Raw genomic sequence first — 107,195 nt, 5'->3', positions numbered from 1 at the left:
ATTGAACGGAGCATTGACAATTTTATTTTTCATCTTTGAACTCGTCTTAATTTTAACTATACTTTTCAGAAAGCCTTCCTTGTCAATGCCAAACGGATCGCTCCCATTTTCTGTCTTGAATCACAGCACTTTGTGATCAAATGTGTCTCGTCACATTTCCTTCCTAAAAGCATTTCAAGTCTAAAAAGTGTTCATTTAATGAATTGGAGTTAATTTATACGTATTATTTCACAGTTTCCGTCAGTTGTGTCCCAATACAGCAAATGCTGTACACCCTGCATTATTGTGCCTTATTTGAAACATGAAACAAGGAGACGCTGACCACCCTGTCCCTAAATTCTTTTTTTTTTTTTTTTTTTTACCTCCAATGATTAAATCTTTAAAGGTATACTATGCAGGATTTTCCTTAAAACAATGTACAGACGAATACAGAGATAATCCCTCTCAGTCATCACGAATGATCCACTAGAAGAGTGTGGTGGTGTATTTTTCTGTGCCTGTATTTTCTTCTTATTTTTTGCATTTGGGGCATAAGGACATGTACCCCCACAGCTCCCAGGTGAGGTTGGGGCTTTGTAAAAAAAGTAGCGACCAGGTTCCAAAGCGTAGACAGCAGGCATCCAAGAGACACAGCACCGAAAAAATCGCAAATGTGGCAAGAGGCAACGCCAAATTAGAATGAATCAAAGGTTGGCTTTTACTTTAACTTCTACGTTTACAACTAGTAACTGACTTTAATCCTGCAGAGTATACCATTAATCGTATTTAATAGTTGGTGTTTTGTTGTAAGAACAACTTTAACGTTTCAAATAATTTACCTAACTCTCAGGTAAAGATTTGGCAGTAGCAGAATACTGATGTCTCGGTTCATTTTTGAAGGATAACAGTAAAAAAGTGACACAATTGACATCGCCAACAATAAAAAACAAAGCCAGCTGTTAAACTAATCTGATCCAAACTCCACTGAAGAATTTCCTTTCACATGTTACATTAAATATCCTTTTTTATTTTTCTGAATCGTGATGCAAAGCCAGCCATGTCCAAAGTAACTTTGTACATAATGGGCATGTGAGAAAAAGATTTCTACAAATGTTTTATATAGTTTCCTTTTTTTTTGACTTGGTACCCTAAAAATACCGCAACATAATAAACTATGCATGCATTTTTATATTTCAATGTATATATTCTCAAATAAGTATAAGCTTTATGCTCTCTTGACATTTAAGTGTTTTGTTGCACTTTTGTTCTCTTCGTGACAGTATTTTCTCACACGGCATTCCACTGTTTGTTTATATTTAATTTTTCCCCTGAATTGTTTTTCTTTTTGGCAAAACTCCCAAATACTTTTCAAAGTATGTGTACATATGTTTTGTATATGCGTTTTCAGTGCATCAAGTCTTTTTGTTTTTCTCTCCCCAGACATGTATGAAGCTGTCGTACTTGCTTATTATGCAATAAAGCCTTATTTTCTTTAAGACTGTGGCCACAGATTCATTTATCATTTCCGTCAGCTGGTAATAATGTGCGTGTGTCGGAGAGGGTTTCTTCTGCAGTTCTGGAAACATTAATTAGCGTAGGGCACTCACACAAGGTGCTAATGCAAACACAGCGCTCTGTACCGGCCCTCTGTCGTGACTTGGGCACACGTTGCAGCTTTAATAGGCCCCTTGTGGTGAGGCAGCTGTCCTGATGGGCTGATGGGGATTTTGTTGCATTGTCGCCCCGACTCTCATGTGTAAACAACTCGGCTGTGATGGATGGCAGGGTCCAGCTGATGCGTCAGTCACAAGCCAAAACACACACGAAAGCGTTAACAATTTGGAAAACAATTCTTAAAACACATGAGTAAAAAGCAGTGTTCACATTGTAGGATTTTATAACTAAACATTAAAAGCATGCTTGGTACAAAATCATCCTGCACTAAACAAACTACAAGGTTCTTCCATACATAACACTAACATGTAAAGTTCATTTTCCAAAACTCACAATTATTCTGACTGCATATAACTTTGCAAAAAAACATGAGTGCTCTCTATGTTTGCTTCACTAACAAAATCACTGGAAAGTGCATTTTTCCCATCCTCTTCATTTTTGTGCCATCTCTTTGCGCAGTTCTGTCAAGTAGAAATGATCCTTCCCATGAGCCACCTCCATTATGGCCAGTGCCTGTGGACACAAACAAATATCACTGGTAAATGTTGTAATATGTACATGATTTCTAGTCCTGGGTGTGTCAACTTCACTACCTTTTAGAACCAACTTCACCGTGTTTGAAGCAGAATATTGAAACTGTCAAATACTGAAAGCTGACATCCACAAATTCTGATCGTTACCTATTCCTTGATTAGAATTTAAATTTCTTACAGAAGTTCTTCGAGCCGCTGCTTATGTTTAGACAACATTTAAAGGGACAGTGCAATTTTTTTTCTCTTAACTGTAGTGCTATTTATCAGTCTAGATTGTTTTGGTGTGAGTTGCCGAGTGTTGGAGATACGGCTGTAAAGATGTCTGCCTTCTCTTGAATATAATGGAACTAGATGGCAAAGTGTGCCTCTACTGCTAGCTCACTTAGCACCGCTAAGCCAAGGAGGAGGACATTAATGTTAACATCTCGCGTTGTCACAAGCACAGGAGCTAGCCTCTCATCTGTGAGTAGATGCACGCCTCCTTTTGCGCGGTGATGTGATTGACGGGTGTAGTTCGGTAGAAAGAAAATAGTTCCTACATGAATCTGCTCACAACAAGGCCTGTGGATTATCTTGAGTAACTGGGTCATGATTTCAGGAAAGAGACACTGCTGTCAAGTTCCATTATATTTAAGAGAAGGCAGACATCTCTATGGCCGATATCTCCCACACTCGGCGACTCACACCACTCACAATCACACGTGAACATTTCTAATCAACACAGTACACTGCTCACCGAAACACTGTTGTTATTCCTTGCGTACATGCTGCTAACTTGCTTTAAGTCCTTGCCCGTTGTCAGGCAGCCAACTTTACATGGGTATGTATGAAATGTCTGTTTTTATTAATATCATAACTTTCTGTCGCATGGCTTGTGTGTTGCATACATGCATATGACCATACACATGACTATTGTGTTTTATCTATGTAGCTGAATGTAATGCTAATCTGTGTGTTGGTGCTTCGTGTTGCTTGCATGTCTGTTTGTTGTTGTTGTTGTTGTTATTGTATTGTACTGATGCTCTGCTGTTGCTTTGCAAAGCTTCTGTTCAATCCTGTCTAATTGCTGTAGTTAATGTTATCTTTATGTCTTTATGCTGTCTTCGTCCTGTGAAGTTTATCCTTGTATTGGTTTCAAAACACCTTGCCAAGGTGACTGCAGTTGAAAATTAGCCAGCTGGCTAACACTGGCACATTTACAGAAATGTTGATTAATGTGCATCGTCCTTATAAATAACATAAAAACTATTGAAATAAGATTGATAAATAGCACTACAGGTAAGCGAAAAAAAAAATGTTTTGGGGGTGAACTGTCCCTTTAACACCTGAAAAGATGGCTGCTTTTGCTAAATTAAAACAAGGGATTTGTTCATATTTCTCTCAGTAAGGTGTTGGAAAATGTGTTGGTATCAGTACTAAAACTAATATCATAATAAAATTTGAAATGATACCCAGGCCTAATGATTTTTCCTCCATAAAACAGTATTTACTATTGTTTACTTGGATAGAAGTGCTCTGTAGCTGCTGTATTTAAGTATAGAAGTCAGATGTAAGAGTTCAGTTACCTTCTTCAGAGCGCTGATGCCCTCGGAGTGCCTGTCTAAGCCCATGTACAGCCTGCCCAGCTTCAGGTACATGGAGGACACATTCAGAGAGTAGGGTGGATACAGCTTGCTGCATTGGACAGAGAGCATACATTAATCAGGTAATTATACAAGGTAATGTATTTTATTGATATCTTTATCTATATTTTCAGAGTTCACAGTTTGTCATCACCTGTAATGTTTGAGGATCTTCTCGCCGTATCTGATAGCTCTGTCTGGATCCTCCATGTAAAGACAGACCCCCATGGCCTGGTACATCATGTGGAGCATGTAGACGTTGGCGTCATCAAAGACGGCTCCCATCTCCTCCAGGCTCTGTTCACACATCTCCAGCAACTCACTAGGGGGTGCCACTGAGTCAAGGTATGCATCACCACAAGCTGACACTTCAAAGAGCCTCTGATCATATAAACAGATGTTCTAGAGTCTGGAAAGCTACTTTGCTGAACATCTACATGAGAAAGCTTAATAAGCATTGAACGTACCTGCAGGTGTTCTTAAATTAAATTGTGCAGATGAATTGTGCAGCACAACAGACAGTGTTATTCAGTGACATTAAAGGATATTCTTCATGTGTTTAAGGGCCCGGAACTCTCTCATGGTTTTCCTGGCATAGCGCACCATGTTGCTGATGACGTCTGGCTCGATGGGATCGATCCGCTTACGTACTTTCAACTTTGCCTTGTCCTAGGGGTGAAGACAGGACACAGAACATGACAGTCAACCAAACTATGAAGTTTTGTTTCTAAATTTTTAGCAATTGTATGATTCAGTCTTTTTTCCACTCAGTACTTGTTGCAGTGACTCACCTTGGACCTGGTTTTACACTCCTGGCACTCACAGATGAAGTAATAGGACTCTCTCAGCATGTTGTTGCGCTCGTCTGTTGGATAGAGGAGGTCTATGTAGCTGATGAGCACCTAGAGGGGAATAGCACACAGCACATGAGAATCTTAAATAATGCACACTTTCCTTCCTTAACATTTTTTTTTCTCTCTTAACTGAACATCTTAATTCCCTGCCAGATAGGTCCCTAATCTGCAGGTCTCAGTCTGAAAATAAGCCCACTGGCCTCTTTATTCAGCTGCTGCATCCAGTTGTGTAGTCTAGTTCAGTGGTTCCCAGCTGGTGGGTCGCAATTGAATAGACCACAAGTGACTCGGTACAGTGAATTTCCAGCACAGAGCTTTTACTTTGAAGTGCCGTTTCCCCGCTGTAGAGTGAGTGACTAACGGACAGCTACTTGACAGAGACAACAAAGTAGCTTGATGACATGTCCAAACTCAGGTATGAAGGTGAATATATCAAACTGTGTGGACCTCGAACTAATGAGTAAGGAAAAATCTGGATCCCAATTGGGGACCACTGATCTAGTTTATTGTAGTGAGTATACTGCGATTGCCAAGGGATCACGGAGCCACGGCCAACCTGACACACCTCCCCTCCTTCACACTAATTCAAAATTATTGGAGGCTTCTGTGCGGTGTTTTTAAACTTGAGAAGGCTTGTTCCCAGTGAATATTTTTTTCCTTACAATCACTGTACTCCTTCAAATTAAAGCTGTTTATTTGTCCTCTGTAAAGAAAAAGACAACCAGCCTATTTGAAGAACAACGAATGATCTAACATGTATAGATACATATTGTTTGATTGATTGTGGTGAAAATTAAAATGTTATCTGTACCGGTATTACTCTATGCACATCCAATAATTAGTAATATTAACTGTAAGAAAGAAAACTTTATTTTCATTTGCAGTATTATATTTGGCGGTATGGCTCTGTCCTGGGGCCATTCTACCTTTCCTTGGGCCTACACCGAAAGCTTCATCCATGCGCCTGCGTGGAAAGCCTAAGTTGGCGAGAGCACACCTCTCTGCCCTTCCACTCGCCTGCGTGAAAACACTTAAGGCAGAGAGCAAACCTCCTCCTTCAAACCACACACACTGTTCTTTTCCAGTGTTGTCTTGACACACTGACAAGTGAACTGTCAATGACCTGGTACTCTACACCGACAGCAATAATATCACAGCCTCTGTAATGCCAAAGCCTTTCAGTCTCGCAATATCAAGTCTCCTTTTCCATTTTTAAGCTACTATCTCATTCATATTACATTTAGTCTAACAGCACCTGTGTTGAGACAGAGACCAGAACCACAACCTATCAAGTTTGTCTCAAGATTTAGAGGGAGCATTTGACAAACTGGGCAATATGGCTATTTTTTTCATGTCCAGGGTTATATGAGAAGATTTATACCTTTCTCATGTCTGTATGATGCATACAAGGCCAACTACAGCAGCCTTTTAGCTTAGTTTAGCACAAAGACTGGAAACAGGGAAACAGCTAACCTGGCTCTGTCCATATGTAACAACCTGATTCCAATTGCCCAGCCAAGAACCAGTTTGGTAAATAACCCCCTGTAAAACCTCAACATGTTTTTACACGGATTAAAACAAGCAACGTATAATGCGTCAATTATTGTGATATAGAGATGATGCAGGCAGATTTTCCCATCTCTACTTTCTATGATAAGTAGGGGATAAAGCCAAATAATGGCTGTGGCCATCAAAAACTGATAATGGACACCTCATCGGGCATTATCCCTTACTTATACCATGGTCTGGATGAATACTCGATTCTAACTGGCTGCAGGGTGTCCGTTAAAAACTTATAATGGACACCTTCTAAGTAGTTCTGGTGAAACTGTCTGTTCGCCTTTCTAAATCAAAGCTACGTAACAGTATCAGCCTGTCTCTAATCTGAGTAAGGGACATAGTCAAAGTCTCCGTTTACAGTTTATTTACGACAGAGTGTGTTCCTTCGGTGTTTCAACCTCTGAACACAACAGGTTGGAGACTGTAACATACGCTGTAGGTACTTCACCACCCCTCTGAACTTAAGCAATCATTTCACATCCCATTCACTATTCAACCTGCTACTTTAGACTGCAGCCAACATTAACACATTGCGTATTGTTTATTCATGAAAATCTTGATATTGATTTGCGGACAATGGCTGGATAGCTAGCTAGTCTTGTTGTTAAACATACTGTCAAAATCTATTTAATAATTGTCAACCGTATGCAGCGTAACTGACTTTGAGTCTTGCTAGCCTAACGTTAGCTTTCTGGCTAATAGTTGGGCCAAAAAGTTCTATGAGCTGAGCAGACTAGAAATATCTCCTGTTGCTAAGTCGTATCTAAGGTTCCTCCTATTTACTGGAGCAGTGGATAACATTTCCATTGCATAAAACCTTATCGGGCGGTAATTTCCAGCTCCTGGCAACAAAGCAAATAAGCGTATTGCCAAAATGTTGACCTATTCCTTTGAACTCCATGTGCCACAAAACACAGTCACAATCTAATGTGTGGTTTATATGTCATTCAAAGTTGATGAATTCCTATATTACTGGAGGATGAAAAGGAGATATTGTGTGATTTAAACATACAATATTTACTACTAGTTTAAAAGTAATTTAGTAAAACTTCTTCGTTGGACTTGGCGCAGGCTGATGTAACAAACCAACTGTCATACGCACACACATGGGAAAAAACCCCAGACTGAACTCAACCCCCCCAACAGCAGCTGTCCCATTTCCTCACTTCATCTCCAGGCTTCATGTCCTGCACCGCCCGAACCTCAGCCGATGTCCCTTTATATGTGACTATGACACTGGGTTGACAGCTGTGGTTTATTAGTGCAATGCTGTGGAGAGACAGACACAAAAGAGAGAAGAGAGAAATCGATAAAAGTAAAAACCCAGTTCTCTTTCTTTCTCTCTTCTTAAGTCTTGAGTTTCCCTGAAATACGTTAGCTGCTTTGCAGTTTTCTGGGTAGCAGGCTGGAAATAGTTTAGAAAGGAGCCAACAGGGCATATTCACCTTCACACAGCCAGTTTTAAAACTTTACAGCCTCACCAACAGCAGGGAGCCAATTTTACTACCAAATGACCGACTGGAGAAGAAAGTTAGGAATTGTAATGCAGGCCTCTTTGGATATCTGTTACATGGTGCTCTCAGCGCTGACCTTTACAGCAAGAACAAACACAGCTAACTGTTGCATCCAGCTTCCATGGCTGTCCTTCTCTAGTCTGTTTATTTCAAGAACAACAACTGGGCTCCAAATCAAATGACTAATGTCCCAAAATAAAACGAAGGAGCTAGCACATGTCCAAACAAGCCAAACTAGAGAAAAACAGTAACATTGAGAAACCCAAAAGAAGCTGTAAAGGAGAGGGGGAGAATGGACAGTGTACAGCGTACCTTTACATGTGGTGCTGAAACACTGCAGATAATGAAAATGTGCTTGAATGTATGCATGTGAGTTTTCCTTCTTACTCTGGGTAGACTGCAGTACCCATGTGAGACAGTTCATCATCTTCTATAGTGAAACCATTACAGGCAACCTGTTGAATAAATGACACAGGAAGAGAATTCAAATACATATATTCAAGCTTTTGCCTGTTTTACATCAAATTATATAGAATCTGCTGTGATTTCTTTCTTCTTAAAGCTTTGGTAGGCAGAAATGGCAAAGAAAAAAAAGTCAGAATTTGAAAATTCACCCTCCTCCTGTAACTCTAACCTATCTGTTCTAGGCCCCTCCCACCAGATGAGAACGGCAGCTGTAGCAGCTCGAATTCAGCCAGCACAAACCCCCCAGCACCGTTTGCACCGGGTCTAAAGCAGGACTTACACTTGTGCATAAGCTCTATGCAGAGCCTATGCTGTAGCCTACTCACTTGGCCTCTGCCATTGTAAGCGTTTATATTTGTGCGGTGGAGTGTCTGTGTCACTCTGCAGTTACACCTCCAAAACACTAGCTGGCGGTGAGGTTTCTGTGAAGTGCTGGAAAGTTTAGTTGATTCAAAACACACATTAAACACACATTAAACATGGCTCAATGGCAACAATTGCAAACACAAGTACACAAATCAGCTTCACTATAACTCGCAGCATTCACAGACAAACACTTGTCTTGATCTGGACACATTTTTCCCACAAATACAACATGCTAATGTTTTTAGCACAAGCCTATGGCATTTTCAATTATATAAATTAGCCTAGTGGCTTGTGGACTTTTCCTATTCTCATATGAAGCCAGGGACAACAGTAACATTTAACAAAGGTAACATTACAAAATTTAGCTCCATTACAACTCACAACATTCACTGACAAAACAACTGTCTTATACTAAACACATCTCGCAAACAAATGTAACATGCAAACGTTATTAGCACAAGCCTATGGCATTTTACATTGTATAAATTAGCCTAGCAATGAGCGGAGATTTCCTCTACTCACATGAAGCCAGGATAAATTACACACAAGACTTAAAATGCTATTTTGCGGAGGCTTTATTATCTTCAAAATTTATTGTTTCTTATCCATGAAATTTAAGTAATTAAAAGCCGAAACCAAGAGGGAAATGGTTTCAGCTTACAAAAATAGACAGGAGGTCTGTGTCACCATGACATGTAGTTACATTTCTGGGAGGTGCACGTCAGGCTACGGCGCAGGGAACGGTGAAGGCTCTACATCGACGCAGAGCCTACGAAATAGGTAGAGCGTCAATTCAACGCAGCAGTATAAATCCTGCTTGACTGGTGTAACAGCAGCAACAGAAAGTTTGCTGATCTGGAGTGGAGTTGGAGCTGTCCGGTTCCTCAGAGATGGGGTTTGAGCTGACTGAATTTAAGGTGGCTGCAGCCGCTGACTGGGGGTCTTTCTAGGGAACCACTGCCCACTCTCCTCTTTGTGAGATGGTGTGTAGCGGCAGGGATTGAGGCATAGGACGTACTGTGGTTGGAGGCTCTAGCTAATGTTAGTTTCATAAATGTGAACTTGAAGCTGCAGCTGTGAGCCTTTAGCTCCAGTTAGCAAAAGGCTAGATAATTGGCAACGTTTTCTCTCCATCTCTGAAATGCTGCGCCGATACTGACACGTGTTTTATTTTGTTTATCGTCAGACTCTTAGACTCTCATTTTGATACATCTGTCTTCCTTGTTTGGGCTGCTTTGCAGTGTAGGCAGTTGTTGCCGATGCTGGAATAGCACATTTCTCTGCAGGATTCTTTGCCACTGAATCAGGCGTTCACTGCACATTTGTAGAACAGCCAATAGAAGTGCCTTCTCTCTGAAGTGACCTGTGATTGGCAAAAGTCTCCTGGCATGAGCTAGATTTTCTAAAGCCTGAAAACAGAGCCAAGAGGAGGAGCAGAAGTCTATATCTTTTTCAGATCAGCTGAAATACAATATGTTCAAAGTTTATTATGGAATTTTTGCCATAATCAAACTGCCTACCACAGCTTTAAACGCAAGTGGTAAAAGGGGAAATCATGAACAAGCAACTTGTTAATACCACAATATAAGGACAGAAAAGAAGAAGTATTATTATCACCAGTAATTTCGATTATGTGACTGTAGTACCTGGGAGTAGAGCGTGAGAAGGTCTTTGTGGTCGGGCAACTCCAAATTTTTGGAGAAAAAACGATGCAGTCCGGCAACTTCTGCCTCATTCATTTCCCTTTTGTCATTATCAATGTCCTCTATGTCTATTGGGGGAAGAGAGGACAGAATAAGCATTTATACTCATCAAATGTGTATTTGATTAACCCAGGGTAGGAAGCCCTATTTGCGAGGTCTTGCCGCTATAGGTAAATCATGTCAAATTTCTTTAATGTTCTTGTTTGGATAAGTTTTCATCAGGGACAGTATGATAATCTCTGCCTGTAAACAGACAAGGATGGAGAGCTCTCTTTCCTTCGTCATGCTCACTATGCCAGAGCAGGGATGCACTGTCACCACATCGTACATAAACTACAAACCGCCAGAGTGTGTGTGTGTGTGTGTGTGTGTGTGTGTGTGTGTGTGTGTCTTGCTCTTGATATGTAACACTAGACTTAAATTATTTTATACATCAGACACTAACACTGACATTGCGTTTTATAGGAGAGCTGAACTTTTCCCCCCCGACACAGACATGCAGACACCTAAGATCAAAATAACAAACATTGGCAAACTGAGGAAACTGTTTTTAACAGCTTACATAACCAGGCTCTTCTTCCCAGTGTTAGTTACAGGAGTCATAGTGCAGTAAAGGGGCAGTTCACCCCCAAATCAAAAGTCATATTTGCCCTCTTAACTGTAAGAGGGCAAGTATGACTATGCTATTCATAGGTCTAGATCGTTTTGGTGTGAGTTGCCAAGTGTTTGAGATATTGGCCGTAGAGATGTCTGCCATATTCACCATATTCACTCTTTTCTTTAACGTCAGGAAATATTATTTAATATAGTTTTTTATGGTTTTGAACTGTACCTCAAAGCAATGACAACTCAATCCAACAACATTTACCCATGCAGTCAGCACTGTGTGCTCCTGCTCCTGTACACTTATGGCCATTCGACCCACATCTATAGGATATATATAGATGTGGCCCTGGGTGTTTATCTCAGCCTTATCTGAATGGGTTGTGCTTTTTTTAAGAGGGATATCTAGGGGGCACTTAAGACTGAAGTACAAACTCAGAGTCTCCGAACACTTTGTACTGAATCCAATACTTTCCAAATCACGCGTGTGTGTTAAAGGAGCAGTTACTCACGTGATTGGATCTCGTCTATGAGCAAGATCCTCTCAGACACACATCTTTCTTTCTGTGTTTTCTGTGGAAAACAGCCATGATTAACAGAAATGACCTTATTGAACCACAAATACGTTGCCAGAAAACCCTCCAAGAGGACAGGGTGTCTTTTTTTAACTTCTTGCCAACCTTCTTGGCGAGAATCCGAGCCACCAGGCGAGACATCTCTGACGGGCACCAGTTCTTTCCGAATGCAGTCATGGCAGAGCACTCCAGCTTGTGCATGGCCCAGTCCCCTTTCTACACACAAACACACATTAATGTCATAACAGCACACGAAAAAAAGCAACCCTGGAGTTTAAAGCAGATTCAGATGTGAATCTACAGCAGAGCCAAATATTTACAGTTTCAGTCCCACCACATCAAGAAGCTTAATAGTCAGCTATATTACCAGCTGAGGCATTAAGCGGCATGATGAGATGTGACTCCACACTGTGTTAATCTAATGTTTCCCTTACTCCTCCACGTGCAAACTGACCCATTCATTGACTGCTCAGCACCCTCGCTGATTTCAGTTCATTGCATATGGCAGCGTAATGCTCTCTAACCACTCAGTGATGCCCCCAGAAATTTTTCACTGGGGTGGCCAGTAGAATATAGGCTAGTTGAACACTATGTCAATATGAGAGTCAAGGAATCACATACTGTCGTACTTTGGTTTCTCCTTTTTTTACAGTTAATATTACTGGTTATCTGATCTGTGTAGACTAGGGGTTAGCAATCTTTTCTAGGGTAACTCAATTAGCCTATCAACATTATTAATAGGTCTAAAGTGGGCTATTTATGATTATTTGGTACTTCTACTTTGCAGCATTGGTAGGCAAAGCAAACAAATCTATCCACAAACTTTTTCTTTTTTGGATTTGGAATCCTTCGCTAGCCTAGACAAGGAGACTCAAAACTAGCTGCCACTGTTTAGGTTCGGCAAAATTTTGATGAAAAAGCGCCAGGTCCAAGAGGTATGGCGCACACTTAAGTTCATGAAATGAACTTAAGTTCAAGTGAATGAAATTGTTGTTGTCGTATTGGCTCTTTGACACTTTTGAAATTAAAGAATGTAAGAATCACTTTAGGCTTACAACAATGATTAATAAAAATTAAAATGTTAATAATTTTCATATACTGGTAATTTTTTTTGTCAAAGCCACTGGGAGCCACTGGAGATGGGCTAAAGAGCTGCATGTGGCTCCAGAGCTGCAGGTTGACTGGTATAGACTAATATGGTTACAGTTAACATTTTGAGTTCCACAACAATACTGGTATTGCATTATGTATTTACATGTTAGACGATTCATTTCACTTCAATAGGCTGGTTGTCCTTTCCTTAAATACAGCTTTAGTTTGAAGGAGTACGTAGATTGTAAAGCACAAAACATTCACTGGGAACAAGCCTTCTTAAGTTTAGGTAAGACTTGTGGGTAACCATAGAGCCCATTTTCATCCTGATATCTTGAGTTGAGAGTTCAATGGACCCCTTTGAAAAGAGCCATGCCACAGTTGTTCCTCTCATCAAAATTTTAACTAACTTTAGAACATTAATAAGCCCCCTTCTTGACAAACTATGCCAACATGGTTGGTGCTAACTGATGCCTTAGCTCAGTTGTTCCCAACTGGTGGGTTGTGCTCCAAAAGTGGGTCACCGGTCCACTCTGAATGGACAGCAAATGACTCGCAAAGGTGTCAAGTTTGTCAAAGACACCTTTTTTTTTTTTTTTTTTTTTTTTTTTTTAAATATAGTGAATTTCCGTCAGTTAAGACGTGGCTTGTTTCGAGAAGGTTATGTAACCACTGTTCCTACTGTATTAAGTTTACATCCAGAGCTAGCCCAAGGTAGGTGTGGGCCTGGTTTTATCACTGTTTAACTAACAATACATTATCGTAAACTTTAACCTTTTCAGCTGTTTTCCTACCTGGCATTTCACGTTGCAGTAGAAGGCATTCTTGCATTTCCCACATCTTGCCAAACCCTGTTTCCTGTGATTGACGAAACAAGGTTTATTAGCTTATGGAAAGCAAAGAGCATATGATTAAAAAGTTGTTGAAATATCCTCACACATCTTTAAATAATTTACTTCTCTAGACACACAAACAACAGTCAACCATCATTAGAGCTCAGTGGATTCAAACCTGCATACAAAACATCTGACTGCAGATATCACACTTCAGTGTTGTGAATGAATCTGTATGTGAGTATCTAGCTGCTTGTGTGCCTCAGTGTGTGTATGGCCATTTAAACATCCTGCTGCATTACTCTGAGACAAGGAGCAGCAGTTGCTGTTGGCCCGTCGTAACTGATAGCAATGAAGAGCTTTAAACCGTTCTGTGGTATTAATAGAGCTGACCTTATAACTGACCAGCTGTCTCTCTACCACATTGAAAAGTTAAGCGGTCCAAAAGTCCTCTCATTTAATTTTGAGACACCTACTGTTGTCGGGCCAAGTCCAACAAGCAGCTTAGTGTTGGGTAAACATAACCAGGAACATACTGCATGATGTAAAGTGTAGCTGCAACTTTCACGCTGACGATCGGCTCAGCCATGCAGAGTCTCCGCTCTACATGCTGAGCTGTATCAAACATCACTGATCTTCTATGATGAAACAATGCATAACTGTATCTGCAAAAGTCCTCTAGACATCTCTCTGACATTAACAAGGTCTATTTATGCAAGACTGATGTCATATTTATGTTCGGTTATGCTGAATGGCTTTCGGAAGTCACAGCTAGGTCACAGAGCTTGAATTGGGTAACCGTAGGAATAAGGTTAGGGGCAGAGTTACAGTAGTTTGCCATTGAGAAAAAAAGCAGGTGATGCTTTTCAAATGTGTAATTTCTGTCACCTGATAGTTGAATCCAATCCAGAATCCAAACTGTCCACTTAATAACCAACTTTTCGGTTTAAAGGAAGAACATTAAAGCAAGAACATGTCACTGAAGGATTTAAAGAGGAAACATCATAGTAGCTAGTAGGGCTGCCTCCTGGTCATCAACCAAATGGTAGTCAACCAGAAAGGTCATTATTCGGCAAGATTTCATTGGTTGCTTAGTTGCAGAAAAAACAAGCAAACATGAAACTCGCTCAGTAGTCAGACAGGAGTCAGGTTAATTTCCAGGGCTGGTACCTGCGGTCCACAGGCTAGTTAATAACATGTCGGGCAGGAAATCCAAAGTGTGGGATCATTTTGAGAAGGTGAAGGACGAACCCAAGGTGATATGTAAACTCATCTTCATTGATCAACTGCAAACATGACGTATCATCTGAAACATGTAAGTAGCTACATGCCCATTAGCCACTTAGCACAATCATTACTGCTTTGCCCACAGCGTCATTAACAGGCGGCTCGCTCAGTGTGTGACGTGCACTTGTAGATAAAATATAGGCCTATATTAATGAAGGTTCATTAGTACGGTTTTGTATTTCTCTGTAATGTAGCACAGTGTTAACAATGTTACTAATACTGTTCTTTCACACACCTTCAACTCAAACCATTGTGTTGCCCTGCCCAAAATGTAACTTCCTGAGACCCGAGCTTTTGTTTGGTTCATATTTTTAATTTCTCCTAGCTATTTGGGACTAGTAGGATCTGATAAGTATAAAAAAACTACACATTATCGACTATAATAAAGTCCCTATATCCTCAAACAAGACAATAATAATAACCCAATATCCTTCAACGAGCTGATGATAAATTCCTTGTCTTCAAACGAGTACTTTCTAATAAACAGCGTCTTACCTTGTTACCGTTGTAAAATTGATAAAATTTGTCAGGCATATCAAACTACAAACGTCATTCGTCCTAAATAAACAAGTGTCAGCCATTAAATTTGATCAGGTTTTGTACCTTGTCCATATTTGTGTCAGGGTCAGCTGCAGACTGACTTGGCAGAGATGGCTGCCATCTTGTTTTTACAAGGATTGGTGTATTGTGGTCTTACTACCACTAGATGGCACGAAGAAGTGTCCATGAACGAGGACAATAGGCCTAAGTTAAGAGAATGAAGTATAAGGTCCAGTAAACCCAAAATTTAATGTCCTAGTATGAGGACACAGGGTCTCAGGAGGACAAAAATTTAGTAACTAAATTAATATTGCAAACATGTGGGCAACTAGTTAACTAACGGCCATAAATGATGACTATCAGTCGACAAGGACAGAGGCAGCCCTAGTAGCTTCAGTGTGAATCACACACTACTGTGCACACACTACTAATCACTTGTATACTGGCCTACTGATTTCTCCACAGATGCATCCATACCAACCTGTAGACTACAGCACAAAGAAAATTATAGGACAGCTTAGACTGTAGCTGATTGTTATCGTTACTGTAAAATGGATAGTTCCAGTCCTTGATTATGATTGACTGAGGCTTGCTCAAAGCTGTTGTGGCAGCATTACAATGTCAGTGTTAGTGCGCCAATTAGTCACCTATCATTCATAGTCATTTACCATCTGCTTGGACAAGAGTGGTCATATGCAACGCTGTCCTTCAATAAATGTATAAAAAAAAACACAAAGATGATACAAATGAATCAAAGGAAGCCTACAGGGATTTATAACCCACTGTGTCCTGTCACTTTGCTGTGGGTGCTGCCCAATCTACCAGCCATTTGTCTCCATCCAAAGCAGACAAACTACACCACCATCTATTTAAGTTAACAATGTAGCTTCAGTTAGCTTGCATGTTTTATTTTCAGCCTACTATGCTCACTTACCTCTTGCTATGTTGTAAAGACATGTTTTTTGTTATAGTGCTGGTTACGCACCAAGTAAGAGGTCTGCACTGTAACAGCTATGGGAAAGTAGAACATGTATAATAGACCAACCTATCATAGATATTCGGTTATAATGTAACTGCAACAAGATGAAAACTTGTTTCCTTTCCTTTATCCTAACATTAAGTATACTAGAGCCCATTTAGGTGAACTTCTGCAGCTCCAGGGGTACGTCCCAAGTCTCTTATTTTATACTGCTAACTCCTAACTCCTTACTTGAACCGGAAGTCGTTTGAGGTCCGCCATCTTTAAGGCCGTCTCATGTCTCTTATTCCTGCCAGTAAGGAGTTAGCGTTAGGAGTTAGGAGGGATCTGTTAGGTGCGATGAGTAAGGTAACACGAGAGGTTCCTAACAGGAAGTCTTTTTTCAGCTTGAGGCCCTGATGTATAAATACCCGCCCCCTACGTCTGGCTCATTTGAACGAGATGGCGGAGAAACAGTACCCGTTACATGCATTCTTTGCAATGAAACGCTGTAATTCTCATGCCTACGTGACTACAAAGGTTAACGTTAATGATATTTCGTGCAAGACTATAATGTTGTAATTAAGTTTATTTCATTCACAACCCGTTGTGTTGTTCAGCGGACTGTCGGTGATGTGTGGCTGTTAAATGTGCAGCTGCTCATGTCCAGAACCACACGTGTTGATATAACACCACGCACACACGCACACAAACACATTTGCCAATCATTAATTGTCCTGCATGTCATGTGAGTGGAATGTTTAATAGCTTGTAGGTAATATTAATTAGCCTATTAATATTAATATTAATATTAATTAATATTATTACTTTCATTAATGTTGTTGTAAGCTACTGTCATTACCGTCTGTCCTGCATCTTTTTCTGTCTCTGTCCCTGTCTCTCTCTCTTTCTGTCTCATTGTGTCATATGGATTACTGTTAATTTATTATGTTGATCTGTTCTGTACGTCATCTATTGCACGTCTGTCCACCCTGGAAGAGGGATCCCTCCTCAGTTGCTCTTCCTGAGGTTTCCAGAGGGATGTCGTATGCTGTAAAGTCCTGTGAGGCAAAGTGTGATTTGTGATACTGGGCTTTATAAATAAAATTGAATTGATTGAGATAGACTGACAGGTCTGATATGTCTTATTCACTCAGCAGCTGACTTGCTGAATGATGGCGAGTGGATTTACTAATAGTGATAATAATGATGATGATAATAATAATGATAATAATGCTCATCACAGTGACAGTGGCAGGGCTACAGACCGTTCTTTAATTGCGACAAACTTCGGCAAATGACTCAGTAACAATGGTAATACATGCAAAAGTGTGTGACCAAAGTCATGACGGCGGGGGGTGGGGGTTACGGCTTTGATCAGCGAATATAATGTGACTTGGGATGTACAGCAAGCGCTGGCTCCGTTATGCAGCAGATCCAGCTGTGCCGCCGTCATCAGAAAAGGACGTCGCTTTACGTGACGCTTCAGAGTAAGGCCGTCTCATGTCTCTTAATCAGCAATCCTCACTCCTCACTCCTAACTCCTGACTCCTTGCATGTTTTCCTAAGTGGGAGGGACTAAACAGTTAGGTAAGGTGGTTAGGTTAGGTGGTTAGTAGTAATTTTCAGGGACTTGGGACGTACCCCATGTTACCACAGATTAGTAAAGCACTGCACTTTCCACTGTGTCTGTATGTTGCCAGGCAACCATTCTGCTAAATGTTGCTGAAAAACTACAGTACTTGGTGGAAGAATTGTAATTTGTTATCAATAAATTATTGCTTTTTTTGTTGTTGTTGCTGTGTGTTTATTTTATGAAACATTACAATGTAATAACTGTTTAAAAAGGTCACGAGGCTGTGGTTAAAAATTAAGTTACAATTTTTTGCTGATATATTTTGAATATTTAGCTAATTTTCCTGACATTTGAGAAATAAATTCATGTAAAACATGTTGAATGTATTGCTAAGAATCTATTTATGTAAAATATAAATGTAAAATCTGAATCTAAATCTAAATGTTGAATTTAAATGGGTCCCCTGGCCCATATTCAGCAACTCATTTAGATTTAACATTTAGATTTAGCATTTGAAGACTTAACATTTAAATTTAATTTTATTATTAAGATTTAACATTTACAATTTGATTTAACATTTAAATTTAGTTTTAATATTTGAAATTTAACATAAATTTGATGCAATATTTCAATTTAACATTTAGAGTTAACATTTAAGATTAAGATTCAACATTTAGATTCAATATTTAAGACTAAGATTCAATAACTAAATTCAACATTTAGATCAAGATCTAAGATTTAGATTTAGATTCAACATTTAGATCAAAATTTTAATATTTAGGATTATGATTCAACATTTAGCTTCAATATTCAAGCTTACAATTTAACATTTAGGATTTAACATTTAGATGTAACATTTGGATTGTTTTAATATTTGAAATTTAGATTTGATGCAATATTTCAATTTAACATTTAGAGTTAACATTTAAGATTAAGATTCAACATTTAGATTCAATATTTAAGACTAAGATTCAACAATTACATTCAACATTTAGATCAAGATTTAATATTTAGATTTAGATTCAACATTTAGATCAAAATTTTAATATTTAGGATTATGATTCAACATTTAGCTTCAATATTCAAGGTTACGATTTAACATTTAGATGTAACATTTGGATTGTTTTAATATTTGAAATTTAGATTTGATGCAATATTTCAATTTAACATTTAAAAAAACATTAAATTAAACATTTAAATTTTGATAGAACATTTAAATTCAGTTTTAATTCTTCAAATTTGACATTTAGATTTCTACATTAAAACTCTGGTTTAATGTTTCGATTCAAATTAATATTTAGATTTAACATTTAAATGTATCTTTTTTCTTTTTTCTTTTTTTAACATATAAACGTATTGTTAACAATCATATATTGCATGTTTTTCATTTATTTTTGTCTCAAATGTGAGGGAAATGAGCTAAATATTCAAAATATATCAGCTTAAAAATTGTAACAAATTTTTTTACATTTGGCGAGCAAACACAATGAAGATTAGATGATATAAACCTATGGATTGCTTGATTACCTCACCACATGATCACTCCAGGAACTGATTTAAATGCCTGATAAAATGGAATGTGTTTGTAAAGTTTATCACCAGAGATATTCTTTTTAATGTATAGCCTCTTCATTAATTACAGCTACAGACATAATTAAATAACAATTAAATAAAGTTTTATGTACCCTAATAATCATGATGTTCAGGTAAGAAAATCATTTGCACATGTTTACCATTGATGCACTCCAACAGCGGGTTAGAGAAGGCATGTAGACTTTTGGAACAGGATATACATGAACCAGATAACCAAAATAGATGGGGTGACATTTTCATGACAAAGAGCCTGTGTGTGTGTGTGTGTGTGTGTGTGTGTGTGTGTGTGTGTGTGTGTGCGTGCGTGCGTGCGTGCGTGTGCGTGCGTGTGGTGCCATCACCGTATGTTTGGAGATCCGGTAAATAATCATGTGTCATGAGGCGGTGCAGGATATGTAGCCACATGGTGTCAGGTAGCTTTTCATCACAACAGTTGTGATACGCTCAAATGAATGAATTCAGAAAGAAAAACGATGTCACGGCAAGTGGGAATAAAAATAACCCGCCTTTACCTGGTGAAGCAGAACTCACAGTAGTAGCCTCTCTCCTTTGCTGACAACACAAAAGAGTACGCCGGACTGGAAAACAGCAGCTCTCCAACTTTAAAGGGTTTGGTAACACGGAGACCTCGCCCTTTACCAGGACTATCAAACCTCTCCAGTCCCTCGATGCTGCCCGTCATGGTGCCTCCCTCGGGTTGTCTTTCTCCAAACTGACCCCTTCACTCACAAGGACCCGGGAATAAAGTGGGATGTGGCCCCTCAGCTCCAAGAATTGGGGCGTCCCCCGCCCAATAATAGTTCATTGAGGCATCCAAAGGCACAGGATGAGCCTGGCTGCAGTTTGGTTAAAGAAAACACTTTTATTATGGCAACCAAACGCTGAATTAGGAAGCCATGTAGTGTGTTTTTAAAACTGATTGTTTTATGGCATACTGTGATCATTTTTATGACATGCTATACTATGACAATTTTAATGGCATATTATACTATGACTTTTTAATAATTACACAGTATATCGTGATTTTTTAAAAAAAACGAAAGTATAGAAATATATGGCATACTATACTAAGACTATTTTATGTAATTTAATTTACAAACGTTTAATGACATGCTATACTATGACTACTTAATAAAAAATTATATGTCATACTCTATGATCATACTTTACTATGACTTTTGTGAAAATGTTTATAGCAGGCTATACAATGACTATTTAATGTAAAATTTTATGGCTTCCTATACTGTGACTGTTTAATGAAAACATTTATGGCACACTATACTATGGCCTATTTCTATGGCATTCTGTACTATGACTGTTTTATTAACATTTTTATGGCATACTATACTATGACTATTTAATAAAAAAAGTTATGGCATATTATACTTTGACTCTTATGATTTTTTTTATTTCATACCATGCTATACTATGACGTTTTTTCATTATTTTGGACGACATGCTATACTATGACGTTTTTTCATTATTTTGGACGACATGCTATACTATGACTTTTTTCATGATTTTGGACGACATGCTATACTATGACTTTTTTCATGATTTTGGACGACATGCTATACTATGACTTTTTTCGTGATTTTGGACGATATGCTATACTATGACTTTTTTCATGATTTTGGATGACATGTTATACTATGACGTTTTTTCATGATTTCTGACGACATACTATACTATAATAGCCTGGTTCCAGACCATAGACCCCGCCCACTCAACTGAGTAGGCTGAGCTTCAGTCTGACACTCAGGCTAATACTATAACTTTTTGCATGATTTTGGACGACATGCTATACTATGATGTTTTTTCATGATTTTGTACGACTTGCTATACTATGACATTTTTTCATGATTTTGGACGACATGCTATTCTTGGACATTTGTTCATGATTTCGAACGACATGCTATTCTATGATGTTTTTTCATGATTTTATACGACATCGTATTCCATGACTTTTTGTCATGATTTTGGATGACATGCTATACTATGACATTTTTTCATGATTTTGAATGACATGCTATACTAGGACGTTTTTTCATGATTTTTGACGACATGCTATACTATGACATTTTTCATAATTTCGGACGACATGCTATACTGTGACATTTTATCATGATTTCAGATGACATGCTATACTATGACTTTCTTTCGTGATTTTGGACCACCTGCTATACTATGACGTTTTTTCATGATTTTGGACGACATGCTATACTATGATGTTCTTTCATGATTTCGGACGACATGCTGCAGTATGACATTTTTCCTGATTTTCGATGACATGCTACACTATTACATTTTTTCATGGTTTCGGACAATATGCTATACTATGACATTTTTTCATGATTTTGTACGACATGCTATAGTATGAAATTTTTTTATGATTTTGTACGACATGCTATACTTTGTTGTATTTGGCTGTTACGGCCTCCATACAAACAGGAACAAAACCCATGATGGTGTTGTTGCACTCAATATCAATTTACCTTCACTTCACTTGAAGCATATAGTGAGCTGTCATGATGGTGTTGTTGAACTCTCCATCCACTGTACTTACAGACTGTACCACAACTGTGGTACTGTCAACTGTGTAAGCTTTCATACACGATCAGGGGCGTAGCACCAAATTCTGGGTACTATGCGTAAACTGCATCTGAGTTCCCCTGCCCTTCTTCTCTTGATCTAAGTCTCTGTCACACAACTTTTGATTTATTTATTTATTTTTTTTAAAGTAAGATGCTTTCTTTCGCTTTCCTTTTTTCATTATTTTCTTTTCTGGAACCTCCAGTTCCCCTTCCTGGGAAAAGACATGTACACTGATGTTCCGGCAGCCTAAGCAATCACTCACTCAGCTCCAGCCGTGTTTTATGCAGGAGCGGACTAAACTATTTTGCGCCTTTAAACGGTGTGAGGGGCCTGAGTAACGTTCCACTATTTTCCAATGTTTGGTCTTCCCTGGGTAATCAGTCGCCCCAATTATTCTTTAAAAATTAATGCATGATTGTACTTTGAATGTTTTATAATGCATCACAGTGCAATACGGAGGCCTTAATAAACTGTTATTTAGGTAGTTTGGGGGCATTTTATGCCTTAATAGGTAGTGGACAGAGGACAGGGAATGACATGTAACAACAGTCCCTGACGAGAATCAAACTGCGGACATTACAGGTCATGTTCAGCACCCTAAATCCTGAGCCACCTTTATTATTTCTTTGATCGACTCATTGCTGAGTAGTTGCACACTTGCAGAAATAACATCAGTCACAGTTATTTGCCTATTTTTGGAAACATTTTTTACATTCAGACATTAGACATCCACACAAACATCTTATACATGTACCAAGTGTTTGGATTGTGTTCAAAGCAAAACCAGAGTTCAAAACCAGAATAGGCCAGAGTTCATCTCCATAGTGTTGGTACTTTTTACTGTAGTTCAATAAGGCCATCTGGTGGTGAAGGCCATGAACAGCTCTGCAGTTGATGCCTATTCTATTGCAACATTTTACTCTTTATGTTGTGGCAGCTGTGCATTTGAACATCAGTTCACTAAATAAACTCATGAAGTTGAAAATTCAGCTGTAACAACACTGGTTTTAATTACATTATGCATTATATGTGATACTTTGTTTATCATGGGGATCAGAGCAGGTCAGATTAATGCAAAGAGCCTTCAAGTTCCTAACTGCTGTCCACTTTTGTCATATTGTGCCATCATGTGGGTGTTAATTGTAAGTGCACCCTCCAATGACTGAGAGGCCCTTCCATGATGCATCACAGTCCACTGGTCACCATAGATACAGACAGATTATCTGACAACACTGAGTGACTTCCTGTGGGACGACCAGCACTTTTTACACAGAGGGAGAGAGGGAGAGCTCAGGTCAGGAACTTGATCTTGAGTAAATTGCAATATTTTATAAGCAACCATGTGAACACATTACACGCACTAGTGCCTGCGCTCCCTCCCACACACACACACACACACACACACACACACACACACACACACATAAACACATACAAGCACAAACCACTGTGAAGATTTGTCCGTGATCTGTATCTGAAGGCTTTATCCAACCTTGCCCCAGTTTCCCCCGATTTATTATAATTCCATTTTTCCAGTCTTTCAATCTAAAGATTTGTTCCTCCTCATTTTTTAATAACGTGCAAGCAAGGGAGGCATGTCCCTGGGAGATTATGTCGTCGTCTTTGGCGTCTCGTCTTGATTACATCAGAGGAACCTGATTTGATTTGGAAGAAACCCCCGTGTTCCAGTACACGTTCTCGTTAGGCCTCCCCACTGTGCTGATGTCTTGCTTTGTCAGAGGGGATGATCTTGATGAATATGATCTGAAAGAGAGGGAGGGAGAGGGGGATTAGGTGAAAGGATTATAATTTCCAATGACGAGAAATAATAAGAAACAATAAAGCCTAAGTAGATTTAGTTCTCAAGGAAACCCTGTTAGGGAAAATCAACAGAATAAGAGACAGGACAGAAAAGAGACAGGACAGAGGTATTAAATAGATACAGTCGGCCTGACCTGTTTGCTCTGAGAGATGAGGTCTTCTTTTTACTTAGAAACTCAAATTCAGTGGATCCCACCATGATATTTGTGCTGGCTCAGAGTAAGTTGTTTTAAAGGAACACTTTATTCCCAAATGACCATTTGTATACCAATGACTCCACCTGTGTTAAGCTGAATTTGTGAAGAAAACTTTCTTGTATGTCTCCAGTGAACGTAGAATCTACAAACTGAGAAATTTCTGAATTGGAGTAAAGGGGGTCAGTTTTAATAACAGCAAAACTAAATTAATACGTTCATCTACAAACTCCCACAGTATGTCATTTATTCAGTTGTATGCTCAGAACTTCGTGTCATTAAATAATACTTAAAACACTTTTGCATTATCTGTCTTTTCTCAGTTTTTGGATCCTTCGTTCATCGTGGAGGCATGCGAGAAAAACTAAGTTTTCTTCCTTACTTCAGTGTAACATGGGTTAAGTAAGTTATATAAAACTGATCATTTGGGGGAATGACATATTCCTTTAATAATCACTAGATCATCTAGAATTCATTCGACACTCAAAGTTTGAAAATATTGGCTTGTGTTTATCCATATTTTTTCTTTTTTCATGAGAGAACATGAGGTCATCATGGGTGTTACATGGTCAAATCACAGTACATTTTTACTTACATCTCACTTACATCCTGGCCTGCAGTGTCACACTTTTTTCAACGGGATTTATATACAATTCACTTCTCCCAGTAATTTGTAAATTTTTTCCATCTCAAGCCTTAAAATAAAGGTTAGTGTTTCCATACAGTATATTTCATTTATAATCCCCAGTCACTGGGCCAGTATTGGAGGATCAACTTGCAACCATTTGCAAGTTATGACTTTCCTGCTACTTGCCAGAAGTATCTTTAATAGATATTTATCTTTGTTGTTGTCCAATATGTTTTTCCATATTTGACTACTCTTATTTGCAGACAGCAGTAGCGCTGCAAAGATAACTCAATCAACTGATTAATCTTTTTGACTGATACATTAATTGTATCAACTATTTATCAAGCAAAAAAAGCCACGTGCTCTGTAGCTCCAGTTTTTTTAAGTGAAGCATTTCACAGTTATCTTACTATATAATGACAAAAATTCTGTCTGTCTGTGTGTCTGTTCCACGTTTTTCTCCTCACTGACTTGGTCAATCCATGTGAAATTTGGCACAGTGGTAGAGGGTCATGGGAGGATGCGAATGAAGCAATATTACATCAATTGGCCAAAGGGGGCGCTATAGCAACCGATTGAAATGGCAAACTTTGAATGGGCATATCTCATGCCCCGTATGTCGCAGAGACATGAAACTTTGCACAGAGATGCCTCTCCTCATGAGGAACAAATTTGCTTCAAGAACCCATGACTTCCGGTTATATAGATTTTCCGCCATTTTTAAAATCAATCTCTTCCTAGGAAGTTTGACTGATGTGCATGAAACTCGGTGAACATAATCTAGGGACCAATATCTAAAGTTCCCTCTTGGCAAAGTTGGAAAACTGACTAAAACTGAGCTTCTATAAGGCAATGAATATTGCGGAGGGCGTGGCTCATCACATAAAGGTGTATAACATCTCAAGGGTTTCACTGATCACCACCAACTTTGTAGGCATATGACCACACATAATCATTATTGACCCCATCAAACAAAATGGGGGCGCTAGAGAGCTAATTTCTTATCTAGGCCTAACCACCATATCAATTTTTACTAAACATGGTAGATATGTAGAACAGGACGCCTCAAGGTGACTGGAGAAATTTAACTCTAATTGGCAACTGGGTGGCGCTATAACAACAGAAAAATGCTTAAAAATGGCTAAAATGCGACCGATCGCTGTGGCTCCCCCTGTGGCCGAATGTTTTGGGTTTATTTCTAATTTTTGGTTTGACTAAGTCATGGTATGGTATGCTGTACAATATCACGGAAACTGTCAGTGTCCCACGTTTTTCTACTCACTGACGTGGTCAATCTATGAGAAACTGCACATAGGCATTGAGGATTGGCATAGGTAGAAGGTGACAAAGCTACCAATGGGTATGGACTAGTTTATAATAATAAAGTGATAATAAAGTTTGGTTTTGGACAGTTGATCAGGCAAAACGAGATATTTGGCACATTAGGCTATGGGAAACAGTGATGAGTGTTTTGTTTTCATACAATGCCATCAAACAATACAGACTATTTGACAATCAAAATAACAATTATTTGAGCCCTAGATTGAAAGAAGCTTTGACTGTTGATAGGACTAAACAGAACCACAAAACATGACGTCAGGCTAATGCTAGAGACAGGGATGCCATTAAAGTCTGACTACACCATGTGTGTGTTTTTATCCAGAAACCTTCCCAGCTTATTTCATAACTGAGCTGTGAAAATGAATTATGGAAATCTTACAAAATCTTAAGCTGCTAGATAACTCATTTATGGAAATTTGCACCCGTTCACACCCTTCGGCAATTTGTAAAAACTTGCAGGAGCATTTGCTAATTAAATTTCATGTGTGAAAATATAATGTAATGTAGTATTGTTTGCCTTCTTCCCAGAGCATGATGGGATATGCTCCAGGTCAGTTCAGCAGGGGGCACCATACTGTTCAGACTGGGGCTTTACATTAAAGACAATAGTTTGCAGCCTTCCTAAGCTTTGTACAGAACAAGGTAGGTGGACTGGTTTATTGTAAAAAAGAAAATCAGTAAAAACATGTGATGGTTTGCAGCACCAGTGTATTTTTATCATTGAGGTATCCAAGGGAAGACACACAGTGTTAAAAGGCTTACCAAAGATCTACACATTTACTGTCTCGTAACTCATCTGCACATTGTCGGAGCTCTTCCCCCCTGCACCTCTTCAAGGATCAAACTACATAAGCACTCTGGCTGTTTTTACACCCTTCGAAGACACTGCAGGTATAACTTATGGCCATACAGTTGATGGATAGATCCAGTACATTGTCACGTAGCTGCTAAACAGCAGCTGCTAATGCCTCAACTACCACGAGGTCGTGGATGACGGTTGTGTGTGAAATTCAGCGCGGTTAAAGACCCCTGTGCTACATTTGGTCTTGCAGTAGCAGTGAACCGGGCCTCCTCGCCTCATACCCACGACCTTGTCATCACAGGCCATTCCGAGGCTGCTGTGCTAACTAGGGGTCATCAGCGGGGCACGGCTTGAGAGATGGACGGTGCTGTGTGTTTGCGTACAGCGGAGAGAGTGGGGACAGAGTAATCGATCATGCTGGGCTGTGTTTTGGGAGGGAGGGGGGGGCGGTGCATGCCAAGACCCTATGTAACTGTGCCTTTATTCTCCTGAGCCGAGCACAGGCAATATACAATAAATCTACATTCTTTCTGATGAACTCACTGACTGAGACAATGTTTGCCATCCTGCCCCATCTCTTGTCAGTCAGTTAGGGAGCCAAGCCTTAAGCCTTAACCCCCCTGTCTCCACTCCTGGCTGGGGGGGAATGTGACGCCTGCCTGCCTGCCTGCTCGCCCGCTCGGCCGTCTTAGCCCCGTGGGCTTTGCAGGCGCGGAGCCTCATCTCCCACTGTTTATCCATGTGTCTTTGCTTTGGCTCAGGCCCTGTGCTGCAGACCACTGTGGGCTGAGTGGGGTCCACTGCCCTGTGTCACCCACCTAAGCTCTGCTTTCACTGGAGGGCTTAGCGCCTCACCCCTCGGCCGCTTTATGAGCAGACAGCTGGGCTAATCTGTCTCCCTCTTTCTTTCTCCTTGGGTCTTGCCTCATCTCTTCTTTTGGCTCCTTTGGTTGTGTGTTTGTAGACCACTTTGCTCTCATGCCTTTCAAACACTGACACTGCTGTTTCTGTTTCAGCAGTACACAAACACACAAACAAACACACACGCACACACACACACACACAGAAACAATTTCTCCATTTGTATGTCTCTGTGCGACACTTTTTTTTTTTTTACTGACTCAATAGGAAATTCAAAGAGAGCTTGAGAGAGGATTAGGTTTGGGTCCGGGCTCATCAGGATGCTGCAAATAAATCAACTTTCCAAACACTGAAATTCATCTCTACTGAGTTGAGTCTGCTTTGACTTGTTATAATGACTTTGACTCTCTCGAAAATTAAAAAGGCATGGTGAACATATTTGCAGATGTTTTGTATGTGAAGTTTGTTGTTCCATTACATCTGTCTAATGAGTTGTAACCTCTAAATTCAGGGACATGAAACATAATTTAATGTGTGATTTACATATGATTTTGCTAGTTTCAGCTTCTCATATGTGAAGATTTGACGCTCATCTTTGTCATATGATTGTACACCAAGGGTTGGTCAGAAAAAACAAGACATTTGAAAATGTTCTCTTTGATTGTCTGAAGAAGCATTTGCCATTTGTTTTTTAATATCCTGACATTTTATTGCAAAGACAATTACTTAAATGATTGAGAAAATAATCAGCAGATTAATTCCACCCATCCATCCATTATCTGTACCCGCTTATCCTATTCAGGGTCAGCTAGGGGCTGAAGCCTATCCCAGCTGAAACTGGGGGTACACCCTGGTCAGACTATTACAGGACTGGCAGATTAACTGATAATAAAAATCTAATTAAAATGGAAGGAGTATCTGTCTGTCCTTTGATTTCTCGACAACCATTCAACCAATCGACTTCACACTTAGCAGGGGCGTTGCTGAGGACCCAAGGAAGTGCAGTGTCGAGTGCAGACTCCTGAGATCTATGAGACATGTTTATTAGTAGTGCCTTATGTAGACTCTGTGTATTGTTTTAACTGCTACGCCATCGAGCAGCATGCCAGGTACAGCTCACTCTGTCTGTCATCGCAGTGCATTGATGAAGAAAGGCTCACCTCCTCTAACCCTCACACGATCCAGCCCAACCAAATTATAGCTAAAGAAAAAGAAAACTACATCAACTATTGGATATCTACCACAAAAACACAAAACAAACTTCAATGCTATTTGGCCCAATACAGTGCATAGTGGCAAACTATCTGACAGATCGGAAACTGAGACATAATCTGACTATGTACAGACTCAGCGATCACAGACACAGGTAGACCTGGCTGCAGAGAGAAGACAGGCAGTGTCAGCTCTGTCCTCAGAGACAGGTGGAGACAGAGCAGCATTTCCTGCTACAATGCAGCACATATGAAGACATCACAACAAAGTTCTTCACAAGCATTAAATGTAAATGCCAAGATTTTAATTCACTCTCTGACCAGACTAAAATGCAACATCTACAATACATTGTTGTTCATTGTTTCCGAATCCAGTGTCTTAAATTGTAATTTTGCTTTAGCACACATATGAAATGTCATGCCAATGAAGTCTATTGAATTGAAAGAGAGACAGGAGATTTCACATTGTAGCAAACATTTCAAGCATCAGTGATGCATTGCTTTTTGTTCCCCTGGAAATAGCCTGATCCCAAATACCTAGTTGTTAGTGAAGGATACGAATACTCCCAAGGAATCAAAGTGTCAGCTGTGAAGTTGTGTGGATGAGGAGTTCTCTAGAAAGCTGCAAGCAGCAATACCGGAGGCCGAGCAATCAGCCCGTTCGGAACAAGCACTGCACTTGTAATCATTCTTTGCAATCTTAAAAAAGAGTCAACTTTTTCGTCAGTGTTGGCTGCATGTTCATGAAGTTAATTTGTTAACGTAGGTTCAGGAGCAGGGCCACGCCTCAACAACACCTCTGATTACCTGTTAAGCCTGGTCGACCCATCCTGCTCTGTTTGTCTCAGATTTCTCAACCCACCTCTTCCTTTTCCCTCCCTTCATCCATCATCCTCCTTACCTCATACCTACCAACATTCCTTCATCCTCTCTTTCCTTCTCCTCTTATCTTTTCTTAATCAGTCTGGTGCATACCTCTCCCTTGTCTTATTCTAGGTACCGTCTGGAGGGCCTGTAAAGAGACAGAGCCCCCACACTGAGTCTATCTCTGCACAATCTCCTGCACATCCTCCCATATCAACCTATCAGAAGACATCCCTCTTCCACCGTCACCCCCACTTACATCCATTCACCAGTCCTCGACAACTTACACCTCCTGACTTATGATTAAACATTTAAACGACATATTGTTGTGGCATGGTCTTTGCTAATGAACCTTTGTTCGAGAAGCACATGAGCACTGATTAGTCAGTGGGCCTACGGGGCACAGGCCCAGTGTCAGTGGGCTCCCTGGCTATCACTTGCAAAATGTCAAATGTCAGATTTACATGAGCTAAACAGGAAGAGACTCAAAATGACTACAAAGAGACACAAAACAACAAAAAAAGGACAAAAAAATGACACCAAACAGACAGACAATGATCAAAAAGTGATGCAAAAAGATGCATAATGACCACAAAGTCGATGTATCTTGCTCCTATGCAGAAGAGGTGGTGGGCCCTTTGCATATGTATGCCCATAATCCACCCATGCTCATGAGACAGGTTATGAAAGAGGTTTGCTTAAGTCATTCGTGTAACGAGCCATACTGCCATTGTTTTTTGGCTAATTGAAACTGTTAACTGTCTTTATCACTCCAGGTTTAAATATACTGACATGCTTTAGAGTTATGACAGCAGTTTAATTATACTTGATAGCTTGTAATAGGATGTAATTAATCTGCAGTGAATTTACTATACATTGTTGTTATTGTTGTTACGCCTGAATGTTGACATTGCTGAAGTCCCTAACTAGAAGACGTGAGTTATGATTTCGTTAGAGACGGACATCACTTCACTCTGCATTCTTTCCATCTTCCATTTGCATCCATTTTATCCTGCACCCATCATCCTCCCCTGTTCCTCACACCATCTCTCCCTGTCCACCCTCCCTCTGTTCACCATCCTTCTCTCCTCCTCCTCCACGCCTCCTTCTCCGCCTGCCTTCCCTCCTTCTTCTCCTCCCTGTCCTCTTCAGCCACCCGGCTAAACTTAGAAGTGACAACAGTTGCAGGGTGACACCGAGGGCTAAATAAGACCAGAACAATAGCCTCCCCCCTCATCTCCTCTTCTCACCCCCTCATCTCCCCCTTTAATAGACTGCCATTGTTCTCTCTCCTCACTGTTGCTCTTTCAGGGAGTTTGTTAGCTATGCTAATGAAGGTTGGGCTTGTGTGGGTTTAGCGAGTGGGGATTTGATGCTCTTTAACTGGGCACTTTTAGAAAGGGGAGGCGATCATAAGTGTGGCCGGGCGGCTATTTACCAACAGTCAAATGTCAGAGGCGTGTGGATGTGGCACAGCAGTGGAAGAGATCTGTTACAGTTCTCGTGCTTCAATTTAAAATCAGCACGCTGAAACAGTTACGACCAGAGCAGTCAGCGAAATGTATAAAAGACGGTATTATGCAAGAATATGTACCACTGTCCCTCTAATGCACAATGTACAGTACTGTATGTGTCAGCATGTCGGAGTCCTTGCAGAAAAAAGGAGCCGAGTAAGACAAGATGCAGAGACTACAGTAAGTATAGTGCAGTCAGTCATCTAATCAGTCAGTAAGTCTGTAAATAGCCCGGCTCCTTTGAGCTTTCCTCTAAGAGGAATTCTCTTTCTCCTTGGTGTATTAATAGTGCCTGTGCATTGTTTCCTACAGCAGCACTGCTGCAATCAAAGGAAGTTGGCCTGCTAAGTGTACAAATATTTTCCTTTGTCCCTATGTTTGGCAGGCATCTAAGAGTCAGATATGTGTGTGTGTCTGTGTGTGTGTCACTGTGCATGTCCTCGTGCCTGTGCGAGCAAGTGTGTGCATGCTCGTGGGTATTATGTCAGGTTGTATGTTTATTTATGTGTGTAATCGTATATGTACAGCGATATGTCCTTTAATTGTTTGTGTGTGTCTGTGTGGGTGCAGTAAGCCACTCATTGACAGAGTGACCTTTTATATGAGAGGTCATGTGGCCTCACCGGTTGTCGTAGCACTGGTATGTTTTTGATGGAACACATGTTAATCTGTTGGACAGCCTGCTACTGTTGTGGGACAATTAGGATTTATGGGCGTTTTTTTTTTTTTCATTTCCAGGTAAATGATTTAAAGGTCCAGCGTGTAGGATTTAGGGGGATGTATTGGCAATAATGGATTATAATATAACAAGTGAGTTTTTTTTAAGTGTATAATCACCTGAAAATAAGAATTGTTGTGTTTTTGTTGCCTGAGAATGAACTGTTTAAGGGGCCGTACACATGCTGCGTTTTTTTGCGCCCTCAAATTCATTGCTTTCAATGTAGTCGTGCAGCAGGCGCGCTCAAATGCACGTGTTCCAGAGCACCTATTTTTGAGGGTGAAACAGCTGCCCCAAGATAAACCGAGTTTAACTTTTGGAATGCAGCAGTGCACACCACGTGTCATGTGACGAGGAACAGCCAATCACAGCCGACAGATACCTTCCCCTTCTGCAGTAAATATCAATCTGTGATTAATATGGAAAAGTTGATCATTTTGGTGCAGAGCTGCCAGAGCTTTTCATCACAGACGATAGGCCCACACAATAATGCCTGGAAGAAGCTCTGCACTGGCTTAGCAACCTCAGATGCAACCTGCCACCGCGCTCATGAAAGCTGGCTCAAAAAAGGCACAAACGTAGCGCCCAGCATCTGACCTCATGTTTCCCAGGTGGTTAAAGATGCGGCATGTGTACGACCCCATTATCTGTAAGGAGTGGGTCTTTGTCCACGGAGTCCCCAATATTGCAACCCTATGTTTCTACAGTAGTGTTCGCGTTTTCAGGTCTTCACATCAGCCACTGTAGTTGGCAGGCCTTCTGCAACGAGCAGCGATAGAAAAGCACTGACTTGTTAATGTGAAACTGCTTTATTCACAGCTTTTCCTGGTTAAAATCACCAGGTCAGTTTGTTTTAAAGAAGATGAGACCTCTGCAGATAATTCAACTCCGGCTAAAAACCTCTTGAACAGCTGGAGTAAGTTATCAGAGAAAAACAGATGAGCACACATGAGCAAGTTCTGAACTAGCGACCCATCTCCGACATACCGAACAGCATCGGTGAAACACTGATTTGTAACATGAAACTGCTTTATTCAGTTTTTAACCAGTTAAGAGGAAGAGAGCTCTGCAGATAACGACCTGAACAATTAAACATTGAAGGAATTCTAACCAGGAGAAGTTCAGCTGGTTGCAATCTGCAGTCCTCACCACTAGATGTCACTACATCCCCTTAAATTGTAAACACTGCTCCTTTAAAGAAAAACTTCTGGTCACACTTTGAGTTTCTTTAACATGCAAAAAAAGTTACCTCTTACTGTCATTACATTTTTTTCCCCCCACATTACAACTCTTCCATTCATTGGACAGGGACATTATAATCAGATTTGTCTGATTGCTTTATAAATGCTTTTGATGAAAATGAGATATTGGAGCCCACCTCTCAATAAAGTAATTAGCTCTCTTTGAATGGAAACCATTACATGTTAATGCTCTCCTTGGCCCAATATTTTCATAGTAATTGATGGTGCCAGCCAAAATATGATTGCCTGACATTTTAAATGTCACAAGGACTGATTCAGTGGTATGTCAAAGCCTTGACCCGCCATTCTCTGCTGTTGCCTCAAATTCCCTTTAATTGGGGATTCAGAGACCTCAGCCGATGGGCTGCACGATGCCGTAATCTCACACACACACACACACACATATGCTAAAGTGAAGCAGGTCATTGTTTAGTTGCATCCACACAGGCAAGCACACACTCACACACACACTCGCACACTCTTACAGACATTAAAATACACAGGTTAGTCATCTGACATACTTACAGTCGCACACACACACACACACACACACACACACACGCACGTTATAAGACACGCATAGTTACACCCAGAGTGAAGCAGGTCTGTCGTCCGGTGACCAAGTGGTGGCGTTGAGGCATCATCGGTCACTTGGAGTCTGCCAGTGACTCACCAAGGGCACAATGGAATTAGTGAGATTCTCCGCAATGTGACAGCTTGCTCTGGCTAAATGGTGTAATAATCTACCCCTCCTCTCACAAACCTCCAGCAGCACACGCACACATACCCACACACACACACACACACACACACACACACGCTCATTCACCCCCTCCCTTCCTGTCGCCCTCCCCACACCAACTGGCACAGATAACATTGTCTTAAGCTATAAAAAAAGATTTTTTCCCCTCCCTCCATTGCGGTAATTATTGAATTAATGCAGATGGAGAGAGACATCTGCATGTTAAAGTGTTGGCCTCTCTCTTATGCACAGCAGATGTTCCCCTGTCATTTACTCAAATTACGCTGCTTAGATACACGGAGGGAGAGAGAGAGAGAGTCAGCGAGAGAGAGAAAGTTACTCGCCAAGGCGACATTGTCTTACAGCCCTCAGAGTGTCAGCTACCAAATTCTGGATCTGTCCTTCAAGTAAAGCCCTGTGTTCTCCCCTCGAGGTGTTTCTTAATGACAGTTATACTGCTCTATTTGCTTCATCATTATTATCTAAGAGGTTCATTATAAAGGCAAGCCAAGTGAATTTGCACCTTTCAAATACAGAGGTGATCCAAATGGCTTTACATGAGGCAGAGAAACTCTTTAGGACAGGGGAGTCAAATATACAGCCCACGGGCCAGGACCTGCCTACTTAAGGGTCCAATCTGGCACACTGGATGACTTTGCACATTTAATATCAATGCACTTGTGAAGGCTAAAGAGGTGTCAGGTTTCAGGAGCAAGTTAAACCGTGAGTAGCCTACTTTATGTAACATGCTGCTATAGCGGAATACAGTTAATAAGAAAGAAAACAAGGAATATTTGTGTTCAAATTTAAAGATATTAAACATTGTGGAAGATATTGTCAATCAGCTGCTTCAATACAAAACAGTTGTCATCAGACTTCTATCATACAACAATATTGGTGCTGCCAAAATCTAGATTTGTAAATGGTTTGTAAGGGAGGAGATAACATGACTTGCTTCCTCAGTACCTTCCACTTTGGTTTGATGTGGTGATGACAACACTACTGCACAGGAGTGGAAATGCACGGGAAAATGGACATGTAATGATAGAAAGTAGTGGCCTGACTGACTGTGGCAAAACTGAGACATATTATTGAAATTGCACTTCTAATTAGAATGTACCTGTATACCTTTACACTATTAGAAAGATAAAAAAAAAATGGATGTGTTGTTATGTATTGGTAATTAAGCAATAGTTTTACTGGCCAGGCCAATTGAGATTAAATTGGACTGTATGTGGCCCATGAACCAAAATGAGTTTGACACTGGTGCTTTAGGATAACATCTTAAAGCATAGAAAAAGTGAAAAATAAAAGCAGTTAAGATAGAAAACATTAAATAGGACACAAATAGTGAAATAAATGCATTTTATGTACTTTAACGGAAAAAAATAGCGCAGAAAAAAAATGAGAACGTTTTTATCTAAATTTCAAAATAGTGAAAATTGTAGCCCAGTCACCAGAAGAAAATGTGAGCATCATCTAAAGTGACACATTATATGAGCTGACGTTGTCATCATGAGGTGGAGGGAACGGTAGATGACACCTGCCAAGGTGCAGACCACTGTTTGAGACCGTCAATCAACAAAAGTGGTTGTATTTTAGCAGGTCATTGCCGCGTTTTCAGCTGCGTTTTAGCTCACCAAGCATTGAGGTTTTAAAGGGAAATTTCGGTTTATTTCAACCTGTCTCCTATCGTCCTAAATTTGTTTCAAGTGACTAGTGACATAAAAATAATAGTTAGCATGTTAGCTGTTAGCCTAGATACAGCCGGGGCGCATAGTAGTGTCAGACCTGTTAAAACGTAAGTGAACGGGCATACTTCAAGTGCAAAGTTAGTCCACTAAACAAGCTTTTTTTCCACAAAGACCGCCTCATATCATTAGGATAAATGTCAGAGAACATATAGAAAACGACATGTAAACGTGTTGTCTTACCTTACCGGTGTGGTGCCATGTTTGTTTATTCCTCTAGCTCTGCTTTCCAAAGCGCGGCCGAAATATCGCAAGAACAAGCAGCGATATCATACCGTGCCTGAAATCTCGCGAGAACAAGCAACAGCTGCAAGGCAGAACCAGACAGTAGCCTGAAAAGTTCATTCATTTATTTTATGAAAGATTTATAGAATAATGGCTGACTTTTTGCCAGACTTCGACTTTGTGGAGGAGGAATTTGATTTTGCAGAGTTTGATGGCCGCCCTTATTTATTTGAGCCAGAATACACTGACAAAGAGCTTCGTGAAATTGAAGAACGGAGGAGGAGAGAGAGAGAGGCGCAACAGGTAGAGGACGAGAGAGGAGGAATGGCTGCTGCAAGGCTGCATAGCTCTGGAGATTGGTGGTGTACCTGTGAATGCTGTGCCCCAGTGCCCACAGAAGAGGAATGCCTCTGTTGCAAGGAATGGGACTGGTTGCAGCCTTACTTTCAAGGTCTGGATGTGACCGAGGACGAGACACCTCCACCTGGAGTAACGTTAGTATCCAGCTGGGCTTTATCTAGAGCTTGCGAGATATATTTCGGCCACGCTTTGGAAAGCAGAGCTAAATGGTAAACAAACATGGCAGCACACCGGTAAGGTAAGACAACACGTTTACATGTTGTTTTCTATATGTTCTCTGACATTTATCCCAACGATATGAGGCGGTCTTTGTGGAAAAAAAGCTTGTTTAGTGGACTAACTTTGCACTTGAAGGTTGCCCGTTCACTTAGGTTTTAACAGGTCTGACGCTATTATGCGCCCCGGCTGTATCTAGGCTAACGGCTAACATGCTAACTATTATTTTTATGTCACTAGTCACTTGAAACAAATTTAGGACGATAGGAGACAGGTTGAAATAAACCGAAATTTCCCTTTAAGCAACCCATTGCTGTGCCTCCAGGTAGGAGAGTCCCGCAAAGAAGTGGCTGTTTTTCTACCGAGACACTGCTGCATTTCTGGCCAGAACAGCACCACGAATAGCGACTATTTTTTAGCAAGAAATCACTGCGTGTCCTGCTGGGATAGTGCCTTAAAATACGTCTTCTTTTAATGAGACATTGCTGCATTTCCTGCCACGATACTGCCACGAAATGTGTGAATTTCAAGCCAAAACATGATCTTTTCTTAAACTTAATCACATGGTTTTGTGCCTAAACCTAATTACACATTAACCTTAGTGATGTTTGTTACTGGCTCACCCTTTTTTCCTTTAAGAGCAGTGGCCTTGTGGGTAACCTGTGAGGGTGTGACGTGTACTTCAGTGTACATGGAGGGAGGCGCCTCTCTTGGTGCGTCATGATGAAGACAGCAGGCGGCAAAGAGTGATAATAGCGGTAGAATTAAGTGTCTAGATAAGCTCAGGGCTACTGTTCAGCCTCATGAGAAGGCCATGTTTGTTGTTTTGTGGTGAAGATTGCAATAAAGCCATTGTAAGTGAAGCGCACCCGAACACCTCGCCATCCTTCCCTCTGCAGAGTGGTCTGGATCGCAAGAAGCTAGTTACCAGCTAATAACGAGCCAAGCTAAAATTAATGTTTATAAGCCAGCGTAAGTTTCAATGTATGTGCTACATAATAACATACAAATATAGTGTATCCCTGGTGCGCAGACATGTACAATGGCAATATTTTTCCAGTTGACTGAATTGAAATTTGTGGTGCATTTAAAATCAGCAGTCAGTTGATTCCATCATATAAATGTTAAACATGTAAGAACTTTACTGAGTGACTTATTTCATGCTTTGGTTTATTCTTAAATTGCAAAGAAAATCACTGGAAGAGTTAAATCAAAAACAGGATCTTAGCCAACAAATGACCTTCAGTGTCCAAACAGTTATGGAGTACAGGTCAAACATGTCATATAGCTAGAAATATCATAACAAGCTGACCTCTCATTGATAGCTTAACCCGGCAGTTGACCTCTCGCCCCTCACTGCTGCTGGGGACATTACAGCAAAGATGAGACCGAAGGGACAACGTCCTCTTGAAGATTATCTGTCGATTATTTGCAGCCAGGACGAGACATGACGAGACACTGTGTGTGTGTATGTGTGTGTGTCCCAGATGACGGATAACCAGGGGACCTTCTCCTTGGGATTACAGTCCAGGTTGGTTTGGCCTCATCTCTCCGGATTACGTTGATAAAAACATTCTTGTATTATATTTTCTGTGCTTATTGTATTAATACTCTCAGGCAGTTCCCAGAAAAAGCTCCGTCCCACGCCTGCTTTAAGGTAATCTTCTTCCACTTGAGCTTTTAAAATGTTTTTGGGGGGGTTGGCTGTCTTTGTAATACCTATTCTCTCCCACTCTTGAGGTTATATTTAACCTCTTGTGTTTGACTCAACTGCTTTATCATATCGTTCCACACTGTAAATTATACATCTTTTAATAAATATGTGCATCTGGGTAGTGCAGGGCTGGACTTGTTTAGTAAGTATACACACTAAAGGTTTAAAAAGTTTTGAGGGCACATAGCTGCCATGCAGGTATGATTTACTCCACTGTGAGGAGAAAATGCTTCAGATCCAAATGTGCCTCAGGATGTTTCACGATTGTGCTCTAATAATGGGGTCTAACCGTGCCTGGACTTTTGCAGTAATAAGGTAAAGTATTCTCACAGATGTAAAAGTATTTTGTTCCTTTCACCACAATAGCACACTAGTGATTCCACCTGTAGTTAGTTTGTGAAAGCTGATTTTTTCTTCATTACTAAGTAATCCGCTGATTATTTTCTCAATTAACTGATTAAATGCTTTGTGTATAAAATGTCAGGGAAGATTTACAAATAACTTCAGAATCACAGGGTGACACCTTTCTCACTCCGACCTCGTCACGTATTGACATTTGGTCATGGACTTTCCACGTCTGGATACGACGTGCAAGGTACCCTGGGTGCGTTGGTTGTTGGTGTTCTGGTTCTGCCTGTCTTCTTTCAAAATACACTTCCATTTACAGTCCGTTTTTCCTTCAACAACAAAAGCACGTGGTTAGGTTTAGAGAAAAAGAACCCTATAAACCTTTGGCTTTATAATCTTATGGGACGTGAACACCGCTCTTCCCGGTGAAGGTTGGGGTCTGTTGATGCCGCCAGGTGCTGGTGAACTATCCAAGCAACCGGCCATGTATCATGCCAACGTTACAGGAAGGCTTTTTTCATCTGTGTCTGATGCCGCAAGTCACTGCCTAAGCGCTGGATTTCAGCTACTTTGGAATGAAACCGGGTTGTAATATAAGACAAACAAAATCAACAAATTCTCAAATTTCAAAGATTGTTTGGCATTTGTGCTTTAAAAACAATTCATTCTCACACTCAACTGATGCTCAGTTGGTGGCCCCACGTGTTAAACTACAACTCTCAAGTTTACCCTCTAGCATCAGTTTTGGATGTTCAGGGACGACGTGTCAGTTTCTGCTTGTTAAATGCAAACAGTCTCTCTTTAAAATTAATTTTCAACGTAGGTTTACTTAGGTTTTGGGTTTATTGTTACAACAAAAGTGCTTGGTTAGGTTTAGCCCACAAAAGTACTTGGTTGGGTTTAGGAAAAGATCAGGGTCACAAACAACAGTCTCCTGGGTTAAAGTCCTGTGCTTCAGCCATCTGTCCATCCCAACCTCTATCCTACATCAGTTGTTCTGAGTGTTGAATAATGACGTGGCCCAGCGTGCCTCGAAATCAGACACCAAGGGCCACTGATCAAGCATTGGTATTTGACAAATTGGGAATGAGAAAGGATTGTAAAAAAAGATTAACCAGTTGCTTCAGCTCTAATCGGGCAAGTCTGTGTCTCCTTTAGCGCACAGAAAGTGATGTGATTTGTTTCCTACACAGACGTGTAGCTGCTTCCTGGGACTAAATAGTAAAATGCTTTTCACATTTTATATGTCTCATGGACTGCTGTGTGGAAACGGTGAAAGCTTCAGCATATCTGACAAAGAGCTTTAAGGAGGAAGTCAAACAAAACAAACCTCAAGTTATCAGTTTAAGCCTTTTTTTGTTTGTTTGCTCATGTGTCATCTCTTTCAGCCGTGCTGGAAGGCATTTGGAAATATCATGTAAAAGCTACCCACATGCACCTGAAGAACGGTTACAAGAAATTATATCTACAAAGGTGTAAAAAGAGCGCAACCGACAGATCAAACCTCATTGCCTATAAACAGGAAGATAATTTTTTTAATAAATCTCAGTTTGTAGCGCACGTGACTGTAGTTTATTTGGCAATAGATGTACAACACACAGAAATTATGGTATTAAGGTGGAAATGATTTGGAAATTAATCAATTAGTCAACTGAAAAATTAAGCATTGACTATTTTGATAATGGAATAATCTTTTTAAGCTACTTATTAAGCACACATGTCACACATTTGCTGGTTACAGCTTGTCAGATGTGAGGATTTTCTACTTTTAAGTTGACCATCTTATGGGATTTAGACTGTATGTGCAGCAAAAACTAACCCTAAAAATTAAAGAAAAACATCAACACATTCATCAATATGGAAAATGATAAATAGGGATAAGTTCGTAAGGTCTGCCAGTCTGGGTCATATCATTTTGTTTTGACCTGGTTGAGCACAAACAGCCGCCTGTGCTCGCCCTCACATCTCCTGATGCAACTTGTGCCTCATTTTCCAAAGAAGCATTCTATGAATCAGCCCGTCCACACACATGTACCCACACACAAACACACACACGCGAGCTTCCCCTACCTCTCTACAAAAACCCAACAATCCAGTGAAATCCCTGCAACTTCCTTCTGTTCTCGAACCAAAAGCCTTAAAGCCAACAGATGCTTTCTCGTTATCATTGCCAGTTATCACTCTTAGCTCCCTCTGATAAGACTTTACTTTCTGACCCAGATGTTAAGGAGTTCAATTTACCAGATGCACCAGAAGAGCGGACAGGGGAGGCAGAGGGATGAGTGAGCATCGAAAATACCCGCAGGCTTGAGAGATGAGACGTAATATGCCTTTTTTTTTTTTGGCCTGGTGTTGTTTCTGAAGCGGCGTTAGTGCAGTAAGGAGCTCAGCGTCTAAAGAGGCTTTGGTATAGGGGGGAAAGATGGGCCATATTACAGCGAGGCCAGAAGCCTGCTTGATTAATGGGCCAGGATAATCACCTCATCAAATCACTCTCACTTATTAAATCTTGTTTAATATCGTAATGAGGGCCCTCCTGAGCTGCTTTGGTAAATTCCCCCTCTCTCCCCGGCTCTCCATCGCTCTCGCTTTCCCTCTTCTGCCTTTCCGCTTTAGCAGGAAGACTGATGATGCCAAGTTCCCCTCTGTCCTCATCTTCCTCTCTGTGTTTCTCTTTTTCCATTACTCCTTAACTTTAAGGAAAAGGTGACAGATGTGTGTCTCTTCTTTCCTAAACCATCCTGGAATAAGTTTTTAGAGCACACAGTGGCTCAACGGTATAATTTCTAAGGGTGGAAATACTACACACACAGCCTCAGTCTATTCATTTAATCTCCCTTATTTATGATGGATGATGTGCTGGATTGTATCATCATAAATCACGGTGTGTGTGGGTCAGGACCTGCTTGAAGAGTGATACCACTTCCCAAGGCTTTGGTACACTGGAGTTTATGGAAACACTTCAGGTGAGGTAATATCTCTCCTGTCTCCTTCTGTGTGATTTGTGATCTCTATCTGTAGTATCACGACATACCCGGTGTCGCTTCCCCCCGTGTGCATGTGTGCGTGAGGTTTCTGGGATGCATCTCCTTCACTTGACCTCCAGGCTTCTACACAATGTGCCTCAGAAGAAAACAACATGCCATTGTCTTATTTATGGTCTCGCATGTGTCACTCCGTGCCATCTTGGTAGCACAGCCGTCGCTTCCTCCAAGGAAGGGGATAGACATTTCTCTTTCCCGCTTTTGTCCTGCGCCTCTGCCTACCCCCTTCCACCACCCCTCATCCCAAAGTTGGACCCAATCCTTTGTCGTCTCTGAAGGCAGGCGGGCAGGCAACAACTGGCTCAAGGTGACCAGTTCAGGCTTGAGAGGGAGGTTAGGGCTGCATCTTCCCCCTGAGTGCCTCCCATTTTTTGCCTTTATTGTTGGGGAGCAGCTGTTGTGTACCTGGACCCCATGAGTGGCGCCTATGCTGGGTATCTTGGCAGCCCGGCTCCATAGGCTTTGGATACCAGAGTGAATCAATTCTTAAAGATGACTGTCTGCGTGTCACATGGACAGGCCCAGAGTGAAGGGCTTAGGGGGCTCTGGAGCTGGAATGCTCTTTGATGGAGGGGCTGGAGAATGAGGAGGGAGGGGAGGAAAGGAAAATACAGGGGGGAGGAGATGGTCCTATTGTTGTGCCAAGGAATGCCCTTGACGGAGATAGAGGGGTATTGTTTTTATTCCCATGAACTCTTTTAGACTTGGGTGCTTAAGGATGATGGAGCAGCGAGGGTGATGAACATCTCAGCATCTTCACTGTTATCAGAAATGTCACGAGGAGTGCAGCTGTATGTTGTCAGTTCCTCCTTACTGCTGTTAACTACGTGTTGAAAGTTGCCCTGAGACATGGTATGTGCGAGCAGCTTAGCGTCAAGCAGCCTTGCGAACGTGTAAAGGTTGGCCAATTATTTTGCGGCTGATATAGACCTACTGTCATAACACCTGCAGAACTTAACTCATTCTCAGCAGAGATTGACAACAGCTGAGCGGGACCCTGACGACCTACCTGGCTCACAGGCCTGACCTGCCAAATGTCCGCTGAGAAACCTGAGAAAATGAAGATCACAAAGGCTGACTAAAACAGACTGGCACTTAAGCTCCCTCTCTCATTCTCCCTCTTTCTCTTTGTCTTTCTTCTTACACCCCTTCGGAAAACATTTCCCTTCGGACCACCCCCTCCCTACCTCCTTTACCTTGGAAAAAGCAGGTTTATTAATAGTTCAGAGCAGGGTGCTTGGGGCAAGCTGCACGAGAAGGTTAAGGATGAGGGGAGTTAGCAATCTGGGCTCAGCAACCAGCAGCCACAACAGCAGCAGTCGCAGTAGCAGCTTCTTTTTTAGAGAAAGAGCCTCATGGTCGTCCCGTGTCCGTATCCATTTCATGACAAATGAAATACCAAAGGCCCGGGCCAGAAACAATGGCTTGTTTGGCTGGCTGGAGGCGGTATGGGAGGTGGTGGTGGTGGTGGTTGGTGGTGGGGGCTAAGACTGGCTTCCAGCCCCTGCAGCTGTCCCGGTTGTCACTCCTTGTCTTAAGGCTCACTCCTGGCTCAACGCTCCAGCCCATGGATCAAGGGGGATGTGTGCGATGCATGTGTGTATGTGCGTGCACCCCAGGGCCTCGAGAGATACTGCGAGGCGATTCTCGGTAGTCAGCAGCGTCTGAAAAACAGCACCCAGACACAAAAGACAAGTTGAACGGTGTTAAGACCCCTTCGGTATGGAGCAGACCCCAGGCATGAGGTCATCAGCCTTGGTTTAGCAGCCTTTGTCCTACAGCCTGATTGACAGGAGGGGTGGCTATCAGAGACAATTGTGGGATCTGTTACAGCCATGGATGTCACTCAAGGTACAGCAGATCTGAAATAAAAAAAAAAAACAATTGTGATAATTTGCACAATTTGGCCTTAAAATACAGTTTTTTTCCAAACCAAAACATATGGGATAAAAGCAAGCAGCAGCAACTGTAGATTACATACCAACACACAGTGTCACCTAAGCTTGGTAATTGTTTCGCACCTCCACTCTTTAGGCCTCACCTTAATATGAATAATAAAGTCTGTGAATCTTTTAATCTGTGTTGATAACAGGTGATAAACTTTAATACGCCGCTAATATTCCACGAGTAAGCCCATGTGTGTGTGTTGCAAAGGAGAAAGACAAATCTCTTCCCGCCTCTCTCTCTCTCCCCCCCTTATGTCTCAGAGATTAGCCTTTGCTCAAACACCTCCTGTTCATCTAAGTAATTAAAACATTAGAATTACTGGATTATAAACTGCTTTCGATTTAATCCAGCACTCGATGCTCCCACCATCTTGCCAAATGGGTCAATAGGAAATATAATGGGCCTCTGTGATTTCTGATTCAGGGATCTGGAAGAGGCAAAGGATGCCAATAATGGCTATTAAAAGAGATGTGTGTTCGTGTGTGTTTGTGTTTGTGTTTGTGTTTGTGTGTGTGTGTGTGTGTGTGTGTGTGTGTGTGAGTGAGAGAGAGAGAGAGAGAGAGAGAGAGAGAGAGCGCCCAGACTGGCTTTGCCCTGAGTGCCATCTGTCTTGGACCCACTAGACCCAGTTTAGACTGGAAGAAGCCAAACCAGTTCAGTCTCTATCTCTGCCCCCAATGCACCGTTATACGAGCACACACACTATACACACACACTCCCTGAGACCACTTCCTCTCTTCAGATGAATCTAAAGTGGGCTTTTGTGGGGTCGGGGGATATGTTAAGACCCAGGCAGACCAAACCGATATCAAAGAACTAGTGGCGATGAAAGCGTACTGTTGCGTTGCCTCACAACACCTGTGCCTCGGTCAAAAAGATGCACTTGAACACATCGCAGAAACTACAGCTGACAGCCAACTAGCACATACATTCTGCACCTGTGTGAGAGGAAATAACTCTTCATAAAAGCAGGCAGGGGTAGTCTGTATTTGTCATTCAAAAAGGGAAACCAGAGGACTGACAGGACAGATTCAAGACGCTAGTTAGCCAGGTAGCACAACAGCAACACAACCAGGCCCAATTTTTGTAGCGGCCAAAAAGTGGAATTACAACTCCAGAGTTGGTCACATGATGCCATTGGACCAAAAAAGACTTTTTTCCATATTGGGAAAGAGACATCTGTAGACCAGCAGGTAAATCTTTTTGAGCATTACAACCCCTCGAAAGACTCGAAAAACAGCACGCACAACCAAAAACGATAAATACTGGGTGCTGGGCAGGAGAATAAATACAAAAATGCAAAAAACAGGTCCGCACACCAGGAACTGCTCCTTTTGGAAATTTTAAGCATATCACCACATGTAACGTTTGGGGCACCAGCCCTTCATTAGACATGAACAAGATAAGAAGACACACCTCTGTGTATACAACCAATGGTGGTCGCCCAACAGATCATGTGATGTCTAGAAGAGAGAGAGAAAATATTTAATCATTTTATCCCCATTTAAGTCAGCAGAGTGCTAAACCAGAGGTAGCTGACTTAGCCAGCGGCATTCTCTAGTGCGCCTGCGTTATAGGCCCAGTGAAATGGAAGCAGCGCCGATCAGCCAGGTAATTTTATACGTGGTAGTTGTCCCACCACCAACGCTGTATCTGGATCTCTTAATCCATCCATGAACATAACCCAGTGTTAAAAGAACAAAGCATATTTACCGTGCAGTTGCAAACAATAATATAGAGCGTGGGGCGGCAGTAGCTTAGTCCAAACACTTGGGTTGGGAGGGTTGCCGGTTCAAGTCTCTGTCCAGACCAAATATGATGGAGTGTGGACTGGTAGCTAGAGGTGCCCCCCCAGCAAGGCACTGAACCCTCAACTGCTAGTGATGGCCATCAATGGGCAGCCTTCACTGTGACATCTCTCCACTTACCGCATGTATAGGTCCTGTTTGTGCACGCATGTGTATTTTGGGCCTGTGTGTATATGACAACAGGGTGAAAAAAATTGAATTTCCCCTTAGGGATAAATTAAGTATATCTTCTTCATCAGTTCCGAACTGTTTCTGCTAAAGAGCTCATTAGCTAAAAAACATAAATCTCACCTAATATAACAACTTTATTTCGATATCATTCCTTCTTGACTTTAGCCTTTTGTTTACTTTCCTCACTTCTGTTTCTCTTCTCATGCGCTGAGCTGAAGAGCCACTCAAAAAGATTTCATTCACCAACACACTCCACCGTCTCCGATGCTCTCTGATTCAACATACCAGCAAGGACCAACTTGGGCCAATAGTGCAGGATACACAGCAAACACTAGGGCGCAGATGCTCACCAAAAGCCCGAATGACCAACGGCCAACCATCGGCTGGGTGTGTCATGGCCCTTAAAGGCATCTGCAGGTCTTTGATCTTTCTTTGAGAAAGTTACCAAAGACAGGCCCCTTTTCTGTGTGAGTGTGTGCACTTCATAAGACCCTTGGCAGGTGTTTGCCCCTGGGGCCCCCAGTGCACCTTAAAGGCCCTTGTATTAATGGGTGCCCTGATATCATTTATATATCATTTATCCTTCCATTGTGTGCCTTGGACACATGTTCTCACATGTGCACACATTCACAAACCTTCATTCAGTTTTTAGGGAAGTTCCTCCCTCCTCCTCCCTCAACTTTCTTGGCAGTGAAAATGAAGGTGTGCTGTGGGGATTCACCGCCGCTGTCTTCTCACCTACACTGTCTATACTCATTTTGGAGCATCAGTATGTGTTTGGCATGATTTGTATGTGAGTTTACGCCTGTTTCTCTTTTTTTTTTTTTAGTGGGTATGAGCGTGTGTCCTCTGCAGCATGTTCCTGCCTGTGCGTGTTATGTTTTGTGTGTGTGTTCATTATGGTTTGTGTTTGTGCTACTCGCAACAACAAGGGGTCCAAGTTGACACAGTGACAGTTCCTCGCAGAGCGACAGAGGGGCCCTGCCATCCAACAACAGAGGCTTTGTCGCTCTGCTCCTCTTGGCTTGTTATGGACTTCCTTCTCTCTCGCTTTCTCTCGCTTTCGCTCCCTTTTTTAGCGAGCCCATTTTCTTGTCTGAAGTCTTAATTTGGGGCGCTGGCCAGTGGGGAGAGGGAAGAGAGGCGAGGGGACCGAGGGAGGGAAGAACGAGGGGGGAGCAGGAGGAGAGGAGGTGCGGAGTGGTGATGGCTGCAGACGGACGGCCCTTTGTTCCTCCTTTCCCAGGCTCCTCTCTTGAGCCTCCGAGGCTCCAGTTGCGTTGGAGCCGTCCAGAGAGAGAGGGAGAGAGAGAGAAAGAAAGAGAGAAAGAGGCTGGGAGGAAAAAGGGGGCACAATGATCTGTCCAAGTGGAATCTTCCAATTCTACAAAGCAAATGGACACACACGCAAGTGATGTGGAAAAGAGAAGAAAGGAGAGGGAGGGTGGAAAAAGAATGGACAAATTAATCAAAAGACTAATAATAAAGAACAAGCAGAAGGGAACAAAACCAAAAAGGGCAATGAGGATGATATGAAGACAACATCAGAATCAGCACACACAGAGTGTAAGCTGCACATACTGACCACTAGGTGTCCCCACCACTGATACCAAACGTGGGCAACCCAGAGTTAATCCCACACTGTGCCAGTGGCTCTGGAGCATAAGACCAGTGTGTTGCTTCCATCCACAATAGATGAAATCCAGTGTTTAATTACTAACACATGCAGAATGAATCCATCAATCTGTGCAACGTGGAAATCTGCTTTCATGCTTTTTGATTGAAGCTGGAATCATTTTGGTGTGAAAACTTTAATTCAGAAATAAATGCACTGATAAGCAAATCGAAGGAGACGTATACACACACACACACACACACACACACACACATACAGATTGCCATCCTCTACACACAAAAAATCCTCTGATGATGGAGGAAAAACTTCAATAATATTCTGCTGTTTCAGTTTCAAGCCCACGGTCATTTTGGAGGTGTAGGTGTCAAAGTGGTTCAAACGACGGTTGGCTCATTTTGGTCGTTGGTAGGAGGATTGCACAGGGAAGAAATCGAAATAAGGTCCTTGCGCTTCTTCGTCACAAAGATTCCCCTGCATGAGGAGTTACATCAGTGCATGTGTGTGTTGATATTTACCGAAAAAAATGCTATGTTTGTAGTCGGTGCGCTGTAAATCCCCCACTGCCATCAAGCTGCACAGTAAAACACACTTTCCACTGATGTGAAAGCTTAAAGAAAAGCTGAAAAAACACACTCTTAACAGCAAATGGAAAATGTTCTTGAACCTGAGCGTGTGATAACAAGTGACCGCAGAGGGAGGGGGGACTTGGAGAGGGACCTTGGGGACCGTGTCAACGTTTTCTGTGCCGGAGCAGGGACAAACATTGGGCAAACATTGGGAAAGGCTGGCAGCCTTTGAGATAGTGGGCCGTTGATCTAAGACTGAGGAGCTAAAGTCCACTATCTCCTGTCTGATACAGCAGCCAAGGTCTCGCTGACACACAGAGCCACAGAACAAACATGGATACCTGAAGACAATGACCTTTGAACCCCCCAGCGGGAGAGGGGGGAAAAAAACAGGAAGTGGTGAAAGTGACTCCAGTGACTTCCTCCCTGCAGGCCAAGAATGAATCAGGTGGAATGATTGTAAGTACACGGGTCGTTGTACATAAAGAGCGCACACACATTGTTCAAGAGTGGGAAGCACAGATGTGGTGTGTGCGCGCGTGTGCGCCTACATGCGTGCATGTGCATGTGTGTGTGATGCAGGAAGCGAGAGAGTGAGTCTTCAGATGTAGCGACAGATGGTATTTGATTACAGAGCAGACGGTCGGTGTTGTACAAAGATGCTGTCTCAGCCCAACCTAAGGAGCTGTAGCCTCCGGTTAAGGCAGGCGGAGGGAGGCAAGCGGAGGACGAGAGGGAAAAGGAACACGGGAGAGAGACAGAGGGAGAGAGAGAGAGAGAGAGAAAAAAAGAATAAAAGCAAGCAAGCAAGAAAGACACAAAAGAAGCAACTCCAAAAATGAGCATCAAAGCAAAAAGAGTGAAAAGCAGCGAGGCAAGAACAAAAGAAGGAAAAGGAACAGAGCAACGGTCTGGTGTGGTGGAAACTACAACGGAGGTCATGATGAGAAAACAGCAAAATGACGCAGAGAGAGAGAGAGAGAGAGAGAGAGAGAACACTGATGCTTTTTAAAATAGGATTTTTCTTAAAAGACACCCAAACTCATCAGCAAAAAAAAGTTGGAGTATGTCATTAAAATAAGATAAAAATCTTTAGTATTTAAATGCCTTTGTTGATTCGTGGAATTTTCTGCATTACAACATTTCACTAGTTTGAACTTGAGCTGCTACAATAAATTGATTAATCCATTTCTTTAGCTATTTATTAGTCAAATAATTGATTAATCATTTGTAAAATTAAAAAACATGATTCCAGCTTCTTGAATTGTGAGGATTTGAAGCACACAGTATTTCAGTTTTTTCGATTGTTGGCTGAATAAAACAAGCAATTCCAGTACATCTACCTGGGCTGTGGGAAAATATAACAGACATTTGTGACAGGCTTTTTTATATCTTAAATTCTTGTAGATAATTAATTATTGAGAGGATATTTGGGAGAATAATCAATAATGAAAATAACTGTTGTAAGAAAACTCTGTGCTTCCTTCTTAAACTTTTATCAACTTGTCTTCATTTAGTTAATACCTCAATTCACCTTTAACAATGAAGGTTGAAGACATGATTTCATTACGTGTGTGTGTGTGAGAGAGAGAGAGATAGAGAGAGTGTGTGTGTGTCTGGCTAAAGCAATTGTTGCATTTAGCCCGATGAGGCGGCATCTGCAGTCATCTGTGGAGAAAACTCGGCTGTGCGGTTGCTGTCAAACTCCTCATTAGTGCACTGAATCACTCGGAGAGCAGAGCAGCGCTGATTCACTCCAACACAATAGAGTAACTATACAGTAAACACACACACACTGTGGGCGGTGATGCTCTTTTACTGTAACTAAGACAATTGATCAGGAAGATAGATCCAAGATATCAAGGAAATACCATAAATTCATATCACTGAAATTTATATCACTGACATCCATACACATACAAACACAGGTGTAGATTTCTGCGGGGACACAGGTAATATTTTATCAATATTTTAACATGTGTATTGAAACATGACTTTTATTTTGACAAAATTAAAGACATTTCCACATAAATGGATGCTGCAAAGGCACAAATCGGTGCTTCAAAATTCACCAGAATACAAGAAATTAAGTCTAAAATTTTCTTGCAGAGGACCCCAAAACTCCTCCCCCAAAACTGAAACGCTCCTGAAACACAATAAATGTTTCTGTGCACGTACCTGATAGCGGGCCACGTGAATAAACCACAAACATCAGTCGTTTTCTACTCTCTTTTTCATTTTTATTTCCATTTTTTATTCATTTTGCACAAGCTTGCATATATACTGCACATACATTCAGTTCATAGAGGGTGAAGGCACGAAAGGCAATTTGACTACTGGTTGTTTTTGGGCTGGGCCAAAGCAACACAGGGGAAAAAATCTCAAGAGAAAATACAAAAACTGCTTCAAACTAGTTTCAGCTTTCTTCAGCCCACCCTCGGCCCCGTCCCGGAACAAAACATAACAACCTCTTTTTTTTTCTCCTTCTTCTTCTTTTAAAACTGTCCAGTTCCATTTAGCTGCCAAGATCTCCATTTATCTCAATTGAATGAGCTCGCTAGAATACTAATTGTTTTAATTTTTTTTAGGTAGATAAGGATTAAAATCTTTTTTAAAATTGGTTCTACTTAATGAAATGCAGTACAGCCTTCCCTGTTTGAAAAACAAAAGAAAACAACATCAAATAAATTAGGATAAATTAAACCAATAAATTACACAAAATCTGCAAGACAAATAGACACCGGTAACAGAAAAAAAAAAAATAAAAGCAGCCATGTCATGAGTTTTATTTTACAACCTGTGTGTAACTATTCAGACTGTATTTGAAACATGGCCGTTCCAGTTTGGAATTACTGCACTAGAATCGAATAATGTCATACAAAAAGCATCAACAAAACACTATTTACATAACATATTGCTAAGTTACACAAAGGCAGTATTTATCACTGTAAGTCCACATCGTTGATATTTACAAAAAAAAAAAAAAAAGGAAAAGAGGAGCAATGTAATAATAAAAAAAGAATTAACTACTGAAAAGCATCGAGAAACAAAAACCCCTTTCAAACAGGTCAGAAAACAGATCAGAGGAAATTATCGCAACACACACACACACACACACACACACACACACACACACACACGTTGCCAACGCTTAATGAGAATCATTTACATGTCAGGATGGTACTCCCAGGGGTGGGGGAGGGGCCACAGTGTTGAGAATTGTGTCACTCAGTGGTTCACAGGTTCTCATAATCGGTCTTTTCTCTCACACAGACACACACTCATATACATGTACACACACACACACACACACACACACACACACAAAATGCAAAGCGTACAGAAATTCCACAAAAGTCCAAACTTTTCCCAACTGTTTGAACCCGGTAAAAAAGGGTATAAATCACTTCTTTTTTTTTCTTCTCCGTCTGCAGTCTCTTTTTAAACTGTACAACGTTGTGCCCCCTCCATGACACTAGTCTTCTGATGACAATGAGTTCCTGTCTCTCTCCCGGGTCAAATCTAGAGCTACGTTGGCGGCAGTCTGCCCTTGTTTTTTGGGACGAGACCGGGTCCTGCCAACGGCCCACTCCGTGACATCATCATTACCCGACCGCTTGCCTTAACGCATCGTTCTGTCAGCGAAAAATTAAAGAAACGGATGCTGGTGCAACTTCAAGGGCACTGCCGACGGGAAACAGACCCCCGTTAAAGGCATGGCAGGGAAAAGAAAAACAACAAAAACCTCTCCTCTGTGGGGTTTTTTGGAAGAGTGGTTATGAGTCCAGTTGAAAAAAGCGAAGAGGGTCATCTCTCTTTTACTTCACCCTTCTTTTTTTTTTCTTTTAAACCGCCCTCTTCTAGCACTCTGAGTGATAATAGAAAAACTGTACAGCTATTCTTTGTCTCATCCTGAAAGTATTTACAGTAGCAACGACAATATTTCATACTCTGAAAACGGACTCCGAGTTTTATTTTTCTGATCTCGTGAAGACAGCCATTCAGCACGATACAAAAAGAAACCAAAAGGAAAAAACTGGTCACAAAACCTGCAAAAAACCTACGACTATTGCTCCTAATCTACCAACAACTCACTTATTCAGAATACAGATTTAAACAAAGCCGTCACTAAAAATACCCTCAAGATTTCTTTTATGAAACAATTTGTAACCTCCCGAGGAACTTCCACTACTTTATATATTTTCTTCCCATAGATTTATCTTTTACAATTCTTAAAAAAGGCTATATATGTATTTCAATAATGTTATCCTTAAAACCAAACGACCCCAGAAAAAGGAAAACTTGACAAAAATATTTTCCACGCGGTATTAAGGTCTTACTAATCCTTTTTTCTTTTTTTTTTGCACATAAGTCTTCATTATCCTGAATTAATCTTTTTTAGGCGGAGGAACTCTAGGGCGGGGTTGCAGGAAGGAGGGGTGGAGGAGGGTGGGGAGCGATAATAATCTGTGCATCAGATAAAAGTGTCCTTTCCTTTCTCCTTTGTTTGTGGCGCTTTAGAGCCCTTGGCTGGTGCTTTGAGACTCTGAGACGTGCGGGGCCGAGCCCATCCTTCAGTGAGAAATGTGTCCGGCTCGCTCTCTCAGGACTCCCGGATCTTAAGAAGAACACAGTTCTGGGAGGAGGAGGAGGAGAGGTGGGGGACATAATGAAGGGAGTAGCTCTCCGTCTTTCTCTGCCTCCTTTTGTCAGGCGCTTTGTCTCGCTTAGACAAGTCAGCAGGTTAAGCAACCTGCCCCTTTTGATCTTTTGTGACACACACAGACGCACCACGAGACAATGTCGCCAAGGTGAGATCAACGGCGAGCTCGCACGCACTCTAGAACGCTTTCTTGTTGCTTCAAACTTCATCAAAAGGGCTGCTAACACTAACTAGGTCTTAAAATCCTTAAAAGCCTGAGAGGGCGGATAAAATGTACAACTCAAGTGGAAAATCTGGGATTAAAATCTCAGGTAAAAAGGAACGACGTTCAACAAACTGGGCACAGTGGCTTTAACAGAATCACACTTTGGGTCTTGAAAGCTGCCAGTTTGGGACGGAGGGACAGAGCGGAGGGTTTCAGGTGCGTGTTGCTCCTCGCTCTGTGCCTTTGTCCCCGCTCTTTGTAGTGCTGAGAGCTTCTCCATCTACCCCCGGGGTGAGTGCTCACCTCCGACCTCGTATTGTTGCATTGAGAGAGGAGCTAGATCACTCAAAGGCAGGTGAGCATGGAGGGAAGGAGCAGTGTGTGTGTGTGTGTGTGTGTGTGTGTGTGTTGTGTGTCTGTGGGGGAAGTTCCTCTTGAAGCAGAATTAACGAATGCCGTGTTTCAGTTTATATCAACCTCTCCCTTTGCCCTCCTTGTGTTATCTTCCTCCCTGCGATGCTTCTATTCATATGTACTCAATTATCTATTGTTTCAGCGACGCCGTGCTTTAGATTGCCACAGTATTCTGATATATTCAAGTATCTGCTATTGAAATAACGTCATAATGTCATTTACACCTTGTGTAGGCTAATCACAATAAAAGCCTGCTGTATCAACAGGCTGACTTCATCTCACACAGGAGCTATTCAGTGAACAGTGCTATAAAAAGACAAAAAAACCTATGCAGTTATTACTGTGTATGTCCACTAATCAGAGACAGGAAATTAGGCGATTATAATTTTTTTTGATAGCTGGACAAAAGGCTTGTTTAGTGGGAGTAGTTTAGTTATCAAAGCTGGATTGGCTAAGGAAATTTAGCCATCTACGCACCGAAAAGGCCACACTTCTTCTGCATATTTCTAGACTTCTTCACCGTTTACTTCATGTGTTTCTGCCAGAATGGTCCTGTGCAGGATGGGCTAGTCACTACAGCCATAAGTTTGATGGCTTCCATTAAAACCCCAAATCTAAACCGTTTCCAGGCAAGTTGCCTCAGACCACAGAAATAAAATAAAACAAACAAAAGCAAAGTCCACTTCGGAGATGGACAAACGAAAACAGGAGTAAGGAGAAGGATGGGGAAACGGTGGGCAAATTATTCCAGAATCTAAACTCTTTGAATAATATTAATAGCAATAATTTATTTTTTTCTGCAACGGCATCAAGGGACAAACAAATCTCGAAGTGCCAATCTTCAGCAAGCAGTGATGACAAATAATAATAATCATAAACAACAACAACAATAATAATAATAATCAAAAATAATAATGTACACCCATTAAACACAATGCCCTACTTGCAGGGAAAACACACTTCAAAACATGGTAGAGCTCAGTAGCCATTTGAAACCAGTCCAAGTCCCACAGGTTAGTACAGACCAGTACCATGAGTCCAGTCTGAGTCCAGTCAGTAACCTTACTAGGCCTTGTTTCTGTGTGCATGAGTGTGTGTGTCCTGTTGGGGACATCTTCAGTAGCACAGTCTCGCGGGGACAGTTCATTTGGACACCCGCTGGATTGGAGGGACACCCCCGGGTGCCATGAGTAAAGTCTTCAGGGAACCCAGCCTATGTTCTTAGAAGTGTAAATGGGAACTCAGGAACTCCGTCTACACACACCGAGGACTTTGTTAGTGTTGATCATAAAACAGGCCAAACGGATGAGGGTTCACACGGTCCAAAAAAAAAAAAAGAAGAAGAAAAAAAAAACAAACAAACAAAAAAAAAAAAACACCCAATAAGATTAGAGTCTCTTCAGTTCAGAATCATACAAAAACAAAACAAATAATAACCGTCATGATAATTATCATTTAAGAACAACAACACAATAGCTAGGTCATTTAGGAACTGCCACAGAGGCTTCAGATTGGGAATGCTACTTCATAACTTTCATACATTCAAAAAAAAAAAAAAAAAATAGAAAACAGGAAATCAAAAGAAAAGTTGGGGGAAAGGGGAAAACAAGAAAAAAAAGAATATTTTTTAAAATTCTATGAAATCAGAGGAAATTAAAAAAAAGAAAGCGCAAAGCGTTGAGCGAAGAGGAAGAGGAGGAGGAGGAGGAGGAGGAGGAATTTACTCGTGTAGAAGCTCTTGGAGACAGTTGGGGGACTTGAAGATCTCAGGAACCTCGCTGTCCAGTTTGCAGATGACCTTGTAGATGGCCTTCTTCCAGGACGGGTCCACGTCTTTGCCGGCCACGATGGCGTTGAAGAACTCTCTCAGTGTTATCTCAGCCACCTCCAGGAAGCGTTCAGGGACCTTTGAAGACACAGGAGGGTAAGATGATTATTATTATAAGTATATTCTACACACACAATCTAGCCAATATCCAACATACTCTCACTCCCAACTCGTCAAATACTGACACTTCGTCACTGGCTTTGTGATGCTAGGTACCCCTCGACATGCCAATTCACGCTTGTTACATGCATTGTGTCTTTTCAAAATAAACTTCTGTCTTCACTGTAAAATGAACAGTTTCTGCTCGTTACCCAAGTGCCAATAAAGAATTAAACTGTAAAGACGCCCACTATAAGACAGTGGTTCCAAGCTGGTCCAGCCACAGGGTCCAGATTTGTCCTTAGTCATTAGTTTCAGGTCCACACAGTTTAATATTTCAGCATCATATTTGTGTTTGGCCATGTCGTCAAGCTAGTTTGCTGTCTCTGACAAGTAGCTGTCCATTAGTCACTCACTCTACAACAGGAAACAGCACTTCAAAGGAAAAGCTCTGTGCCAGGAATTCACTTAACTTCAAAATAAAGTGTGTTTTAACAAACCTGAAACGTTTGTGAGTCACTTGCGGTCCATTCAGAATGGATTTGTGATACACTTTTGGATTGTGATCCACCAGTTGGGAACAATTGCTATAAGATTACGTGCAATAAGTTATGACTATGTGCAATAATTTATCGTACTCTGCTGTAATACCTCGTTTTTATTGTTTTTATACTCACGTATAGAGTCTTTAATGTGTCTGCTTGTCTGTGAATTTCTGTATGTACCCACTGGAGACACCTAATTTGACTGTACAGCTATGCAATGACAACAAAGGCATTGATTGACTGATTGATTGATTGTTAAATGCATACAGTGTCTTTTCAAAATAAGCCTAGAACATAGGAAAAGAAAGAATCTTTTTTAGATTTACTTCCGTAGGTTTACGCTAAAAAAGCATGACGTTGGGTTTAAAGAAAACCATCATTAGAATAAGTATGTTTGTTGCTAACATAATATAACATCACGTCACATACGTCACAAGCATGGAAGGCTACACAAACTATTAACAACTCAAGTGACTTTTCGAAAGTCTGGAATTTGTTCGACTCGTCCATCACCACTTCTGCCTGTCCTGTGTCAACTTTCTCTGTCTTAATACTACAGTACTTGCCCAGAGCGTCAAAAAATGCAGCTGCCTGGTGCGTCTCATGCCGCTGCTAAAGGGTGCCTAGGTGCGGTGGTGTCTGACCCTAAAGGTCACTGACCAAGTGTCAGTATAAGACAAGTTAGGAGTGAGACCAGGTTGCAAAATCATCTAGAAGTGACTCAAAGCTGCAAAGTGAGTTGTTTAAAATGTGACTTTTCACTTTCACTCACTGTTAGACACACACAGAACTCCTTCCCCTTCACATCTCTGCTATTTTGCATCAGTGTTTTCTTCCATTACGTTCAACACTGTTATCTCCTCCCTTCTAGAACATGTACGTATTTTCACAGTGGATGTAAAACCATAAATCTCCCGTCTCTTAAGTATCTACTTCCTTAAAAGCCAATTGAGGCGTCAGCCTGAGAAAAAGTCACTTCTTGTGAATTCTCAGGTTTCTCACACCTCCCACTTCCCTCCCTGTAACACGGTGAGCGTGACATCTTTATGAGTCCCACTGTAAATCTGTGACCAAACAAGAGAGCGGAGCTGAGTGAAGAGCGGCGGAGAGGTGCTGGCGAAAGAGGAAGTACTAAATGCTTTGGGAACGGGGAGACACGCCGCCTCTTTAGTGTCTCTGACAGCAGCGCTCACCGACACCATGGAGATGATTAGTCTGGCAAAGATCTGTGACACCTTCCCCCAAGCCAACACTCTGTCACACACACACACACACACACACACACACACACACACACACACACACACAGAGTCATGCAGGCGTGAGCACACACACCAGCGCACACACCTCCTTATGCCAAGGAGATGACACATCCTGTACTGTTACAGAGCTCTACATAATGCACGCTACACACACACATACACCAACACACACACAGACACACACATACATACATACACTCACTCACACACACACTAGCTACCCTGGTGTATTTGGCTGAGTCTCTTTCCTCGACTCAAAGCTCCAGGGCGACGCAGCCTTCAGGGGTCACCTGCTTGGATAATGCTGACTGTCTCTCTGCCCGCCTCCCTTGATGCTCTCTCACACGCACACACACACACACACACACACAAACACACACACACACACATATACAGCAGCAGCAGCTTGCCCAAATGCCTGACAGTGCGCACTCCGCTCCGCTCCTCTCCTCCAGTGTCCTGCAGATACTCATCAGGAGTGTCAGGACACAGCAAGGTTAGTGGCCACTGGAACACACACACACACACACACACACACACAGACAGACAGACATGTACACACAGGCATGCCTCCACACCCACACACACACACACACGCATGGGACAGCCACCCGCCCCCCCTCGGGGTGATGAATGGAGGCTAAGATGCCCGTGTGTCTGGTGTGTGTGCATATCTCTGTCCACTGCTCCAGTGAAAAGGTGAGTGAATAAGGAGCTTGTACACTGTGTTGTGTGTGTGTGTGTGTGTGTGTGTGTGTGCGTGTGTGTGTGTCTGACAGAGAGAGAGACAGAGAGAAAATACACAAGCTAACCCAATTCCCCAAATATTGAATTCCCCTCTGGTGGGATAGAAGTGGATATAATTCATTGTTTGGTCTGCTGTCTCCTCTGAAATACTGGCACAATGACCCCGGCGCGAGGGCAACTGTGTGTGCATGCGTCGTAAGTGCCTGCGCGAGCATGCACACCTTTTTCCCAAAAGACCTCGCTAACGGGCCGGTGCGGCGCTAGTGCCCTGGCCGTTAGACGCAGGGAGTGCCGCATTACTAAGAATATTCCTGCATGGAATTTCTCCTGACGTTTTGACTATAAAAGGACAGCAAAACGCTGACTGCAAGGAGAAAGCAATGTCAAGGAGAAAAGGGTATTGGTATTTCAGATCCTCTTGACTGAGAGAGCGAGAGAGTGAGAATGGGAGGGAGGGAGAGAGCGATGGCGAGGGAAGGAGGGGCTGAGAAGAGTCTAAGGAGAGAGAGCGCAGCGACAGAACAGAGGGAGTTATTCCTGTCCCGCAAGCCTTTGTTTTGTGAGTACGTGTGAGTTGTGTATGTGAGCAAGCTGCCTCCTGACCAGCAGTGAGCCTTAACTGTTTGCAACCCCTCCCCTGTCCCCCTTCCTCACCCCCACCCCTTCATTTCTCCCTCTCTCTCTCTCTAGGGTCAGCTGTTGGGCCTTTGTTCCAGAGGCATTGTGGGGGATTATCCAGTGTGGCCGTTCATTCGCTCGGCTGTCCGGTAAATGGGGCCAATCGCGTGGCTCACAATCCTTCATACATATTTCATAGGGCTTTTTAACAACTTCTCAGCAGAGCCCAAAATTAAAGGACAGATGTACAAAGAGGGAGGGAGGGAGGGAGGGAGGGGAAAGTATAGCACGAGGGATGGAGGGGTGTGTGTGTGTGCGGAACGACGCCTGGAAAAGGCAAACAAGGTGACTGGGAGTTCATCTACACTATGCCAGCTAAATGTGAAAACACACCTTAGTCCACACTGTGTTTTCTCACCCCTTTTTCAAAACTGCGTCCGGGGCGGATAAATCTGAAAACGCCATTATTTCTGTGGGAAAAGAAGCTTTTGGAAAATGATGATGTAAGCCCACTCAGTCATCGTCAGCAGCTGACAGATAACTGTCTCTCACCTCCAACTTTCCCCGCGATCGCTCATTTTAAATGTTGATACAGACAATCACGCGGCACAGGTGTTGCCATTAATCTGCGTTTGTGTTTATTTTTGCCCGACGACTCTGCAATTATGACACAGCAATTTTCGTCTCAGTGCAGCAGCGCAGGAAACACTGTTTGCCTTGTCAATAGGGAGCGTTTAGAGTCAGCGATCAAAACACTATTTTATGGTTTCTCAGATTAGAATAATTAAACTGTGAGTTTGTGATTAAATGTAGCGTTAGTGATGATGGAGAGCAGGAGGACAACTGAGACTCAGCAGAATAAAACAGCTGTCTGAGCCACTCTTTAGCAGATGTTGGCTGTGGTGCACAGCTTTAAGGCCCAGACACACCAAACTGACATCACAGAACTAGAGGCGACGATGGCTGACTGTTACGTCTCCTCGTGTCATGTCGCCTGCGCCTCGGCCAAGAAGTTGCACTTGAACACACAGCAATTAGCTACCAACAGGTGGTGATAGTCTGTGTTTGTCATTAAAAAAAAAAGGGAAACTGGACATTAGCATAACTCGATGCTTAAAGAACAAAAGATATCATCGTGTGCTGGCGAACAATCACACAAACAATTCCGAATCATTTCTGCTAAAGAGCTCTATGGCTTAAAAACAATCTTAACTCATATACAAGTTTGTTTTGATCTCATGCCGCTCAGTAAGTTTACATGTACCAGTAGTGGAGCTAAGCTCATAGCTTGGCTTATCAGTCAAGTTGGACTTCTCGTCTTGTCTGAGTATACATGCAGAAGAGAAAATCGAATTTCTGACCAAGTACGTCTGACTACGCCTCGATAGGCTGCGCTGTGTCCTTTTAAATATAGTGCGTATTGAACTAGTTCCGGTTCTTATTTAGAAACTTGTTTTTTAAATAAATCCACGTTTCGCATTCTCCTACCATCCATAAACTTCAAATGTTTAGCTCCTTTAGCTGTCGGAGCATGAACGTAGTTTCCTTGTCCGTCCAGAAGTGCGTCTTCTGCTTCTCGTCGCCATGGTATTTGTTTTCCGGGAGTTACTGCACTGCTGCTACGTCATCTTCTTCTTCTGGGTGAAAGCCCGTGAAAGAAAAAGTGGTGCATGCGCAGAACACCGAGTCCGACCAAGTGGATACATGCAGCAGTAGTTTGATTTTCAATCGAATTGTCTAGGCGTGTTAGTCGAGCATCGGATAGTCCAATTGCAGTCAGACTAAGCTGTTTACCTGTATTTAAAATTCCAGTTTCAGTCGGACTAAGCCAATGATTCGATTTTCTCATGCTGCGTGTAAACATACTGACTGACTTTAGTTGGAGAAAAAAATAGGGAGCGCTGCACTCGGTTAAGGTTCAGTGTAGTTAGTAGTAAAAAAAATCAGGTACTCTTCAGGGATGGGGCAAAGACTCACTTAAAGATTAAACACAACGACTGGCAAGCTCACTCAGTGTCTTATCCATGTATTAATAAAGGATTTTTACCTATAATCAGAGTGCCTCGGATGCACTTGTAGACTGCCTGCCTATACTACGGACTTTTACACTGAGTGAGCTGGACAGTTGTTTTCTATTGAAGTCACTTGTTTGTTTGCCTTCCTCACTTCCATTTCTCCTCTTGTACACTGAGCTTAACTGCCAATCAGAGTGATTTCACTCACTGACGGGCTCTGTTGTCTCTGATGCTGATTCAACGTGCTGGATTGGCCAAAAAGTGCGTGCCAACGGTGCGGGACACACCACAAAAACTAGGGCGACAGATGCCCAACATTTACCAACAGCCCACTGTGTGCTTGGTGTGTCAGGGCCCTTATAGTTTGCCTGACAAAAGAGGAGAGAGAAGAGTTTTAACCCCACCAGTGTGGACACATCGTTTTCAAACAGCACTTTTAAAATTCACCCGACTCCGTGCAGATGAGTCTGGCCAAAAGAGGACCAGAATGACTGAGTTTGACCTCTTCATGTGTCACACACAGACGAACACGCTCCCTCTGATGATAAAGCTGTATGGTCCTCTTCTGAGAGAAGGTGCGAGAAAGACAGAGATGATGCAAGTGTGTGTGTGGCAGCGGGGGGGGGCCAAAAAAACAAAAGCTTTCATGAAAAAGGATATTATTGTGGCTCTGCCCCTGTGTAACACAATATGAAAAGAGGAAGAGAGGAGGAGGGAAAAAGGGAGAAAAGAATCAGCAATACTACACACACGTTTCCCTAACCTTCCCTAACCTGCATCTTGCTGCGTGGTGGGTAAATACCAATCAAGGAGGGAGGACGGAAGGAAGGGAGGAAGGAAGAAAAAAAGACTTCTCTCTGACAAGAGGCAGCGATGAGGCAGTTAATCACTCTCATTCACTGACTCCCCCCTCTCCCCCACAACTCTCTCCCCCATTCTCTCCACCTCTCTCCATCTCCCTCTCTCGTGACAGGTTGCTTTGAGACAGAAGGATAAGCTCTTTTTCAGAGAGAGGGAATCGGATTTCCTGCTTTTTGATGAGATAATAAAATATGACGGAGGACAATAGGAGCCTGTGGACGGCTTGCTGGGAGCTATTCACTCCGGCAGCGGCCCCTGTCTTAAGACTGCTTAGACAAACGTTTAAAAAGGTAGCCAGAGGCCCAAGCCCTCAAATAAAGGCTACTGTTACACACACTGCGCGCAAGTGTACGCGCGCGTGTGTCTTTGCATGTGTTTCGGTTAAGCCTGAGAAATCTCTTCTCTCTCGGTGACTCAGGGTTGAGCTGTTTGTTTGGCCAACGTGTTTCTCCCCTTTGCTTTTGGGAACTGTCAGGAGATGTATTGCACCTTCTATTTGCACAGCGCTGGCCAAACAAGACGAGACCCTGGAAGATAAGGCTGTGTGTGTGAGTGAGTGTGTGCGCTTGTGAGCTGTAGCCTTGAAGGATGAAATGCAGGGACACAACATAAGCCCCCGCTGCCAGCCAGGTTAATTCCTAACCCCAGCTCGGCCTGGGAATACCAACACTTCCCATGCTTTTCGGTCACTGTATGTGTATGTGTATGTGTGTGTGTGTGTGTGTGTGTGTGTGTGTGAAAGACAGGGAATTTATAGATTTTGTAATGCAATGAACACCATAGATGGGGTATGACTGGGGTGACTGTATCTTAAAGGGACAGTTCATCCCCAAATCAAAAATACATATTGTCCCTCTTACCTGTAGTGCTATATGTCAGCCTAAATGTTTTTGGTGTGAGTTGCCGAGTGTAAGGGAAATCGGCCGTTAAGATGTCTGCCTTCTCTCAAATATAATGGAACTAGATGGCACTCAGTTCGTGGTGCTCACAGTGCACAGCAATGTCTCTTTCCAGAAATCATGACCCAGTTCCTCAAGATAATCCACAAAACTTGTTGTGAGCAGTTTCATGTAGGAACTATTTTCTCTCAACCGAACTACACCTGCCAACCATATTATGGCACAGAAGGAAGCGTGCATCTGCTGCTAGCTCACCTAGCACAACTGGGCTAGCTAACGTTACAGCTCAGCCGCGGAGGATGCCATTCACGTTCACATCTTGTGCTGTCACAAGCAAGAGTCTCTTCTTCATGAGTAGATGCACACTTCCTCCTGGTAGGCTGTTGTAGCTCGACAGAAAGAAAATAGTTCCTACATGAAACTGCTCACAACAAGGTCTGTGGATTATCTTGAGTAAGTGGGTCATGATTTCTGGAAAGAGACATTGCTGTTGAGTTGTTTTTCAAGCCATTATATTCAAGAGAAGGCAGACATGTCTACGGCCGATATCTTCAACACTTGTCAACAGACACCAAACTATCTAGATTGAGAAATAACAATACGTATTTTTATTTATTTTTTGAGGTGAATTTACTTCTGCTTGGCAGCAAAACGTTTATAAACGAGAGTTGAACCTGAAGTTGAGCAGGCCTGTGACTTTTCAGTGAGTCAAGCCAGAGCTTCCCGAGTGTCGGACACACACTCTCACCATAGGCCTCCTGTGCCTCACGTATCTGCTCTGATCAATAATCTACAAAGGCCTTGATAAGCCCTTGGCCCACACTGTCACTTTAGGCAAACACAACCCATGTCCCCTTTCTTCCTATTCCCCACTGCGCTTGTCCCCAACCCCCCTCTCCCACTGATAAGATTGTGCCATGGCTGAAGAGTCCAACCAACTAGTGAGGGAAGAGTCGCAGCAGATCCTTGGTTGGATCATTCCCCTCCCAAGTTATTACAATTCTTTATTTTCCCGGCTTTCCAATTTTCCTAATTTCCGCTCAAATCCCAAAATCTCTCATCCGTGAAGTTTTTCTCCGTGCTTATAGGCGACCACTGGGACGGGAAACAGGCCTCAAAGCTGAGCAAACACCAGCCACCCTCACTCCACTGATAGCCTTGAGAACATGGAGCCTTGAGGGGCTGTTGTGTATACATATACGTGTGTGTGTGTGCATGTGTGTGTGTGTGTGTCTTGCTGTCTGGTGTGTGTGTGAGCATGAGCATGATCGTCACATGGGCTCTTCTCAAGGTGCACCTCCGCCGGGGAGTCAAGGACAGGACAGGGTCAAAGACGTTGATGAAGTCGCTCTCCTAAGCCATCTTCCTTGCTCCTCCCTCCATCTTTACTCCCTTCAACCCCCCCGTCCCGACACACACACACACACACACACACACACACAGATACGGGCTGGAAATTCATATCATATCAGGGCCTCTTGTGACACGTCCTTCCTCCCCTCTTGCCATCCCCTCTCTTTCCTTTGCTTTACAGAAATTGGGGGTCGTGTTGAGGGTCTTAGCTCTACATCAAACCAACTAACGGACTCAGACAACAGAATCTGTGCTCAGAAGTATTGCAAACAGCAGGGGAAGCCAGAAATCACAGATCAAGCCCTTGTTTAGACACTTCAAAATTCATCGTCTGAGCTTGTATGGCTGACACAGGCTGGGAGAAAGCCATCTAAATGAAGGGGGGGTCACAGAGCGCTGTAATGGGGCCTCTGGAGGTCAGGAAGTCAACCCGGCTCAGAGGGACCAAGAGAGCAGGAGGCAGAAGGGAAAGAAAGGAGCAAGGGAGTCTGGAAGATAGGAACAGGACATCTGGAGAGGAGGAGAACAGAGGGAGGGTGGGAATGGAAGAATAGAAGGGGTGGGAGGAAGGAGGGTGTGGGTGGGCGGGCAAACAATAAAGGATGGAGGGCAAGGAGCTGCAGCGAAGGAGGGAGGATGGATGGAAGGAGAAAGGAAGGAAGGGCAAGTGAGAGATGGCAGAAGAAGAAAGAAAAATAATAAACTGCAGATTGGATTGAAGGAGGGAGAGTTTGGCAGCAGTGGGGGGAATGGGAAGCGTGTGTTTGTGTGTATGTGTGTGTGTGTGTGTGTGTGTGTGTGTGTGTGTGTGTTTGAATGGGGGGCTGCTTTGACACATCTGCAGCTCTGATGCACGCCCTGGTCATTTTGGCATGAGTCCCTTTGCCACGCTTCATTAGTCTCACACACACACACACACACACACACACATACACACACACGGAGGGAGACCAAAATGGTCCAGAAATAATGACATAATCAGCAGCTGTGCCACAGAGCAGGCTGCCCCTCACAAGGTGACCAGGGACAGAAGGAGGGAGGAGAGGGGAGAAGAAGGGAGGAGGAGGAGGAGGAGGAGGAGGAGGAGGAGGATGGTGGGGGAAGCACTGGTGGAAAAGCAGGGAGGAGGGAGAATCAAGTGTTGGACGAGCGCAGGAGAGGAGATGTTTGTGTGAGCAGGTGAGAAAAGGAGAGCGGGGGGATCATGTAGTTCTTTATGTTTAAGTGATTCCTTGCTACCCCCGATGCCCCCGGGCTCTACACACAGCTCTGGTCATTTAATCAGTGCACGGAATAAAGTGGCTTATTCTCACATACACACATGCACACACATATACACACACTACACGGTGAAGAAAAGACCTGTCAGGCGACGTCAAACGGGGGCCCTCAATAGCCCCCGGCTATTCACTGAGAAGCAGATGATCCCGCTCTCTGTTCTTTTCTTCCCCTAACTCTTCGCACTAAGAGAATTAAAAAGCCAAGACAAGTCGCAAATTATGCTCATGGCACTGTGAAGGTCCAGGCTAATATCTGAGGATTTAAGATTTGTTTGATTTTTTTTTTTTTTTTTTCGTCCCAGAGCCTAACTGGGGTACAGTAAACTCACCAGTGTCACCACCAGTCTCTCTTTAAAGGGCTAGTTAGCCCCCAATTAACACACTTTCTTACTAGGTTTTTGTGGTATCTAGCAAAGGTGGGGACAAGTCATTTCTTTTGAAAGTTTCAAGTCTTTGCACTCAAGTCCAAAGTCAAGTCACAAGTCCTAAACTTTGAGTTCTGAGCCCTAACCGAGTAGTAATGTGCTCTCCACCAAATGTAAATGCCATTTTAACAACAGGGTAATAACAGGCCTATATTAAACTTACAAGAATCATGAATGATTTTAAAAATTTGTCTTTAATTGTTAAAACAAGTTTGTTGGAAGTAGTTGCATCACCACCTGTAATTTTTGACTTTGTAGGTTTTTGTTTTGTTTTTTTTTACAAAAACTACAAGTTGAAATGAAATATCTTTGAATTGACATGTCTTTGATATCATCTTTGATTTAATTTTTTACAACTGGCGCTCAGTAATCTAACGTTCGCTATACATGATTCCCTCTCCCGCAACGTGATTGAATGCTGTCAGATTAGTACAAGCAAAGTGGATCTGGAGAATTAAGTGTCGACTTGCTGAGAATGAACAGTGTTAACGTTTGTTGATTCAGAAAATTAAGGGAAATTAATTGAGTAGTAGCACACTTTTTAAATAACACACTACTCAATCTTTGGGCTGTGGGAAGGTACCAAGTTTTTTAAAGTCAAAAGGCTAAAGTCCAAGTGAAGTTGCAAGTCTTTTTTGATTGCGTAAAGTCGAGTCTAAAGTCCTCGAATTTGTGACCTGAGTCTGATTTGAGTCCAAGTCATGTCTTTTAAATAGTTGGTTTAATTTGCTCCTATTTTGCTGCAGAACACTGTCAACTACTGTCTTCCAAAGTATCAAGAACACCTTGTAGCATTCACCACCATTGTAGTGAGGCAGCGGCAGAAATCTCAGAGATGGATATGCCCAAACCTCTCCAGGTGACGATCTGCATGAGTTTCTTAAACATTTTAAATCAGCCCTTCAAGCATCTTGGCATCACAAAGTTCTCACTTCTTACAGTCTCATGACTTCTGTGAAACAACGACACAAGTTTGAATGAGAATCTGATATTACGTATCGTATTGTCTGTGTTCTGTGTATCTATGATCATCTATCAAATCTGTGATTCAGCTCACGTTGAAAATGATAAATATGACCACAAGACGCCGCCTTTCCTCGGGTCATCATTACCGTCTTAATTGTACCATCCCTATAGAAAACAGAGGCATGTGTGTATGTGTCTGTGTTTGCTGGCTCTGGTGGGAAAAGCAGGTGCAAATGCTCAAATGACTGCATGTGGGTATACAAGGACAGCATGTACTCTGCTTATTATGTGTTGCTGCGTGTGACAAACACAATGTGCACGCGTGATAAATGCACACGGAGGGGAGTTTGGTGCACTTCAACCTTTTCTCAATGAGAGCGATAGAGATTAGGGGACTGACAGCAGATACTGTAGATACGAGGGGGAGAAAGCGCGTTAGGGGAGGGGTGTGTGTGTGTGTGTGTGTGTGTAGTTGACATAAACCCACTGGCAAATTGTATTGGTTGTATTTTTGGCAGCCCTGAACTTAAATCTATACCGCCAGCTTTTTCATCTCCCTCCCTCTATCTTCTACCACTTTTTGTCTTCAATCGCTCTTCAAAGAGAACCCTAGAGCCTTTTACTGAGAACACACCACACCTGTGTGCAAGTGTGTGTGTGTTTTCAGGTAAGTATGTATGCTTATACATGTTTGTAATCGTGTCTTTGCCTGTGCATCCAGTGCAACGGCCGTGACCTCTTCACCTCAAATCCCCCTGAGGTCGAACCCCGGTCAAAGACGCACCCCACGCACACAAACACACCATGCCATCGGTGGTGAGAAACCTCCGGAAAACAACAGGAATGAAGGAGTGTGAGACAGGGAGGGGAAAAGCAGGAGCAGGAGGAGGAGGAGGAGGAGAAAACAGACATTAGGCTCTCTGGGTGGAGAACAAATGGAGCCCCGAGAGGGACGTGAAGAGGAGGAACGAGGGAGTGAGGGGGGAAGGAGAGGTGAAGCACACAATGCTATGGGGCACGGCGGTTGGACAGACAGCATCTGCTCTCAGCTCTCTGTGGCTCTGGTAATGGATGGAGAGTTGGAGAGACACCGAGAGAGCGGGAAGGAGGGAGACGGGAGAGACGGCGGGTGGAAAAGCTGGAAAGAGGGAGGATAATCGAGGGCTGGGTGAGGGGACAGGAGCGGAAAACTCAAACTTAAGCAAGTTGTCTCTCATTATTTGGTCACTTTAGGTGAAACGTGATTGTGGAAGGGCGTTATCAATTCAAATAGAGGGATGACAGACGGATGGACGGACAAAAGAGGAAGAGGGACAAAAGGAGTGAGACATCTTTCCAATAGGAGAAAGAGCAGCTGATAAGGGAGGACACACGATACCCGCGTGTATGTGTGTGTGTGTGCGGACGAAGGCTTCTCACCCTGCCTGCTGGTCCCTCCCTCTCACATAGAGATCACAGGGACTTCCTCTTTTAAATGCCGAGGTGTGTGTATGCATGAGTGTGTGTCCTCTGTGGGTGGAGTGGTCACTGACAGAGGAAACTTGGCCCAGTCTGTCCTATGGAAATCTGAGAGTTTCCCAGAGCCATCATAAAACTGCCTCTCCATCAGACCCCACCTCTCTGCCTCTCACCCGCTCTCTAACCCATTACCAGGTCACACACATTCCTGTCGTATGAAAGATGATGTGTGTTGTCATTGGGGGTTCAAAGACAGACAGAGGGGGGGGCTGCGGAGTAAAAAAGAAAAGGACACTAAGCGAGAATTTTCACTTGAGTCCTTACATGAAAGCGCCGCTCGCTCAAAGTCAAGGCTTTGGGAGGCCGGGTGTGTTTCGGAAGACTTTGATGGCGACGGACAGAGCGAATGAGAAGCGGAGAAGAAAGAGAAGAAGAGAGGGGATCAGGAGGGGGGCTGAGAAAAGAGGAAAGTAGAGCCGGGGTCTAGGTAATTAACGGCAAGCTCTTTAATTACCGCTGGTGTTCATTGTGCCAGAAGGAATGTGACAATTATGCCATTAAAACTTCCTAATGGGGGGAAAAAGCGAGGGAGAGGAGGAGGGGGAGGAGGAGGAGGAGGGGGGTGCGAGGATAACGGAAGACATGCAAAAGAGGAGGATGAAAGAATGAAAGGAGAGAGGCAACAGAAGGAAGAGAGAACGACGAGAGGGAGTGAGGGAGGAGGGATATGAAAGGAAAAGGGGAAACAATCGCGACAAAAGAGGAGCTGGGAGGGAGATGGGGAGCGTATTAGGCCAGCACAGTGACAGAGCAGATTAGCATCAAACAAGAAAGGCCACAGACGTGTGTGTGTGTGTGTCTATGTGTGTGTGTGATCACTGAAACAGAGGACATATTCATTCCAAAGACGCCACCAAGGTGGATGGAACTTTGATGATGCAGAATCTGGCAAAGGGAAAACTCAGTGTGTGTGTGTGTGTGTGTGTGCTTGCTGAATCTGCGTAGGCTCCTGTTTCAAGTGGTGGTGCAGGCAGGTAGGGAGGAAGAGGAGGAGGACGAGGAGGAGGTGGAGGAGAAAGGGGAGAGATCCACAGAAAAGGGCCTTGGGGGCATCCTGATACACATCCAGTACATTTCCATCTCCACATTACCTCTATGACTCACACACACACACACACACACACACACATATAAGACGGAAAAACATAACAAATGTGTCCGCGCACATATATAATACACACAAACACACCATTCCCACACCAGCATCAAACAGCAAAAAAAAAAAAACCAAAACACACACAACCCACGCACCCGCACTCACAAACATACACAGTCACACACACAAACAACACCCACACACACACACCAAAAAGCCACACACAAACACTTACACGCAGAGTCTTCGTGCTCACCAAGGCGGTTGGTTTGTCAGGGGGGTTAGAATTTGCATGGCTGGGCAAATTTTCCTTGTGCTAAACTCTAATCAGCTCCTGTATCTCTCAGACACCTGCCCAGCAAAAAAAAAAAAAACCTTAATATGCAAAACACCTCCCCCTCCCTCCTCCACCGCCGCGGCAGCTCCTCAGCCAACAGAAGACTTATTCACCTGGCCTCTCTCCCTCTTTTCCTCTCTGTCTGTCTTCTTGCAAATTTTCACATTTACGTATGCAAATAGGCTGTTTCCCTTAAAGCCTGTTTCAACAGTAGCTTCCTGGTGCCAGGAGAAGAATGAGAGTTTTTGTCTGAGATGTGATGGGAAAGTTATGCCTCAGAAAGCAGGGGAAGAAATGGTACATTACCTGCGTTTGGGCAGGTGCGTCGTCATTTTTCGGGAAGGTGCTGCGTGCGAAGTTTTTTTTTTGTGGGATTTGCAGGCCGTCTTCCTAGAAGTTGTTCTGTCAGAGGTTTTTCTGTGACCGGTTGTGTGAGTCACACAAACTTGTCTGAGGAGTTTGGATCCATTTCACTTCTTTAAAGTGAAATACAGCATCAGTCAAAGACGCATGCTTGAAGCATCCAGTTTACATTTAGCCCAGCAACGCTCATGCTTTGCAGTTACTTCACGCTGTAAGAAGTTAAACTACAGCTAAGCTATGTGAGGGAGAAAACTAGTTTGCTTAACTCAAGTTACTTTGAAAATTATTTCAAACTGCTTGGTAAAAATAAAATCAAATTGACAATGTACACGTGATACGAGATTATAACAAAATATAATTTAAAAAAAGTCATTCCAGCAAAAATGCCACATGTTTACAGCTCATTAACAAAAGAAAATTAAAAAAAATACCTCACTATTCATAGAAAGTGCAAAGAATGTCAGCGCGTGTCCATCAGTCAGATCCTACCTTCAGAAACTAGAGTCCAGGTGAGGGGACTGCACCAAGCAGGATTACTAGCCAGGTGACTTCTAAAATAGCACGCAAAAACTTCTCTAAACATTTTCTAGTAAACAGCAATAATGAATACGTCTGACGAGTTGTGGTTACAGGGCGTTAAACTACAGTATAGAACTGAAGGTAAATAAAACTAAAAAATCATTCCCTTTCTTTCAAGGCCCCAAAAAATGTCAAAAAGTTATTTAACTACTTGAATCACTATGTAAATATGGATGTAGTTGAACTGCAAATTCCTAACTACTCCTCAACACTGGATTTTTAAACATGAACATATCATGTTTGACACAAGAAGTCTCTTTTCAGATTTATCTGCTAAAGAAAATTTGTTTCTCCATGCCTGCTGTAAATCTGAGTTGTACGTACAAACTTGATTTCATGACATCACAACTAGTCCGGAAGCCATCTGCGGCCCAAAATGCGACTCTCGCAGAAGTATGATGTAGAAACCTGAAGTCTCCTGTGCGCACACACTGATCGACTTTTCAGCGTAGCAGGAGACATTTTTGTGTCTGACAATATTTGTATATTCATACACTCTGGACAAAATGGTGCCAAACAAAACCCAAAGGCAGCTGTAATCATAAGACAATCGGTTTTGGTGCTACATGGCACCCATCTATAAAAGGTGCTATAGGGTGCCTTTTTCAAATAGGGTTATATAGAACTATTAAAGGTGCCATACAGCACTATATTCTTTTTAAATTTCTGAGCCCACCAGGCCTTGAATGATATCAGATAATACCATCGACGAGTCAATCTGCTTGTAAATGACACTTTTAGTTGAAATATGAATGTTTATTAATCATGTCTTACAAATTGTTGATCAGGTTGACCTCTGTTGGAGGCACTGGAATATTTTTCATGCACATGGAGGCAAAACAGTTGAGCAACACAGCTTTAACGTGTTATCCTCTGGAAATATACTGTTTGTAGGCTATTTTAATGCAGTGTTTTTATTCCTTTTAAGTCATAGAGAACCTCTAAGGAACAATACAGAGGCTTTAAATGTTTTGTTCTTCCTCCTACTTCAGTTATTTTACTGGGGAAAGATCTAGTGGAGAACCTCTAAAGAACCATCCAGGGACTTAAAGAGTTATTTGTGAGGCAGTGGTGCTGTATCTTATCCCACGCCAAGGAACTGCTGAGGAACAAACTTGTTTTTTTTTTGTGTAGATTCTGGATTATTGATGACGAAGAGGGAAAATAAATATTTTAAAAATGTTTAACTAAGTAAGCTAACTTTTTTTTATCAAGGAAAAAAGCTGCGTATTTATATATGTCTTAGAACATGCCTTCAACTTCTATGAAACGACACAAGGCCAGAATCAAGGACATTTCTATAAGAATCAAATTTGTGAAGCTGTGTGTGTTTTCAGGATATTAATTTACTTCCACTTCCTGTTGTGAGTGTCAGGTGAGTTACCATAAGCAGAGCATAATTTGATATGAAAACAGAAACAAGCTTTTGAAGGAAAATACGCCCCGATTCCAGGATCAGGAAAAACGAAACCTAAATGACAAAACAGTGTTATCCTTTAATGATGTTCTCCTTATATGCTCTGCTTTTAAATCTAAACTTTGCTGCAGCCATCGAAGGTCACTGTGAATGAGCGTTGGCCAAAGTAAATGCCAGAGATAGGTGAAGGGTCGTTCTCTTCTTGATTTAAACTTATTTCCCTCCAGCTAAACAAATGATTCACTCACCCGCAGCTGAGCAGAAGGAATCGTGTCATTTTTCTTTGTGCTTTGCTCTGATGGACTTTGGGCTTATTGAGACCTCATATATACAAGTGCCTCTGCCTGCCAGAGTCTTTCAAAGCCTCCCTTAAGAGGGCTGAAGATGGATGTGGGGAAGCGTGTGTGTGTGTGTGTGTGTGTTTGGGTGCACACAGAGGAGCCCCAGTGGACAAATAACGGACAGAGAGAGATAGACGTAAACAGAGAGAAAGAGAGTGAAGCACTTTAAATGTGAGCGCTGCAAAACTCCCACTGCTCGCAAGGGCACTTCTCTCCTGCACGTCATCTCTCTTTCCCCCCTCTCTCCTTCTACCCTTCTTTTCTCCCCTTCCCATTCCCCTCAATTCCCTCCCTCCCTCCCTTCATCGTTTTCTCCTTTGTCTCCAAGCTCTCACCCTCTATCCCCTATCTATCCATCTCCCTCTTCCCCCTCTCCCCCTCTTTCTCTCCCCTTCCTCTCACTAAAACAGTAGGACGCTTAACCTTGATAACAGTGAGATTTTTTCCCCCCTCAAAGTGACACACTCACACACATACACACACACACACACACACACACACACACACACTGGAGAAGTGCTTTGCCAGCATGCCAGGCCGGTCCAAGGGACGGCTGTACCCTTCGAGGTGAACAGGACACTGGGAAATGCAGCAACAACAAAACACTCACACACACACACACACACATAGACTGGATCTCTCAAACAAATACACACACAGACACACACAAACCCAGATCACTCCAGGTCCTTCTTAACACAAGCCTTTTAAAGGTCTATTGTCAGCTGACATTGAGAGAGCACTGGCGATCCTGAAATGCACCACACACACCCACACACAGTGGCAAAAGGAGAAGTGTAAAAAAAATGAAACGTATTAAAGGTGAAGTCAACTGCCGAGAATTTATGATCACAATACACTGGAAGACACACACGTATAAACATCTCACCACAGATAGGTAAATGAGGACGGGGAAGTAAAACGTGGTTTCTCAAACGCACACACACACACACACACACACACACACGCACAAACACACACACTAAGAACCACTAAAGGGAAATGAGCAGTGAGGAAGAGGTAAAGGTGTCAATAAGGTTTCTTCCTCATTGGAGAAGAGTTCCTCACGTCTCTACATGACCAAAACCTGTGATGCAAGCTGCAGGAAAATATTTTTCTCAAATTACTGCTGTCCAGTGAAAAGCATTGAGATAAACTGAAGTTGGAAGTTGGAGATGTTTTTCACCGGATAGCGACCATATACATTATAGCACAGTATGGCGAGTGCGGCAGGATATATAAGAGACTTGAACTCAGCATTGAGAACAGTCACAGTGCGGCGGTGTCAGAGAGGACACAGTGAGACGGTGTCACACTACCCGTCTGCATCACGAGGTATCAGGTGAAATTCGACATTTTTTTGTTGGGTATGGAACGCATTAGCTCTCAGCTCCTCCTCTCACATGCAACGACTTATTTCTCCTGCATTTTATTAAAGTGTTGGTGTTTACCTCAAAGTCATTGGCCTTGTTGTAGTGCATGTTGAGGGCTCGGAAGAGCTCACTGTCACGGCTGACGCCCAACTCCTCGACTCCGGTGACTCCATCGTTGATGGACTGGCGGGCGAACTTCTCCATCTGGATGTAGTAGAACTCCCTGAAGTTGCTGAACCACTTGATCAGCTGGGAGGTGATGCAGCGGTTAAACTGGAACGAGACACGAGGAGGAGTTAGTGCTTCGTTGTCAGTGTTGAAAAGATAGAAATGTGTAAATATTCTTCATGCAAGCGGTGTAGAGGCGGTGCTGAGCCTTTCTAAGCCACTGGATTTAAGTATGAGTGAAAAGGAGAAGTGTAAGGATGACAGCGTGTCATTTCGCATCAGGGAGTCGAGACATGAGGTGATAACTTAAAAGGCTGCGAAGAAACCGAGAGAGAAAGATAAAAGACGAGAGCAAGGAAGATCACAGGTTGTGGAGCGAGGGAAGATAATAGAGACATTAAGTAAGACAGCGAGCAAGGGGGGGGGGGGGGGGGGGGGGAGAGAGTGTGTGTGTGTGGTTCATCCTCCCCACTGGGAGCAGACCTCCCCCCTATCATAACCCTGAGAGTGGAGAGTGAGGTGGAAAGGGGGGAGGGGGGGGGGGGCGAGACCGCAAACACATAATTGACCAGAAAAACGATTAAGTCATCATCTGAAGCGCCCCGGCCCGCAGGGGGCTCAAACATGTACTTAACCCCGTTCACCAATTACACCCTGATTCTCCTCCCCTCTCCGCACCTCTCAGGCAGAAAGAAAGGAGAAGAAAAAGAGCAAAAAGAAAGAGAAAGAGAGGGGAAGACAGAGACGATAAGCGTTGCGGAGAAGGCTGTGGCTATCTGATCTGTGCCGCTTGGCTGGATTCAATAGGGCGAGGTAAACCTATTAAGAGCCTCTGCTGGTCCTGGCTCTTTTTCCGCCTGGTCTCAGCAGTGAAAACACACTGTCTAAACATCCAAACCACTAGATAAGGACCTTGGGGGCTCAGGATAGCTGCCGAGCTCAGTCACCCTAAAATGCCCCACTGAAAGCTCTGATATAACCTCTGAAAACATCCACATAACACCCCCCCCTCCTCAGTGACTCCCTGAAATTACTCGTAAATTCAAAATTCTAGGCTGTGAAAGCTTGATACCCCCAACCATCACCCACACCCTTCATCCATACACAGACACACACACACACACACACACACACACACAGAAACACACACACAGGCCTTCACTCCTCCCTCCGCTCTGCTCTTTTTGTGGTGCTGGAAGAATGGGGGGACAAAACGCTACTAAACGCTGAGCGGACTGCTCGCTGGGGAGGCAGAGCGGTTTTGACATGGAGATTAGGCTCTGGCTATTGTTCCACAACACACAGACACGCACACTCTTCGCGATCTGGGGTGGCAGTCAAACACACGCAAGCACATGAAGATGGGAAGGCGAGGCAGCAGGCAGAGCACAGAGAGAGAGACGGGCAGGGAAAGTTGGCGAATCAGAGAGAGTTGGACCAAGGTGGGACGGGGCTAAAGGAGAGGGGCCGTGCCTTTCTGGAATGATCAGCGGATGACATAATGGCGGAGTGGGAAAGAATAAGTCCGCTTGACATTGTTTGGCAGGGGTTTGGGAGGGTGTATGTGGGGGAGGTGGTGGTGGTGGAAGGGAGGGGGGGGGGGGGGGGGGGGGGGGGGGGGGGGGGGGTAGCATGGTGGCTGTCCTAAAGTGCAGGGTGAGCATAAATGGGGAAATGAGTGAGGGAGGGAGGAGAGGAGGACGGGTGCAGGTCAGCGCCGTCGGACAATGGCGTTTCTCTGGTGGGGGGGGGCAGAGGGTCGGAACGTGAGCAGTCAGCAAGCTGGGGTCGTGACATCGCAGTGTCAAACAAACAAACTACTGACACTTACAAATACATCGGCTGCACGGGGCTATTCTTAAACACAAACAATGTAGCAGACAGTCGTGTGTGTGTGACAAAGCACAAAAACACTATTTCACTCAAGTTGTCAGCGTGATATAAACCTCGCCTCACACGTAAGATCAGAACAAGTCTGCCAATGTCCAAGACATTTAGCGAATTGGCGTCAATCTGTGCCAGCATGTGTGCGTACATGCATCTGAGCGCGTGCGAGATTGAGCGCTACATACTGAGATTAAAGTCAGTGAAAGAGTTGCCATCGCTCATGCAGGAGACCTTTGGTGTCACTGCAGCCGAGTGACGGATAGATTTGTCATTTGGACAAGGATTACTTTATTATATGGACAGCTCGGGAGAAGATGTATTAGGGCTTGTGCTACTGAACTCAACTGTGGCTCAATCACAGCGCAGAGCACACAGAAAGGCACAATATTTACTGTGCATGCAGGTAAACACACTAAATTGCATTATATCTGCATCAGCTGCATCCAACACACTCAGGGACTCGGGTTTGGCAAGTCCCCCCCGCAGCTTCCAGCAGTCTTGGTTCATTACGTTTGCTGGTGGGGGGACAGAGACCCCCTGATAGCGGCTAAGTGTGTTCAGTGTAAAAGGAGGGAATTGGTTCAAAGGAGCACATCACTGCAGCTCCTTAATCAGAGCTGGCAGGGGTCAGCCAGCACAGACATGAGATGCAGCGAGAAAAAAAAAAAAAAAAAGTGTCTGTGTTTGAGCGTGTAAGTGTGTGTGTGTGTGTGTGTGTGTGTGTGTGTGTGTGTGTGTGTGTGTGTGTGTGCGCGCCTGGCTGAGAGGCAGATGAGAGAGAGACAGCGAGAGCGTGTTTCTCACACTCACACTCAAGAGCCTGTGAAAGGTCAGCGCTTAGTGCTAACAGCACAAGATAGAAAGTGGCGTACAAACACACACACACACACACACACACATATGTTCTGCCCATGCACAGGCGCATACTTAAGTCCAGAATAGGAAAACACTCAAGCATCCTTGGTCTAAGCTATGTTAGTCGCCTGCCAAAAGTATTCAGGCGCTTTAATCGTCAGTCTCAAACTTCTCCACACACACGAGCAAATTTATTATTAATGTGGAATAAAAGAGAATGAAATTGGTTTTTACAGTCCCGTCTTTTGGTTCGGGATAAAAATGATTAGCCGAAAAGCCAAAGTGTGTCTCTCGTCAACACTTTCTGTGACACAGTGGTCAGCAGTGGAGCAGAAAGCACACAGATGACCTCAGAGTGCTAAGCTACATCCAGAACAACCGGAGAGGAGAGCAGAAAGACAGAGAAGCCTGTACGGGCCTCTCCCTCTCTCTCTTTAGCTCTCACTCTTTCTCCCTCTCTCCCTCTCTCTCTCTCTCTCGTAAGCCCCTTCACAGTCATCAGGGCTTTCCAACGTTTCCTGTTTTCGCAGGGGTGAATTGTGGGAGATAATCTCCGGCTGCCTATTGGCTGACTGCACACAAAAAGCGACCCTGGAAAGCGGGCTTTTGTTACTGCGGCGACTCAAATCCAGCGGCTGGCTTTTCTTTCTCCCCGGCCCCGCCGAGGCACACATACCATGCCACACCATCAGCGAAAAAAAAGAAAAGAGAAGGAATGACATATAGAAAAGGGGGAAAACCCTCCTGACCTCCGCCACTCCACGGCACATGACTGGCCCAAATATTGAAGCCTGCCACTGAAAGAGCCGCAGAGAGGCAGATAAAGAACGCAAGGTGTGTGTGTGTCAGCTTAAAAACGATACAATACACAAAGGTCCAAACAGCCTGGAATTATTATACAGTATATTAATGGTGTAGGTTTTGTTTCAGGAAGCACATGAAACGGGGAATCTGGGGGTCTTCCACCAAAAAATTTGAGCATCAACCACTTAATTTCCTGCATTCTCGTGAATGTTTGCGCACTAATTTATGGTGTTAATTTAATTTCGCCACAATAAAAATCTTCTGCAACTTCTATGCTTTTATTGGGGGACAAATATTTTAAATATTGAGGCGGACCTGCCCCCTGTGTCACCCCCCAAAATCCACACCCACGCATCACACACTATCTCTTCACAAAGGCAACAACTTCTGCTAACTTCATTAATTGACTGCATATATTTATTTAATCTGCGCATTAATCTGTTATAATTACTCACCCCTTATCATAACAATATCTGCGATCACAATGAGACGTCTTAAAGCTAGCGGGATGATACTATAGGCCGTCATTAGCGGCGCAAACAATGGCATTTTGACACATCTGTCAAAACATTTCACAAACACCAGAAGTCAAAAAAAAAAAAGTCACAATAGTCTTAAAAGGAGCTTAATGAAGGGGGGCAACAGACACAGCGTCCCCCAGTTGTTAGGGCAACCCACTTCCCACGTTCATTAGATTCTTGACAGTCAAGACCCGATTAGTCGAGACCTGATTAGCCTTCAAGACTTTTGTCTGAGGACGGCCACTCGCTAAGAGGCCGCGCTGGCTGCATCTAATTAGATAGTTAGTCTCATTCCCATACATGTCTGCTAACTTACAGCTTGAGTCCATTGTGCGCCACTGAAAACAAAAACAAACTGACTCATAATCCCCTTAACTATCTTGACCTTGTTTAAGTATCTGATGATGTCATTCACGAGGAGGCCACCAAGGAGAGGCCACCTCCCTGTGTGTGATCAGTCAGTGAAACTAAGTGATCTTCAATAGAAATTGTTGTAACATGAATGTAAAACCAGTAGGGTGCTTTAATATTGAGGAGTTTTGTAATGGATCAGCATTTATAGGTGCGCTGTGTAACCCTCCTTTTCAACCTGACCAATGATGTGCTGAGAGAAAACCACGTGACCCACGAGCGATGGCATCCAAGAGGGGGCAGCTGGGAAAAAAGGGAACCTTTATCTTCTGATTTGAATAAGATGGCCTGGATATGTCACAGTGTTTACCCCTCCGTATGGTCTGAGAGGGGCGCGCACACACAAAACAACAACAACAACAACAACAACGCACAAACTCGGTCGCACACACTACAACGGCCATTGTGTTCTTGGTTTTTTTTCTGCAGCTTACATATTGTGTTTTGTTTTCCAAAATTTCCTTCATTAAACTCCCAGCGGCGCTAACGCTCATCCTCGCCATGTTCCCCCTAAAACCGACTCTTTCTCTTCTCCCCTCCCTCTATCAAACCATCCACCCTACACCTGCTCAGATAACCACTCCTCCGTCTCTGGGCTCCATCCTCCTCTCTGCCCTCTCCACCTCTTCATTACTCATCCCGCTCTTTATCTTTAGAATACTCATAGGCTCTCCAGCTCCCTCATGTAAACCCATTCAACTTCCTCTTCTTTCATCTTTTGCATAAAACCATAACTTAGGGGAGGGAGAGGGCCTCGTTTCAAGACAGACGAGTATACGCTGTTCGCGGCAACTGAAGCTGGCACACAATTAATGAATTCCCCTTTTACAGCAGGTGCGGAGACGAAATGTACAAATAAGAAATGTGGCAAAAGAGAAAAGAGAGGCGACAGAGTGTCATCAATTTTTACACTTGTTACACGCAGCAAAAGACGTCATTATCTCAAGAAGATGAAGGTACAAAGAACAGCCGAATGCACGGGTGTAGATGTCGGGGGGGAAAGAGGGAACATGACCCTAGATATTTAGAATATGTGCTTTTGTTACTCCTCAATAAAGACATGAAATTAGAAGAGGACTTTTTTTTGACAAAATTAAAGACATTTACAGCATAAATTTATTCAGAAGAGGCACAAATTGGTGCATAAAAACTCACCATAATGCAGGAAAGTAAGTGTTTGATGCACCAAAATCAAATTGAAAACACTAGCAAAGGTTGTTTAATAAAAGAAGAAGAGGTAGAACACCTTTTGGCTTACCTTGACATCAGAGAAGAACATCTTCAGCATATTAGAACTCGGGTAGCGGGTGTAGAAAAACATAAGTTTGGCCTTCTTCAGATGATTGGGGGAGAGACCTTCTTGGATCTGGACATAGCTGCCATTAAGGACATTAACAACTGTTTGGATGGAAACAATCTGGTAGATCAAGCTACTGATATCATCACAAATACAATATGTAGATGCTAATAATTGGCAGCAAGACTGGCAAGAAATTATCATTTGGATGATGGGTAACCAAATCTCCTTTCAGGCATGAATGCTGGGGGGGCTGGAGAGCGGCGGTGGTGGTGGTGTTGGTGGGGGGAGGCCCGAAGACAGTGCACCAAAGCAAAACCATTTGCTTGCAATTAGCATCGTCCGTATCAGGTGTGAGAGCGTCACGGTAAATAAAACGCCGGCCAGCAGTACAGCCGATGCTTTTACATAAGGAGGCTCATTTCACAGTCAAAGTAAGCAAACGCCTTTGCCTACACCCCACGCTAACCTCCACCCAAAAAAAAGGAGGAAGAAAAAAGGAGGCATTTGCATATCACAGACAAAGACAGCAGTTAACGCCAGTGACGGGCAAGAAGGCCTAATGGCTTGGCGACAACACATGCCAAGCCTGAATATGACTGTCTGATATTGGCTTCATATCAGTGACAAAACAAGGTCTAGGAGATAGTCCCGGCCCGAGCAACATGAAAAACCTTCTCGCACTTGCACAGGCCATATTCAAATACATGTCAGAGGCCTTGTCTTCCTAATGGATCGCCTGGATTGAACAGCGAGGAGGATGGAGATGGAGATGGGCTGGTGGGGGCACCTTGAGGGATAGTATGGTTCCAACCTTCAATTACATCCCCCTCCTCCTCCCTCTGCTCCACCCCTACTACCCCCCCAGCCTCGCTGCTGCTGCCAAACCCTTGGAGGAGCAAAAGAAGGAGGAGGAGAAGGAGAAGAGGGGCTCTGAGGCTTTGGACTCAGCCAGTGATGGGGGGACTGAAACACATCTGCGCCACCGAACGGCCCAAGCCATTTCCATGGTGAATTAACGGCCGTATAATGCATCTGATAATATCAATCTGGAGGATAAGACATTGAAAAGGGAACTAGGGGTGGGGGGTGGGCTGCATGTTAAAACCTCAGGCTGTTTCAACAAGGGTTTTCATCAAGCAGGAGCAAGACAGGGCTTTAAATTACACAGAAGACACAGCCCCAAGTTTTCATGAAGACTGTTTACACTCCAGTGGACAAAATACATTGCTTGACATTATTTATGATCTACAGGGGTGGCTGTGATCGTTAAAATCAGTCAAGTGTCCAGATGTAGCTGTAACTATAGAGTGGGAAGAAGGCATCAGCTGCTAGATTGGATTGCCCTTGGCCTCAGGGTTACACAGCAAAGCCAGCAAATACTGAACCACACTGGGTTGGCTCCTTAAAAACCCTGTCTACTTTGTCTGATTCAGTGAGGGAGAGGGAAAGGGAGAGAGAGTTGTATACGCAGCGAGGGTCTTGTGGGGGAAACCCTGGCAGACTGGTGTTACTCTGTCAGGCCTGGCCAAAAGAGCAGCACTTCACTCTCCACACCACACCATCTGCTCCAAGTGGAGGGGATACAATGGATCCTCAGACAGAGAGACAGAGAGAGGGAGGGAGAGACAGAGAAAAAGAGAGCTCTTTCTCGGTAAGGCAAGGTGGGATTTGTTTGCGGTGAAAGCTGCGCACTTACACTTAGATTAATTTGTTTTTGCTTTTTCAATTAGGATTAGCATCGCTTTCCCCTTATCGCGGGAATTAAAAATTATTTTAAAACAAAGACGTCGAGGTTTTACCTCTCCGGCCATAAACACAATATCACCTCCCTTCAGACGGCAATTAAGAAGCTTCATATCTCCTGATGAGGCATTTTCATCTCCGATTCACTCACAGCTTGCAAATGTAATTGTGATTGGACTTAGGGGTGGCGTGCGAGGCTATTATTTTGTCATGATGGTGCACTCATACCAGCTGGCCCACTGTTCGCCTGCCACATCTGACAAGACATCATCATTCTCACGACACATCCCCCAAAACCCAAAGTCATGAGAGGGAAATAGCTGCTCCACTCCCTAATTCCAGGTGTAAGGACAAGAATATTTGGAGTCGGACTGAGAACAAATGAGGAAATTGATAGCAGCCATCTGCTCCACGATGCTGCCGAGAGCTGGTGAACTTGAACACACCTCGCAAAATGTCTGACAAGCTGTCTCTGGCTTCTGAGGCTCCGAAAAAAAAAAAAAAAAGAAAATGTATTTTTTTAAATCTATAAACGAGAGAGTACAAATGCAAATAAAATGATTTATAAGTATCTAATTATAATATGAAAAATACCAATCTATATCTTGTAAATGTCAAACTTAGTTCCTGAACCTGTGGAATCAAAAATAAAAGATGAAAAAAAAAAAAAACAACAACAACTTGTGGACATGTTGTTCTGCCTTTTCTTTCCATTTAGGGAAGTACATCTGCTAATGCCCTGAATTTATAAATGCTACAATGAAAGCCACAGCATCTGGCATATGTGGTTATTGTTTGATTGTTTTCTACTTTCTCTCAGTCTCTGTATGTGTCTCTCTCCCTTTTCTCTTTTCATCCCTCCATCGGGAGCCTGCAGAAGCAAAGGATTATGGATCTCTGGAAAGCGTTCACCCTTGGGTCAGAAGACAAGACAAGGCGAGGTAATGAAAGATAAACAGCTCGCTGCAAACACCTGTTAACGTCCGCTTCAAAGAAAAGACAGGGAGGAGGGGGGGGGGGGTTTGCAGGGAGGGAAAACAAAAAAAGAAGTATTTGGCTGCCAAGCAACAGCCGAAGGGCCCCCCGGGCTGTTGACAGATCTTTATGAAATGAAAAAAAGGGAAAAGAAACGACAATGATTGTGGGCTTTTTACAACAGCGATGGATGATAAGAGGAACACAAGAGAAAACACAAGCAATCATAAATATACATCTTTACTGAGTCCTCAGGCGAACCTTTTGTGACACACACAAAAAGACACACACAGACACACTCGGAAAAAAAAAACGCAAGGCACTCAGGTACCCACAACAGCAAAAACAAGGCATATTCACTTAACTAATATACCCCAACAGGTAAAGAGCTGTTGGATTAATTTCTTAAGCATGTAATGAATGTTAATGACTTGAAGACAAAGCTTTCTAAGGACGAGCAGTGTGAGACGAATAAAACTTTCATAAGGGTTAAGGGGTGTTGAATACTTAGGGACTAAGGAGGTATAGGGGGAAACTGAGACTGAATGTATCTGTTTAAGCTATTAGTCCGGAGTCCCCGGGGGATTCAATTTGAGCCTCCCATAGGGGATAGCCTCTTTATCCGTAGGGCATGATTGGGGCACGCTGGGGTTAAACTATAAGGGAGGCTATATAACACCATTGTGTGCCAAGTTTCGGGATGCTATCTCCTTGTTCTTTCAGGGGCATTTTTTATCAAAAGGAATTGGGGCGGTAAATGTCGTGGGGACCTAATCTTCGTGAGTAAGTGATATGTGACAACAGAGCTTTTAAAGCACTTAGGATTGAAGATGGAAGAAAAGGCAGTACGGTGCTGGGGAAGGAAGAGGTATGAGTACAAAAATAAATACAACAATGCAGTACAATGGAGAAGAGAACAGCAGTGGGAGGAAAAGTGATTCATCAACAATTTCTCCGTTTTCTTAGGCTAGTTTCAAGCAGGCTAAAAAGAGTTTGATTTTTAACTCTTTGTGGTTCAGAGGCAATGCTTCACACCTGTCTCTGCGGGGAATTACCACCTGAAATCTGATTTTTCCTCGCTTACACTGGCTTGAGCTTGTCTGAACTGGACTATGAAGAGTTTAAAACATCAGGGTCACTTATTATTGCCTTTCAACCCCCTCAAACACACACACTCTCACACACACAAACTACAAAGATTTTTTTGAAGGATACATTGCTGCCTGAGTAGGGAGAGATGTCGGCCATGTCTTGGAGATCACTGCACTCAGACTTGATGAGGGACAGGGAGAGTCCCTCGGCTGTGCTGCCAGTGTGTGCTGGTGAACAAGAGCGATGGTGGTGCGCCAAGTGGTGACCTGATGCCATCTTGGTCCTCAGGCTGGTGGTCTCCCTGGACAGGTCCATAGAGTCTGGAGAGGAACGGTCCTTGCCTGGGTAGCCACCTGTGGGCCCACCAAGGGGGCTCTGGAAAGGGTAGCCCATGAGAGGCAGTGGAAAGGGGTGTCTAAAGGATGGGGGACTGAAGCCCATGGAGGCTGAGAGCGATGAGGGGTGGAGGACGGGGTGGTGGTGCCCGCCATGGGCTCCCACAGCTGAGGACTGGTGGTGGTGGTGCTCGCTGGGTGTCTTCCTCACGACTAAGGGTATCGCTTCGGTTTGGTCGTTGGTGGGACCGGGCATCCCGGGCATGCTGGCGAAGGAGTCTAGTGGATTGGGAATGATGACATCGCCGAAGCACTGCAGCCTCTGGTTGGCGGTATGGAAGTTGGGGTTGTCTCCATTGACGGTGGTGGGAAATCTCTCAGGAGGTATGGAGAGCGAGGGGAAGGCCTGCTGGGGTGTGGGGCGTGGAGGCTTGGCAAACACCTTAACCACTGTGTCCACCACCTGGGTCATGGCTGAATTGAGTTCCTGCTTGAGTGTTTCTGCCAGTTGTTTACCTTCAGCATGCATGGAGGAGCCTGGACCTCCTTGTCCTTTGCTCCGGCTGAGCCCCTCTCTTCTTGGCTTCTCTCCGTCCGCCAGCATGGCCTGCTCCTGAAGCAACGCCCGCGCCCTGTCGAGGAAATGGCCCGGGTCCAAGTCAGACATTTCATTGTCAGAGCGCAAGTCATCTCCACCCCGGTCATCGGCGCCGGTGTCAGACCTGCCCGGGCTGTCTTCAGACATGTTCCCTATGTCGTTGTGGAGGTCATTGTGGAGGTCGTTGTGTTCTGAGTCATCAGTCGAGTCATAGATCTGAAAGAACTTCTCCTGCAGCTGGCGTAGCTGTTTCTGCATGTCCTCCAGCTGCAGCTTCAGTTGCCGTCGCTCCTCCTGCTTCTGTTCCTTCCTCTGGCACACCAGCTGGGTGAAGCTCTGTTGCTGCTGCTGAGGCAGACGCTGCTTACGCTTGTTCTCTCGGCTGCTACTGCTGCACACTTCGCCTCCCCGTGGGCTGCTGGGGGCCTGCTGCTGAGACTGAGGGGGTGGGCAGTCTAGATCCATCTCCCGGTCTCCATCCATCTCATGGTCGCGCTCATGACGGGAGGCAGCAGGTACCACCACACTGGGCGAGTGGCTCATACCACGTATAATGTTCTCTACGCGGGCTCGCTTGGCACGCAGGTGTTCATCATTGAGACGTTCAATGTCAAATGAGGCCAGGCCGGGAGGGCGACCAAAGGGTGACAAGCATTCTTGAGGGGTGCTATCATGGGAGGAGTTACTGCAGGCATCTTCCTGGGGAGCATCTGAACTTGCATTGGAAAGCCCTGATCCGGGGAAGCCGACATCCCCTCTATCACCCCTGTCCCCTCTTTCTCCCCTCTCGGGTCCCCCTCCATTTTTCGCCATGTTATTCTTGAGAAGCTGGGAGATAATTGTGGTGCCAGGGAAGGGCATCATGGTGTCCTCGTATGAGTTGGCCCTCTTCAGTAGCTTTCGGAGTACATTAGACTTGGACTCGCTGTCGCTGGCTGACACAACGCCAGGCCCACCATGTGGCTGCACTACAGAGCACTCCATGGAGTCGGTGTCTGATCCGTGGTGAGAGTGGGAGCTCAGAGAGTTCATGGCACTGAAAATGGCTGCTTTGGCGCGGGCAATGTTATCAGTGGTTGTTGTTGTGGCTGCTGCTGTGGAGGAGGCTGTGCTGCCCACGGTCCTCTTAACACCAATGTCCACACGTCTTCGCTTGGTCTGTCTGTTCAGGAGGGAGTCGCTGTCATGGTCCGGCATCACGGGCTGCTGCTATTGGGCCATATCCCGCAAACCCAGTCCTCTAGGATCAAAGCCTCTGAGTACCTGTGGGCAAAAAATTCACAGATGCATGACTCAAAGTGAGGAAGATTTTCAGAGTCTAAGTCACTGATGCATTTATTTTCCAACACTTATTTTCAAAAGAAAAGCTTTACAGTTTTTGATAAACTGAAACAATTAAAATCTATGAACCTCTAGAGATTTACATTAGACGATGATATGGATAAAAAGAGAAGAGTTCTGTCTCAAGCCAGCAGCCAATCTCTCCTAATATGCTTTGAAAAGGGACGGGTGCATCCGTGATTACAGTTAGGCAGAAGGACCAGAGACAGAGGGGTAAAGGGAACAGGCAAGATGGGGTCAGAATTAGGCCTTGGCTCGGCATTCCAGGGCAAAGTCCTACATTTTATCCTGTCCCCTGTTACACGCCGTGCGACACTGAACCAGTTCCCACGGAACACAAAGCTGCATAAAATTATGATAATTACTTAAGTACTTGTCCTCATTTCCATTTTTGTGCGGTGTGAGGCAACACAGGAGCTATTAACACAAAATAAAATAAAAGAAATCGGGTTAAGAGTTTCTAAAAAAAGAAAATTAAAAAGTGGTGTACAAGAGGAGGCAATGCACATTGTATACCCTTCATGAAATCCTATTATGTAAGTGAGCGATCGTTTGGTCAACTCGACAAAATATTCTCATTTTAAACCCCGTTTACACGTTGCGTAATTTTAAAATGCAAGTCCCGTGCTCACATTAATCAATATGGCCATCATATCTTAAGCAACGGGGAGAGTGACACATAAAAGAAACACAAAATAGGCCTATTGATTTTGGTGCCAGTGTGAGCTCACTTCTGTGTTTTTTTGTTTGTCTTTTCATCTGGCAAGGGCAGTTAATTCTGCTCAAATGAATAGGTCACAAGGGTCAACTCTGGCAAGGAGCAACTTAAAGCGCTCTTACAAAAACCCTAATGCCCCTCTGAAAGCAAAACGTTTTGTCAGTACAGGCCTGCATCAATACTGCTATGTAAGCACCGGTGGCAGTGTCTCAGTCGGAGCCATATCAGATGCATCCAGTCTTGAATGTGGTGATATTAAAACAGAGTATTTAATCTGTATGCCGCTCTTTAAAAAAATAAATTATTTCTGAGGTTTGTAAATAAATAGAAAATAAATCTGACAGTGTTTTCTGAAGTGCATAAAAGTGGCAAAAGTGGTGTAACAATTTACTTATTCTTTTTACACCCCTCAGAAAAACACCAGCTCTTATTAAGACTCACGGTGGCTCAGTAAAAAATTAAAATGAATATGACAAACACAGTATTCCTTCTTTAAATTTAGTTTTACAGGCTGCAAATATACTCAAACGATACACCCATTTAGGCAACTTTAAGATCTGCAACATAGCTTTAAATTCTTTAATTTAAAGTCAAATATCCGACTCATTTATGTTGAATTTTGCTACGATATTCGAAGACAAAAGACATTTGAAGACGTCTAATTTCAAAGTTCAGTTTCAGTGTGAGAAAACAGCAGAAAACTGAAAAAACTGAATCCCACTCCAGTGGGATTTAAAAATATTCTCTTTACCTGATTATTTGCTCGTTGTAACTAAAAGAAATTGCACCATCTTTACATCATCACTGCATGTGAAAATTAATTAAAAAAGAAAAGCTTCTTTCTTGTCACTAAGCCTCACACACACATTCACACTGTACACACACACACACACAACGTTGCTGTTGGCTTTGTTAGACACTGTGTGCTGTGATGCACCACTGGCAGCTTTGTCACTCGGAGAAAACATTTCACAAACTGACAATAAAAGACTGAAAGTTTAAATTTACTGTAAAAGCAGGCTCAGTTAAATGTTTTCCTCCTAAAATCCATCCCTTTAAAGTGACACCAAAATGAAACCCCCCTTTTGATTAATGGCTTTGGCCCAAGTCTTGACAGCCACATCCAGCAGCTCAGACAAGAGGTGATACATCTCCAAGAAAAAAAACCTTGACTTGATCGCCTCAGGATCTTAACAATGAGCTTGAAATAGTCACCAGCACCTGTCTTTTCCGACGGCGCACCTGTCTCCCATTGCCCATGCGCACTCTCACTCTCTCTCGTTAAAAAAAAAAAAAAAAAAAAAAAAGCTATGAAGGAGCTGATGTTCACTCTAACTTTTAAAGATCTTCACCTCATCCTTTTAAGCTGCTTCTTCACCTTATTTCAAGCTGAAACATTCCGGCTGATCAGAAACAGAAAGTAAAAAATAATCAGGTTTGAACTTAAATAAATTAAATAACACACAGTTGCTGCAACTTTTTAAACTTAACATTTATAAGATGATAAACAAGAGATCTGGCTTTTGCACATATGGTAACTGGACAAACTATCCAAACCAAGGAGAGACCAAAGAGTTGCGCACACTTAAAACAACATACCGGCAACGTTTTACCACAATCTTCCAAAAGTGCTGCCGCAGAAGACACACACCAAATCCACAAAACAGGAGCACTGACAAGCTTCACAACTGCCTGGTGTGGATTTTGTGCAAATACAACGGCGTTTAAGAGGTGTTAGATTAAGATTTAGCCCACAGGACAAAGACAATACGCACAAAAAACATCAACACGCACGGGACATCAAATCTACATCTCAATTCCGGTGAAAAATCAACTCATGTTTTAAGTCACGTCTCAAAAACACTTCCAAAACTTACTTCCAGAAGTTGCAAATCAACTTGATCTCCGCGTTTGATGAGGAAGGCTGGGCTACCGTCCGCAAATCATCCTCGCAACAGAAAAAAAAAAATAGGGGCTGCTCGCGCAACAACTCTTACCACACATCAAGATGAGGGGAACGAAACAGAGCAAATAATGGTCGTATAGATATGATTAGCTGTTGATCACCACCGGAATAAATTTCCTCCCGTTCATCATGATGTTTGATTTGTTTATTTTTTACGCCCACCGCGCGCAGGCGAGGCAGAACAAGAACAAGAGAGGGAGGTATCCGAGGACAAGGTTACTTACCCTTTAGATGAAGAGGGGGACAACCTGAACTCCTACGGCAACAACACACAAAAAAGACAGAATATACAACGCAGAGCTCGGCGGATCGCTGGATGCTGGGGATGTAACAGTTTCTCAGAGGAGGAAGGAGAGCTGGAATAAAGTCAGCGGCGCCGGCGAAAGGAACAAAATAGGAAAAATATAGAAGATGAAAAGAGCTCTTGCGCGTCGGTCTCTCCCTCTATCCTCTGCTGTGACTGAAAGAGTGAGAGACATAGAGAGAGTGCAAGAGAGGGTGCGAAAGAGAGAGAGAGAGACTGCGTGTGTGCGTCTCCGAGGCGCACTGGATGCAGAGGGACTGGATGCTGGAGCGCTCCTCCGCCACTAAGATTCACTTTAAGACGCGGCTGAAGGAAACAGGAAGACGTGCGCGTCATGAGCGGCGTGATGTAACTGTCGCAACCTACCAATAAGAAGCGTCCGTCCGGTCCGGAGAACAACGCACTGAACTTGACCAGAGAATGGGACTTGAGCATACAACTAAAGAGAGAGAGAGAGAGAGGGGGAGAAAAAAGGAAATACCACTCTTACTAATCTCTTTCTTCCCAAATCACCGACTGCGCGAGTAAGAATCGTTACGCACTTTGACATTACACCTCAAGCCGCAATAAAACACATAGTCCACATTTTATCATCTTATTCATCCTCATTTTAAAAAGTCCTTCATAATAAATGTGAAAGTTTTACTTTGATTCAAATATATTTTGAATAAAAATCAGAATAAGAACAATTTCACTTTAAGAAATATTGATTTATTTGGCACCCAGTGAGATTTGTTCCATACATTTAAGGACAAAAAGCATGATTTTAAAGATGAATAAATGAATTAAGGCAGATACTGTTTATTGGAAATGTTTCTTCCAGCCTTCTTTGTAGCAATAAAACTCAAAATTAACAATTTATTTTACAATCAAACCACTTTTTTTTTCAACGCTGGTGTTTACGCATGTTTCGATTATGTTTATGACTCCATTAAAGCGCATTAACATTCCGTCAAGCCCAGTCATTTCCAACGATTACCAACTTTGTAATGTGATATATTAATATGTCTGAATATCAGTGATTAACGTGTTTTTATTCTAAACATCACTATGTGCATTTTTTTCCTGCAAGTGAAGTACGCATTTAGGCTGCAGTAGTGGGTCACTTGGGTATTGAGGGGTTCAAAGTGGCATGTAGGGATATTTTACGCGCAGAGTTTCCTCATTGGTTGCAGCAAAGCAAAGTCTGATTTATGAAACAAGCAAAGCAGCACAGAAGCTCACGAGCTTTGCTTTGGAATTCAGATTATCCAGGGAAGCCATATCTGAGGAGAGCTAAACGTCTCTTTGTGAAACGCTCAGTTAAGAGCCGAATATCATCATGAAACGTCTGTCACTCGGATCCACAGTCTGCCATTGAAATGTCCCCCTCCGTGCGTAAAGACTGCACTGTCATCAGAAAGTGATAATTAAGTTAAACTGTAAACGCAAACAAATCCACATTTATGATTTGAAAATTAAGATTTTGAATGATTTGATTTTTACTCCTCTTTTGAAACTCTCCCACCTGTGAGGCTGAACCCTGCGGACACTGACATCTGATCCTTTCCACAGAAAAACCTACTCGACGCTTCTGATTTATGAAATGATGACGGCTGCTCGTCCTCCTCCTGCATTCCTACAAATTGGATATTTAAAATTACACTGCAGTTTTTGCGCTCTGCAAATATTCTACTCTTCCAACTACACAACAGGTGTATTTGCTCAAATTGTTTAGTGATATTATTTGGGCATGTGTGCCACTGAAATTAATCTTTACAGCAGAGATTTTCTGCATCTAGTTTAATGAGATTTCTGGATAATACAGGTCACATTTATCTGCTTCAGTCTGCGTGTCTGAAATTACAGAAATAATAATAACCGATACATTTATTTTAGAACAAAGGTTTTAATTATTGCTCTAATAATTATTATTGGTGAATGAAGTTACATTTATTCGTATCCGTCAAATTGTTAAAGAAAAACTTGTTCACACACTATTATTTTCAGATCAGCGTACTTTTTTGCTTTTGCCCTTTTCTCCAGCTTTTCACTTTGGATTCCGAATCTTCTTTTTTTATCCTCTGCACAAACAGGATCCTAAAGCACTTAACTTGAAATCTTATTTTCCATATGCGCCTCTGTCAGGTGCCAAAAGGGAAAAGGCGAGTCTCTTTTCCATGTCGCAAGCAAGTGTTTTTTAGGACGAACGAATTGCAACGAAGTCAGCAAACTTTTACTGTCTGGAGTGTCTTTTCCAAAGCAGGTGTCCCGGCCCCCCCTTTTTACTCCCTCAACTGGCCTGTGGCTGATTTGGCCTCGGCTCCCCTGGGTGCCGTCGGTGCGCACACAGGCTGGAAAAACAGGCCGGGACATTAAAGAAACGCGTGTTTGGAAAAGGAAGACTCGGATGAGGTGTAGAGGAAACGTGTCGGTTAACACTGGCTGCTCTTATCGCGGCCCATTCCAGGTGGATCAACGCGTGTATTTATTTCAAACTCACTTTCCCCCCTCTTTTTTTGGGTCGAGTGCGACACACCTCGATGCCCAAGACTGATAATGCGCTCTGGCAATGCGCACTGATGGCTGAATTTATTGACATATTTATTAGAGTTGGGCCCAAATGCAGAAGGAGGGAGGGAGTGAAAACAGTATATCTCCCAGAGGTGTTATAAAGGTACTTTTTTTATTACAATCTGACCACAATTAAGTGGTAATAAGTGCGCGCACGCGGTGATGGTATGCCGGAGTGGAGAAGCGCCAGTGGCCTATTTTTCCTCAGCATTAATTTGGATCAACGACGGGTCAGCTGTCTCTCATCATTATCACTATTAATACTAAAGTTTTTGTCTTATTTTTGGAGCAATCTGAATTCAGAAAATCAACAAACATAACCAAACTGCTTTCTAAATTTGTGTTACATGAATTATCATAGAAAGAATTAATATTATTCAGGAGAAGATCTAATACCTTGAGCAGCAGCGGTTATAAAACGGCCTTAATCAGATAATGACTTGATGTGCTCCTACAACAGCTCCATTTATTTTCACAGACAGTTTTTTTTAGAGAAATAAGAGAGAGAGAGAGAGAGAGAGAGAGAGAGAGAGAGAGGGAGGGAGAGAGCTATTTGCGAAAAACACAAGCAGAGAGAGAGATGGTAGCGCTAAAAGCTGTTTTGTTCCGGAGAGGTCTCCGGGTCCCTGAATAAAAAGGTTTAGGAGACAGGACAGAGGAGAGGAGAGGAGGATTTGTCCGAGTGTAATAAGTGAGTAGGCGTCTGACTCTTACAGCCTCTAAAGTCCTTGTTGGGGCCTCATGTCCAGCACTTAATGTATTCAGCTGCCATCATCAAAGATGAGGATGCTGGAGGGAAATATGGATCCCACTTGTTTCTGTTTGTCAAGGCAAAAAAAAGAAAGAGAAGTCTGCAGTGAAATAACAAGAACTCCCTGCACTAATAGGAGATAAGAGATTTTAATTTATTGGGAACAACTTCACAGAGACCTTCATTATGTTATTTTGTCACAATAACCCAGTGAAGGTCTCAGTGTGTCACGATAACTTGATGGATGTCTCTGTTCCAAAATGTTCCTTATAAATCTCCTATAATTGCATGTGTTGGAGACAGTGTGTGGGAGCACTTGTTTCTACTACAGTCGGCCCCAAGATGCACCTGTCGACCTACAGGTGTGTGAAAGTTTGTCTGTTGGTAGTAAAATAACATTAACGTACACAGACGTAATTATTAGTGTTATTACTTTTTGGCTGCCGGGGCTGATAGCTGGCACAGTGTGGCCCCCAATGACCCATATCCCTCTTTCTAGGCTACAAGTAGTGGTGATTATAGAGGCGTGTGTGTGTGTGTGTGTGTGTGTGTGTGTGTGTGTGTGTGTGCGAGTGTGTGAGAGAGAGAGAGGCTGGTCCTCCTCCGTGGCCTGTTTTACAAAGCCATTCAGTGAGGCATATACTGCACACTACACACACTCACTCTCATATTCAAATATGCTTTATTTGCATAAATGTGTATCGACCACTGCTGCAGAAGTAAGGGTGTGACACAGTGTGAAGACTGTGACGGGCAACAACAAAACACTGGGTGACCTCATGATGAAGAATCAATAGAAAGAATGTGCAAAATTGAAGGGATTTATGCAAGGCTGTAGCCATGGAGCCAACACAGGGGGGACCAAATCAGCCAAGGGTGCTCCCTAAATAAATAAAAAATAAAAATTTAAAACTCCTGCTATATTACAGTAACGTAGCCGAGCGCCCTGTTCACCTCGCTGAATGATTAATAAAACAATAACTGGAACTGAAGATGGTGAAACAGCTCGAAAAGCAAGTGCTGCCCATTTATTTTCATCACACAAAAAAACTCTCACACATGCATGAGTTCCTTAAAACAGCTTCTTCTGCCCTATGGCAACTCAAAAGGGACACACAATATAGAATACTATATGTATATGTAATAAATGAAAAGTACAATAGACTTAACGTGGGCTTTATCACAAGTAACTCACTAAAAACAATAACTTTACCCGAATAATACGCCCATGAGCCATGCTCTGCTGGGGTATGGCAACACCATGCAGACAAACAACATGCAGAACTGCACTGTAAAAATAATAATGGCAATTTTTCTGGTGTAGAATAACATTTTTTAGATTATATATGTTTTTTTTGTCAATATATTGGGGGACATTTTAACATATTTTGGAGGGACGTGCCCCCTGAATATAAGCTGTAATTACTGCCTTGGATTTACGCAATACAAACAATAATTTCTCTTACACATTCTCCGTTTCCTCGTGGACTCACATGGCCCTGACAGCCTCAGTGATAAAGCACAGCATTGCAGCACTTTTCTAAATCCTGTTTTCAGCTTGTGATAAAGAACCTGTTTGCTCTGACATTAAGGCTCTATGTCTGGCCTGCGTGGAAATAACAGGCAATTAAAAGAATGCTGCTCAGTGAGGCTGATGGGAAATATGGCTGCAGTCAAACTCATTAAAACCACAGATATATGCACTCTAAACATCATAATTAGTCTTAGCCATGTGTAAAATCCTCGACATTACCTCCGTGTATGACATTTCTTTTGCATGAAATAAAATGACGCAGGAAATTCTGATTCAACATGTCTGAGGAATAACCTTAAAAGTGCGTATTATTCACTGCTTATGACAGGGGTTAGGATAAAGTCGACAGGAATGAAGGGCGCGCGCACGCTTGGCACGCGCACACACGCACACGCACAAACAGAGCGCCTTGGAGGTGCTTGGGCGGACAGACATGTTGGGAAATCGCCTGGAACTGTATTAAGCCTGACGTCCTTAAAACAAACAATGGCACCATGAAATAAGGGCTTATGCGCTCAAAGTCAAAGAGCCCCCTCAGCATCTCTCCCTGTTTATCTCTCCCTCTGTCTGACACACACACATACATGCACGCATGCACACACGCGCACTCACCATTTCTTGGGGGTTACACAGTCAGGCTCGCAGCTCCATCGGGAGGGGACCAACTTTGCTCCTATGAACTCTCACCTGTCAACATGGAGCAGAGGACTTTACTTGGTAAACACGAAAGGACTTTAGCTGTTTACTTCTGGCGGTAACTTAGCCTATTTTATCCACTGCAAGGCCGCGGTCACAGCCGGTTCTCCGGGTGATCTGAGTGCGTTTCAAGGCGAGGTTAAACCCACGCCAAACTCCGTTCAAAAATACGACAATTTTAGTGCGGCCGTTCTTAGGCTGCTTATTTTGTTGAACACGACTTTAATTATGTTTTGACAATGTGTGCTTCATCGATAGGCTACATCCGGCATACATCCAAGTGAGCTTGATTGGATTAGTTTGATATGTGGAGCAACTTTTGGGGAATTTGCTGCTCGCTACCGCCCCACGCTGTGGGCTATTATTAGAGGCGCATGAGGGAGTGACGGGGTGTAAAAGTTGTAATTAAATTAAGCACAGCGTTGTTTTTGGTGATTAATGACAGCCGAATTTAACAATAGGGTTCAATGATTCATGATATGTATTAAATGTTTTTCTGTGATGTATAAATTTCTTGTTAATATACAAAACAAGATAAATTCCCACATTTTTCAATGGAGTACGGCAACAACTCCTCCACCACATGCAGAGTGCAGATCTCTGCGTTTTCCCTTTTTAGATTTCCACAGCCATTATCCTCCTGTGCGACCACAGCTTAAAAAAAGAAAAGAAAAAACACGGGCAGTGGCTGATAAGCGGCGGTCTGTTTTCGCTCCTCTGATCAGCGGTAATTATATTTGTTGGCGTGGAGGTAAGTGGTCCTCCCCGGGGGGCGTATTGTACTCGACTCACTCCGTGTCATAAAATAAAATTACAAGGAAAGGAGAAGATATCCTACAATAACAGAGGCGAGTCGTAAAATCAAAGAGTGGCTAAATTAAATCTGAAGTAGAGAAAAAAAAGCCTGACGGAAAATACATTAGGGGTATGATGGACGGGGGCAGGGGGCTTCAAATAAAACGCAGGTTAATGAGTTTTTAATAGCTTCTACGACTATATGGTTGGTTAACAGGCACACACACACACACACACACACTCACTCTCACACACACACTGAGCTTTTTCTAGCTGACTGAGGCAATTAAGAGTAATTAGTGATCAGTTACCTGTGCTTCAGCCTTTCTGCACTCCCCCAAATACTATAAAGAGAGGCGTCTATAGGGTATGAAGTGACATGTACACGGCTTAAGTAGCTCTAAAGTGCCTCTCTCACCACACATTAGGCTCCAGTTATAAGTTTAGCTCTCCGCAGCAGTCTGCTCTCCTGTTACAGCAGTGGACATTCACACGTCTTGTACCTGTTGGCACCCTTTTGTCTGGTTTATGTATCTGTGTAACCTTTGACCTGCACTGTGGCTTTTTGGCATGGCACCCAGCAGACTCTCCGCACCGCAGCGGCCTTTCTCTGGTGACCTCTCTTGACCACTCGCTGACCTTTCACACCAGAGGAGATCTGGCTGCCTCAGGGGAGGTCAGGAGGAGGGTAACACCGGCCTGTAAACAAACACAGACATGGATTTGGAGTGTTGTTACATGCTGATTGAAAATTAAATCTCTGGCTCCATCAAAGTGGAAATGAGTCAATGTATTTCCAGAGGTGGAAAAATAAGTACTTTACTTGAGTATTTTCTTTTTATACTACCTTATTTACTACCGTACCACATTTTAGAGGGAAATATTGTACTTTATACTCCTCTACACTGTAAAATATTATGCAGGAATTTAGCGGAATCTCATCTTTCTCATTAACCTGAAGATCAAGTGTGTAGGATATATTGGAAGAAACTGAATATTCATAACTATCTTGTCATAAGTGTATATTCACCTTCATTTATTTTTCATTTTCTGTAACTGCTTATCCTGTTAGGGGTCATGGGGGGTTGGAGCCTATCCCAGCTTACATGGGGCAAGAGGCAGGGTACACCCTGGGTACCCGGTCTCACTCCAAAGTCGTCGAAATCCTGCGCTTGGGCAGTGACTTGCGACGTCAGAAACCAACGAAAAAGGAGTCCGTTAACATCGACATGATACGTGGATGGTTGCCATTATAGTTTAACATCCCCCGGTGGCATCAGGGGGGAACTGCGGCAGGACAAGGACGAAAAATAAGGCGGCAAAAGTCCGAGTGTGGCGGGTGGTAAGGGCGATGGATGGGTCCAACAAACATCGACCTTCACCTGAAAGAGCGGTGTTCACATTTCGAAAGATTCTGAAGCCAAACCCTGTTCTTTTTTCCTAAACCTAACTACTTCCTTTTGTTGCCTAAACCTAACCATGTGTGTTTGTTGTTGAAAGAAAAAAAAACTTCAACTCGCCTTATTGTATTGATGTAAATTTCCTGTGAAAATGGAAGTGTACCTTGAAAGAAGACAATGCATGTCACAGGCAGAACAATTTAGTCACCAATTAATCTGCATGTCTTTGGACTGTGGGAGGAAGCTGGAGTACCTGGAGAAAACCCACGCTGACACGGGGAGAACATGCAAACTCCACTAAGAGGGCCTCCCCCATCCCAGGGTTCAAACCTGGAACCTTCTTGCAATGCTAACCACTGCAAATTCACCTGAATTTAAGAATTGTTTTGCCTTTGTTACCTTAAGGCTCAATCATGCTCCTTTTATGTACCAAAATAGATATGTGCAGTTCAAATGTTGTAAACGTCACTGCCCTAAATTCTATGCGTCCTTTATGTTGGCATAGGTACAAGCAATAAATGTCACTAGAGGGCAGAGTCAAAAAATTCATGAAACAACAACTGTGTCGACGGAGTAGGAGGTTGTAATATTGTACCCTTAAATGAAGGCAGCGCTGTTGATGGCGGAGGTCTGTGAGGCCATTATATACATCCTGACATGTGGAAGGAGAATTCTTTTCACTTATTTCACTATATATTATTTTATCTTACTCATTTGTTCTGCTTCCCCATTATTTACATTTCTTCATCATCTTAATGTTGTATCTCATTTGAACTACCCTAAACTGCTTCCACGGTCTCGAAATGAGTGCAGAGTAGCAGAGTCCATCTCCGTCTCTGTTTCTAACGTTGAGCATGAATGAGCCATTAGAAACCTTTTAAACTTACACATGGAGTGGGTCCTTTTCCATGTGGTCCACCATCTTGTTTCTACAGTAGCCCAGAACGGACAAACCAAACACTGACTTTAGGGCTACTTCTGTGTCTGTAACTGTAGTTTTCTACATGTTTGGCACTGAGGATAAGTTTCATTTGGTTGCAATCTTCAATCTTACCACTAGATGCCACTAAATCCTTCACACTAGAGCTTTAATGTAAATATATACATTTTATTGATTTCAAGTTAGTTCAGCATAAAATGATCTACAGTGTAATTTAACTTACTTTAAAGGGACAGTTCACCACCCAATAAAAAAACAACTATTTACCTACCTGTGGTACCATTTGGATCTTGGTTCTTTAGCAGGGGGTCCTCAGAGTTAGTGCAGGGAGCTGCCAAGTTATTGTTTGATTATTTTCTAAGTTTTGTTTTTCTTTTCAAAAATTAAAATATGTCTGAAAATGTGCATCAACGCGAATCCAAAATATTTTGCCTTTTGCTTATCTTTGTAAAAGTGAAGTTTCCTTTCTCACCTACCTGAAAAAGCAAATACAAGTTAAGATGGAAGCTGATATGGCCCTCTGCCTGAACACCTCTGTCTGGCCAATTTAATTTGCAACTCAGTTTTAAACAATATATGTAGTAGGGGGTCTCTACTCCGTCTCTTTTTCGGCTGAGCGTTGGAGACCCCTGATCGAGATTGTTGAAGATATCATCCATAGAGATGTCTTCCTTCTCTCAAATATAACAGAACTAGATGGCACTCAGCTTGTGGTGCTCAAAGTGTCAAAAAAATACATTTGAAAAACTCAACAGCAATGTTTCTTTCCAGAAATCATGACCTGGTTACTCAATATAATCCACAGACCTTGTTGTGAGCAGTTTCATGTAGGAAATATTTTCTTTCTACCAAACTACACCTGCCAAATGTATCACCACGCAGAAGGAGGAGTGCATCTACTGCTAGCTCACCTAGCACCACTGAGCTAGCTAACGTTACAGCTCAGCTGAAGAGGACAAGACGCCAATGTTTACATCTCGGGCTAACACAAGTACGAGCCTCTCATCCATGAGTAGATGCAGGACTGTAATTGAGCATTTTTACAGCATGGTTTTGCTATTTTTACTGACCTTAATACTTTTTTTTTATATTGGTGCCACTTGCCGTACAGTTTTAATTATATAACTGTGCACTGCCTATAGTATCCAGGCACCTTTATATAGCTTAATCTATGTGTGTAGCTTGTAATTAATCAGAGTAGCTTGACCATCTATCCTCTGTTGGGCCGTGCATGAACACGCTCCAACCACAGGTTAAAAACCAGCAGCCTATAAAGTGCACACGTACACAAGTGAACACACATAAACACACAAGCGATGCCACGCACACTCTGTACTGTGTATATGCACAGGCCTACATTCATGCAAATCACTCCCGGCATTTTCAAAGACTTCCCCGTGGACAGGAGCGTCTGCCAGCGCTGCTATAAATCACGCTGAGGCTGGTGCTGAGGGCAAGGCACACCTTGTCCACGTCGCCCCCACTCCTGGGCTGAATAAACCATAACATCCTGCCTCTCGTGCTGCCCGACGCCCTCCGAGCACGACCCTAGAGAAGACCCCCCTCATGCCCTCATCTCCCCTTCTCCTCCTCCTCCCTTCCTCCATCTCATCTCTCACCCCATCCCTGCTATTGTTCCTCCTCCTCCTCCTCTGCCTAATTTATCTATCTTTAGGAATTTTAGCTGTTGCAGTGGACCCTCGGGCTGGGCTCTGCTTGTTTGGAACAACACACAGCCCCCTCCCCATCATCATGAAACTCTTTTTTTTTCCATTCCAATGACTTCCTGCTGGAGGAGTGGGATGAGAGAAAGAAAAAGGAGAAAGAGAACAGAAAAACAGCAGGAAGCAAGCGTTTAACAGGAGGATGCTGACACCCTCATCCTGTCGTGTGCCGGCTTGGTTCAGGTGCTCTGAACCAATCGGCTCCCTCTGCTCCATTTACCTCAGGGTGTGCCGAATTTGGCTGAGAAGGTGTGCCTTTCCTTCATGACCCCCTCTGGAGGAAGTATAATGTTTCTGGAAAGAAAAGGAGAGCATTACACTGCCCGTCCAGAGGAGCCAGGCGCACAGGCTCATAATAGAGCGTTAAACCCCCTCACCACCCGACAGAGACATAAAAGTGAACAAAGAATAAAGAATGTGTGGAGCGTTGGGTTATCTGCTGATTATTTCCCTTGATTTTTACGGCTGCAGTGGGAGAAGCTAACCAAACAATCCAGCCCAGCGGTTGGCTCTTGGCACTCCACTTGAAGGTCTTATTATAGACAAAACTCACTTTGGAAAAGACAGAAAACTTGCCGTGTGTTGCTTGGCATGCAACCACACAAATGATTACCTCCTCTAAAATTTAATTTCTAAGAAAAAGGCTGAGAACTGCCAATAAATTCACTGATACGCAACACTGTGTTTTAATTTGAAAAGCCATTTTGTTAGAGGAAGGAGACACATGTTTTAGATGTCGGAATGATGATTTTTGGAACAAAACTGCTCCTTTAGTCACCTACAACAACACATGCATGTACAGGAATGAGCACACACAGATATGTATTTGTATGTGGGCGTGCTCATGTACACACACACATACACACACACACACACACACAAGAGGTCCAAATCTCTCCCTAACCCCTTGTATGCCTGGATACATCCACCAGAACGTCAGAGGAGCCTTGAGAGGACAGGAATAGTGAGGCATGTGCCTATTTGTGGCATCATTGTTATAGAGATAAAAGATCTTACTGTTACGCTCACATGAACACACACACACACACACACACACACACACACACACAAGCAATCATGTGAGTTTAGTGCCATAACATACAGTCAAGGTGAAACATTTACTCAAACACACTGATCAGAATCACGAGCTACGGCCACAAAAACTCAAATACCCACTCATGCATGTATGTACATAAATGCTCAATCCCTCTCTCACACACACGCACACACACACATTAGGCATGCATCAGTCAACAGGCACACACACTCACATACTCACTGGGCAGTTCCTAGAAGAGACAGTGGAGTAATCTCCTCTCTGTACACCCATAAGCAGCTTCTTTTCTTTCTGCATGCAGTGTGTGTGTACATTTGTGTTGGTGTGTGTGTGAATGCCACACCACAGCTCCATGCCTCAACCATGGGCTAACCTGGCTATAAATGAGCCGCAGTGGCACCTGTGTCGGTACAGATCCAGTGTTAGGGCAGAGCAAAGTCCCATAATAGGACTCTGTGTCTTTTGTTCTGTTGGTATGAATAACTGCTCCGAGAATAATGTCCCCTCCTCCGCCCTGTAAACGTTCTGAGATGAACTGTTTCTGTCTCGAGGTGCAGCTTTTGCAGAGAAAGTACCTGTGGGATTGGTAGGATTTTTTAAACTAGGGTTGTATGAGGTACTTAGCCATCGTCAGCGTGTTACCAATGGCGGTCAGCACGCCCTCGGTTTGCGGGAGTGCTGCCACAGAAGCTAAGCAATGTACTGCTGCAGCAAAACTTATTTTAGTCACCTAAAAAAAGTTTAAGTGTACGGTATATTTAGAATATTTTTACTGCTTTACCTTGCTGTCAGACAGGCATTTCTAACAGGTAACTGAAGCCTTTATATTGCTCCCTTCAAAGCCAGACTCCATTGACAAAGACAGTAATTTTACCTCACTGAACACAGGAGCTGCTGGTCTGCTGCTGCCTTGATCAGTCAGTTAGTTTGTGTAATTGTTGCTGTTTTCGTCAAAGGAGCTTGACTGCTTGAAAGAGATCAATATAACGGTTTTACTTCCCCGTCGGAAAGTGCTGTCGGGCTGTACCCAACTGAATTATGTCAGTTGAATCAGATTTGCCTGTTTAATATGAATTGGACGAGTCGTTTTTTTCCAAGTTTTACAGTTAGAATGGGGCTAACCGGGACATTCAGTGTGAGAGTGCCATTCACTTAATGTAGTAAACAAGCTAACTACGCTAACGACAGATCGGAAATGTGCATCAACATTTTTTGCCGACACTAGATAGCAAACAAAAGTGAAAGACTGTGTCGCATTAAGTATCTGTGAGCTGTAAATTCACCACTTCCAAGTAGAAGAGAGACCATAATGTTATCTCGAAACCTGAAGCCAAGGTCAGACCAAAGATTTGCGACAAGATGAGTCAAAACAGGCAACTACTTGCAATGCACTGTTCCGCAACATTCTAAAAGCCTGTCGGTTCACACCAATGCAACTAGATGAGATGGTGTATCATCTCTACGCAACAACTCTCTGTACTTCTGCTCTGATTTCCAGCTTTTCAGGCTCATTTTGTGGCTGAATATAATTTGCAGCTTCTTAAAATATGAATGAGGATAGTGATAGTGAGATACTGACTACAGCTGCATTTGTAGTAGTGATGAAACAGCGAGACACAAACAACACAAGCATCAGATGGACTGTATTCATAATAAATACAGCACAATTATATAAATAACCAGCACCAACAAATCAGTCAGTGAGAATGTATGTGTGTGTGTGTGTGTGTGTGTGTGTGTGTGTGTGTGTGTGTGCGCACATGCAGCGAGCAGCAGCAGCCTTCCACCATCTGAAACCGGCACACCGTGAGGTCAGACTTGACCAGCAGACTTCACAACAAGCCGACTGGCTGTTGAAACAGGTGACTGGCTTTAGGTTCTAAAACCAGCTGCCGGCGATTTGACCAGCTGAGTTGCAGGTGACACCATCAGCCGGCTCGAGTCAAGCTCAGACCGGCCAGTTCACACCGCTGCAACTTTTCTCTGCAACGTTCTAAATCGGTTTGAACTGGGCTTCACGGTGGAAAGATTCTCCTGGTCTTTGCCAGTGCATCACGTCCGCAGCTGTCTGTACCAAAGAATAGTTTGAAGGTGAAGAGTGCTCACTCTGCAGGAAAATCTGGGAACCAAAGTGTCTCTAGAAAGTGCACTGCTAACTCTTACAACAAAAAAACAAAAACAAATAGACTCCTGATTGAAGCAATCTCAGTTGACTGATGGTTTGAATCTCTGACTTTCAAGGGGCAGCCCTAATATTTAACCTATTTTGGTTTCTACTAGAACAAGTATAAAACTAAAAGTAAGCACAACAGCCCCGCTTTCATGTCACAATACAACTTTAAAATGTTCGGTTTAGCATTACAACACATTTCTACAAAAACAAATGTCACAGTAGTTGTTGTATTACTCATCCCCCAACCCAAACTACTCACACAAACCCACACACACTGCTGTTTTTGGTGTCTTTAGTTAAGCCAGAGGAGAAGTGATGCCCAGGGCTGTTCCTGATCCTCCTGGCCTTTTCCTTGCAGGAATCTCCTCTTCCTGTGCGGAAGAGCCTGCCTGTCAGTGACGCCTCCCAAAGGAAAGTGACAGTGGCTTTATTCACCCGCTGACCCATAAAGAGGACAGCGGAAGAAAAAAAACGTGTGTGTGTGTGTGTAACCTGACTAAGGGCCTCTTTTCTCTCCAGCAAGGAGGTGCGATGAATCTTGTACAATCAGCAGAACCTCTGCATACATGTGCGTGTGTGTCATGCATCCAGTGTCATGTCCTTTAACCGACCCGACTGACGTGAATGCATCTTCTCTCGCTCTTTTCAGCCTCTTTTGTGTGTCCAGATAAAAAACAACCCAACAAATCCCCACATGGGCCAACTGATGTCCTTTTATCTGCTCTCTAAACACACAGATCAGTTCTTATTTTTTTATTTTTAGTCTTTCCATCTCAAAGTCGGAGGCCTCGCAGCCTTGAAGATCGAAAGATAAAAGGATAGAGAGATGATGTCCATCTGCTCTGGTGATCTCTCTCCAACTTTGTTTGGCATCAGCCTTTTCTCCATCCCACTCTGGTCCCATCAGCCCCCAGAGGACCCAGGCACTGGCCTTTTCTTGACCCAGTTTAGGACTTCCATTCTGGGCTTTCTGATCTGTCCACTCTCCGCTCTGTGTGGGGGTTCAACAGAGAATCCTGAGATTATCTGATGGTCACTTAAGAGGGAACGAGAGTGAGCGAAGTGCTGTCCACTTAGCTAAAGATTATCCTTTAAAAGGAAGGGATGGCGGTGGAGATGGAGGAGAGAAGGAGAAAAAAGGATGTGCTTAAGAGATGGATATAGAGGGGGCGGATGGAAGGAGAGATTGCGAGGACAGTCAGAGTGATAGAGGGAGGGCAAATGAATCATATGGAGATAAAGTGCGTGTGGGAGAGGGTTAACAAAAAAGCGAGGAGAGAAATATGGCAACGAGGGAAACGTCTAAATGAAAAGCTGAGATGGAGGTGAGGTGACAGAGCGAGAGAGCGGAGGAAGGTCGACGGAGAGAGGCAGAGATGGAGAGATAAAGAGAGGAGGAAGCAGGAAGGATGAGGACAAGAGCTGGATTAAGCAGTGAAAACAGGGATTGTGAAGTGTTCGCAAACCAAACTGAGGACCTTTGGCTGTGCTTTTTATGGGTAATGGGGTGTACCGTGTGTGCTGACTGGTATTTGTCAAACGTAATCAGCACAAGCGGCAATCTGAAGTAAGACCTGGTTTATAATTTAATTACAGACTGAATGTTGGCGAAATATCTACATATAGTCTTCTCTTTTTCTCCTGCTGTGATCTGGGTACACAGCAACATGGCTACAATAAAGTCCAGTGATGCAAGAAACACCAACAATCAGATGATCATACAGGTTTTACACAATCCAACAGTTTAGCCGCATTACCATACAAACTTTATTTAACTTTATTCACCCACATAAACTGATTTTCTGGCCAGCAAGAAAAAGTGGCAAATGTGTGAGTAAACAATGGCACAATCAGACACGGAGCAACATTATCATTCATGTGGAATTGTCTTTGTGTCCACCTGGCAAGCTGAAGTCCAATATTCACTCTCCTTTTAGCTCTGTTGTTGGTCTCCGACAACTCCTGAATGAAATATCTGCCCCTTTAGTCACTAAACGCACCACTATGTTTGCAAGTGAACCAAAACAATGAGCTGAAAGGAGCTAAACTGCCCCACAGAGCTGAGGGAACTACAGAGTTAAGTGGGATTTATACTTGTGCATCAGATCTAACATTTATACTTGTGTGGTGGTGTGTCTGTGTTTAGTTGATTCATAGCGACAATTTCAAACACAAGTACACAAACTGGCTTCACTATAACTTGCAGCATTCACAGACAAACACTTGTCTTTATCTGGACACATTTTCCCCACAAATACAACATGCTAATGTTTTTAGCACAAGCCTATGGCATTTTACATTGTATAAATTAGCCTAGTGGCTAGCAGACTTTTCCTCTACTCATATGAAGCCAGGGACAACAGCAACATTTGACAAAGATAACGTTACAAAATTTGGCTCAGTAACAACTCACAAGGTTCACTGACAAAACAACTGTCTTAAACTAAACACGTTTTCCAAACAAAATATAACATGCTAACGTTATTAACACAAGCCTATGGCATTGTCCATTGAATAAATTAGCCTAGCGAATAGAAAAGATTTCCTCTGCTCATATGAAGCCAGGATAAATCACACACGACTTAAAACGCTATTTTAGTGGAGGCTTTATTGTCTTCACAATTTATTGTTTCTGATCTGTGAAATAAAAGTAAATAAAAGCTTTGTTTCCACTGAGGGAAATGGTTTCAGCTTACAGCAATAGACAGGAAGTCTACGTCACCGCGACGTGTAGTTACATTTCTGGAGAGGTGCACTTAAGGCTACAGCGTAGGCACTATGTTGGCGCAGACCCTACGCTGTAGATATGAAGTCGATTCGACGCAGAAATATAAATTCTGCTTTAGCTGATAATTATCAGCAGGGTTGTCGTGATGAGCAACTCTCTACACACACATAATAATTAGATCCAGAAAAAAAAAGATCAAATGTGCCAACAACAGCAGCGACATCGTCTAGTGCACCCGTGGAGATACTGTTTAGCCTGCGCAGTCTTGTGCTGAATCCAAGGAGGAACAAGATGTAGGGGGTTAAAGGATCCATTGATCTGGATCAATATATTGATTCAATGATCAACAATCCAATATCATCGATGCAAAGTGAAAACATCGATCCATCGTAACATTTAGTAACATCATTACAAAATCATGGAAGACCTGGACAACTCAGACTCATAACTTCACTTGAGCCTTTTGACTTAATAATAATAACAGATACCTTCACCTGAGCCCAAAGATTAAAAAAAAGCTAATTAGGTAAATTAAAAGTGTGCCACAAATCAATTCATTTCCCTTAATTTCCTAAATCAACTAACATTAACATTGTTGCATTCCCAGCAAGTCGACACTTAATTCAACAGCTGAACCACTCTGAACCAGTCTGACATTTACATTTCTCAAAGTCAGTTGGAAATAATGACACCAAAGATGATTATGTTTGTGTACAAAGATTATGTGGTGGTCAACAAAAAAAAAAAAATATCAGCATGCAAAACATGTGGGTTGAAAATTACAGATGGAGATGTAACTTCCAACGTCTTTCTCTCACTCTCACACACACATAGATAATTGCTTCATAAAGTACATAATTAGCTCTAGAACCATATATAACACATTGATATTCTTATTTCACCTCGACGTAAAACATGCAACAACATACAATACTCCTTTAAAAGAAGAATAGTCTTACAAATTTGGGAAGACAAAGTTCTAAATTTTTGTTTTACATAATTAAATGAGCTATATAACATAAGACAGGACAGCATTCAGAAGTCACTCTGTTGTGGGACTGGTTTATGGTGCTATATGCTGTGAAACTGCAATGTGAGCACCACTTTTTAAGATTAAGTTCAGTCGCACTTGTTTTAACAAATAAATAAATTTCAAGCAATTATAATTTTTGTAAATTTAATATTTTTCTGCTCTACATTTGGCGAAGAGCACATTGTGACTTGTTTAAGACTCGAAACTCAAACTTTATAACTAAGGACTTGGGACTTGAGTGCAGAGACTTGAGACTTGCAAAACAATGACTTGGTCCTACTTCTGATAGGGCAGGAAGGACATGGGTTTAGAGCGAAAGCAAAGTGCTCACACATTCAAACCCCATCCATTCATGAATTTATATGTGTGAGTGAATGAACTGGGAGTGTGTATGGTTTTTTTATGGGGGTATGACTGTGTGAGAGAAAGAGAGCTCATTCCCCATCATTTGATTGGATCAGTGGTCCTGCCAGTGTCCAATTATTGTATTCCCTTGGTAGAACGCACACATACACACACAAACACACACACACTCCACTGTCTAAATCTTCCATGCACAAAAATCTGAAGGCTAAAAGCTCCTCAGTCTTCCAGACCTTCCATAAGCTCTCTGTATCTCTCCCTCACCCCGAGCATGATGGGAAAGAGGACAGTCTCAATGGAGGAAGCAACAGGGGTTCAAGGATGAGACAGAGAGGGAAAGAGAGAGGGGTGAGAGGGAGAGACAGAGGGGGGAGGCGGGCACCTCTCCTCCTCCTCCTCCTCCTCCTCCTCCACGTCCCAATGTTAATCTCCTCATTTTCATTTCTCTTACCATGTGGGATTAGAATGATTTTATTTAAAGTGTCAGCTTGAGCTACCGGATTGAGAAATCTGGATTTCATAGGGATTATTATTACAGAGAAAATGCACACACACACACACACACACACCCACACACACACACACAGATTTTTTCTTCTCGTCACTCACTAATGACCTGCTTGACCAACAAATGGTATTTATCCTCAAATTCAGTGCACAGGAGATGAGCAGACATTGTGATACACTTCAGAGTGTGTGTGTGTGTGTGTGTTACAGTATGTTTTCGCCAATTTTTCTTTTCAACCAGTCTCAAAAATGACGCGAAGCCGGAGCAGGAGTAAGATTAAGAGTTTAGAGTGCACACTTTGCCTTCCGTCTTTATCACAACATCATACAATGTCCCATCACCCTCGGACGGGCCAAGTGAAATGAGGTGAACAGACTCTAACCAAAGCTTCACCCTTCTGTCAGATTTAACATCTAATCTACATTAGGATAAGGCTTTCACCGCTCAGGAAAAAAAAGAGAAGAATAAAAAACGCCATCACCTTTTCATCCTCGGGCCAAGCCTTTTATTCCGCCTCTTCTCATTACATTAAAGGATGAGGGAAGCCGTACAGTGGCTGAGCGGTATTTAAAGACACCATCCCCTTCATCTGTTTAATTTCTCTTTATTTAAGAGACTCCCTCCTCCCGTCGCAGCTCCCTCCCTCTGTTTAATTTCTCTTTATCTAAAGACTCCCTCCCTTCATCTGACTGATTGATCTTTGTCTCAGTGCAAATGACATGGAAGAGTTAGTTACTGCAAGGTCCCTAATCCAACCTTTATGATGGGGACGCTGTGTCTGAGTGGAGACGGGGCGACTTTAGCTTTACACATCTAAGCTCTTTACAAAAAACGGTTCTGCGTAGCACAAATGAGGCATTTATTTAACATGGAACAAAATGTTTTACTGCTGACGAGACGAGCAAACATTTTGCTGCTTACATTATAGCTTTGTATTCCATATGCACTGGGGCACTGGAGTGTAAACCCATGCATCTAAACTATATATATACAGTATCCTCTTAGTAAGTAGTGCACTGATAGAAATCATAGACAGGCTGTTAATAAAAGAAAATATAAGAAAAAGGTATTAT

The 107,195-nt window shown here is 42.9% G+C and overlaps 2 protein-coding genes across 5 annotated transcripts; both read right to left on the bottom strand.

Moving 5' to 3' along the window:
• Positions 1-1,315: 1,315 nt before the first annotated feature.
• On the bottom strand, positions 1,316-20,068 carry LOC117270702 (N-lysine methyltransferase SMYD2-B-like). Its single transcript, XM_033648452.2, has 12 exons — positions 19,840-20,068; positions 13,335-13,398; positions 11,554-11,664; positions 11,386-11,446; positions 10,214-10,338; positions 8,124-8,191; positions 7,389-7,491; positions 4,600-4,710; positions 4,357-4,477; positions 3,963-4,137; positions 3,752-3,860; positions 1,316-2,166 (listed from the first exon to the last, which is right to left on the bottom strand). The coding sequence occupies exons 1-12, from the start codon at positions 20,007-20,009 to the stop codon at positions 2,086-2,088; spliced, it is 1,299 nt and encodes a 432-aa protein (XP_033504343.1). The 5' UTR covers positions 20,010-20,068; the 3' UTR covers positions 1,316-2,085.
• A 3,360-nt stretch (positions 20,069-23,428) lies between these two features.
• Positions 23,429-88,018, bottom strand: LOC117270853 (prospero homeobox protein 1-like). 4 transcript variants are annotated; one of them, XM_078173794.1, is made up of 6 exons: positions 87,788-88,018; positions 82,729-84,801; positions 78,754-78,861; positions 72,928-73,122; positions 54,652-54,833; positions 23,429-23,686 (listed from the first exon to the last, which is right to left on the bottom strand). In XM_078173794.1, the coding sequence occupies exons 2-6, from the start codon at positions 84,733-84,735 to the stop codon at positions 23,563-23,565; spliced, it is 2,616 nt and encodes an 871-aa protein (XP_078029920.1). In that variant the 5' UTR covers positions 84,736-84,801; positions 87,788-88,018; the 3' UTR covers positions 23,429-23,562. The 4 variants fall into 4 exon arrangements, with proteins under 4 accessions (XP_078029920.1, XP_078029921.1, XP_033504671.1 ...); XM_078173795.1 differs by lacking the exon at positions 87,788-88,018 and adding an exon at positions 87,475-87,610; XM_033648780.2 differs by lacking the exon at positions 23,429-23,686 and adding an exon at positions 52,942-54,197.
• Between the last annotated feature and the right edge of the window lie 19,177 nt (positions 88,019-107,195).

The sequence above is a fragment of the Epinephelus lanceolatus genome, chromosome 13 (genome assembly GCF_041903045.1).
Source record: "Epinephelus lanceolatus isolate andai-2023 chromosome 13, ASM4190304v1, whole genome shotgun sequence".
Lineage (NCBI taxonomy): Eukaryota > Metazoa > Chordata > Actinopteri > Perciformes > Serranidae > Epinephelus > Epinephelus lanceolatus.
This window is presented reverse-complemented; position numbering and strand designations above follow the sequence as displayed.

Bases quoted from the DNA above. Each gene is read 5' to 3' on its own strand.
- LOC117270702 (XM_033648452.2), bottom strand. From the start codon at position 20,009: ATGACGGGCAGCATCGAGGGACTGGAGAGGTTTGATAGTCCTGGTAAA. The intron at 10,339-11,385 runs GTGAGTAACTGC...TTCCCCCAATAG, and splicing joins CATAGACGAGATCCAATCAC to ACATAGAGGACATTGATAAT. The intron at 3,861-3,962 runs GTGATGACAAAC...TGTCCAATGCAG, and splicing joins AAGATCCTCAAACATTACAG to CAAGCTGTATCCACCCTACT.
- LOC117270853 (XM_078173794.1), bottom strand. From the start codon at position 84,735: ATGCCGGACCATGACAGCGACTCCCTCCTGAACAGACAGACCAAGCGA. The intron at 73,123-78,753 runs GTAAGCCAAAAG...GTCTCGTTCCAG, and splicing joins TGTTCTTCTCTGATGTCAAG to TTTAACCGCTGCATCACCTC. The intron at 54,834-72,927 runs GTAAACACCAAC...GTGTCTTCAAAG, and splicing joins ACAAGGCCAATGACTTTGAG to GTCCCTGAACGCTTCCTGGA.